Here is a 144179-nt window from a genome sequence, read left to right as displayed (position 1 = left end):
TGTGATGTTAGATCTGGGATGGATGGTTGATACTGATTTTACTCTGTTTCAGTTTTGCCCACATTCATGCATAAATATGTTCCATCTTATGTTTCTCCATCAATCTCATTTTTTTCTTTTACATTTTGAAAAATCTGCATTAAAATTTATACGCAACTAGAATAGGAGTCACTGTGGAGTAGTAGTTTGAGCACTGGGTAGAACTCTGGAGACCAGGGTTCAGATTCCCACTCAGCAATGGAAACCCACTGGGTGACCTTGGGTGAGTCACATTCTTTCGGCCACAGAGGAAGGTTAGAACAAACCCTTCTGACCAAATTCTGCTAAGAAAGCCCCATGATAGTTTGCCTTAGCATTTCCATAAGGTGCAGGAACACAACAGCAACAGAATGTACTTCCTTTTAAATGTATACTCTGCTTATATATGTACACTATTGGTAAACCAGAAAAGGGAAAAGTGGCATCACAAAATTTCAGTTCCAAATGAAGACCACACCAAAGCTGATAACAGAGGTGAGGATCATTCAGCACACTAGATGTTTCAGACTTCAGCAGTCTTAATCCCGTACAATTTGCCATATTAGCTGCGACCACTGAGAAGTGATGTCCAGAACATCTGGATGATCAAAGGTTCTCTACTTCTGTCCTACAATATCCTTAAGTGAGATTCAGATAAGTTCCACTAACTGTTGTAGAGGAGGCAAGGAAGAGGCAGCCATCTCTTTCATGTGATGCATAGTTCCTCTGCAAGCAGGGAATGAAAGGGTCACAGGGAAATGTTAGAAATGAAATATTGTCAAATCCAGGATGTCAAATGCCACTTCCATGCAAATTAGAACCACATTAAATGCAAAACTATGTATTGTTTACTCTCTATTGCTGTATCTACTTCTCATTTTCAATGACTTGTTTGGTACAAGAGGCAAAATCTCAGAGAGTAAGATCTGATCTTTAATTTGCCCAAACAACATTAAACATGCAAGAAGAACATTACCAGTATCTGCTCAAACAGAATTGATGTCATTAATGTAAATGAAGGGACTGTCACGTTGTATTCATTCCTTCTTCTTCTTAGAAAGACATATCCTCATACTTCACTCTTCTCATTTATTTGTCTGCTGACAGATTTCTAGCTACCTGTTTTCAGTAAATGAAGGTCAGTAGCAAACAGCCTAGCATGAACACTTTGAAAAATATTGCACTCCAGTGATTATACAAAATGCTACCTACCACTCCTTTGTCTCCTTTGTCTTTGTATCCAGTCTGATTTTAAAAAGTCTAGACATTAATTAAAAGTGAACAACAAACAGATAACTTACATTTACTATATTATGAATATGAATAGTTACATGCATATCTTTCCTATTCTTCATTGAGCTCACAATGCCACACATAATTCCGATTACAGTTCTATGGTTATGAGCCAGACTAGATGGAATGTTAAATGTATCTTTGCACTTAATTTGAGAAAGTAGGCTTAAGTCTATGAAGGCTCATGCTACCATCATCTTTCTTTCAGTTAATCTCAAAGGTGCTACAATACCCCTTGGCATATACTGTAGTTTAATGTTGTTTCATTCTATCTCTTTATTTTTATTTTTATGCACATTACCCTGATATACCCTTTGGGATGACAGCATATAGCAAAGAAAGAAAGAAGGCCTGTGAAAAAATATGTTTGGATTGCATCTTGTAGCTCTCTGGGGATTCTGGGAGTGGCAGTCCAAAGGTTTTCCCCCAAACACTTTGTAACTAAGGGGTTGTACAGATCGGCATTAATACACCAGCCTCAGGGCAGAATGGGGTATGGCATCCACATGATGCACACCCCAATGCTGACATCGCTGTCACACCATGTGCCTGACCACACGGCGGGCGGCATTACAGCGCTCCTTTGGCACTGTGTCCAGATGACGCAGCACCAAAAAGAGCCGCAGAAGGTGCCAAAGGCACCCTTTCTGCAGTCCAAAAAGGAACTGCTTTTTGTGGCCCCTTTTTATGCTACAGAAATGCCAGATCAGGGCCGTGGCATGTAGTTGCTGCGGCCCCAATCCGGTGTTGGAAAGGGCAGCAGCAGGCTGCTCCAAAGAGGCGGTCTGTTTAGCTCCTAAAACACCAGTGCTATCAATATCCTTCTTGTCACATATGTTGATTTCTGCTCTCCTCCAACCAAGCTAATGAAATGGATTAAGTGCAATGAGTTCTAATCCATTGATGAATCTGATTTTAATTCCACATGTGCTACATCCCACAGCTTCCATTTGATAGCAGTTTTTATAGCAGAAGAAGAATAACAGTGGTTGTGAAGTTAATGCCACATTATTTTTCTCTTATGTCATAAAATAAAAGACGTTTCATGCATCCACTGTACAGCAAACAGAAGTTTCTAATTTCATTTCCTGCCAATACCTTAGAATCGTTGTAAAATATTAGTTGGCAAATTGGCAGGCACAATGTACAGATGCAATATGTGATGGGTGGGGGGAGATAAAAGGAGGACTTTTACAGCAAATGTTCAACAATGCTCATTTCCCCTACAATGAGAGCATCTGCAGTATAGAAATAATGCAGTTTGACACCACTTTAAGTGCTGTTGCTCCATTTTATGGAATTCTAGGATTAGTAGTTTTATAAGGCCTTTTGCTGTCTCTGCCAAAGAGTGCTGGTGCCTCACAAAACTACAAATCCCAGGATTCTGTTGGATAGAGCCATCACAGTTAAAATGGTGTCAAACTGTATTATTTCTACAGTATAGATGGATGCAATATCTCTAGTTGTACACATGTATAATGAAAATACAGAAAATGGTGAATAGAAGCACAGCTTGGACTGGGCTCCTGCATCAGACATGCACCATGATGCCATGGCTACAGCCTGTCTCTTGATCTCATCACCAAAACCCATCTTAAAACCCAGTAGCTGCACCACTAGACAGAGTTCGTGGCACTGGCAAACAGGTGGCCAAAGAATGACATGCCCAGATTCTTTCTGCTCGTAATTGGTAGTGTGCCAACAAGTTGCAAAAGGACCCTGCAAAGGTCCCTGCTTCTTCTTGAGACACTGCAGTCTCCTGGTAGGAGGGGGCAGGACACTTCATCTTTCCATTTATATTATTAATGTCAGTCAATTTATTATTTTGAGAGAGAGAGAGAGAGCAAGGCCCAAAACACGCAGTCCAAAAAAGCCAGCTTCAGGCCAATCCAGGAGCATCGTGTTCAGATAACACACACCCTTGGATTGGGCCGAAGCCATGCTGCGGGTGCCTAAGGTGGCCCAAAGACAGCCACAAAAGGTGCACAAAAAAGCATTCCTTGCCAGCAGCCTATTTTGTGTCACAGCGATGGCTGGCCTTGGGACCATGGTGTTTGGTCACTGCAGTCCCATGCTAATTGGGGGTGACAGGGTCTGGCTGCTCCAAGCAGCTGATCTGCTTGACCCCCAAGTTACTCTGATAACATTGCAAAATACAAGAAAATCTACAAAGGAGCAATACCTTTATTTTGCAGCTCAAATTCACAGAATGAACTACCAGGTTATCAGAAAACATATTTAAGCATAGCCATGTTGGCCATTCAGCAAAATACAACAAAATTAAAAATCTCCAAAAGAGTGATGCCTTTGTTGGGCAACCAAAATGCACGTAATTCATTATGCCAGCTTTCAAAGCTCCACTGGCTTATTCATCAGGTGAAAGATGATAAAAACAAAAACAAACATACAGTATAAGAAAGGTGATGATGGTAGAGTCACAGGCCTACATTTTGTACCAGATGTTAATGCTAAAAAGAGTTGAAATTTTATTGCCTGCCTTTCATTGCCCTTTGTCCCTGATTCCCACATGGCGATGAAAGGGAGTGCCTACACTGAGATCTCTCCTGAACAACTGAGTTACAAGAGAAACAAAATGTAAGTGTGACTTTGCCATCCTCGATAGCCCTGTTCAGTTCTTGCACACTCAAGACCATGACAGATTGATTGAATCTATCCATCTGGAATGTGATCCTCTTCTTCTCCTGCTGCCTTCTACCTTATCTAGCATTAATGTGTTTTCTAGTGAGTCATATCATCTCACTTTTCTAGTGAGTCATGCTCAGAGTACAACAGCCTCAATTTAGCCATTTTGGCTGCTGGAGAGAGTTCAAGCTTGGTTTGCTCTAGAACCCATTTATTGGTCTTTTTAGAAGTCCATGGTATCTGTGGGACTCTTCTCCAGCACCCCATATCAAATGAGTTGATGCTGTCCTTATCAGCTTTCCTCACTCTCCAGCTCTCACATCCATACATAGTGATGGGAAATATAGTGGCATAGACAAGTCTAATTTTAGTAATATCTTTGCACTTTGAGACCATGTCTAATTTCTTCATAGCTGTCCTTCTAAATTCTAGCCTTCTTCTGATCCATTCTGATTAATGACTGATCCAAGGTATGGAAAACAAGGTACTGTTGCACAAACACTGCATAACTCTGAATATAGACAGCCTTCAAAGCTCAAACAGGTACTCACCTACAGGAAGACACATGACACAGTTGTGGATACAAGTACTTAGGCTTGCCACAAACCAAGATGCCAACTCTGCCCACACATTTATCCAGGAAATGTCATCACAAGACCTAATGGCTGAATTGCGGTATATTGAAATCTAAAAAAACATCTAGGGATAGCTGTGTTGGCCATATAGCAAATCCAAAAACACCCAAACAATGATAGTTTTATTGGGCCAACCAAAATGCACAATTACATGTTGCAAGCTTTTGAAGTCACACACTTTCTTTCTTAGGGTGAAAGAGGTGGTAACTCTCTATCTCAGCACTTATATGGGGATGAAAACACCAGTGTTTAAGAATTGGATGGATGCATCTGTAGGTTTTAAAAATCTCATGTTCTTCTATCCTTGAATAGATTCAATTTTTTCTCTTGTATGCCTGATGAAGAAGCCAGTGTGACTTCAACAGCTTGCAACATGTAATTGTGCATTTTGGTTGGCCCAATAACGGTATCATTGTTTGGAATGTTATTGGATTTGCTATTTGGAAAACACAGCAACCCTTAAGAAAGAGTTACTTCCTCACCAAGAGGCTTCCCATGTTTAAGCATGCAACCCAGTGCTTCCCATGCTAGAAACAGATGTGCCTATTGTATTTGGCTGCTGCAAATCGATTATAATTTTGCATCAGTTTGGCTTCATCTTCACGGGAAGACTCATGTATAACACTTTGCAGTAATCTGTCTGGGGGTATTTAGTCAGGGTCTAATTTACTGCTCTTTGTGGATTCCAGGATTTGCCTCTCTATAATATATATCTAGTCTACCCTTTCCAGAAAAATATAAAAACACACAAAAAGAAGATATGACAGCAGTCATAAGAACAGCTTTCCCAGTGACAGCAATGAATTAAGTGTGTGTGTGGGTGCGTGCGTGTGTGAAAGAGAGAGAGACCAGAGAGACTGGCTCAAGAGGAAAATCCAGTAGCAATTCTCCACAGGCAGCAAATAATTTGTTTGAGTGCATAATTAATAGATTTGTCAGAAAGTACTTAGATTGTGAAATATTGCAAGTAGACTTCTTTCCAGATGGATTAAGATGAATGGGTCCTCCAGCAGAGTATGAAACCTCATTGCTCAGTGGCTGGAGAATTTGCTGCATCTCTAGATTTGTCTGAGTCTCTGCCTCTTTGCTCTCCTCTTTCTCTTTCTGCTCTGGCTGCTAGGGAGGAAGATTCCTCCCCCCTCCAAAATAATAAAAAAAAATTGAACAGGACATTTCTAATTCCAATTGTGAACAGTGTCCTTTACCTAAAGGGCATCTGAGCAGACAAAACTAAATCAGATACTCAATAGGAAACTTTCGCTGCAAAAAGAATATAAAAGGGATGGGTGGAGGGAATACATTAGCAGGGCTCAGAACAGTGAAATTAACAACTCATGCAGATCAGGAGTCTGTATTAGGTGATCAAAAAGTCCTGCATTAATCTGTTTGACACAGTTTTTCATTTTTTTTCACCTCTTGATTCCAGGGAAGTGAAGGTTGGCCCATATTTTAAAGTCTAAGAAAGCAGACAAAGGAATTATGGTTTCCAAATACTGGAATAAAAGTAAATCTTAGATGTTGTGGGGCAAATCGTGCCAAGGTGGAACCAGTCCAAGACACCTTCCTGCCTGGGCAGAGCAGATGGCAAGCCATGATGGTCAAGGTGCATACTTTTGCTCATAGAACGATGGGTCCTACATGGTACCAAGGTGTTTTTGGCATCGGAGGTGGTAAATTTCACCTCTTTTTCACCCAAGACATGTATGCCTTGCTCACTATGAACCTGTCTGGTGTAGAAAGCTCCCTTTTAAATACCATCTTTGCTTGTGCGTTGGACAGAGAGAAAAAAGACTTATTTTTTGTTGCTTCTAAACTGTGAAATGTCCTCATTTTAAAGCTGGTGTAGAAAACCTTCTTCAGTCTGGGGTCAACTTCCCACCTGGGAAGGGTCTTGGGGAAATGACATTCCAGCAGTGGGTGGGTCCAGATGTATTTCTTAGGCCCTTTCACACTACACAGTTATTTAAACTACACAATTTTAAATAAAGAAATCATTTTTTTTGCTTCAAAATCGATTTGTCCGCAACCAAATTTCTTCCCTTCTCCTTCATTCTCATTTGGAGTCACTCTGGTCAACTGTCTATTTTGAAAGCTTTAGCCTGCAAAGTTTTGCAGAGAGTTGGTGACTGGAGAAGCTTTCTCCACCAAACCAGTAAACCCAGTGCACTGTTCTTAACATCACATGGAACCTCCAGTTGAGACTCAAAGTACAACTCGATTCCATGCAACAATTTCCCATCCTTTAAATAGCTTCCTATCTCTTATTACTGATGTTTATTACAGTCAGGATTAGGGGACTCCCCCTCTTTCCCCCTTATTTTTTTCTTTTTCTCTTTTTTTATTTTCTGAATGTGTATTCCTTTGATTGTAAATTGGATTGTTTGTGTTACAAATTAATTTTCAAAAGAAAAAGAAGGATTTGTGGCAATTGGATATGTGCCTTTTGGGGAATAAACTAGTTGCATACTCTCCATGTGCCTACGCTGCCAACTGGCCCTGGTTTATTTATTTAAGACATTGTTCAAATTGCCCTTTCTGCTAAAAACTCAAGACAGCTAACAAGAATAAAAATGTAACAATTAATGGCTTAATTTAATCTCCTTAATTTATCAACACATAGCTTGCAGGCCACATGCAGCAATCCCCAGGGTCCCTGCCACCATTTGCTGCCACCAGTGAACTTGTAGTGGTAGGAGAAAGTGCTGTCAGAAAATGAAACCTTTTTTCCCTTTGGACATTAAAGCAAGAGAAAACACATCATGTTTGTGAGCCAGCTCATGCTTCTGGAACTTTCCCGATTAAATCAATAGTGCCTTGTGGAAAGGAAGAATTGGGCCCGTCTTTCTGTTGTCACTTTGTTAGGGAGGTAATCCTTCACTAAGTTTCTTCTTGAAGAGATCAATGAGTATTTGCAGCAAATTTCATCCCATTGTGAGAGAGTCCTCAAAAACATGCACTTTTTGATGGCTAGTTACACTTCAGGATTTATTCTGCAAAAAAACCCAAAATAAAACAACCCAATATTGGCAAGGAGTGAGAGAAAATGTGAACCTTTCCCTCGACCCAATATTTTTGTCATTGTTGGGAGGTAGAGTGGGTACTAGTTAACAAGCCAGGCATTTAATAATTTTGCTGAGGCTTTCACTTCCTTCAATTTATTTGTCTCCTACCCTTCCCCATGCAACATTTTCATACTGACAAAACACTGCAAACAAATAAAGTTGATGTAACAGTACATATAGTGGTATCAAGATCCAATTTTACAGTGTTATACAAATCTACAAAGCAGTTGTCCATGTCAGTAGGAAGCTCCACAAAAAGAATTTTGATCCAATGATACAGTCAATTACCCAATATTGCTTTGTGTTTTTTTGCAATGTTTTATCAGTTCCCATCAGCATCTTGTTCAGAAAAGGCCTGAGGCTCATGGGAGATGTGTGGCAGAAGATTTACTGCAGTAATCACTCATTAGGTAGAGTTCAGCATGCAAGGTCACATCAGGTAAGCAAGAAACACATCAGGTAGACTTGCAGCAAGCAGAATCCTTTTTGGTGGAGTCACGACAAGTCATGACAATAAAATCAGGTTCAAAAAACAGCCACATGGTGCATTCAGATTCAGGTCAACAATATCAGTACCATGGAAAGCTCAAAGTAAGCTGGAGTTCTCCACTTAGTATAAACACTGAAGCAGTGGAAGGATTTTTCCTTAGCAGAGAGTGGAAAGCATACAAAATACGAGTGGGCAACTGTTAGGATTTCATTGGCTGCATTGGTTGCCCAAATGCTCCCAAATACTTTCTCCTCAAATGCCCCCAAATATCCTTTTTGTGGGACACTTGGGGACCTCATGTGGCCCATGGGCAGCACTTTATCCACTCTTGATATAACAGTCTATCCTGCATTAAAACCCACCTCTCTAGAGAAGCTGGCTAACCGAGTGGGTTTCCATGGCTGAGCAAGGATTTAACCCCTAGTCTCCCAATGTCCTAGACTGCATCTACACTGTAGAAATAATGCAGTTTGACATCAACTTAAATGATGTAACTTCATCCTATGGAATCCTGGGATTTGTAATTTTACAAGGTTTTTAGCATTCTATGCCAAAGGGTGCTGGTGCCTCACAAAACCACAAATCCCAAGATTCTGTAGGATGGAGCCACAAACTGCATTAGTTTTAAAGTTTAAAGTGCAGATGCATCCATAGCCCAACACTCAAACCATTACACCACATTGGCTCTTAGTAATATTACTACATTTCATATTTTTGCTGTTTGCACAGTAGTTGCACTATTACTGTCAGGCATTACAATATTCAGCAAAGGGTGTACAAAGCATCCTGGGAGAGATCAGGTTACTGGTTTAATTAATGTGTACTTATGTTCTAATAAAAACTGAACTGAAAGGCAACATGGCTGATGGTTTTAACTTGGCCATTTTCTCAAGGGCCCCTCAGCCTTTTGGTTGCGATCGAACTGACAACTTGCACTCCAGAGACCTAGGAAAACACCTATATTATCAATCAACCTGTGCTTTACAGCTGACGGGATTTTTTCACCAATTGTTGTTGTTGTGTGCCTTCAAGTTGATTCCAACATTAGACCATAGTCTAAAAAGGCATTAACAGGAGACAGGACATTCTCCATGGTAGCATACCCTTCCACATGAAATTTAGGCTTCCCCCACAGTTCATTCATGCAAATAAAAGGCTCTAGGTCTTGATATGTGTTTAGCAGTATTTTGTGTTGGTAGACATCCTGGGTTCTGATATCAGAAGAAGAACTGCGCATAAAAATATTAAATAGATGGATGGACAGACAGATAGCTAGCCTATAATTACAATGACACTGGGATGTGAAAAACTCTGTCTCAGTTTCATTGTGTTTCTCAGAATCCCACTTGCAATCTTGTCTTATCCTTGGGTTCTATCAAGTTGCACTGCATTTCTGTATATATTTTGCACATATTTTAATCTACACATTTTGTACCCCTTGCACATTAACCCTGGCATGTTTGTATGTATAAAATTATATGTACTTAACTATATATATGCATTTTAGACATATATGCACTATTTTTGTGGGTTCTTTCTCTCTGAAACACATTCCAAGCCTTGAAAATGTATGGAGTTTCACAGTGAGGGGTACATTTTCTCTCAAGATATATCAGCAGGTGTGAAATTGATGCTTTCATCAAGAATCTCAATTCCAAAGAAATTATTTTACATCTCTAATTTCTATTTATCATTGAAGTGGATATTTTTTCACATTTTTGTCAAGCATGCATTTGTTTATTTAATTTGGAATTCACCTTTCTCTTAGAACTGGGAATCAAGATGGTTCATAACTTGATTTTTAAAACAACAACAACAACAACAACAACAAATGAAACCCAGATACAACAGAAAGACACAATGGCTGGTGTCCTGTTAGAAATTTCTGCTATTAGGAGGGAGGTTATTGAGGATGGAGTAATTCAATACTTTCCTTGCACAACAAGTGTCTGTAAATTCACAATGCTTCTTGCAACACCCAGTGTGATCAGTTATGTGTGGCTTGTTAGTGGAGAGGAGCCCCAGGCAGGTCCTAAAGGATGATTTTACTATTGAGTGTCTGATAACAGGGACATAGTTGAACAATACTTCATTGTCCACTCGCTATCATGTGTTTGCCCTTGTATTTCTCTTAGGCTGAGAAATTGTGACTTGCCCAAGGCCACCCTATTGGTTTCTATGGCTGAGTGGGAATTTGAACCCCAGTCTCCCAATGTCCTTAGTTCAAAAATCTATTCTTCGATAGTGAAAACTCAGAAAATCTTTATTCAGAAAATTATAGATGTTCACCAGAGACATTTGTTGTCAGAGTTAACGAGCAAGCATTAGCAAAACATAGTTAAAGCATACCCAATTTAAAATCTGTTGGTGGGCTACCTTCTCATTTGTTACAGAAGCAAAACATTACTTTATTTCCCATTTCCCATGGGAGACCCCCACCTTCTCCAACTCCAAATGTTCTCAGGAGACTGAACATGGATTTTCCTGAGACAGCCTCAGCTCCTTTCCATCTGCTTGTTAACCTCAAAGGAATGTGGTCAACATTTCTAACAATTAGTGCACCACTATCTGCCCCATCATTTAACAACAGAACTACATATCATAGTAACCAATAGTCCTGTGGAAGGTTAGAGGGGAGACAGGGCATATCTCCTGGCTTCATCTCTCCATCCAAGACCTGATCCAGTAGGATATTGGAATACAGTTTAAGATATTATAATATTATAACAAATTAAAAACCATGTAGGGAGTTAATTTTAAAATTTCTGTCATTCACTTTCTTCCTTGAACAACATGCATGTATATACATACAAATGTTGCAAGACTTCATCTTCAAGCAGTTACAATTTGGATGTCAAATATCACATCCTGTCCTTCTTCCAAACAGAAATGGTAATGAGGAAATTCATCATTTGTCAATTCATTCAGTATGGGATGAATTCAATTTTATGGGATTCCAAATGCAATTTTACAGAAAGGAAATATACAATTTTTGCACAAATATTCCAACTCTTTTTGCACTGGTGTTGACCACAGATCTCCCAACAGCATGAATTTGCAGGTGACTAATTATTGAACAGGGTTCAGGAAAGAAAGAGGCACTAGGGATCATATTGCAAATATACCATGGTTAATGGAGTGCAGCAGGGAGTTCCAAATGAAAATCAGCATGTGCTTTATAGACTATAGCAAAGCTTTTGACTTCACATGCAGACTAGACAATAAGGAAACAGAAATAGTAAAAGAGTTCTCATATCTGGGATCAAACATTGATCGGAACAGGTACTGCAGCCAGGAAATCAGAACAAGATTAAGAATGGGGAGGGTGGCTATGAAAGAACTAGAAAAGATCCTAAAATGAAAAGACACACAACTCAGCACAAAAGTTGGAATCATACAAGCCATTGTATTCCCTATTACCATGTACAGATGTGAGAGCTGGACAGTTAAGAAAGAAGATAGGAGGAAAATCAACTCATTTGAGATGTGGTGCTGGAGAAGAGTGCTAAGGATTCCATGGATAGCCAAAAAGGCAAATACATGAGTCCTAGAGCAGATCAAGCTAGAAATATCCCTAGAAGCCAAGATGACAAAACTTAGACTGTCCTATTTTGCTGGTCAATGACCGAATAAACTTTTACTACTACTAGACTGTCCTACTTTGGGCACATTATCAGAAGGCATGAATCGTTGGAAAAAACAATAATCTTAGGAAAGGTAGAAGGAAGTAGAAAGAGAGGAAGGCCACATGCTAGATGGATGGACTTTATTAAAGAGACCACGAATATGAGTTTGCAGGATCTGGACAGAGCAGTAGAGGACAGAGGATGTCTCATCAGATGGAGATGTCTCATCAGCAGGGTCATCGTGGGTTGAGATCAATGTGAAGGCAGTTAACAACAACAATTTACCGAACCTTCCCAAATCTCTTTGTTTTAAGCAACCAATGGCAAACAAATATTTTATGTAGCTTCAAGGGTATTCAGCAAATGTGTCTCCATTCTTTTCATTCCTTGTATTAAGTAGGTAAGATCTTGGTTAATTGCTTTTGATAAACCCACATGTTGTATGTCTGTTCAAGGGATGAGCCAATTTTAACATTGCTTTCAAAAGCTTCAAGGATTTGACAAGCCTTCCAGCATGAGGGGAGGAAAATCAATAAATGACCAACAGTATATTAAACTCCTGCTGATAGAATGAGTCACTGTTTGTCTGATAACCACAAAAATTACAGTTATACGGCAAGTAATTTAGATGCAGATGAGTTGCCAGCCATGCCCTTACACAGATTGCAGGAACTATGCATGTGATTTAAAAGGAGTCTTTTAAGGCTATAAAGATGCACTACGGAGGATCTGTGGCTGCCATAAAAAAAGAGACTCATGTTGCCACCATGTTCACTCTTCAGTAAAATTTTCCAAATGAAAGATATGATGCAGTGAAAGACAGAGTGTTCCATGTCAGTGGTGTGATAATTCCACTCAGGGTTTTTATTCCAGATTATACATGGCATTGTCTAAATTGCTGAACCTACACTGATGTGATGTCGTGGTATTTGAGACATCCTCACTTCTACAAAAGTAATTCAAATAAACAGAGGGGCCACAGGTCAGTGGTAGAGCACATGTTTTACATATAGAAGGCCATAGGAACAACTGGCCTCTCCAGACAGGGTCAAAAAGGGCTAAAGGGGTTGGATAGGAGATAGCTGTACAAGTGAATAGGTTCCCAATGCATTCTGAGACACTGTCTTTGTTAGGGATGCAAAACCTCACATGTCTCAACCTCACAGGAATTAATAAATCTGATAACATTCTCCCTGTTCTATGGGAGCACAAATTTTTCTGTGTTGTTCCTGTTTACTGTTTCATTAGATTCAGTAGAAGTGCTTGTGGGTTTTCTTGCAGGGAACTTCTATCCATGTGAAAGACTCTGTTCCCTGAACAAGGAAATACATTTTCTGTGCAAAAGTATGTTTCCTGCACACTAAATCCATGAACATTTCTGTAAAGAGAAATAGTTACCAAAGTATGAAGAATTTCAGGAGCCTTGTGGCTACCTCTGTCCTTCCTCACCATTTTTGCTGAGTATAGGGAAACTCCTTTCTCAGCCAGGAAATGTATAATGATGCACTTTCTTTCTATTTCTATGCTATATCAAAGGAATTTCACTACTTGGGATAAAACTGGCTTTGGGCTACTTCTTTTTCAGTGTTCTTGAGCAGATGGGGGAAAGTACCTGGCTGAAAGCATGGAAAGCCTCTGACCACTGGCATCAACAAGAGTGAGTTAGATGGACCAATGGATCTAACTTGTTATATTATTTTGTTATGGAAGAGTGATGAAAAACTCTGGAGAAGAATCCTCTCCTTAACTTTTGTTGGAACTTGGAGGGCAGACTCTGAGTTGATGTAGCTGGATGAGGAGTTGACAGAGACTGCAGGGATGGGTGGAATGTTGTTCCAAGCAGAGATCAAGGAGGAGTTCGAGATGGAAAGCAGATCACTGCTATATGGCATGACTGTATAATCTGCTAATCTTTCTCCTGCTTCCATACAGTTGCTTATATTACACCCTCATCTTGAAAGACAAATCCTTATTATTCAAAAGATCAGTCGTCTTCTTTGATGATTTTCTCTTTGAGATCTGCATATGCACATATCAAGGCAGAAAACACATTATTTCCTCTATTTCCAGTTCTGTGATGAATAACTCACCAATCAATAACAAAATAATTTTGATGTTATCTTGCACTAATGCAGTGCCTTTCATCATGAAAAGGGTTTCAAGAGAGATGCCCCGATGGAGAGAACGATTCCACTCACTTGTAGGTTCCATCTGAGTTGAAACAAAGCACCATATTTTAGCTCAGCAGTGGAAGGAAAGATTATGACGTATGGATAGTGTTGCTTGAATAACTGGGAAACTTGGTTTACATGTATGTGGGAAACAATGTAAGGCATGGGTTTGGGTGGCTGGGGTTGAAATCCCATTCCAGTTTTAAAGACAATTTATAACCCATATTTGTTATGTACTGCACTGTACTGGTGACTGTCATCACGACAATACCCATACTATAATTACACTCTGAAGGATAGGCAACCATGTTGATCCATATCAATAAATAAGTGTCAAAATGAGTTGATCTATATCAATAATGATCAGTTTCCATCTCCACCAGGAACAAGTCTTTTGTAAAACAAATGGGTCCAAATTGCGTTTTCAAGACCAAGCCACCAGAAAATAATATATAGCTCATGATCACACACTGTTGCTGAAACACTCCAGCCCTGTTACTGTGAGAATTGGAGAGAGATGGATCAGGAATACGGAGTGGCAGGTGACATGGTTATCCTTCCTAATCTAAAAGTGCTGGTACATTGACCTTGCCAGATTTAGGGCACTAAAGTAAAGGTAAAGTTATTCCCAGTTGACAAGGTTGTTAAGTCATATCTGACAATAAGGGGCGGTGCTCATCTCCATTACTAAGTCGAAGAGACAGCATTGTCGAGACCACTCTGTGATCATGTGGCCAGCATGACTGCACAGAACGCTGTTTACCTTCCCACCAAAGTGGTACCTATTTATCTACTTTCACTTTTACATGCTTTCGAACCGCTAGGTTGGCAGAAGCTGGGACTAGTGATGGGACCTCATCCCATCATGCAGCACCTGGGCCACAAACTGCCAACCTGCCGATCTTGCAATCAACAGAGTCAGTGTCTTAACCACTTGAGCCACCGCATCCCTACCAAATCATTGTTTAAACTGGTTGAATTCAAAGATATAGCCATCTTAGTCTGTAGAATCAGTATTTGAGAAAGTAGATTTAAGTCTATGAAAGATCAGGTTGCCAACTTCTTTCTTTCTTTCAGTTAATCTCAAAGGTGCTACAAGATCTCTCTTCCTATTGCTTATACTGTATGTATTTTCAGTACTGATGTAAATCTTCATTTCTTTCATTCTTGCATAGAAAAACAAATAATTTCAAAAATTTTCTCCTGACCAGGCAAGATTTCAGTAGGATTATTATTTTTGTTCTTTCTCTCTTTCTTTCTTTCTGCACTTCAATTTTCTGGGGAAAGTGTTTATGCAAAAGATTTCTTCTTGAAAACATGTGGGGTTTTTTTTGCCGAAAACAAAGATTTTACACAGAAAACAGTGTTTGAAGTAAAATGCAGTTTCATGTGCAAAAATATGGAGTTTTACACAAAACATGTCTTTCTAAACACATACACATACACATCCTCTAAAAAGTCCAGGATATGCAAAACATCTCACAACAGTTGCTCATTTTCTTGATAGTATACATCAAGACACCCATTCTCATTGAGAACAAAAAAAAAAAAATATCAAATATGCTTTACAACACTAATTTTCAGGGCATTAAGTACCACTATGGCTGCATCCACACTGCAGAAACAATCGTTTGACACCACTTTAGCTGCCATGACACACTGCTATTGAATTCTGTGATTTCTAGTTTGTTGTGGCTTAATGACCCCAATGAATTGAAATGTTCCTGTTGCAATCAAAGTTCCAGAAATTTGTGATCTTTTGAGATGGAAAGATAACACACACTTTGCTTAGTGCTTAGTTTGGAGAGATCAGATTCTGGCGTCTAAAAAATTAATGAGCCTTTTTCAAGCAAAAAATAAATATGAAGAAAGGTAAACATTTTTTTAAAAAAAAATGCTGAGCTATTTTGCTTCAGGAAAAAAAAAACCTAGACCAAAAAGAGTTCGACCTTGCTGCATGAAGCCAAATGCAAAACCAAACCACTAAGATATCTTTTGGAGCTCAACAAACCTGGCAGCTATTTTTCACTCTATCCAAACTTGGCTCTTGTCTGTACATTTAAGCAGGTCTGGCAAGAGGCATTAACCACTCAATTCATTTTTGTGCTAACCAGATGGCATTGGGCTTTTCTACCCAAAAACCCCTATGGTTCACTCGTGGCTATCTATTACTTCTCTATTTTAGAGCAGAAAGAATAGCTGTGCATAAGGCCACAGGCAATAACTGTAGCCTGCTTCGCATATGTGTGTACAATGAGGTGGCCAAGTCTATGGATGACACCAAATTATTCACAAAGGCAATGACCAAAAGGGATGGTGAATGAGCCAAAGTGATCTCTCCAGACAAGATATTGGCAACTAGGGTTCAGTGTATGCTATTGTAAAGCGAGGCATATTGGAGCCAACTGCATACATACAGTGATGGGGTCTGAGCTGGCAGGGACAAGACAGGGAAAACTATCTTGCAACCATAGTGGATAGCTCAAGGAAAGCAACCCAATGTGTGGCAGCTGTGAAAAAGGTGCATTGCATGATGGGGAACATTAGGAAAGGGAATGAAAATGAAACGGCTATCATTGTAATGCACTGATAGAAACCCATGGTGCTATTACACTTGGAACGGAATGGACTATTCTGGCTGTTGCATCGAAAAAGACATTGTAGAACTGGATGGCATCCAGAAAAGGTCAACTAAAACAATCAAGGGACTTAAACAATTTCCCTGTGAGGAAAGAGTATGATAGTTGGACCTCTTTTCTTCAGAAAATAGCACAACGATGAGGAGGGGAATTAGGACAAAGTGATATAAAATTATGCACGGAGTGGAGAATGTGGATAGGGAGAAATTCTGAGCCCTCTGCTGAAACTGAATGATGGGAAAGTTAGGACAGACAAAATGGAAGTATTACTTCCTTCCAGCATACAGTTGAATGATAGAATTTGCTTCCACATGCTATTATGAAAACCACCAACATAGGCGTGGTACACACCACCAATAAGTGGCGTACCAGCACTGATGCTAGGGTTAGGGACTGCACAGCAACTTCACGGTCCCTAACCCTAGTACATAGTGGCAGCGTTACAATGGTGGCGCCCTGTGTATACGGGTGCTGCTATTCTGACGTAAGCGCTGCGTGTTGCTTATGTCACAAGTGATGTCATGCGATTCCACACAAAGAACCTGCAAATACTGGCTTCTTTTTGCTTCGCAGTGACAGCATGCTATTTGGGGGCTGCGCCATCCCTGTGGAGAAAAAACTGGTGCCGGCAGGCCGCCGTTTCTCAGCGGTCTGTCCCAGGCCATAGACAGCTTTAAAAGTTGATAGGGAAATTCATGGAGGATAAGACTATTAAGAGCTACTAGTCACAATATCTATATGCTACCTCCAGGATCAGAGCTGACATACCTCTGAATAACAATCTCTGTGGAACTTCAGTGACAGAGGACAGCTCACCTTACACTGTCCTGCTTCTACATTTTGCATAAGCAGCCACCATGGGAAGAAAGATTTATTTCCACAGTCATTGCTTCCCTTGTCCTAATTCAGCAGGGCTTTTTAGACATTTTCATCCTGCTCCATTCTTCTTGCTGTTGCAACCATCCTTCCATTGAAACTATCCATCAACAAGTCACATGATCTTAAAAAGTCAGATTTTAAGGCCTGAACTGAAAGCTAGCATGGGGTATATAGGTATGTATGTATGCATTTTATATGCCACCTTTCTCCCAGAGTGGGGGATGAGGCGGCTCACAGATAAAATTAGTTTAAAACTTACCAATCCAATTTTAAAAACAATTAAAATAATTACATATAAAATTACATTAAACACCCAAAAGTTAAAAAAAAACACCCATGAATAAACACAGAACAGGCCCCAGTAAGAAGCTTCCCTGAGAATGATTACATATTAAAAGTTCTCAGGGTTAGCATATTGTTTTTCTAGGACACTTGAAGACCAGTGTTCAAATCCTCACTTGGCCATCGAAGCCCACTGGATGACCTTGAGTAAGTCACACTGTTTGAGCCTCAGAGGAAGGCAGGGACAAACCCTCTCTGCTAAGAAAAAATCATGATAGGTTCACCTTAGTATCACCTTAAGTCAGAAATGACAACAACAAAGGCCTGGAGTAATTTGGCATTCACAAAGGATCCAGCGTCTCCTATTGTTCTAAGAGGATGGACACCTTGTGACCCTCCAAATGTTACTGAACTACTTCATCCATCAGCTCTTGCAAACTGGCTTTATCATGGGGTTGTCTTGGCCAGATTTGTTCAGAGGTGAATTACTGTTGTCTTTCCCTGAAGCCAAGAGAGTGTGACTTGCCCAAAGGCACCCAATGGGTTTCATGGCTGAGTGGGGAATCAAACCCTGGTCTCCAGAATTTCTAGTTCAGCACTCAAACCACTACACCATACTGGGTCTCACAGAATCCTAAATGCTCCTTCTTAAACTGTAAATCCCAGAATTCCACAGGATGGAACAGTAACACTTAAAGTAGAATCATAGGGCTATAACTGTGTAGTGTGAAAGGGCTCGCCTCTAGGTGTGGTGATTCCCATCTTAAATAGAATGGAGAAATGCAATTGCTTAACCTTCCCCTGCACTGTTAAAACATCTAAGAAAACAAAACAAAAGAAATAACCTATTTTTCTAAACCAGAAATGGTCTTCCAGCTACTTTCTGGCCTAATGGTAGGATTGGTCCTAGATCCTATGGCAAGCCTGGGTCATATTTTGACCTTAGAAAGAATTAATTGCCTTAAATTCCTCACAGAACATTGTTGCTGTTTGAACTGATGGAAACTCAAGCCACATTTGCTTCAAACGTATAGAGAAAAATGGCAAACTCAGGGCAGAATTGGTAGAAAAGTTTTCATCTCTTCAGGTCTAGTGGTTACTCCTACTCACAATTAAATTGCCTGTCAGGAGTAAAACATTACTTTAAAAACAAAGGAGATGGATTACTGATAGCTGCTTGCTGTTTACCCCACTTGCAAGCGCTGACATTTAAGCTGGTTCTATTCCTCCTCTCCTTCTAGCATTTTTCAAAACAGAACAACAGCAAAATGGATGGTCCTTCTGTCGAACTCAGCAGCTGCTGCTTCCCTTGACATTGCAAAGAAAGTGCTAGCAGGACTTAAATTTTAAAGATTCAGGAGAAAGGACCGGATGCATTTATTAGGGTGGGGGGTGTTGTCTGGTGCTTACAACAGAACTATATTTTTCAAGAAACACACATTTTTCTATTGTTTTTCATACTGAAATATTGCTGGATTTCAAAGCACTCAGCATATGCAAATCAGGATTTTGATACTGAAATAAGGGGTGGCAGTTCGTACCACCTGAAGATGGTGACTTGGAAGGCTGGGTCTCCTTCTTAAGAACTTATCTCAGGCCTACTACTATTAAGTCAGTAGTGGGCAACTTTTGTGAGTCCCAGAACCAAATTTCACCAGGGGTCCTTCAGAAGCTCTGCTTTATTGTGAAATTTCTTGCCAAATTTTGGAGGAACAGCAGGAAATAAATATATATATATCATTCCCCTTTAAGAACAAGTTGCATAGTTGAGTGCACACTTTATTTTAAGGGACAGTCATTCTCTGCTTTTCTTCCCCCTGTTTGAATTCACTGAGGGCAAACTACTTCTGCACTTTGAACTCAATTTTCAGCAACTGAACCAAGCTGAAGACAAAAAGGGAAAGTGGTAGGGAGAGAAAGAAACTGGAACATTGTTTAAAACAGCTGAAAAAGTTGGATGATGGAGTCCATGGGACTGTTCCAAGATTGTCTTTGCTAAATTGGGACAGCTGGAGGTTATGCACATGCAGCCTAGCCCATGTGCCAGAGGCACAACACGCCTCTCTTTGAGCTATCCTTCCCAGATAAAATAAAGTTTTAGAAGAAGGGGAAAGTGATTTCTGCAGCCAGGAAGGAAGCGAAAAGGCTTGAGTGCATGGATCAAAGAAAGAAGTAGAGAGGTGAAACAAAATGGCAGGTATGTTCTCTACTAATAATTTTACAAGTATTGATGCCTCTTTGCTTTCAATACTCCTTTTAAAGAGAGACATCCCAACTGCCGGCAAAGAGCTCTGAAGCCAGTATTTCACTGGTGTTGGGATTCTGACAATGGAGTGTATGTAAGGGAGGCACACCATTGGAGTTCCATAGACACAAGCCCCGCAAAGCCCTGACCCACACCTAGGACATGGGAAGAACTCTGTTAACCCTGGAGCTAGAGTCATTTAGGTGGCCTGTCCTGAAAACTATAGAAGGAAGGGTTTTTGGTTGTTGTTTTTTTTAAGGGAAAAAAAATGTCTGGAAACCAAATTAAAAATGGTCCAACCTTCTTTGTTGCTGACGCTATCCAAGAAAGCATGGGTTTTTAGACTATTCTCTCTCCCTTCCCAATAGGGATTTCTCGTGACTGACAGCAGTTCAACGTTTTGCTAGTAAACAGATACCACTAAACCCATTGCACTGGAGAAAACAAACTTAGGATTGTGATGCTGCAGTGTTTCAGAAAGTCATGAGAATGTGGCTGTCCATGATGTGTCTTGAAAACTGATCTTAACTTACCTTTTTCTCTCTCCCTTTTTTAATTAAAACAAATCCCTCTCAAATAACATTAGGTCTAAGCTTACTTTAATTAGCAATCTCTAAAAGCAGGAAGCATAAACTTAAAATAACCACACTTATATTGCTTCCATATTAAATTTAGTATTTCAGGGATGCACGGGGTCAACATCACAGTCCCATTTACTGGTGTGTGTGTGTGTGTGTGTTTTGTCCTTTCATGTCGTTTCCAGCTTATAGTGACCCTAAGGCCAACCTATCCTAGGGTTTTCTTGGCAAGAGTTGTTCAGAGGAGGTTTGACATTGCCTGCCTCCAAGGCTGAGAGAGTGTGACTTGCCCAAAGTCATCCAGTGGGTTTCATGGTTAAGCTGGAAATCAAACCCTGGTCTCCAGAGTTAAGTCAAACACTCAGACCACTACACTACTCTGGATTACCATTTACTGGGGTAGAAAATTATTTTTCTGTTGGAGGCCATATTCCTCAAAACCATGTACTGGTGGCAATCGCAGTGCTATGTGTGAAGCTACTGGTGGCCAACAGAACTGGAGCTCTCCCCACCCCACCTCCATACTCATCAAATTGGTATGGAAGGACCAACTACTTTTGTCAGAGGTATTACTGATTATTGGGGACTAGCAGGGGGCTATTGAAATTGACATTGTGGTCCTAGAGTTGTAGGCTGTCCATCCTTTCTATATACATGTATTTGAAGAGAGGTCCAGTTGTGGCCAGTGGGAGTTACACCTAGACATTTGTGTGAATCATTGCATCCTTAGCTTGTATAATGCGGGTTTTTCTGGTAAATGCACTAAATCAGATTTCCCATTTGTGTTTTAGATTACCAGTTAGAGACTCCAAGAGAAACACTTAAATGATAGATTATGGAAATCTTTACTTCTTTTATTTTTACCTTCACAAATGAATAGTTTTAGAAGTTATTTCTCTGCTGGGTGAGAGTATGGGCTCTTGCACATTTTTTTTTGATGATTTTTCGGCCTTTAGGGCATTTTTGTGAAAAATTACTTTGCACAGAAACCTACCTTTTGTGCAATAAACAACAATTTTTTCACAAAATTGTGCACTTTACAAAAACATACCATTCTCTATACAAAAAAGGGAAAAGTATTCCATGCAATTTTTTCTGCAGAAAACTCCCAAAACACACACACACACACACACACAAAAATTATTTCAACAATTATTTCAACAATTGACACATTTCTCAAAGGAAGATTTGCATAGGCATCTCTATTACAGATAATGATTATGATCTGAATACTATTAGTTAATCCCAACTAGAGTAGACTCATTGAAACATGTAGGCAAATCCTATTCATTCTATGGATCTACCAAATTAGGATTAAGAACAGACTTCAGGGCTATGTTTTCTTGTGGTGTCTCCTTTTAGACATGACTGTCTCCTGAAAAAATCAGGGGTATTACACTGTAAATGAAAGGACCTTCCCAGATCAGGCAATGCATGTAGGAATCAGCCTTATATGTGTGCAAGAGGCTGCTCTAGGACAACAGGAAATGTTACTGAAGGAAATGCTAAGCAACCGCTGAGTATCTTTGTTCCCAATCTGCATTAAAGGTTACATGAATATATAATAGCTAAAAACAAACTCCCTGAATAATAAATATATTAAACACTCCAATGGCTCCTCAGGAGTTGTTTTTCAGTCACTTGGGTAAATAATGCATGCTTTATAAACTGATTTCTCCCCCCTTTCTCCTCCAGCATGGAAATTAAACGTCGATATAATTGAGCACTGAAGACTACCTTTAAAATGACATTCAAGCAACACATTCAGCCCCAAATGCCAAGAAAGTTTTAGATGCAGGCTGATGTTCTTTCTGTGACTTTATGCTTAATGAACATTGTGTGTCTTGTTCACATCTATGTGCCCAATGGCATTTACCTTTCCATGTGTGATTTTTCTTGCTGTGATTGAACATGGATTACTGTTTCCTTCCTAAACGTAGACTATACCTTCCACATGATGGGCATTGTAGTAATCACGTATTATTTTTCATATTTATTTATTTATTTTTCTGTTTTATTTCTCTTCTCTTCTGTTTCATCGATCACAGATTAGCAAAGGCATCTAGTGCATTCGGAAGGCTTCACAAAAGAGTCTGGAGTAACAAACACTTGAAGCGAAGCACAAAAATCAGTGTGTATAGAGCCATTGTACTGTCTATTTTCCTTTATGGGTCTGAAACATGGGTCACCTATCACCAACACCTACGACTCCTCGAACGCTTTCATCAGTGCTGTTTACACACAATTCTAAATATACACTGGACTGACTATGTGACAAATGTGAGTAAACAGGGATCACCAGCATTGAGGCCATGCTATTGAGAATGCAGTTGTGCTGGGCAGGGCATGTTTCTAGGATGAAGTCGCCACGGGTCAGCGTAAGAGGAGCGCCCGAAAGAAGAGATCCAAGGACTCCCTGAAACAACATCTCAGGCTTGGCCAAATTGATCACCAACATTGGTCCACCCTGGCCTCGCATGGGGAGGCATGGAGACGCACTATCTATGATGCTGTAGTCTTTTTCGAAAACTCACGCCGAATGAGTCTCGAAGAGAAATGACAACGCAGAAAGAACCACAACCCGTAAACATCACCCAAGGAGACTCTCTGCTGTGCTTTCTGCAACCAGACTTGTTTATCTCGGATTGGCCTTTTTAGTCATCAGCGTGCTGCAGAAAGCGCGGGATGAGTCCTTCCTGAATCTTTGTTCACAAAGTAAAGCCAGAGAGAAAAGATATATGAAATAAATCTCACAGGTACATTTGGTGGCAACATGGGATAGAATCCAGGTTCTGAAACTCCTTTCTAGGGCTGCATCTGCAGTGCAAAATAATCTAATCTGATGTCATTTTAACTGCCATGGCTCAATGATATGGAATTCTGGTAACAGTAGGTTTGTGAAACATTTAGCCTTTCTCTCAGAAAGCTTTGTGCCACAGCAAACTAGACAAGGCCTGAGGGGAAAGAAAGTGGTGTATGTGTGTGTGTGTGTATGCAATAATTTGTTGTTACATGCCTTCCAATTGACCCCAAATTATGGTGACCCTATCATAGGGTTTTCCTGGCAAGGAATACTCAGAGGGCTTCTTCTGAATAGAGCCTATAGCACCTGGTGTTCCCCAGTAGTCTCCCATCCATGTATTAGCCTAGGTTGACCCTGATTAGCTTCTGGGATCTGGTGCCTTCTGGATATTCAAGTAGTAAAATATTTCAATTGGGTGTTTATTTTCACTCTCTACATCTCTGGAAATTTTCTGCCAGTTAGAAAATGCATATCTGAGAGTGAATCCTTTGCATGTCTAGCTCTTCGGAAAGAATTCTTACTACTAGAAGACCTGATAGAAGTCTGTGTCATGTCAGGGAATGGTCACTTTCCAAAGATGCATCACTTCCAGACTTCATCTGGCATCTTCCCTGCATGCTTCCTAGATATGCTGCAGCAATCAGTAATGGAGGAAGGAATCTGAGAACATTGTGAATGCTCATCTGCCTTCCTGAAAGCATCTCTGGGACTGTTGCCAGCCTCTGATTCACAAAGAACACTGGTACCTATGATAAGTGAACATCAGACAAAATTTCAGCAAAGATGGAAGAAAACCTGCTTGTCAGAAGACCGTCCTGTTCAGAGAAGCGTTCCCAGGCCTTGCATAATTGTTGCTTGCCTCCCTGGATGAAGATTAACCATCCATTATGAAGCCAAGCCCTCCCTCCAGTCCACCTGCCTTGGTCCAGGCCTTGGAGGTAGAGAGGAACTGCTGGACCTCATCCCCTTCCCCACCACTACATCCTTCTCCTTTTGTGTGGTGTCTTTTTAGATTGTAAGCCTGAGGGCAGGGAACCGTCTAATTAAAAAGATTGTATGTACAGCACTCTCCTGGCTGTGCTGCTAACGAAGACACTGATACAGTCTTTTAAAGGCAGGAGTTTAAGATCTGGCACGATGCACATTTTCCCACTTCCATCTCCACGGGTGATGCTCCTTTTGCTGTGTAATATGGGCCTAGAAAGGGATAAAAGTTTGGCTTAGATAAATTTAGATTAGAAAGCGGTAAGAGTGGGCTACTGTTGGGGGTTGCCTAGGATCTTGGAAGTCTGCATCCACCTACTGTTTTGGACTTGGGCAACCTGCATGGTATTGAAAAGCTAGTGGAACTACTTAGGAAGTTTGTTTTTGCCCTTATCACTCTGAGGATCCCAGGTAGATGTGATGTTGGAAGCACTTGGGGAGAGGCAATCTGTGTTGTGTGTGTTTATGAGATGCCAACTGCAGTCATATTGCCTGGGGCCCTTAAAAACCTGAAGTTGTCTCAGCCAGCTTGTATCCAGGTACGTTTCTCCCTGCCAGAAGAACAAAGAGTGAAAACTGGCATGTGTTTGTTTGTGTACACATGCCTCAAGTTGCTTGTTGGTTTATGGTAACACCATGAATTTCAAAGGGTTTTCTTAAGCGAACAGTACACAGTACCTAGCATTCCTTGAGAGTCGTCTGCCACCCCCAACACGAATCAAGCCTAACCTGCTAAGCTACTGCTTAACTACTGGTGACCTGCCACAGCAGCACAATTATGAAAAAATATTTTTTTAAAAAATAAAATACCATGGAACAAATCAAAAGCAATGGAGTAAAAGCAGCATGGTATCCTTTGTCCAGACAATGGAAGTGGAGTGACGCCATCCTGCTTTGGGATAGGGAGGGAGAGAATAGGAAAAAGACTCCCATTCACACTACATGACTGCCAAAATATTGAAGCCACAGCGGGATGAAATGATCACACCAGAAACAATTGCCAAACAGCAACAATATTTGCAGCCATTGATGGCTTTTGTTCATCGATTAAAAGATTTGATCCAACAATGGGGAAATGCAAGGCAACAACGGGAAAGATACGATGTCATGTGTTAAGTCTCAGCAAAAGATACTATTAACCAGCTGTTATTGCAATTTACTGCCTTGTGTGATAAAGTCCGTTGATTTCACAGTGGCATCTTAGGGCATTTTCTGTCTGCATTAATTCTTCTTTGCTGCTATATTTTGCATACATATAAAATATGTACATCCATAGGCTGTTGGTACACTGTACCAGCAGTTGTACATTTTCCCAGTTCTTGCTGTTATACCAGACAATGGCTGGCATCATAATAGAGACATAGGCACAAATAGGTTTCCCTTACACATTTATATATTCTTTTGGTTACACTGAAGGTGTGGTATTCCCTTTCACTTTCTCTAGCAACTCTCAGCACTGTTGTATTCATTTTGCACCCGGCTACGGGATATAGCTAGATCCATTAACAATCCTGTTCACTCCCCATGAAACATAGAATTGCTGTGTGTCTATGTAAGAGGTTCAGTAAGTTAGAGGTGGTATATAGCTCAGCCACATGTGGACGTAGCCAGCCCTCCATATCCATGCTTTTTTTATCCACAGATTTAAGCATCCACAGTTTGAAAATATGTATAATATATATAAATTCCAAAAAGCAAAGCTTGATTTTGCCATTTTATAAGGGACACCATTTTACTATGCCAATATATTAAAGGGGACTTGAGCATCTATGTATTTTGGTTTCCATGGGGGAATCCTGGAATCAAACCCCAGTGGATACCAAGGGCCCACTTTACTACACTCTGGTAAGCCATCCAGAATTGCAGTCCTCAGCTCTTTGCTCTGAGTAGCTCATTCCTCCAATGGCTTACTTCCTTCAGAAAAGGAAATAAAGGGGTATAATTATGGTAGTTTATTGCACTCATAGTAGTAGTAGTAATAATAATAATAATAATATTTATTTGTATTCCGCTTTTTCACAAAAGAATCAAAGCAGATTCCAACAGTATAATTAAAACATCAAACAATTAAAAATTACAATTAAAAAACCCCAAAACCCCAACCCTCCCCTCAATCACAAAAACAGTAATCAACTCATAAAAAAGATTAAACATCCAAATTTAAAACTGTCCAATAGGAATACACTAAAATTTGGGGCAGATTAGTGCAAGAAATGAGGGGGGATGGGGGGATGGTATCAATCAATTCTGATATTGGAACAATAGAGGTATCATTAGATGGGGGAGGCAAGTCTAATGGATCTAACCTAGTCTGGAAAGGCCTGGCAGAAGAGATGCATCTTAATAGTCTTTTAAAAGGCTTCCAAGGTATGGTGGATGTCGTCTGGCAGGTCCAGAGCCTGGGGTGGCTGATGAGAAGGACCTCTGGGTCACAGCAGAGAGTCTGGTCTTAGGTTGTAGCAGATTCTTCCCAGAGGACCAAAGAATGCTGGGTGGATTGTATGGAAGTAGGCGCTCCCGCAAGTAGAAAGGGACCCAAGCCATGTAGGGTTTTAAAGGTTAGAACCAACACCTTGTACCTTGCCTGCAAACTGATAGGCAGCCAGTGGAGAGATTTTAGAACCGGTGTAATATGGGCAGTTCTGGATGTGCCCGTGACCAGCCTGGCTGCCATATTTTGTACCAATTGAAGTTTCCGAACTTGGCACGAGGGTAGCCCCAGGTAGGGGGATGCTAGCTGTTATACAGTATATACAGAAAAGAAAAAGCATAAAAATACATACTTTCACAGGAAAGAACTGGAAAAGCTGTCTCTGGATATTGCTTCCCTAAGAAAATTTTATGAAATTCATGGGTCATCATAAGTCGACGCGGAACTTGAAGGCACATATACACACAAGTAAACCTGGCTCTGACTTACTATTTCCTTGGTATCTCTTAGCTCCAAAAACCAGCCGCTAGAGACTATGAAACTTCATTCTAAAGCCATCTAAACTAGCTATAGACATGTTAAGAATGTAGATTTTATCAGCCTCAGCAAGAGTGTTGGCATATCATGAGAGCCTTACATACCAGGTGCTGAAGGCTATAGTTCAGAGGAAGGAACTGGCAAAACTACTTTTCAGTACTCCTTGCCTAGAAAAAAAACCTATGAAATTCATGGGGTTGCCATAAATCAACAGGCAACTTGAAGGCATGCACACATACCAAATCTAGAGATACAGTATGTATACATTTTATATACAGGTGTTGTAAAGAAATAAAACCCTTAAAGACTTAATATATTGCTGCACCTGCTTTAGTGGATCCAAACCTATTTCATTAAACATAGTCATTCCTGCGCTATGGGGTGTGCACATTTCATATCACTGTAGAGAGGTACAAAGTGGTGCTAGGAACCCAAAGTAGTATCAAGAAGATATCACTCTTTTATTTAAAAAAAACAAAGCCCTTATCATCACAAGGAAATGTTTGGACTTTTCTTTTGCAGCCTCTTCACTTTCCAGTTTTTGGAACTGTGGGAGAAAAGTACAGAGGGGAGGGGGAGATCTGTTATCTGTTCACCCTCACTCAACTCATGCACAACCACTGCAAAGTACAGCTTCTTTGACAGGCAACCACACAGGTGTCTGGGTGTGCTTTTATGTGCTTAAATGATTAAAGTGTGCATTTTGTTATGCTTTGGAAGCAGGGTAGGTTTGATTGTTCTCCTAGAGTTTTAAATGGTACAACAGAGGTAGGTATCCTCAAAAGAAACACTGAGAAATGTTCGCCAACTTCTGAACTTGAAACAATTATCTCAGCTGAAGGGAATTGCTTACGCTTGCTGCTGTGAGAAGATTTCTCTCTCCTTCTCATATTTTTTTAAAGGAGCACACAGGCAAGAAATCACTTCTTTCTGATGAGTAGGAGTACTGTCTCTTTTTCTCAGCTTCCCTTGGAGCATGGCAAGCAGGGGGTTGGGATGGTTAAGCTCCAACTGTCAAAGAATCATAGTGATTTTGCAGAACCCAGCAGGGAAGCAGAAAGACTCCAAGCTGTTCTCAGTCAGGGAGGGAAGTATTCGTCAGTCGCACACGTTCAAATAGTTCCAAGAGGAATGGGAAGAACAGTCCATGTGCTGAGGTGGAATCTTCTTCACACTCACACAAACACACCACATGTTCACAAAAACACACCATTTGAATTCATAGATACGATAATTGAGAAAACTATTCATCTCCCATTGAAAAAAGAAGAAGAGAGGCCATGTTGTGATTCCCATCAAAGGAGGTCAGAATTGGAAACCAGGAACTTATCCTTGGGCTAATTGCCTGGTTATTTTTATCAGCTGAAAAGAGCCTGTATCAGGGTTGAATAGCTATCTTGACCTCTATTATGAGATTTCAGGGTGGCACAGAATTAGAACACTATAAACAATTTTTAAAAAATCAATCTAAAAACAATACAGTATTATTTGAAGGACTGTTATCTTCCCAAATGAGCCTGCCTGAACTCTAATATGTTCAGGACAGGGACTTCTTGTTGTTGTACAGTGCGCCCGCATCATACACTGAAAGCAGCGATGGAAGAAGTGGTGCTGTGCACTGGAAGGACCGATGGTGCATGCTGCTGTGGCACGCGCGTGCCGCCATGAGCATGAGCCCCACTATTTCTAATGGGGCTCAAGCATAGGTGGAATTTCTTTTATGCAGGGGGGTCCAGAATGGATCCCCCACGTAAAAGAAGGGACCACTGTACCATCTTCACAGGCATAGAGGAGGCCTTGCCAATAGACCTCAGTTCCCAAGTAGGCATATACAGTTGTTCCTCCGTATATGTGGACTTGCCATTTGTGGTTTCGATTATTCACAAATGGCAAGCCCACAGCTCCCTTCCCTTATGGTCAAAGCAGCCTTCTCTGGTCAATGCAGCCTTCCTCTGGCTGTCACGACTGTTTTCCCAGCTGTCGCAGCCTTGCTCTGGCTGAGGTGGTCAAGGTAAGCCTGCACCTGCCAATGCAATGCTGTGCTGGCCGGGAGAAGGCCACACTGGTCAAGTTGTGGCCTTCTTCCAGCTGGTGTGGACTTTCCCTGGCTGGTGCAGCCAAGGTAAGCCCATGCCAGTTGAGGCAAGGCCGCACTGGCCAGAAGAAAACCATGTCGGCTGAGGCAAGGCCTTCTTTTTGCTGCTGTGGCCTTGCCCTAGCCAGGGCGTCCATTTTCTCAGCTGATGCAAGCTTGCTCCAGCTGAGGTAAGGCCATTCCGGCTGGAAGATATGAATGAAACCACCATATATATTATGAATGAAACCACCATAACCCAGTGCCTCCTACACTCCTTATGATAGTCCAGTAGGATACAATGATAAATAGTATCAAAAAACCTTTGGCACTCCCACCATAAGGAGATGAAGATAGCTCCTCCTTTGCTTTCTTTTTGATGACAGGTGAAAAGCTTTGTATTCCAGCATGTCTTTGGGAACTGATTGTTAACAAGAAAAGGGATTTTTATTATGGTATACTGTTTTACATTTTTGTTTTAAAGGGATTTTATTTATTTATTTGTTTGATTTATATCCCTCCTTTCTGCCCAAAAGGAATACAGGGAATATTTTGAATGGTTTTAATTATGTTGTTAGCTTAATTCTGTTTTAATCTCAGCCTTTTGTATATTTTTAACAATATATGCATCTATTGTAATATCCTGACTTTTGTAAACCACCTTGAGTGGCTGTCTGGGAAAAGGATGAAACATAAATAAAGTGAAGGGAGAATGGATAAAATATTTTAAATAAGATAAGAACATATGAAACAAACCACCAAATTAAAACAGCAGAAAAGACTAAAGCAGTCAAAACCATATGCAATTAAAAACCATAAGATTGAATGAATAACCCAATACAGATATGCATCCATGCACACTGCACATGCATGTGGATGTGTATCCCTGTGCAATAGCACCACATTTGCAACTCTGCATCCACAACTTTCATCTGAATGTGTACATTTCATACTAGACAAAAATGTCCAACACTTCTGTACGGTATGTTATGCATGTATATGAAACCAACAGGACTCCAGCCATTTATTTAGCTGTCATTGGTCCATAATATTATAAATATATGGGGGAATCTGCAAAACGATTACATTCCAGGTGTAAGCTGAATTGCACAACTGACTTCTTTGTCCAGTCAATGTGTTGTGTGAAGAGTGCATGGAAACAGATTGGCCATTCAACTAAAACTAGTAATTTTGATAGCGCCAGAATGTTTGAATGATTGCTTGAGTCAGCTTTTCTGCCAGAAGGTGGTAAAGTAACAAAAATTGCAGAGAGGTTCTTCTGTTTTGTCTCAGGAGTTTCAACTTACAGCTGAAAGGTGGAGCAAAAAATGTTTTGATACAAAAAGGCATTTAGGAACAAAAAGCAACAACTCTGCTGCTAGTTCTAGATTTTGAATTCTTCTCTCCCCACCCCCCTCTTTGACTTTTATTTTTCTTACAAATATATGGAGTGGGGACTATAATAGTTAGAGGGTTGGACCAGAATTGGAAAGACCCTGTGAAGTTTAAAGTGTGGTTTTGAGCCAGTCCATATATCTAATGTACCTCACAGTAGAGTTGTAAGGAAGAAAATGGAGAAGAGGACCATGTACACCAATCTGAACTCCTCAATGGAAGGGCAAAATATAATTGTAACAAATACATAGGTATACTCCTCCTTTGACACACACACACACACACACGGCTCAAAATTTTCACAGACTTACTTGGCCCTTACATTTTTACTTACTAAACCCACTCTGCCCTTGAGGCTTCCTCTCCACTAGTAGAAAGAAGAGACAAGAGAAGACAGACAGGATGAGACAAGTTGAGATGAGATGAGATGAGAAGCTGTTCTAATATGCCATTCTTTATGGTCTTCTCTCATGTTCTTTAGAGAGAAACTCTAGAGTATAGGAAACTAGAGGGTCTTTTGCCACTCTAGTGCTCCAGACCTTCTCGCAAGATTATTGCAGGGTTAGAGAACTCCTTCTACTGAATACTGCTCTACACATGTAAATCTTCACTTACTTTTTCTAATATGCAGGAAGAAAAAAATGTAAGTTTTCTCCCTGCTGGGTGAGATTACGATTGTTTTTGAACATTGTTCAGCTTTCATTTTCATTTTCATTTTGGGTGAAATTTTCACAAAGTTTTTTTTTTTTTGTCAGATGCAATTTTTGTGCAAAATTATTTGTATTGCTGTCACTGCTGTAAAAAAATATATTCCTTTACTCGTGTAGGAGTGAAAAAATCTCACAGCAGTTGACTTTTAAAAAAAAGAGCTTATTCAGCCTATTAAGAGGCACTCGTCCTTTTCAAAGACAAGGACATTTATGAATTTTCTTTATATTCCTTCTCTAGTGTACTCTCACTTCCTCTCAAGAGTAGAGAACCTTCACTTACTAAGTAGGGAGAGCAGAAGTCTAGCTGAGGGAAAGGAGGAGAAAATGGAGGAGATGGCCCTGAATGCCAGAAAAAGAGCCATGGGAATGTATGAGAAGCCTGCAGATGATATTTTGCCCATTCTTGTCCTAGAAGGTGGCCATAAGGAACTTGGTGGAAAAGGCACCATATGGCTCATCTCCATGGTAAAAATAGTGATTCAAATGTTTTTGAGTTTACAATAAAGGTGAAATATATGTCTATACAAGGACTTCATTTTTTACACAACAGTCACAACAACAACAACAACACTGTATTGCAATACAAACACTTTAGTGTAGCAGTAACAAATAAGTGATGCTGCTGACTTCTGCAGAAATGGATGATGGCTAGTGTGGAGCTTCTATCACTTGGAATTCAATGAGACGTGCTCACTTTTAGTGGGATTGCACAATGGGGGCTACCTGTTTCATCTCTACACAGTCCCAAAACTGACTTTGGCATCCTTCTGATGGTGGTATTACTTTAGTTCTAATCTATATAATTAGTGCTCCTTGCACATAACAAGTAATTGCAAATAGGAATCTACAGAATCTCCTACACAGAGACACACAAGTAATGTCAGTGTTTTAAAGGGGCTTTGTCTTATGTTAAAATAAGTCTGATGTAGCTATACTTTTAACAGTAGAAATGCTTTCCCTATTATTCATCTTTTATTGCTTGAAAGTGATCTGTGGCTAGGTTCTTGTAAAACAGAATCTTAACTTTGGGCCTGAAAAATCTAGATTTACGATGTTTTTGCATGTCCTTTTTGCAATGCAGATTTAAGTGACTTATGTTCTAAACATACACCAAAGCGCTAGAACAGCCATTTGCATTTCCTGCAGGCTTACACAACTCATGAGCCACTGAGGCAAATGGAACCCACCAGCAATCAGTCATGGACTGCCAGGTGCTTGTCAAACTCCTTTGCTTTCACAGCTCCAATAAAGCAATGCTTTGGGGAAAGTACCATGACTTGATACAACATTCTCTCCACTGACCCTTTTGTGGATAGAGATTGCTGTCACTGCTTTAATTTACAGCAAAGGTTGTTTTGTTTTGCAGGAGATTATGGTAGTGGTAGTAACAAAAATTGAGATTATCAGATGGCAGGTGGGGAGTATGACAGGAGAAGAACAGGAGTGACGTGCCATGTTCCCATCTTTATTGCATGATGGGTTGAAGATTAACAGACATATGGCACTTACCCCGTCATTATCTGGTCAGTGAAGTGGCATTGTCCTGTCACTTCAGTATTAATGGGATAATCCATTAATGCAAAATGAATGTAAATGATGGGACAATTCCACTTCATTAGCAGGATTAATGACGGAATCAGTGCGACATTGTCTGATAATCATACCATAAGGACAGGAGGATTGTGTTTTGCTCCCATCCTTGCCCTCCATGTGATAATCTCCTGCATTTCCTCCAACTGTCCCTATTTGGCAGGTACAGTCCCAATTAATCATCCTTTGTCCTCTATTTCAGCTGCTTTTAAAATGTCCCAGTTTTTCTCCTCTTCTCCCACTATTCCTCTTTTTCATCAGTTTGGTTTAGTTGCTGTAAACTGAGTTCAAAGTGCAATCATACTTTGCATTCAGCTAACTCACTGGGAGGAGGGGAGAGGGTTTGCATAATATTGCCCTGCCCAATAGATTTGGGTCAAAGTAAACTGCTACACACTGTCCTGATTTGTATGTTCCCCCTCATTAATAGCTTTTGCCATCTACACCACACTCTGATGTTGCTTGATGCACATGTCCTGGTTTTCATTTATGAGATGTGGGAGGGTATGCAAGAATAATAGTTCTAGGAACCATCTTCTCTCCTTACTCCCAATTTTAATAAAACCCAGAGGAAAATTGCTCCTTACCATTTTTATGAAGCAAAAATAGTCCTTACCATGTATGGGGCTACTTACCATTTATGGGGCAAAAATACGCCTTACCACTTATGGGGCTCCTCAAATGCTCTTTACCATTTTTTACCAACAACCAAAACCAAGAGTCTTTCCATGTGGTAAAAAAAAATCATAGACTTATAGGATCTTAGTGTTGAAAAAGACCATATGGGCTATCTAGTCCAACCCCCTGCCATGGAGCAATACACAATTATAGTATTTCTAAAAGATGCCAATCCAACTTCTATTTAAAGACCTACAAATATGGAGTGTCTACCATGCACTGAGGCAGTCTACTCCACTGTTGAGCATCTCTTACAGTGAAAAAAAAATCTAATATTTGGGTGGACTCTATTGTCTTGTCATTTGAATCCATTGCTCTTGAGCAGCAAAAGAACAAACTTGCTCCATGTTATGTATGATAGCCCTTCACATATTTAAAAATACTGTATATACTCATGTGTAAGTCTAGAAATTTTAGTCAAAAAAATTGACCCAAAAAACTTGAGTTGACTTATCCACGGGTCAATATAAGTACTGCACTTTGACTCTTATAAAACAAAGAACCATCTCCTGGTTAAAGGCAATAGTATAAACTGCCCTGGAACCACTGATCCCCTTCTACTCTCTCATCCATCCAGCCTTTAGTGTGAATACAGTTATGCCTGCTGGAATTTTGTAAGTTCTTTGGCATTGTTTTCCTTTGCTCTGTCCGTTAGATCCTTTGTTATATGCTCCCAAATTTTTCCCTCGACTTATACATGAGGTCGACTTATAATCAAGTATATACAGTTGTTATTGTATCACCTCTCACTCTTCTCTAAACATACCCAGCTCCCTATGTTTTTCCTCCTAAGACTTAATTTCCTTTGATCATCCTATGGACACTTCCATGTTCTACTGCTAACAACTTGTAAGAAAGCCTGAACCCAAACAAATGAAACTATGGCCTGATACAGACAGGCCAAAATAAAGCTGCTTCGAGTCTCTTTGGAGGTATGCTGTTTAAATGATGCCTGGGTCCTAAGAGTCCAGAAGTAATGCCAAAGCCACACTCCAATCCTAAGCACTGGAGTGCAGCTTTAGCACAGCTTCTGGACTCTTAGGACCCATGCATCATTTAAACAGCATACCTCCAAAGAGACTCGAAGCAGCTTTATTTTGGCTTGTCTGAATCAGGCCTATGTCACATTACTTCCCTGTTTGCACTGTCTCCACCCACCCTTTCCTCTCTTGTTTCCCCTGTGATTAATTTTAGATTGTAAGGTCCTCAGGGTAGGAAGCTGCTTAACAAGCCATGTGCGCTGATGAGTGTTGTATAAATTTTTAACAATAATTGTGCTAACAGTGGGGATCAAACATGGCAGCTGGCATCAAAAAAGTGGAAAACAAGTACTGAGCTATGGAGCTAATACTGTGTCATGTCCTCAGATGCACTTACTCATCTTATATGAAATTCAGGCCACTATTCCTATGAAAGATTTCCCAGAACTGCTGCTATTAACCTATGAGGGAAGGAAGAGGACCAAGCGAGGCAGAGAAGTCATTTCAATCCCAATGTTCTGTTACTTAATACCAGCAGGTCTTATGTGGCCTTTTCTACAGATGTCACTTTCCTTCTTAATTGATTCCAAAACTTCTGTAGCTCCACCTCCAGCTTCTATTGTCCTTTCTTCTTCAAGGTTTGGCATTGTGAGGAACAGAAAGCTTGGAATAGTGGTTCCCAAACTTGGATCCTCTGGGTATTTTGGACTTCAAGTCCCAGAAGCCCATGTCAGCTTGGCCAACAGTCTGGGAGATGAAGTCCAAATCATCTGGAGGACCAAAGTTTGAGAAGCACTAGCTTACAACCAGGCAGATCCACAAGCTTTCCTGGAATAGAAGGGAAGACTGCCAGATGACCATCTTTTTGTGCTCTCTGCTGCTGAAGTTCTGACATCTGCCAAGTGCCAACTGCAGATACTTATCTAGCCTCACACAAAAGTCCTGTGAGGGTTGTCACCCTCCTTGAGGGCAGACGCCTCTCTCCATCTTTCAGAGGCATAATTCTGAGGCATCATCAACCCCTAGATGTCTTCTCAAGTATCACAGGACTGCAGCTTCAGAGTCATATGAATCCCACCTGCTTATAAATTCCAAAACATGGAAAGTGGCATGTCTTAACCAGAGCTTGGAATGTTACTTAAAAAAAGGAACTAGTTACTCAAATTGCATGCTTTCCTTTCTTAACATTGTTGTTGCCAGAAGCACGACGCAGTGACCCTTCCTCCTCTCTCTCTCTCTCTCTCTTTGCTGGTATTGATTCAGCCATCTCTCTCTCTCTCTCTCTCTCTCTCTCTTTTTCACACACACACACACACACTAACGAGTATTAGGCAGAAATTTATTCTCATTCCACCAAAAAGTAGTGAATTATAGCCATGGCTGTTGCAGCTAAAAACATTTCACAGATGAAAACCAGGACACACATGGCCAAGCAACATCAGAGTGTGGTCAAGATGGCAAAAATTACTAATGAGGAAGAACACAGAAGCTAGAAAAGGATGAAGCAGTTTTTGCCTGAGCCTACTGAGAAGGGCAAGATGCCACCCCTTCCTCTGCTCTCCTCCATGTTGACTTGATTGAGAACAATCTAGTTTTTCACATTGAACGTAGTTTCAGAATTTGAAGTAAGCTGATGACAAAGGGGGGGAGTGAGATGAGGAGAGAAAGTGAGCCATTTTAAAAGCAGCTGAAAAATTGGGACAATAGAGTATTGGTTAAGATTGTCCCTGCCAAATTGGGACAGTCAGAGGATAGGAAAAAACAAGCCCACCCTCAATTCTGCTTGCTACTGCATAAAGTAATGTGCTGTCAAAGTAACTCATTAGAAAAAATGACTTGCTTCCTAGTGCATTTAACATATCTAAAAAGCGTTCATTTTTTGGACTACAAAACCTACAGTTGTTCAGGTGTATTCTGGCTGTTGTAGCATTCCCATGGTCTGTGAAGTTGAAGGCTTTCGCAGCCGGCATCCATAGTTTTTTGTGGGTTTTTTGGGCTATGTGGCCATGTTCTAGAAGAGTTCATTCCCATGGCCTATTTACTAACTTGGTGAAAACTGTAAATATTCAAGGAGATGGTGTGACAGTAAGGATGTTCTTACATTTGGATTAAACAAGTACCAAGTGTGGCATAGTGTTTTCGGTGTTGTACTACAACTCTGGAGGCTGGGGCTTGAACCCCACAGGGCCATCAAACTCACTGGGTGACCGTGGGCAAATCACACTCTCTCAGCCTCAAGGGAAGGCAATGGCAAGCCTCCTTTGAACAAATTCTGCAAAGAAAACCCCATGATAAGTTCACTTTAGAGTCGCCATTGATTGGAAATGAATTGAAGTCACACCACCACCACCACAACAACAGTGCTAACCTGCCTTTTTTCAATTCATAGTTTCACCAGCAATCCCCAAAATATATCTCCACGCAAGTACAACTATGCCTAGTTGGATTCCTTACTCTTGTATTCTGAAGATATCCTTTGCATTTCCCTGCCCCTGCCATACACACATGCGCGTGCATGCATACACACCCACTATAGCCCCAGGTAGTGTTTCTATCTGCCATAAATTTATATAATTGCATTAAAATGTCTTATCAATAATTCAATTATTCCATTAGTTTTACATTAAGGAATAAATAGAGTTAATGCATGTATAATTTATCTGCCTATAAACTAAATTGTTTAAAATGCATTTTTTCCATGACTTAAAGTGGTAATAGCTTATAAAATGAGAAAACTGTAATAAATCTAATCACCTGGACTCTGATATATCCCATAAGGTAGAGTATACAGAAAATCAACTGTTACGCAGTGCACAAGAATAAGATAATTGAGTTTTGACTCCTTTGTTCACTTGTTAAGTGTGGGGTTCAGCCTAGATAATTAAGAGACATGTAGCATATCAGTGAGAGAGGCTCAGCACAGTTCCTGTCCCTGAAGTATTTGTTTATTACATGCAAGGAGCTTTTTTGAATACATAAATATTCAAAAGTATTAATCCCCCCTCTTGTCTCAGGTGGTACTGTCTAGAATTCTCTTACCACAACCTATTCAATGCATGCCACGCCAAGGCACTGTGTGCCTTCAAGTCATTTCTGAGTTATGGTCACCTTGAGGCAAACCTATTGCAGGGCTTTCATGTCAATATTTGTTCAGAGGGGTTTACCTTTGTCATCCTCTGAGGCTGAGAGAATGTGACTGGTCCAAGATCAACCAGTGAGCTTCCATGATCAAGAAGGGATTCAGGCCTTCGTTCCCAGAGTCATAGTTCAACACTCTAGCTCTCAATTACCTAAGGTGATATTTCACTTTAAATACCTAAGGTGAAAGACAAGGTGGTCCCTGCACAAGACGGTGTAATCTGTAGTGTAGACTCATCACCACCACACCCAGGGTTTTGAGAAGCAAAAGAAAGGACTTCACAAATAGATTAACACATTAAGAAAACTAATCCCTTTTTGTAAACTTTCAAGCTTTTTTTTACTAGTTTGGATATATATATATATATATATAATCACTTATTTGTTGACAAGTTGATTTGATCATTCACACTGAGTGCAAGATAAACACAAATAAAGCACAACTGTTTCAGAGGATGCAAATGTAACAGATGGATGTTTCTTTTAATAATGATGGAAATGATTTACTAAATGAATCCCTTCAAAAAACAAAACAAAAGAAGCTCAAAAACTCCTTTTTCTGGTACTTACAGAACATAGTTACAAAGGAAAAGTTTGTTTCTTTCCTGCCATGGACAATAAATGGAGGATTTATAATCCAGTAGATTATAATCCCAATGTTATGTAAATTAGAAATTGCCACCCTTTAGCCTAAATTCAGTTGCTTGTTTCAGCTAGAGTAGACCCACAGAATCCATAAGAATTTAGTAAACTGCTGGGATTTGGTTCCAGACCTCGTTGGATACCAAAATCCCATTATATACAATGGGGTAGTAAAATGGTGTCCCTTATATAAAATGGCAAAATGAAAGTTTGCTTCTGTTATTATTATTATTAAATATTTTCCATGGATGGTTGAATCTGTGAATCTGTGGCTAACGGAGGGTTAGCTGTATTTACCTAATGAATCTCCTGTGATTGGGACTTGTAACTGAACTTAAACCTTTCTGCTACTCCATGAGCTCACTAGTACTCATGGCAAGGAATCCATATTAACTCGATGGGTAATGATGAGATTCTTCTCCAGACAATGAAGAATGATTACACAGTAAACAGCCAGAAGGGTGACTAGTAGGCAATCTCTCCAAATATACACAGGAAATGGCAAGCATGCATCGGCAAAAGGATTATTTCCAACTGTGGTCTTATTCTGCAAATATGGAGTTGGTTGTGTTGGTTGACCAAACTTGAAAAGTGCAGGTAATTTTCATCCTTGTGGGTCATTATGGTTTGAGGCTGCGAAGCATCATTATTCTAGATCCAGACCCCATGTATGAGGTCCTGGATGGCAGTGAAGTCCAGGCCTGCCCCTGAGACTCAATTGACCTTGGTTAAGCCCCAGTCATTCACCAAATTATTGTAATTCCCCAAAAAGGAAACAATGTGGGTTGCAGCCTACCAATTATTCCTCTGCTTGCTGGCCACATAGAGTTGTTTTCATTCCAATGATTATTACAGGTCAGTAATGGCAGGACCCAGAGGAGCAGTGTTTCTGATAGGAGGACAGCTGTTGATTAAAAAGTTCCAACTGCTTCATTTTTTGCCATGAGTGAAGAGAAATAAGGTGGAAAAAGAGTAATCTTAGGATCAGAGGACCAGTTAAAAAGCCACAGGTTCATGTATAAGGTTTGTGGGCATTGTGCACAAGTTAGTAACATCTTTTTGCATCTGCTCCCCTCCTGCCTGAGAAAATATTTCCATTTTAGACGGTTGTGCCTTGGAATATAGTCTTTGGAAGTGATTAGCCAGCCAAATTTGACAGCTATCACCTGTTAGGAAACCACAAAGGGAAAGAAAAAGCCCTGCTTGTGAGTTTCTACAATGTATTATGCATGCTTGCATTTTTGCCCTCCTGCCCTCTTTGTGCTGGCTAACATAATTTTCTAGGCTTGGTTCATTAGGTATGAGGCTGTGTCGGAAGCAGATCCAGAGAAAGAGAAACTGTGTAGAAGTTGCTTTAAAGGAAATGAAGCTGGAAGCTGGAACATAGCTGAAATGCCTTCTTAAAGCTGATCCTACCATAAGGCAGAGCGAAGACCCCATGAGGCAGATTCTGGATGGCCCAGAGCACTCCTAAGGTTTTGGAGGACATGTGTGCCATGTAGCCAGCCATGTTTCTGATAAACTACCCTGTTGTCCTCATACAGACCTGGTGGCATTGTTGAAGTAAAGGCCAGGTGTTAGTCTGTTGGCTGGTGTGTGTTGTCCTTTGTCTCAAGCACCAATATGTTTTGGGGTGGCTCTAAATTTGCCATTTTTGATTGTGAGCTCTTAGAGGGAAGGCATTTTTAAAAATTGGAGGAGGGATGCAAATATAGGTGGAGTGTTTCCACATACTGCAAACTTGCCACCACTGGCTCCCCCTTCAGTGTGAAGTTCCTCATTTCCACCCCAAATTCTTTCCTGTTCTATCTGGAAGAAACCCGGGGCCTTTTCACACTACACAATTGAACTGCCATGGCAAAATGCCATTAGCGCACTGTCACATGTTGATGACGCAAGCGTGGTGTCGTGGTGTGGGGACACTGCGCCACGTTTGCATCATGATGCCCCCCCCCCGGTGTGGATGGGAGGCCTCCATAATGGCGGTGCCATTACATATTAGGGTTTGGGAGCGTGCGGACACTCCGCAGTACCAAACCCTAAAATCAGCCCCAGGGCACTATAAAGCCCCCATTTGTACCAGGCCTATATCTCCTTGTAAGAGTTTGTCCAGACACTGAGATCCTCAGGAGAGGCCTTTTTGTCAGTCCCACGACCTTCACCGGTATAATTGGTGGGAACATGAAAGAGAGGTGGATGCCCCTAGACATCATAATTCACTCTTTAGAGAGGCTAGAATGGCCCCTTCCTTGCTATCTTTCCATTGGCAGGTGAAGACTTTTGCCTCCCACACAGGTTTTTGGAAGTTAAGTCTTTTAGGGACAGGGCTGTTAGAGGGTTTTGTGTTGTTTTTAAATAGTACTGTGTTTTTTTTAAGTGTATGCTTTAATTCTGTTTTAATATTGCCTTTTTAATTGCAATTATTTTGTATGTTTTTAATTCTAATAATTTTAATTTGTCCCAAACTTGGAACAAGATGGGATAGAAATAAAGATGATGATGATGATGATGATGATGATGATGATGATGATGATGATGTGGACAAGGCAGTTAGTGGAAACATATCTTTGCAACTGTATAATGTGAAAGGGCCCCAAATAATATTGGAAGTGCTACCCCTCTATTTCTGCTTTCACTTCAACAGTGTCATCCTGAAGCCCAATCAGACTAGACACATATTCTGATGTCTTTTGGGTAGAATCAGATTTTTTAAAAGGCATATAGAAGAAGAATGATTATTGTCATTCTCAGAATCATGTGAAATGCAGTGGTGGGTGCATAGAGAAGAATGGTGGCTTGGACAATCTGCTCTTATGAGACTGACCTGATACTGTTCATTTAGGAATTATCATTCAGCATGTGGAAGCAACATTTTAAAAGGACCTGTTACTTGTAACTGTGACATGTTGCTTTTTGGGAAACGGCATTAGAAATGGCATGACATTTTTTTCCAAAAGGGCTGTTATAATAATTGCTCACAGAAATGTGTACATGAGACAGTATTCTACACTTTTCTTGGCTTGGTTCATTACTTGGTGGTGGTGGGGGTATTATAGAGACAGCATGGTGTAGTGGTTTGAGTGTTTGACTAGGACTCCAGGAAATCTCAGTCCAAAGATATAGAGTCTTTTGACACATTTTAATATTTTTTGTAATGCTTAATGTTTTTAACTTCATAAATTGTTTAACTGGTTTTTTTCAAATCCTGTATTTATACTTTTTAATGCATTTGTATTGTTTTTAATTTGTATTGTTTCAAACAGGTTGTTAGCTGCCTTCAGTCCCTATATTGGAATATAAATGAAATGAAATGAAATAAAATAAAATAAATAAATAAATAAATAATACCTTCTCAGTCACAGAAATCCACTTGATGACCTTGGGTAAGTTGTACTCTCTTAGCCTTAGAAAGTAATGGCAAGCCTCTAAAGAAATCTATCCGAAAGAACTAGTATGCGATAGTCTTTCTATGCTGGAATTGAAGGCATGTAACAGTAACAACACATTTTTGTATAAGCTTTTGAAAAACAATTTCTCAGAAGACTTAAGAGGGACTATATTGATCCATCCATCCCTACTTCGGACCCAGTCCTCACATGTAATTAAAAGCACAGATATCAGGAATCTAGAATGTTTGACTCTCTAGATGTCCTCTATCTGTCAACTTGTCAAAAGCTATAACCAGCAAAGCTCAGTCTAGGACTATAGGAATTGGAGTCCAAAAACATTTAGTGTAAAAGATTCAGCACAGCTTTAGACACTTGGAATGGAGAGATCATTTGTAATTTCCTGGTGTAAGAAATTTCAGTTTTTTTAATTAAATGGTTTATTGAGTTTTTACAATAAAACACATAAAGTCTGAACAACATTGACAACAGCAGCAGCATCAACAACAACAAAATAACTACAAGGGCCAAGGGTATGTATCTAATAAATAGTTATTCTGCGGCAGAATTAAAAAAAATTAGTTCTCAGCAAGAGCCAAATTTGAATTTTCTGCAGTTGATAATTGTCAACAGATCAATCCTATTTTAGTCAATTGGCTATGTTGCTTTGAATTCATAAATCAATTAATTTACTGAAAATAACACAGTGTTGCAATACAAGTAATTATCAGAGACTATTAACATAAAACATTTTCTTCCATTAATTAATAGAGAACAAATAATTTATTCTGGGAGAAGTCATCTTAAAAGACATTCATTGCAACATATAAACCCTACCATTTATGACAATAACATCACTACTGAGCAATACTTCATCTGAATCTCAATGACTCCATGCTCCGTTTCTGTTAAAATACCATTTGGCCAAGGTATGGCTTTCCAGCATAAAGCCATTGTCTCAATATTTAAACATTCATGGATTATCCATAGAGTGCTTGTATGCTATATTACAAGTTCTGCAAATATTGAAACATGGAACAGCTTCTCAGATCATAAATGTTGGAATGGTATTTATGAAGCAGTATAGATTGTGAATGAAGCAATTATTCTAACTCAATAATAATGGAAAGGTCAAAGAAAGCAGCTGTGAAGCTGGGTGCTATTTGATACAAGCCCTGTATATTGGGGTTGAACAGCTTGCACAGTCTTTGCTCAGCTTATGTAGCAATGTAAAGCAGAGGTGGGTACTGTGAGGCCTATAGGTCAAACAGGAGTTTTGCATGACCCACTAGAGCTCCAAAGCTCCTGCAACAATGATTTTGTTGTTGTTGTGGCTCTGTGATGAAAAACCACACCTGCAGAAGCCTCCAGGAACACATTTTTTTTACTCCTGCTCCATACAGCATTTGTCTGAAAATCAGATATCATTTGTGATTCCAAACTGAAGGGTCACTGAGACCTTCAGAGGACTTTGAAGAGGGACTTCAAGGAGGTGACACTCCACAGTACCCCACTTTGTTATTATTCGCTGTCAAGTAGGCTTTGACTTAAGAAGACCCTATAAAGGAGTCAGTGTGGTGGAGTGGTTTGAATGTTGCACTATGACTCTGGAGGCCAGGTTTTGGAATCCCCATTCGGCTATGGAAACCCACTGAGTTACCTTAGGCAAGTCACACTCTCTCAGTTCACAGGGAGGCAAAGGGCAAATCCTCTCTGAACAAATCTTGCCAAGAAAACCCCTTGGTAGGCTTGCATTAGGATTGCCATTAGTCAGAAACGACTTGAAGGTACACAACATCAACATTATTTCATTTGTGTGTGCATCTGTATTTTAAGAACATTTTATACACATTTTAACCCAATGTGTTTTTTATTTAAGTGATTGCAATTAGATCTTTATGCACCACCTATGATCTCTGGTGATTGTTTTTCCCTTCCAATTAACCTGTATAGCTTGCCCATACAAGGAAAAGAGTTCTCCATTTTATGTGGAAGAGTGGTCTGAATCTGCCCCTTATGTCAGATGCAATTAGTGCATTCAATATAGTAATAGGAAACACTTGAGATTCATAGCATGCAGGTTTGAAAATTGGAATTTGTGTCTACCCAAATAAGAAATGAAAGTATTGATTTCAGTTAACCTAGTCATGTATTTCTCTGCAAAATTAATACTGTCCGCATTCATGAATTGCATGATATACACGTTTCTGTCTTCATGAAGGGTGCACAATTCAAACTGCAGATATTTTTGGCATCTCATTCAGTTTATATAAAAGGAAAAGCTTTACAGCCCCAAAACATGGGGCATTCCTTACAATAAGAGACATTTGAAAGTCCTACACATTTACCTGGCCTTAAATAATCCTATTTAATCCTAAATGCAATACTAAGAATAATACATGTAGATTAAGAAAACTGAGGGCCCGAACAGACAGGCCAAAATAAAGCTGCTTCAGGTCACTTTAGAGGTATGCTGTTTAAATGACACAGGCATCTTAAGAGGCCAGAAGCTCTGCCAAAGCTGTGCTCCAGTCCTTAGGACTGGAACATGGCTTTGGTGTGGCTTCCAGGCTCTTAGGACGCATGCAGCATTTAAACAGCATACCTCCAAAGTGATCCGAAACAGCTTTATTGTGGCCTATCTGACCATTTTGCCCCTGAATGACCATTTGATGACCATCAGATTGAAGGATCACTTGATGAGAAATGATATGATAAATGTGTGTCAAACTGTGTCCTTGGAATTCCATACCCGTTATTTTCAATACAATTTTACCATTTATGCATAGAGATGGCAAGGAACACCACTCCCAATAAAAGCTAAGATCAGCACAAAACTGCCCACCATTGTTTTTGCTCTTCTCATTTTTTGCAGATCAGTTTCTGCTTTTCAATTTCCATCAGTTTTGCAGATACCTTCATTGCATCTGTACATCACAAATATTCCATGCAACCAAATCTGCATTAGAATAAGTCTGTGTACTCTCTGACTGGCAGAGATTCTAGGCAGTTAGGCATTTGGAGATGATACTAATGCTTATGGAAGTAATCTGGTCTCAGCAGGTGTCCTGAGTAATAGACAACATGATTTGGAGTTTGGCCAAGTTGCATCTTTGTCAGTAGCTGGCTGAGCATGCAGTAGGACAAAAGCAAAAGTTTGTGTGATGTATCACACAAAGAACACAAAGAATGTCTTTTTATTTACTACTCCACCTTCCTGCTGCCACAAAATCCAGTAGTCAAGAATGGTGTGTGTGTGTAACAATGCTTGGGGGGAAATACCCTCCACCTAGAAACTATCCAAGGAATTTGTGAAATCATGTTGTGCTATCTGAAACAAAATATCACTCAATTCTACTCAATTCTACTTGGGAAGAAAGTATTGTGAAAAAATTAATGCATTCAATTACAGTAAGCCAAATTTACTTCTGGACTCATAGCTCTCTTGGAGAACAAGGGACTGACCGTGGAAGATGGGCAAAGTTCTCACAAATGGCTGATTACATGGTTAACCTGTGTGTGGACTCTAGTTAAAGCTGTTTAGATTCTAGCTGAAATTCCCTCCATGCAGCCCTCTTGCATGCAAAAAGCAGATGTCAGAGAGACAGGTTCTAGCACAGCATTTTAATTTACTGTGTGCAGAAACTCCTCCCCCCTGTCATGGTCTGCTCTGGGCCTGACTTAGAGACACAGTCAGAGGACTCAGACTCTGAAGAAATGGAGGAGGCTGAGACAGGGGCAGATCTGGCTCAGCAGTCTCAGAGGAGGCTCAGGAAGCTGCAGAGGGAGAAACAGACTCTATGGCAGGGGTCGGCAACCCGCCGGCCTCATCCTCCTCCTCCCCATGGGGCTTCGGCAGACCTGAGGTGTCCTTCAGAGGACACCTCAGACCTGGCAAAGCCCCGAGGAAAGGAGCAGGGGCCGCACGCCTGTTGCTCCTGCCCCTCACGGGCCCTTACTGGTCCCCAGCTGTCTCTGAGAGGCAACTGGTGGCCAAGGAAGGGCAGGAGGAGCAGGCACACGCCTGTCACCACCTCTCCCAATCCCCCCCACTTCTAGCTGTCTCTCAGACAGCTGGAGGTCGGGAAAGGGAGCAGAGAAAGCCACGCCCCCAGAGGGTGGAAGCTCCGCCCCCAGCATGCGGCCCTGCCCCCGGAGGGTGGAAGCTCCCCCCCGGCTTCGGCCCCCCAGTTGTCTGATGGACAGCAACCCGGCCCCCGGCTCAAAAAGGTTGCCTACCCCTGCTCTATGGACTCTAGGCTGCAAGCGCTAGGACCTGTGGAGAGAAGGCAGGCCAAGCAGTTCTTGAGGAGGTTTTCCAGACTAGAAGCCAAGAGGAGAGCTAATAGGTTTCAGCTAAGAGAAGCAGAGGCCTTTTAAAAGACCTCCAACTGCAGAGATTCTTTGCAGTCAACAATCAGTCTTGTTCCTGTATTCCTTGCTCTTGGATTCAAGTTATTGGACCCCTGGACTTACCTTGTGACTACGCTCTTGCCTTTGCCGTGACTGACTGACTGGTATTGTGTGACCCTTGGACTGGACTCTGGACTACTCCTTTGCATATTCCCCTGCTGGGCTGCCTTCAGGTGAAGTAAGCAGGGAACCCCTTCCCCTTTGTATGAAAAAACATTACAACATGTGGGATCTCATTTGTTGTCTGACCTGAAATAGACTAGGGTAGGTATAAGCAACCTAGTGGCCTCCAGATGTTTTGGGCCACAACAACCTGACTGTGCGTGTATCCACCTGCCTAAATGCTTATCCTACCTTTGGGTAAAAAGAAAGCTACTTTAGAATTGCCCATGTGCAGAATGTTTGCTTGATGTTGGATGTTGCCCACTGAGTCATGCTCTCAAGTACTCACAAACTCGCTCACTCACTTACTGAGGTATTTGACCAGAATCAATGCTAAAAGAGAAGAGAGAAAGAAGCCAGACTGGTAGATCAGATCAAATGTACTTCAGCAAACAAACAAACAAACAAAAACAACCTACAACAAAAAAGTTGCAGTGTGGCATGCACCTATTTATGGTTCTATCCATAATTTCCTCCTTTGTGATCCCTTCATTTGCTTTTTCCTGCTGCCTAGATTTCATTTTCACCACATCTCAACAATTAGTCATCATGCTGTGGCCACCATTTTAGCTAAATAAACAAAGACACATGGGCTTATGGGCATGGTACACCAATTTTACAGGATACAAATTTTCAGCTCAAGGGATTGCTAATGTTCCTTTTAACTCTGAATTTTTGAACTGGATTGTTTTATATTTGTTATTACTCTCAGAGTTTCTGAACAAACATGATCCTATTTTGATACATTTTGCTCAGATCCACTATAAGCATTCAGAAGTTTCCCACTTCTTTAGATTTTTTCTTTATTAGGCTAACATTTCATGTGGTTTCCAATAAAAGAAAATGAAAACAGTGATTTCTTTTTATGGGAAATGCATTTCTGAAAGGAGTTCAATAGAAGCATCATTAAGCTAATCAATAACCCTAAAAAGAATAAAGATCTGAGTTCAGATGTTCCTATTTTCCTGCTGTCTATTGCATTTTCTCAAGTAATCTATTGACAAAACATGCTACTATTCAAGTTTTGAAAAAGCAATTGTGGCTTGTTATAAAATAAACTGTCCATATTTTCCATCATTCTCAGTTTCACTGAGCAGTTGGAGAAAATGCTGGCTTGCAGATTTCTTGCCAATGTTTGCTCTCACATATGGAGATGTAGCATCCGTTAGGTCAGCTGGGACTTGCCACTGTTGGTAAACAGAGCAACTGGAATTGGGTTCATCCCTTATGGCCACACAGAGCCTACAGATGGATGAACCATTCATTGGATTCACATTTTTAGGGTGACATTACCCCCATTCACACCTTCCAGAACCAAATGTGACCTGAATGGAATTTGCCTTTGGAAGTAAATAATATCTTCCAATTTGTTGTGCTGTTTGCAAAAACAGAACAAATGAAGACAATTCAAAAACATGTTCACTTTTCAAAAATCTACACTAGGAAAATAGGCACATTTCATAGACTCATAGAACTGAAAGAAAATCCCAGGATCCATCTAATCCAACCCTCAGGCTTCCACAATTAAAACTGACAACTGTTCAGAAACACAACTCAGCTAGTTGATGTATATGTAGAAATTCTTCATGGTATTGCTTCAGGTGTTTAAATATGTCTATAATGTCACCTTTTAATTTTCTTTTCTCCAAGTTAAACACATTTAGCTCCCTAAATTGTTCTTCATGGGCCTTGGTTTCCAGACCTTTAGTCATCCTCTCCTGGACACATTCCAGTTTGCCCAGAACTTGAATTCTGATGCCAAGTATTGGACACATTATTACAGGTGAGTTCTGACAAAAATTGAATAGATATAAACAGCAGCTGACAATCCAGTATCGAAGTAGAATGCAGCAAACGTAGTGAGGACAAAATGGGAATCTAAACAAGGCTAAGCATTCCAGAACCAGCCATCACAAAGAAATAGTAAGGCTTTCTTTTGGTGTTGCTAAAAAGCAGTTCTTTCACTCTGTCTTATCCTATTTATGTAGCATGTTACTTATCGAAAACATCTTGCGCAGCAGTAGTGATATGTGTCTGTGCATGCACACATGTGTTATTGCTTCTCAGAGGTTGTAGAAGTTACACACAAAATTCCGTATGCACTACTTTGTTTTTGGCATGCTGGTTTTGTCAGTGGCATCAACTGAATTTAAACAATGCCTGGAAATATCAGTGTAACTTATGCATTTGTAATAATAATAATAATAATAATAATAATAATAATAATAATAAGTTTTATTTATAAACCGCTATTCCGTGTTGATCATAGCGGTATACAGGTAAAAATTGCAATATCAAATACAAAATACAGGATAAAAATTGCAATACATAAATAAAACTTCAATAAAAACATTTCAAAATACAGATTAAAATATACATCAAATCCAGGCCAGCTAAATGTGCTCGATAATGCTTTATATCTTCCCACCTCTCCTGGGTGGATCGACGTGGGATTACAGCATATAGTAAATGCCCCTATAGACATAGAGGCTCAACAGACCGCCCCTTTGGAGGAGTGTTCTGCTGCCCCTTTCAGTCCTGGATTGGGACACACACACCATGGCCCCTATCTAGCACTTTGCCAGTGCTAAAAAGAATGGCAAAATGCTGCTCCTTTTAGTGCCGGCAAAAAGGTGCCTGGCTGCTTTTTGGCACTCCTTTGGTGAAGAGTGTCTAAAAACTGTGCCAATGGAGAGCCATGATGCCCATGCCATGCGGTTGGGCGCACGGCATGACACCGGTATGGGGGCAGCCGGCATGTGGACACCACACCCCCATGCTGCCCCATGCCACCATATAAATCTGGTCTGTTTATCTCCATTGTTGGGCATTTTAGTCTAATATGGAATGTCTGCAATAGGTTCAAGACTGCAAAAGCAGAGTTGCACACTTGGTACTACTGTTCATGTGTATGTGAATTTGTGGATGATGCACACCCATATGCCATTAGTGCAATCGGTCATAATACTTTTTTATCATGCATTCAACATAAGGGATACGTTGAACAATCAACACATAACTTTGGATGTGGTGATTCACAGTAGGCAAGCCTGATAGTAGTATCTCAGCCTGTATATATCTTTTCTATATAAGAATTTGCTTGGGGGGTCTAACCCATGAAAACATATAATCATGAGCTGGAGGGGTCTTTTTAGACTTGGTGCAGGAAACGCAGAGCTAAAACACATCCAACAAAAGCCTATCCAGTCTCTATCAAAAGACCTCCACAGAAGGGTGTCACCCTTACCCTCTTAGACAGGAGTGGGAGAGGTATGGCCTTTTAGAAATTGTTAGGCTGCAACTCCGCCATCATGATCAGTGATAAAGAATGATGGGAAATTCAGTGTAATAGCATTTGAAGGAACAGATATTTCCCATCTCTGACCTAGGTAATTGGCTGCATTATCAAACTCTTCATATCTTCTAGACACTTTTCCTAATAGTCTCTTATAATGCATCCTTCTATAATTTAAGTTGGCTTCACAGAACTTTCTGTTGTTTTGCTGCAATACATTTTAATTTTTCACTACAGAAAGCATCAGATTTAGTAACATCAAGTTAAAATTTAACATCAAATTTGTTTTGACTGTAGTAGAAAATCTTCTAGAATTTAGAGATGTTCTGATTCTTCCTTAGAAACAATGGCCTGTTACAGACAGGCCAAAATAAAGCTGCTTCGAGTCACTTTGGAGGTATGGTATTTCAATGATGCATGCGTCCTAAGAGTCCAAAAGCCGCACCAAAGCCACGCTCCAGCCCTAAGGACTGGAGTGCAGCTTTGGTGCAGCTTCCAGACTCTTAGGACTCATGTATCATTGAAATACCATATCTCCAAAGTGACTCGAAGCAGCTTTATTTTGGCCTGTCTGTAACAGGCCAGTATGTCTTTTTCCTCTTTGGGTGATTTGTGTTTATCAAATTGTGTTTTATGAAAGAATAGTCTAGAGCTGAAATGTAAAACTGGGACTCCAGCTACACCAGGTCCCCTGTACTTCCTTTTAATAAATAATCTATATTTAACCTACAGAAACAGTACTAAGTATCCATTAAGCATTTCTAGTTCCATTTATTTCAACAGCAGAGATAATGCACAAAATATGTTAAGGGGATGTAAAAATTGTGTCTGGGTATTTCTGCCCAATATAAATTCAATAAGGACTCCATGCTTATATTTATGTTACTCCCAATTCTTCTCAGGAGGTGAAATGTAGTAGAGATACTTCCTTTTTGCACACTATCACTGGTAGAATCGGTAGAGTTAATGATGCTGCTTGTGTCTTGAAAGATTTCTGTTGCCTTTCTCTTCTGCTCTCTTCTGGAAAGGAATCAATACATGGCAGGATTATGCTTCTATGGTGCAGGATTTAGAAGACTCCAGTTATGTTATGCTTTTATGCTTCACAACATGACCCCCATTGCTCTGTGCTTTCAAAAAAAAACCAAAACTTGATGTATGTTCCAGAACAGCAAGTTCAAGTCACACAGCTTTTGTCAAGATATAAATGGGGCACACAAAGAAAGTAAAGTGAAGGCTGGCATAATCTATTGTCTTTCAATGAAATGCACAGACGTATAAGAGCTACAAATGAAACTCTTCTTCTGGAGCGATGTGGTTTATCTTTTCCTGATGTTGGCAAAAGGAAAAGTGTCACCAGTGCTTGTAATAGCCACCATTCCAAAGAGCTTGAAAATTTCCTTTCAAGAAGAATTAATATAATAGCAGTCATTAGGAAGGGTGACCATAACAACCACTGAATACCATGGATAGGTCCAGCATGAGCTTATATTCATTCTCCTTAAAAGCAATTTTTTAAGTTCTACCACACACCCCATGCTTTGAATTTTCCAATACAATACTCAAGAATAACACATGTCTGGCATGTTGTTGGTAAATAACATGCTGGCTATGGGAAGCAGGTGCCAGAGTCCTTCCTATTGAAGGCAAGTATGCCATCCTGCTCTAAATGGTACGAATGAGAGTTTCTCATTAGTGTCCAATATGCTCCTCTCATCCTCATCAGCTAGACAAGGGTAATTCCATATTTTACCTCATTTGCCAGATTTCTATTCTCATGCAGGCGGCATCTACGCTGCAAAATTAATGCAGTTTGACACTGCTTTAATTGCCATGGCACAATGCTATAGAATTTGGGGATTTGGGAGCTCTGGTGCCACAACAAATTACAAATTCCAAGATTCCAAAGGATGCAGCCTTGACTGGTGTAGTGATGTCAAACAACATTCATTCTGCCATGTGCCAACTGGCACAGCAGCAGCTCATGGCTTCCATGCCATGGGGTGGTCAATATGATCTCTAGATTTTAGTTTAAATTTCAGATGGGCTGAACTTGTTTTGGTGCTAAGGATCAGTTGTATCTTAGATAGTTCCTTCTATTGTTTAGACCAAAATCTAGAGTGAAATGAGTCACCTGTCACCATATGAGTTAGTATGGACACAGCCACCCCTTTAGCAATGTGATAGTGGATGAGGGGAAGTTATGAGGTAGGGCTGGCAAGGCTGTTGATGTAATGGACAAGATTTTGGCATTAGGCTAGCTTTGTAATAGACAATAGCAGCATTTTCTCTGCTTTGGTTTCTTTTTGTTGGGATTTTTACCTGTTTTTATGTCTGATTGCACTCTGTGTGTGTATGTGTGTGTATTCATGTTGAGTGCCATTTTTCACCAAAATAAGTGAAGGGAGACATGTGAAGATAACATTTGTGTCCCCTGTGATGAGGGAAAGAAAGGTGAAGATTGCACATTTCCCTATTTTTTAACTCTTGTTGAGGTGATTTTTATTTACAGATGCATCAGATTTCAGGCTCCTCGCCAGTGCAGTCCCCAGGCTCGGTGTCACCTGGTTCAGAGTGGGATGCTGGGCAAATGAGGGACATGGGGGAAGAAGGCTCACCCCTTCTTCTTCATGTGGCTCCCTCCTCACAAGGAAGCTGGGCAGAGCTGAAGCCAGGAGGGCCAGGGTCACCCATCCTCATCTTTTGCTGTCTTGGCTTCCTCCGCAGGGAACAAGCCACCATGGTGAAGAAGAAGAGGTGCATGCCGGCAGCAGCATTGCACCTTCCACAGTTGGGAGGATGGTCCCATTGGGTGTCACCCCTCTTCTGGGCTATTGCCTGGTGTGGTTCATACCCACTTCAGCCCATAGTGATGCCACTGCCCCTGCCTTACCAAGAATCCTAAATCCCATATCCCTAAGAATATATGGTGGGGGAGGCGCCTGCTGGATGAGCCCAACTGTTTGTCTAATCCAGTATCCTTTCTTCTGCAGTGGTCAAACAACATTAATTGTGAAGCTATTTAAGCAGTACACAAGTGCAGTGATGCGTATACTTGTATGTCCCAGTGTCCATGGCAGCTGTTGGCATCCATGTGACAGGGCTGATAAATCCATTCTGGGTCCAGACTTAAAAGGAGCTAACCAAGGAATAGAGCCATATGCCCAAAATAAATTCACCACCTTAAATATACTCTTTAAAGTTCAGTCTAAAACCAGAGCAAATTCACCACCACACCAACATGGGAAATACAGCCCAAACTGTGAGAATCTGATCTTTAGAGGCATGCTGCCTTTGTTCCTGCCAGTTAGACAATGGATGAGTCCCAATTCTCTTCATTTATATTGTTTTTCAATCAGTTATTAAAACCTAATTGCACCAGTTGCCATTTTATGTTCATACCATCTACTGTTCAGATAAAAGTACTTTAATCAGTGTCAACATTTCATGGATTTTGCATCTCTTACAAATGAAAACATTCATTTAGTTTATGAACCTTGGAGATTCAGTGGCAGGAACTGGACAAGGAGCAATGCACTAGCCAGCTTGGCTTCATTATAACCCCTGCACCACACACACACACACACACACACACACACACACACACACACACACACACAAATCTCTTCTCAGAAATGTCAAAACAGCTCAGACAATAAGAATTCTATTTTTGATAAGAGATCCAAAGTGATGTAGTAGTGTGAATTTAATAACAGGATACAATTAGATAGTAGAATAAAGATGGATCGGCTCTGCAAATGATTATGGCGATGGTGGTGGTGGTGCATTGTGGAATGCACTAGTTTGTGGTTTGATTTGGTGGTGTTGTGTGCAAATCATTTCTGACTTATGGAGACTCTAACATGAACCTATCACAGGGTTTTCTGAGGGCTGAGAGTATGTGACTGACCCAGAGTCACCCAGTGGGTTGCCATGGCTGAGATGAAATTCAGTCCTTGGTGTCCAGAGTTATAGTTCAACACTCACACCACTGTGCCATGCTGGATCCTATGTTCTATGACCTCTTCCATTTCCCTCCTTCTCCCAGTTTTCTGTTTTCTCCTACATTTGTCAGCATTATTTGCTCCCTACTGCCAGACATATTCAGTCCTCATTGAACAGCAGATGGCATTCAACCCTTTCCTATTTAAAGGCATGCTATGATTTGCCACCTTCTGCAGAATGGCTGTCTCTTGTAACCTATTTGGGATCTAGGTATGTCCCTGAAGCACTGAGTTCCTCACAGATTCCACTGTTAGTAAATAGGATGCCATCAAAAAGTCCATATCAAGTAGGAAGCTACTAGCAGTTTTTCACAATCTAACTGCGTGTAGATGAGCTGCACTGAAAACGAGAAAGATTGAGAACTGAATAAGTTTGCTCCTGAAAGGGCATCGGATTCCATCTCCAAAAATAACCATGAACATAAACCATACATTTCTTTTTGCTTGCCTGCCCTCAGCTGAATTTCATAGATAGGTTGCACAGTAGAAGATAACTTGCACAAGCATAATAATAATTACTTGTGCAGTCCATTAATCACGAATGGCTTGATTTATAAATTAGAATTGTAGCAATGTACTTCTTCTATGCAATGCCTCCTGAGATGTATTTTTGGGGGAAGGTGGGGGAGAAAGTGTGTCTTTCTATGCTCATGGTCAGGAGAGAAGCCCATCTTCTTCAGTGATATATTATATCCTACCTTTTTCTCAGTCTTGAAACCAAGGCAGTTTACAATATACACAAAAAGAAAATACAGCTAATTGTAATTTTAAAAAAGGTTTAAAATTAAATAAGCCATCTTGCTGGAAATGGTACTAATTTAAAACAGTTTAAAAACATTTAAAACAAAACAATGAGAATAAAAGTACTATGAGGCACTACATTAAAAAAAATCTATAACAAGTAAATAGCCAAATAACAAGATCTTGGCCTGTAAGCAAAAGGAAAACACAGCGAGGACCAGCATAGCCTCTCACGGGACGGAATTCCATGACCTGGGGGCAGCCACTGAGATTAGAAAACCAATTAGAAAATATATTCAGGAAATGGTCAAGAAATACTTTTACAATGGACCCTTACCTTATGTGGGAGATCAGTTCCGGACCCCCCCCCCCCCCCCCCGCGCAAAAGGCAAAAAACGCATATGCTTGAGCTCCATTCAATATAATGGGGCTCACCCTCGTGGCGCATGCGCCATTCATTCTTTTGCACATGGCTTCAGCGTAAGTTGAAATCCGCATATAGTGCACCCTCGTATGGTGTGAGCACACTGTATTATAATCAATCAAATATGCACAAAATGTTGGACAAACACCTGAGATCTCCTGATCTTTTCACCAGACTAACAGTTACAGTAGGGGTAGGGGTCATGTGCAGATAGCCTAGTGTGCTTTCCAATTGGCAGGTATTTTAAAGAGACATCCTAGTAGATTTGGAATATGCACATGCACATACACAGAGTGGTGCCATAGTGACTAGCTTGGCATTAAATTTATACCATTATCCAACTTGTTAGGAAAAGTCTATGAGATGGATTGATTCAGTAATGGTTCTTCAAATGACTTGTTATTTGACTGCTTCACCAGACCATTCAAAATGAAAGTTACAAAACTATCACAAAAGCATGCTTTGTTGATTTTATGTTGCCTTACAACTGTTGGTTTAAAACGTTTTTTCTTCATATAGTTAATATCCTTGGAAAGGTTTCTGTAGTAATGTGTTGTTTACTTAACATAAATTATCCTTCTGTTTGTGCCTCAGCTATAAAGTGCATCTCTGGATTGGCTGTGTGTGCTAGTTCCAATTGAAAAATGACTCCTGTAGTCCTAGGATTGTGCGAAAATGAGCTAAACTGACATTCATCCCCACATGCACTATAACTATTCCTAGCATGGAGATGACCATATAGTACCTGGCTGTCACATAGGTGGCAAAAATGAAGTCTCTCAGAAAATAAATAAGTGCAACACTAATATAGCACTAAGATGTTGCAAATTCAGATTTTTAAGAATTAATTTAGTCAGAGGGTTTTTTGTTTGTTTGTTTTGGCATGGACTGATGAATATGTCAGATTTGACTCCTGCCATTTTTTCTTAAAAATCACATTTATGCCTAAAATGCAAAGCAAATCTCCACTTTTCTCACACGCTATTTACACTCCAAGCAGGAAGCGCTATTCCTCAATATTTGTCAGTGTTCATGTAGAACAAGGGTGGGGAACAATGGTAGGCTGCTAATTTTCATCCTGGCTCCCATGATGGGCCATACCACACAATTTGCAGCAGAACAACTGAAAGTCACAACCGACAGTCACTTTTAGTTGTGACTGCCAGGTTCTGTGACAATTTAAGGGGTTTTCTTTCTTTTTTTAAAGTAAATCTGGCATTCCTGAACTCCTGCCATATGGTTATGTGGCTACTTTGGAGTGAAACACACACACACACACACACACACACACATATATATAATCTTTGGAGAAAACCATACATTTTATGGGGCTGGGGAAAGTGTTGGGAGCACAAAATATCCCTGGGGGACATCTGCTACTCATAGGCTGCAAAACTTCCACAGCTGATACAGAAGAACTATCTCTGCTATGTCTAGTTTGGTTTGCATGGATCTCATGCAGCAATAGAAGGAAATGCCATGGTGAGAGGGCATGGCGTATCAGAACTTGGGATGGAAAGAATTTTAAATATATATATCCCTAACCAGAACAGACACAGTATTGGAGCTTTTGGGTCTCATGTGCTATAATGCACTATTGGTTGTGCACCAACATCTATTGTTTAGAACGTTTACAGCACAGTACTATCAATATTTACTGTCTACATATCCAATTGTTTTCCATTGGGCTTTTACCCAGGTGAGTATGTATAGGATAGCGACTTTCCATCATGTAAGTTTATTTTACCTGTTACACTTCTTAACTATGTGTTTGCAAATAGTGTTAAACACACAAATATCCCTTGCATCCTTGGCAACACAGAACAAACAGGAACAGTAAGAGAAATAAATTAAGTAGAGCTGATGCTTAAAATCAGCAGGAAACAAAACTACAAAGGAGACAATAAAATTAATGCTGTAGAAGGAAATCATGCTAGTTATATACATTAGCTGGCTTCTTACATTGCAGTTATGAATTTGGAACCTGAAGTTGTAGATCCATAATTACTCTGTATTCATGCTAGTGGTACTATTGCTATGACAACAAATGCATTCCCAACCTAACCTAACAATCAGTAGCTGAATCGAGTGACAGAGGTCTGTTCTGCAGATGATTGGGGTGCAGCAGCATGAGGTTTCCAACTCTCAGCAGAGACCAATCTCCAGTGCAATAATCATAAGCAAGACTCCCGTTGCAGTTCCTCATCACATCCAAGATAACTGGCAGGAGGCTAGAACTGTCATCCTCCAGTACACCGATCACCAGAGAAACAGACCTTCGTCACTCAATGTGGCTGCTGGCTGTCAAGGTAGGTTTAGGGAGCTAGGCCAGGAGATGAGCTGTAGTTATGCATTTGTAACTATGTTCTACACTGCCCTGCAGAAATAATGTAGTTTAACACCACTTTAATTGCCATGGCTCCATGCTATAGAATTTGAAGTTTGTTGTGGCACCAGAGGTCTCTGACAGAGAAGGCTAAATATCTCAGAAAACTTCAGCTCCCAGAATTCCATAACATTGAGCCATAACAGTTAAAGCACTGTCAAACTGCATTATTTCTGCAGTGCAGATGCAACCTATGTCTCTGATGTAGGATCTCAGTGACCATTGATAAATAAGGCATGGCTTGATTAATATTTTTCATATTGGAAAGAAAATACAAGGTTAAGTAAGGGCTGGAATTACAAGTTTTTGGAATATATATTGTAATCTATCTACAGCGATATACTTGGCCCTCCATATCCATGGATTTTTTTATTCACGGATTCAATCATCCATGGCTTGAAATATTTTTAAAATATACAAGTTCCAAAAAGCAAACCTTGATTTTGCCATTTTATAAGGGACACCATTTTACTATGCCATTGTATTTAATGGGACTTGACCATGCACAGATCCTGGTATCCACAGGAGTTCCTGGAACCAAACCCCAGCGGGTACCAAGGGCCTACTGTACCTATATCTCTATCAGTATCTAGATCTGTCTGTCTTGTCTATAGTCTAGTTTTCAAGCTGGAATCTGTACTTCCTCTTTCTTGCTCCCCTCCCTTTGTGCTTTCAAATAGTTATAAAATTGTTTTAATTCAGTGGTTGTTTCAATATGATATGTTTAATACAATTATTTGATGACTGCAGTTCTGCAGGTGCATTACCTAGTTGCTGTATGTTTCTAGGATCTCTTAGCCATGGTGAGAAAAGACCAAAGCTGTAGTCACATTAATCTCTTAACCATGTATGAATTTTCCTATGGAAGCAGTATGGCATTTTTGTCCACTGCAACATTCAATTCAAGGTTGTGGAAGCAGAATTGTGCGTGCAGTGCTATTGCTCCTGAAGATACACAGGAGTGTGTATTGTACAGGGACAAGTATTACAAATTAAACATGGATATACATTGGATGTACATGCACATAACACATAGAAGTGAATGCATCTTTGACTGTGTTATACATTTGGTATGTTGGTTCAGTTGAGCAACTTTACCATTCAGTGCATGGCATACATAGCACAGTTGTTGCATAACTCCACATGTAGATATTTATGTCACACAACTCCAGTGTAGGATTTTGGTCTAAATCTTTCGACTCTGAGTTGTCATTTCCCCTACCATCTTAGCTCTCTCATGGTGACTGTGCCTGCAGGCTTTTTTCTCTCTGTGGCATTGCCTATGCCAGGTTCCTCTGTGGCATTGCCTATGCCAGAGCACCAACCATTTTAATTTGTATTTATACTTGTGTTTCTAATCCTGTTGTGAGCTAATTAGGATCCCAGAATTAGGAGAAAAGCAAGACATTAAACAAATAAACAAACAAGCAAGTAAACAAATGGCTCTGTTGTGGATCTACCTGGAACCCAATGAATAGGACAAAAGTATGCAGAAATTTTTCATTTTCTAGAACTGAATGTGTATCTGGATATAGTTTGCTAGAGGAAACAGGATGTTTCTAAGTTTATCATGTGTTTTATAAAGCAAATATAGTAGTGTGCATGGAACTAAACTTGGATGCATTTCAAAAAATGCAAACAAATACATGTTAGCCAATGGGAAGATGTGGTTAATGTACACAAAATGTGTGAATAAAAATACATGTGGATTTGCATGTCATTAAAAAATCTTGCCATCTGTTGCAGAACCATGAAAGTTTGAGACTTGTAATTGAAAGAATCTGAATGAGATCAATCCTGAGAAAATTGCACATGTTTAAATTAAGAGGTGTGACCCTGGAAATCATGGGTTTCAGATCAAATTCAAACAGCATATTGAAAACAGTTTGGATGAAACCCAGTGTTGCCCTTACCTACAATAGGCCCATTGACATAAATGGGTCTCAAAATTACTTGTATTAAATCCCACTCATTTTGATGGGCTTAATTTAAGTAGGATGAAAATTGGCTTGAATTCATTCTTATGCATTTGCTAGGACCAAATTCAAATAAACAATTATCAGAAATGTTAGAAGGAAGTGATTTTATATTAGCTGGGCTTTCAAAACTTGATAATAGGCTTAGTAGATTCTCAGCAGTGGTTTGTACTTGCTTCAGTTCCATGAAACTAGTAGACTGGTATTCTGTTCTGAAGCATCCCCTTTCTTAGAATTTTTAAAATCATGTGCCAATGCAATATATTAAGAACAGCAATTTAAATATCTTTCAACACTAGTGCAACCAGCAGAAAATAGATACAACATCATTTCTAGAAGTGCAACATGTTGTTTAAAAATGTTATCCTTCATTTCTGAGATTCTGTTTAACACAGGCTGGTGATGTTATGACTTTCTGTAAGAAGTACTTTCATTTATCTTCTACAGTATAATATAGGAACAAATATAACAGTGCCACATCAAAATGGACTTTCTTTGTTATTTAAATATTTAATTTTTCTTGGTCTGAAGTTTCTACAAACTTCTGTTCTGAATTCTTAAATTTTTGGTTGGGATGCAATCATTCCTAGGAAAACTTTGGTTTTTAAATTTAAGCTACATACAATCCTTCCCTTTTACCTATTCTTTTCTCTCTCCTCCTCTCCCTATCTCTGCATTTTCTGTGCAGGAAATAGTTTTGTAGTATTTATTTTTGTGCAACATTTTTAGGTACAGAAAATAATATTTCTGTGCAGAAATGTGACAAAAAAGTACTGTTTTTATGCAAAACAATCATGTGCAGATTTTGTGCAGAGTAAATCCTAAATTTTAAAATAGTTTCAAAAATTGTGTGGCTTTTGAAGATTTACCCACAGTGAGAAGACAATTTCAAAAATTACTCATTACTTCCTTTGAGAATTGGTGAAAAAATACATTCCTAGAGGAAGACAAAAATATATTCCTAGAGGAATACTAAGGGCCTAAATAGACCAGCAACAAACACCAGCATCAGGGCAGAGTGGGGGCATGCAACCACATGCTGTGCACCCCGACTCTGCCCCACCACGGTGTGATGCCACATGCCCCACCACATGGCGGGAGGTATCATGCCACATCTTTGGTGGAGCGTTTACATGTGCTGCACCAAAGAACCATGGAAGCGCCATGGTGGTGACGGCTAGTGTGCTCTTTCTGCAGCAAAAAAAGGAGCCAAAAAAAGGCGGTGCAGAATCGCTTCTTAGGGGTGGTCTGTTCAGACGCTAAATCTTGCCAAGAAAATCCTATGATAGAATTGCCCAGGTTGGAGTCACCCTGTAATAACAATACTGCTAAGACTTATATCCAATTTAACAGTAATAAACACCACCACCACCACCACCACACTCACACACAAGCATAGTTGTGCTGGATAGCACCTTCAAGAGGTTGTGGAATCAGTGTGTAGAACTGGTTGCACAACAGGTTGTGCAAGAGGTTGTGCCCCTTGCACAACAGTTTGGGCAAGGAACTACACAAATGGTTGGATCCTATTCTTGAGCTTGCTCTGAAAATAGACAATCATTAGTGCAACAGGCCTTGTGCTTGCACAATAATATAATTGGATACAGATCTATGTGTGATTAAGTCCAGATCCAACCCTCTTCTCTGATCGATCTATCGATCTGTCTGTCTATCATTACAAGAACATTAAGCTGAATACGCTGTCTGAATTTAAAAGTGTATTAAAGACCAGTCTCTTCTGGCAGGCTTATCCAGATGATTTTTAAATAGTGAGTTCCAAATTATGAATTTTAAAAGTGGATTGTTTTAATATGTATACATCTTATTTGTCCTTTTAAATGATGTCTGTTTTAATTGATGTGTTTTTAACTGTTGTTATTGTCTGTTAATTGTTGTTATTCCTCGGGTAAGAGAGGAGAGTAAGAAATTAATAATAATAATAATAATAATAATAATAATAATAATAATACAGATTCACTTGTCAGAAAGCAGTGACTGGCTGCACATCCTTGTTGAGGAAATGGAGCTTCAAAATGCTGTTGTGAGTAGGGATGTAAAGAATATTCTCCAAAATTTGAAAATTAGTAGAAATATGTCTAATTCGAAAATTTCGAAAGCATTTTATAGAGAAGAAATTCTGATCACTTCTCGATCATGAGTAAGAATTTTGATTTTTAATCATTTCCAAATGAAGTGAAGAGAAGAAACTTTCAGCTGACAATTGGATGGCCAGGATTTGGGTATTTTGCGTAAGAAAAGCTACCATTCATCCTGGGTTTCACCAGAGGCTATTTCCTTTGTTAGGGTGATTCTCCCCCCTAACTTTGCTCACTCACAGCTTTGCTTTGAAAAACAAAAGAGAACAAAAGGTGAGGCCTTCTGCTCTTTATGCCATGCTCTGCCATTCAAATTCTTACAGAAGAGAAGAAGGGTGAAATCTTAGCATTGGATCATCTCATCCAACCCCATTTTTGGATACATCACATTCTCTTATTCATGGATATTTTGAACTCTCCTTGCCATATATATATATATATATATATAGCAAAATAAAAGTAGGTTTGCCTTAGCATCACTTTGAGAGAGCTGGAGAGAGAGGTTTGTCATGCCCTGCCTCTGAGGCTGAGAGAATGTGCACTCTCCTTGCCAATTATTATTATTATTATTATTGCATGACCTTAGCATCACCATGGGAGAGGTGCAGAGAGAGAGGGCAGGGAAATGTCTAACAATTTGTAAGCTGCTCTGATAGCCTTTTGGCTGAAGAGCTGGGCATTAATAATAATAATAATAATAATAATAATAATAATTAGGTTGCTAATCCCAGCTCAGTCACGTAAATCCCTGGGTAAGTCATATTGTCTCAGCCTCAGGGTTTGGGCAAGGATTCTTAACCATCCTTGCCCAAAAGCAAAACAATCATAGAATAAATAAATAAATAAATAAATAAATTGTAACTTTATTATTTAAAGAGGCTTTCTTGAAATGAAACAAAACTAAAGGGCAGAACCATAAGCATTTACATGGCTGAGCTGAGATCAGGACTCTAGCCTCCCAGTTCACCATAGAAATTCACTGGCTGACCTTCGACAAGTCACATGCTCTCAGCTTCAACTCCAACTCCTAGGTATTCCTTCATGGTAGAAGAGGGGTGGTGGTTGGATGACCTCTTGGAATCCTTTCGAATGCTAGGTTTTATCCATTATGGCAGAATTCCTGCCATTGCACCCCACCCTGCCCCTTCTTCTCTCTTGTGAGGGTCACACTCTCTCAGCCTCAGAGGCAGGGCATGACCAACTCTCTCTCTCTGCACCTCTCCCATGGTGATGCTAAGGTCATGCAATAATAATAATAATAATAATAATAATTGGCAAGGAAAGTGCAGAATATCCATGACTTACCCAGTGTGACTTACCCAATGTCATCCTGTGGAGTTAGATGGCTGAGCTGGGATTACACTCTAGCCTCTCAGTTCACCATAGAAATTCACTGGCTGACCTTGGTCAAGTCACAGGCTCTCAGCTTCAACTCCAACTCCTAGGTATTCCTTCATGGTAGAAGGGGGGTTGGATGACCCCTGGCAATCCCTTTGAATGCTAGGTTTTATCCATGGCAGAATTCCTGCCATTGCACCCCACTCCGCTCCTTTTTGAGGATTCCTGCTTGGCAGAAGAGCATTGCCATTTGACACACCACCCTCCCCTTCTCATCTGTGAGGGTCACACTGTCTCAGCGTCAGGGGCAGCCCATGGCAAAACTCCTCTTTATGCCAAGAAAACCCTTGGTTTGTCCCATCTTCCAGTGCCATCCTGATGTTGAACAGGGGTCAGGCTACATGTCCTCTGGGATCCCATGTATTCCTATGTATTACTTCATAGCAGAAGGGGGTTGGACTGGATGGTCCTTGAGGGTCCCCTCAACTCTAGCATTTCTTGTTGGGGCTTCAATCACAGTTTATTTGTTGAGGCTGGGCTCCCTTTTGTGTGTGTGCCTTCAGGTTTTTTTAAGCATAGGAATGTTCTTTAAACATCTACCAAACTTCCTTTTGACATGGTAATTGAGTTTGAAATGCAAAGTAATTAGCGTAATTATTCGACTTGTTTTTTATTGTCATTCGAGAAATCTGTGAAAAATATTTCGTTTGCTGCTGAAAGGGAGAGAAGAAATCACCTTTTGAAAGGGGGATTTGTGGAACGAATATTTTTTAAAGAAATTCTCATCAAGTTCTCAATGAACGAGAAGAAAAACATGGGTTTCTCAAATCACTAGTTGAAGGTGGAGGGCAAAGCACCGCTTTGAACTCCTTGGTGAAAAGATGGCATTAAAAGGTGAAAAACAAATAAAATTCTGTGGCTAGCAGACTGTTTTTAAAATGTCACAGTGTCCTATAGTCGTTGGCAGGAAGGATTAACCAATTGCCCATCAAGAAGGATGTTGATCATTTTGGTGAACACTTATTTCCAGTCATGGATTCCTGAGACTGAAAGTATAAAAGGGCAAACACAAAACTGGCTTCCTGTGCATCCAAAAGAGAGAAGGGAATTAGATGGCAAGACAGAAGGCAGCGGAAAAAGAGGAAAACCACATTCCAGATGGATAGGCGAAGCCATGACAGCAACACTAGAGCAGGGCAGTAGATGATCATGGGATTTGGCAGTCTCTCGTTCATAGGGTTGTCATAAAACAAAGTTGACTTGATGGCCTGTAAGAACAAACAATATGCTGGGGTTTGGTTCCAGGATCCCCCATGGATAGCAAAATCCATGGATGCTCAAGTCCAATTAAATACAATGGGGTTGGTATTTGTTGTTGTTGTTATTATTACTGTGGGTCCTTGTTATCTGCTGGGGTTTGGTTCCAGGATCCCCTATGGATAGCAAAATCTGTGGATCCTCAAGTCCCATTAAATACAATGGCATACTGAAATGGTGTCCCTTATATAAAATGGCAAAATGAACATTTGCTATTTGGAATTTATATTTTTGGACTATTTTCAATCCATGGATACTTGAATCCATGGATAAAAAAATCCGTGGATATTGAGGGCTGACCGTATTAGTGTTTTTAGCTTGCATTTTGCATTTTGAAGGCCCTACATTTCACGGTGCCTGTCCTCCTTTCTGTTTAGACTATCTGGTCACTTGGGTACCATGGCCTTCCTAACAGATTTCTTCTCATATATTAAGCACTGGTGATCAGATGTTAGGATTTTGATCTCATAAAACATCCAATGCCACTGTGATCCTCAGGGGAGGAACTACTCTGGATCCCACCACATTCACACTTAATCAGAATGAGGGACAGGGCCTTCTCTATGGATGCTCCCAGTTTCTAAGAATATGGCTGCAATCTGGCATGGGACTTGGGTCTTTGTAATGGTACTTACATGTGGGGAGAACATAATTAAGTACTTTTGCAATATCCGTCCTCACCTCAGGGGCTACTGTGACATTACAACGTCGAGACAACCGCTGTGCAACAGTTGACGGTGGAGTGACTCATGCACCATGTACCCAATGTGCAACAGGCACTGATGGGCACTGAGGCAATCCTGATGGTCATCCAGACGCCGGCTAGGAGGTGCCAGAATGCAAAATGTGGATTCTCAGTCTTGCTGCTATTTAATTATTGCCTTTTTGTAATCCTAAAATCATAGAGTTGGGGGAAACCGCAAGGACCATCCAATCTAACCCCATTCTGCCATGCAGGAAACCACTATCCAAGCCCTACCTGAGACAGATGGCCATCCAGCCTCTGTCTCAAGACCTCCAAAGAAGGAGACTACACCACTCTCCAAGGCAGCAGCATATTCCACTGTCAAACAGCTCTTACTGTCAGGAACTGCCTCCTAATGTTGAGCTAGAACCTCTTTTCCTGTAACTTGCATCCATTGTTCTGTATCCTGTTCTCTAGAGCAGCAGAAAACAAGCTTGCTCCTTCCTCAATATGACATCCCTTCAAATATTTAAACAGGTCTATCATATCACCTCTTAATCGTCTCTTCTCCAGGCTAAACATCCCCAGCTCCCTAAGTCTTTCCTCATAGGGCTTCATGGTTTCAAGACCCTTCACCATTTTAGTCGCTGCCCTTTGGACACCGTTCCAGCTTCTCAACATGCTTTTTGAATTGTGGGGCCCAGACCTGGACACAGGATTATTCCAGATGAAGCCTGAGGAAAGAAGAATACTGTCGGCCCTCCTTATCCATGGATTTTTATCCACAGATTTAAACAGCAAACCTTGATTTTCCATTTTATATAAGAGACACAATTTTGCTATGCCATTTTATTCAGTGGGGCTTGAGCACCCATGGACTTTGTTATCCGCAGGGGATCCTGAAACCAAACCCCAGCGGATAATAAGGGCCCACTGTACTATCATTTGCCTCAATCTAGATACCACACTTCTGTTGATGCAAACAAGAATTGCTTTGGCTTTCTTAGCTGAGGCATCACACTGACGGTCTTCTAAGACTCCTAGATCCCTTTCACATGAAATTCCTAAGCAACCAGTCAGCTGCCAAGAATAAAACGTTGAGATTTTACTATTGAAATCAAAGGTGTTTTCACGTTTCTGAACTTTGACTGCCAGTAAGTCTTTGGGGGTGAGGGTTTGACTCAACCACACGATTGGACCTGAAGGACCGCCAACTACCTCTTGGCAATGCTGCTTTGCAAAGTTTATGACAAATGGTCAAGAATTCTGGAAGTCCAAACCATCTGTCGCAAGTGGGGAAATCTCTCCCAAAATAAAGGAGATATCTGCGCAAAGCAGAAGGAGAAAGAGGATTCAGGCTGCCAATGTGGTGTTGCACTAGGAAGTTGGGAGGCAAGGGTTCAAATCTTGCCTCGGCCATGAAAACCCAGTGGGTGACCCTGGGCAAGGCACACTCTCTCAGTCTCAGAGAATAGCCATGGCAAAGACCCCCCGCCCCCCGAAGAAAGATGCCAAGGAAGCCCCCTGATAAGTTGGAAACGACTTCAAAGCACTTGGTCTAAAATTGGATGGAACCACAATAGAGGTGCAAAGAGGCCCCTGGCCATGTGCTGAATCCGAGGGAGGGGTGAACAACCTCTGCCTGACATCTGAAGTGCCTTCATCCATTTCAGCTTCCAGATCAGACCAGCCGTTTAAGAGCCCCAGCGGCTCTGGCCGGCCGGAATCCCTCTTTGGGAACTGAGCTGACAATGGGAAATGCCCTCACAGCAGCAATTCCATTTCAAGCCCACGCTGCTGCCACACTGCAGAATCAGTGTAGCCTGACACCGCTTTAACTGCCACGGCTCCATCCTATGGAAATCCTGGGATGCCCAGTTTGCTGTGGCACCAAAGCCATCTCACAAAAACTACACATCTCAGGCTTTCTGTAGCGCTGAGCCACGGTGCTTGAAGCAGCGTCAAACTGCATTCATTTCCACAGTGTAGCTACAGCCCACGTTTCCAGTGTAGGTTTAACTTTGGGTGCGTCTGCACTGTAGAAATAATGCAGCTTGACAGTGCCGTGGCTCCATCTGATAGAAATCTTGGGATGTGCAGTAGTTTGCTGTGGCACCAGAACTCTCTGAGAGAGAAGGCTAAAATATCATAGAAAACTGAAACTCCCAGGATTCCATAGGATGGAGGCTCAGCTGCTACGAAACTGATCTAATAATGGGATGTCGTGTGATGTAGACACAGCGTTAAGGAGTGCTCTGCTTTAAAGTCTGGAGGAAGGATGTTTTGCTAATTCCGCAAATCCTGATAAATGGCAAGGGATTCGCATCTTGTGCCCCTGATGGACACAGAGAAAGAGAGTTTCCCATGTTCTCTGCCTCAGATCAGCCCATCCTAGCCAATAGCCTGATCCAGGAGAAAAGCAGGCTAGAAATAACATAAACACATAAAAATAAAAATCAGGTGGTTTGTTTTGGAGAATCCATGGAGAAGGAGGCGGAACTGATTTTATCAATACAATAAAATAAATGTTACGGTCTTATCCTATAAGACCAGATATCCACATCGTGGTCATAGTGGCCTCATGAAATTAGACTTTAGGAAAGCTCCTCCTGCCTAATTATCTCTTTCAGTCTCAAAGGTGCTGTGAGACACTGACTTTACAGAGTAACAAAGGCATATATCTTTGAGTCAACCATGACAGCACAGCAGAACCCTGAGGTCATTTGAACTCACAATGGGAGTTCAGCTACATGGCTCAAAAGGTTCCAGAATGCATCCAGTTGGGCACTAGGGCTTTGAGAACCAAACATGGCTGGATATAGTCTACTTCTCCTGCTGTTTCTGCCGTTGTTGGTCTTCAGCCTGAGAGGTCAAGAAGCCCCCACTGTAGAAGAAGAATCATTCTGTCTACAGATCTGCCATGGGGCCCTCGAGTCTTTTTGTGGATGTGGATTTTGGTGTTCGTGAATGTGGGTGGCTAAGCAATGGGGGAGCAGAAGACAGCAGAGGCCAGCCAGCAGCAGGAGGTTGTGGAAGGAGTGGGAAGCTTCAAAAGCCATTCCTCCAGACCTCAGGAAGACCAGCAGCCAAGCCAGAAGCAAGCCTTCCCTCTTCCCCAAACTTCAGCAGGGGCACAGAATGCAGCAGAAGCCAGGCAGGAGCAGGAGAGAGTGGCAAGAATGGTAAGCTTTAAAAAGCCACTCCTCCAGCCCTCAGGAAGACCAGCAGCCAAGCCAGAAGCAAGCCTTCCCTCTTCCCCCAACTTCACCAGGGGCACAGAAGGCAGCAGAGGCCAGACAACAGCAGGAGGGCATGGCAGGAGTGGTAAGCTTCAAAAACCACTCCTCCAGCCGTCAGGAAGCCAAGCATCCAAGCCAGAAGCAAGCCTTCCCTCTTCCCCCAACACCACCAGGGGCAAAGAAGGCAGCAAAGGGCAGGCAGCAGCAGGAGGTTGTGGCAGCAGTGGTAAGCTTCAAAAGCGACTCCTCCAGTCCTCAGGAAAACCAGCAGCCAAGCCAGAAGCAAGCCTTCCGTCTTCCCCCAACTCCACCAGGGGCACAGAAGGCAGCAGAGGCCAGGCAACAGCAGGAGGGCATGGCAGGAGTGGTAAGCTTTAAAAGCCACGCCTCCAGCCCTCAAAAAGACCAGCAGCCAAGGAAGATGCTAGCCTTCCGTCTTCCCACAACTCCACCAGGGGCACAGAAGGCAGCAGAGGCCAGGCAACAGCAGGAGGGCATGGCAGGAGTGGTAAGCTTTAAAAGCCACTCCTCCAGCCCTTGGGAAGCCAAGCAGCCAAGCCAGAAGCAAGCCTTCCCTCTTCTCCAAACTCCACCAGGGGCAAAGAAGGCAGCATTGGCCAGGCAGCAGAAGGAGGGCATGGCAGCAGTGGTAAGCTTCAAAAGCCACTCCTCCAGTCCTCAGGAAGACCAGCAGCCAAGCCAGAAGCAAGCCTTCCGTCTTCCCCCAACTCCACCAGGGGCACAGAAGGCAGCAGAGGCCAGGCAGAAGCAGGAGGGCATGGCAGGAGTGGTAAGCTTTAAAAGCCACGCCTCCAGCCCTCAAAAAGACCAGCAGCCAAGGAAGATGCTAGCCTTCCGTCTTCCCACAACTCCACCAGGAGCACAGAAGGCAGCAGAGGCCAGGCAACAGCAGGAGGGCATGGCAGGAGTGGTAAGCTTCAAAAACCACTCCTCCAGCCGTCAGGAAGCCAAGCATCCAAGCCAGAAGCAAGCCTTCCCTCTTCCCCCAACACCACCAGGGGCAAAGAAGGCAGCAAAGGGCAGGCAGCAGCAGGAGGTTGTGGCAGCAGTGTTAAGCTTCAAAAGCGACTCCTCCAGACCTCAGGAAGACCAGCAGCCAAGCCAGAAGCAAGCCTTCCCTCTTCCACCAACTCCACAAGGGACAAAGAAGGCAGCAGAAGCCAGGCAGAAGCAGGAGGGGGTGGGAGGAGTTGTAAGCATCAAAGTCCAGTCCTCGAGCACTAAGAAAGACCAGCAGCCAAGCCAGAAGCAAGCCTTCCCTCTTCCACCAACTCCACAAGGGACAAAGAAGGCAGCAGAGGCCAGGCAGGAGCAGGAGGGCATGGCAGCAGTGGTAAGCTTCAAATGCCATTCTCCAGCCCTCAGGAAGCCAAGCAGCCAAGCCAGAAGCAAGCCTTCCCTCTTTGCCCAACTCCACCAGGGGCACAGAAGGCAGCAGAGGCCAGGCAGCAGCAGGAGGGCACGGCAGTAGTGGTAAGCTTCCAAAGTCATTCCTCCAGTCCTCTGGAAGCCAAGCAGCCAAACCAGAAGCAAGCCTTCCCTCTTTGCCCAACTCCACCAGGGGCACAGAAGGCAGCAGAGGCCAGGCAGCAGCAGGAGGGCACGGCAGCAGTGGTAAGCTTCAAAAGCCATTCCTCCAGCCCTCAGGAAGACCAGCAGCCAAGTCAGAAGCAAGCCTTCCCTCTTCCCCCAACTCCACCAGGGGCACAGAAGGCAGCAGAGGCCAGACAGAAGAAGGAGGTTGTGGGAGGAGTGTGAAGCTTCAAAAGCCATTCCTCCAGACTTCATGAAGACGAGCAGCCAAGCCAGAAGCAAGCCTTCCCTCTTCCCCCAACACCACCAGGGGCAAAGAAGGCAACAGAGGACAGGCAGAAGCAGGAGGGCACGGCAGGAGTGGGAAACTTCAAAAGCCATTCCTCCAGCCCTCAGGCAACAGAGGCCAGGCAGAAGCAGGAGGGCACGGCAGCAGTGGTAAGCTTCAAAAGCCATTCCTCCGGCCCTCAGGAAGCCAAGCAGCAAAGCCAGAAGCAAGCCTTCCGTCTTCCCCCATCTCCACCAGGGACACATAAGGCAGAAGAGGTCAGGCAGCAGCCGGAGGGCGAGGCAGGAGTGGCAAACTTCAAAAGCCATTCCTCCAGGCCTCAGGAAGACCAGCAGCCAAGCCAGAAGCAAGCCTTCCCTCTTCCCTCAACTCCACCAGGGGTACAGAAGGCAGCAGAGGCCAGGCAGCAGCAGGAGGGCATGGCAGGAGTGGCAAGGTTCAAAAGCCATTCCTCCAGCCCTCAGGAAGCCAAGCAGCCAAGCCAGAAGCAAGCCTTACCTCTTTGACCAACTCCACCAGGGGCACAGACGGCAGCAGAGGCCAGGCAGCAGCAGGAGGGCATGGCAGCAGTGGTAAGCTTCAAAAGCCACTCCTCCAACACTCAGGGAGACCAGCAACCAAGCCAGAAGCAAGCCTTCCGTCTTCCCCCAATTCCTTCAGGAGCTCAGAAGGCAGCAGAGGCCAGGCAGCAGCAGGAGAGCATGGCAGAAGTGGTAAGCTTCAAAAGCCACTCCTCCAGCCCTCAGGAAGACCAGCCGCCAAGCCAGAAGCAAGCCTTCCTTCTTTGACCAACTCCACCAGGGGCACAGAAGGCAGCAGAGGCCAGGCAGAAGAAGGAGGTTGTGGCAGGAGTGGGAAGCTTCAAAAGCCATTCCTCCAGACCTCATGAAGACCAGCATCCAAACCGGAAGCAAGCCTTCCCTCTTCCACCAACTCCACCAGGGACAAAGAAGGCAACAGAGGCCAGGCAGAAGCAGAAGGGGTGGGAGGAGTTGTAAGCTTCAAAAGTCACTGCTCCAGCCTTCAGGAAGACCAGCAGCCAAGCCAGAATCAAGCTTTCCCTCTTCTCCAACCTCCACCAGGGGCAAAGAAGGTAGCAGAGGCCAGGCAGCAGCCGGAGGGCATGGCAGCAGTGGTAAGCTTCAAAAGCCATTCCTTCAGCCCTCAGGAAGACCAGCAGCCGAGCCAGAATCAAGCCTTCCCTCTTTCCCCAACTCCACCAGGGGTCCAGAAGGCAGCAGAGGCCAGGCAGCAGCAGGAGAGCGTGGCAAGAGTGGCAAGCTTTACAAGCCACTCCTCTAGCCCTCAGGGAGACCAGCAGCCAAGCCAGAAGCAAGCCTTCCCTCTTCCCCCAACTCCACCAGGGGCACAGAAGGCAGCAGAGGCCAGGCAGCAGCAGGAGGCAGGAGTGGCAAGCTTCAAAAGCCACTCCTCCAGCCCTTAGGAAGACCAGCAGCCAAGCCAGAATAAAGCCTTCCTTCTTTCGCCGACTCCACCAGGGGCACAGAAGGCAGCAGAGGCCAGGCAGCAGCAGGAGGGTGTGGCAGGAAAAGGTTGCCATTATGTCTTTCCAAGCTGTGCCACTCGGACGTTGGGTGTGGACATTTCTCCATTTGGGGCTGTACAACCCCACCGGTTCCACCCAAGCTTAAAATGTGCCATCCAGGTTGAGCTGCCTTTGCCGGGTTCAAGTGACGGGACACAGATCTGCACCAATGGGGAAGACTAGGGGAACACTAGCACCCAAAACCGGGTCTGGGGCTTCAACTCTCAGAGGCCAGCCGGGTGCTTTGAGCTCTGGCTGGATTCAAACCTCGGCTTAACCAAAGAAGGAAGTAGTGAAGAGGAGGAAGAGGTGGAAGGAAGGAAGGAAGAGAGAACTATATTTCCCAGCAGCCGCTGCCCACTATGCCCTTCCATCCTGCCACTGCTGGTCTGTTGGCTGGGCTCCCCTAAGCGACAACCAACTGACCAGCAGTGGCAGGATTGAAGGGCATGGTGGGCAGGGGCTGCTGGGAAATATAGTTCTCTCTTCTTTCCTTCCTTCCTTCCTTCCACCCCTTCCTCCTCTTTCCTCTCCCACTTTCCTCTCCCTCCTTCCTCTACCTCTTTCCTCTCCCTCCTTCCTCTACCTCTTTCCTGTCCCTCTTTCCTTCCCTTCCTCTCCTTCCTCCTCTTTCCTCTTTTTTTACTCCCTCCCTCTCTCTTTTCTATGCTCCTTCTTTACTCCCTTCCTTCCTTCCTTCCCTCCCTCTCTTCTTTCTTTCTTTCTTTCTTTCTGTCTTTGCTTCCTCCCTCCCTTTCCTCCTCTCTTCTTTCTTCCCTCCTTTCCCTTCTGTTTCTACCTCCTTCCCTCCTTCCCTCTTTTCTTTTTTCTACTTCCTCCCTTTCTGCTCCCTCTCTCTTTCCCTCCCTCCCTTCCTTTTGTCCTTTTTTCCTTCCCTCCCTCCCTCCCTCGCTCTTTCTTTCTTTCTTTCCTCCTTCCTTCCTTTCTACCTCTTTTCTTCTTCCTCCCTCCCTTCCTCCCACTCCTTACCTTCCCTCCTCTTACTTCACTCCCTCTTTCCCTTATTCCTCCCCCCTTCCCTCTTTCCTTTCTTTCTTTTGTTCCTTCCTTTCTTTTCCCCTTCCTTCCTTCTATCACTTCCTCCCTCCCTTCTCCGTTTCCTTTCTTTCTTTCATGTCTTCCTTCCTTCTTTCTTTATTTCCTTCTTCATTCCTTCCTTTTCTTTCCCTCCTTCCATTTTTCTTTATTTCTTTCATTGTCCTTCCTTCCTTCCTTCCTTCTTTTTTTCCCCTCCTTTCCTACATCCCTTTCCTTCCCTCCTTCCCAATTCCCCTCCTTCCTTCCCTCCTTCCCCCTTCCCCTCTTTCCTTCCTTTCTTCCCCTTCCCCTCCTTCCTTCCCTTCTTCCCCTTCCCCTCTCGATCCCTCCCTTCCCATGAGAGAGGAGGGCTCCCAATAATCCAGAAGGCAGCAGAGGCCAGGTAGCAGCAGGAGGGCATGGCAGGAGTGGTAAGCTTTAAAAGCCACTCCTGCAGCCCTCTGGATGACCAGCAGCCAAGCCAAAAACAAGGTTTCCATCTTCACCAGGGACACAGAAGGGAGCAGAGGCCAGGTAGCAGCAGGAGGGTGTGGCAGCAGTGGTAAGCTTCAAAAGGCACTCCTCCAGCCCTCAGGAAGACCAGCAGGCAAGCCAGGAGCAAGCCTTCCCTCTTCACCCAACTCCACCAGGGGCACAGAAGGCAGCAGAGGCAAGACAGCATTAGGAGGGCATGGCAGGAGTGGGAAGCTTCAAAAGCTATTCCTCCAGCCCTCAGGAAGACCAGCAGCCAAGCCAGAAGCAAGCCTTTCCTCTTTCCCCAACTCCACCAGGGGCACAGAAGGCAGCAGAGGCCAGGCAGCGGCAGGAGGGCGTGGCAGGAGAAGGATGCCATCATACCTTTCCAAGCTGTGCCACTCAGACGTTGGGTGTGGACATTTCCCCATTTGGGGCAGGACAATCCCACCGGTTCCACCCAGGCTTAAAATGTGCCATCCAGGTCGAGCTGCCTTTGCCAGGCTCAAGTGACGGTACGCAGCTCTGCACCAATGGGGAAGACGAGGGGAGCACTAACACCCCAACCCCGGTCTGGATTGAACTCTGGGGCTTCAACTCTCAGAGTCCAGCCAGGTGCTTTGAGCTCTGGCTGGATTCAAACCTCGGCTTAACCAAAGTAGGAAGTAACCAAGAGGAGGAAGGGGTGGAAGGAAGGAAGGAAGGAAGAGAGAACTATATCTCCCAGCAGCCCCTGCCCACTATGCCCTTCCATCCTGCCACTGCTGGTCAGTTGGCTGGCGCTTAGGGGAGCCCAGCCAACTGACCAGCAGTGGCAGGTTGGAAGGGCATGGTGGGCAGGGGCTGCCGAGGGATATAGTTCTCTCTTCTTTCCTTCTTTCCTTCCTTCCACCCCTTCCTCCTCTTTCCTCTCCCTCTTTCCTCTCCCTCCTTCCTTTTCCTCTTTCCTCTCCCTCTTTCCTCTCCCTCTTTCCTTTTCCTCTTTCCTCTCCCTCTTTCCTCTCCCTCTTTCCTTCCCTTCATCTCCTTCCTCCTCTTTCCTCTTCTTTCTTCTCTTTTCTCTCCTTCCTCTTCCTTCCTCTTCTTCCTCCTCTTGCTTTCCTTCCTCCTCTTTCCTCTTCTCCTTCATCATCTTCTTCCTTTCTTTCTTTTTTAAAAATATATTCATTATTAAATTTTTAAATAGATATAATATATAAAATTTAAACACACACATACAATTCATTTTCTTTCATAACAAACCACAGAGAAATCTAATTATATGTCTAAACCATATCAACTCTTCCTTCTTTTTACTTGAGATCTCCTGCCTTCTAGTATTAAATGAGGTCTCCAGACATTATTAACGGTGAAATATATTACTTACTATCTAAAAGTAAACATACTCCATTTTCAAGAAGTATCTACAATCGCATAAATGATTGTAAAGTCCATCTATCTGTGGTTGCTTTAAAGTATACTAACTATTTTACAAATATTTTTATCACTCCAGTCCAAAAGTAAAGTCTTTTCCTCATTCTGTTTTTAAAATTTTTATCAAAGGCTCCCATTGCTTTTCAGACGTATTCATTGAATTCTTCTTTAATAAATGTCTTAATTCATCAGTTTCTATAACATCATACAATTTTATCAACCAGTCCTTTACATTAGGTATTGTCTTCATTTTCCATTTCTGAGTATAAACCATTCTGCCAGCTGAAATCATATAAAATATATTTTTTTTCTAATTTATCATCTGAGATAATATTAAATAAATATATTTTGGGGTCTTTTCTATCTTCTAATATAATTTGTATTGACTTATGTATTTCATTCCAGTATTTTTTTTTGTTTCAACACATTCCCAGCACATACCGTGTTTTTTTCTCACATTTCCAACAAATTTTCGTTGTGTTTTTCAACATTTTTGCCTTTTAAAGGGGCTATACCAACGTTAATGTATCTTAACAATATTTGTTTTTGTAATTAACACTTAAAGTATACTTTAATCTCTTCGCTCCTATTTTCTCCCACTGATCAAAATCTATATTTTGTCCCAAATTTTGCACCCATTTCACCATCTGGGTTTTGACTTGTTCATTCTCTAATTCAATTTTTAATAACATTTTATAAAAAATGTTGATTCTATGATTATCTTCTTAATGAACAATTTTTTTTCTTATTCCATATCCGCTTTGCCAATTGCTAAAGTCTTAACATCCATTATAAACCTTTCCCTAATCTGTCTATAAGTAAACCAGGTACAGCTAAGACCTTATAATATCAATTGCTTTGTGACTTTATTTGTATGTCTTTTGCCTTTTTGATCAATCAGATCTTCATACCTTACCCATTTTTCTTGGCTTAGCTGGACACAGTTACAAAACACTTCCTTTATGGATGCCCATTTCGGAAGGACTGAACAACATTTAGGTTTAATATTCAACCAATACTCTTAATCCCTTCTTAGAATTTAATTTAGTATAAAATAGATATCCATACCATCCAAAACGAAGTTCTAGTCCCTTCCTTCCTTCCTACCTCCCTCCCTCCTTCGTTTCCTCCTTTTTTACTCCCTCCCTCTCTCCTTTCTTTTCTCCTTCTTTCCTTCCTTCCTTCTTCCTTCCATGCTTTCCTTCCTTCTTTCTTTATTTCCTTCTTCCTTCCTTCCTTCTTTCCTTTTCATTCCCTCCTTCCGTTTTTCTGTCTTTCTTTCATTCCCTCTGTCCTTCCCTCCTTCTCCCTTCCCCTCCTTCCTTCACTCCTTCCCCCATACCTCCTTCCTTCCCTTCTTCCCTTTCCCCTCCTTCCTTCCCTTCTTCCCCTTTTCCCCCTTTCCCCTTCCCCTCTCCCTCCCTCTCTTCCCATGAAAGAGGAGGGCTCCCAATAATACAGAACTAGACTCTGGGAGCCAGAGCCAGAGGATGATGATGGGTCTCTGCTGGAGCATGAGACTGGCATGGCCCTTCTGCTGCTCCCATCCTCTTCTCTATCCAGGAGGCAGCTCCAGTCTCAGGGGGAAATCTCCTTTTTCCCTTCCTTCCTTCCTTCCTTCCTTCCTTCCTTCCGTCCGCCCGCCTGCCTGCCTGTCTGCCATCTGCAGCAGAGAATGGGAGGATGATGATGAATCAGCTCCCTGTTGATGAGCCCAGCAGCAGGCCAAAGAGGCAAAACCAGCAGCAGAGAGTCCAAAAAGGCTGGCGAAAGACAGTTCTAGTATGGTTATTTTATAATAAAAAATGGTTATGTTAAATAGTAATTTGTGTGTTCATGCACTTTGCTTTGTTTTTTCTTCAGACCTTCTGACCTCCCAATTTCTCAGCTGCTTTTAATAATGTACCAGTTTCTCTTTCCCTTTTCCCCTTCATCCTCAGCTTCCTTCCATTGCAAACTCTCCAATTATCCCAGTTAATCCTTTCCCTTCCCACTATCTTGAATTATCTGTATTCCTGCATGGCCGAAGAGGGTTGGCTTATAATACCCTTAGTAGTAACTTTCAGCTCTAGGATCCTATGTATTCCTGCACGGCCAAAGAGGGTTGGCCTATATGACCCATAGTAGTAACTTTCAGCTCTAGGATCCTATGTATTCCTGCACGGCCTAAGAGGTTCAGCCTATATGCCCCTTAGTAGTAACTTCCAGGTCTAGGATCCTATGTATTCCTGCATGGCCGAAGTGGGTTGGCCTATATGGCCCTTAGTAGTAACTTCCAGCTCTCAGATCCTATGTATTCCTGCACGGCCGAAAAGGGCCGGCCTATAGGACCCTTAGGGGCCGTATGTTGTGCAGGCCTGATATAGACATCCGATTTGCCACAACTGCACTGATGGGTCTAATTAACTACTACTGCTGATGTGCCAAATTTTTAATTTTTATAAGCACAGTCATTCATCGCCAAAAACACAAATGGATGGATATTAACATCAGTGAAGACTTTTAAAGGACATTTTTATTTACTCGTTTTCATCTTTGTTTACCACCCTTTCTGTTACAGAAACAGACTGGTCTGTTAAAATGGAGTTCCAGTTGTTGTTGTTGTTGTTGTTGTTGTTGTTAGGGGTCCTTCCCCTACATGGGGGATCTCTTCCGGACCCCTGAGTAAGAGAAAAAAGTGTGTGTGCTGAAGCCCCATTGAAAATAATGGGGCGTGAGCTCACGGTGTGGTGCGGTGCACGTGCCATGAGCACAAACGCCATCGCTTTCCCCCATGCGGCGCTGTATAGGCCTATCTCTGGTTTTCCACTCCACCAAATACATCCAAAGGAAAGCCTGGGAAAGCTCATGCTGCCAACTGCTTTCTTTCAGTCAGTCTTAAACGGTGCCACAAGATCTCCATCCATATGACTCACAGGGGTACTAAATTCAAACAAAAAATCCACCAAACAGTCATGCAGAGTTTCATCCCAGGTCTGTTCAGGTCCGTTTGGATCAATTATTCACACTAATTGTGATGTGGAGCTTTAGAAAAAAACTCAAGAGGGAAAGCCAATATTGATTATCTGGATAAAGAGGGGGTTTTGGTAGCCCCAGCCCAACTTAATCTAGTGTGTTCAGGATGCGAGTGAACAATGGAGATTTAACTCAGATTCCTCCTGGATTATTTTCACAGTGTGAATAGCTCCCGAGTTTTTTTTTTAAAAGATCTGCATCATCGGTAGTGTGAATAATCTTTTTTTCTAACAGCCTTGTTAACCAGAGGTTGGATGGCCATCAGTCGGGAGTGCTTTGTTCATGTCTTCCTGCATGGCAGGGGGTTGGACTAGATGTAATAATGGCCCTTGAGGTCTCTTCCAGCTCTATGCTTCTATGAGATTTGTTCAGAATAGGTTTGCCATGGCCCTGCCCCGAGGCTGAGAGAGTGTGACTTGTCTAAGGTCACCCATTGAATCCAAGGCCAAGCGGGGAACTGAACCCTGGTCTCCAGAGTCATAGGCCAACACTCAAACCACTATGGCACTCAAAAAGCATGTAGAGAAAGCAGGGCTGACTTCCCACTCTGCAGGCGTGCTTACCTTCAACTGACTGGGACTGGCATCGAAGTATTAGGATGGTGCGGCTCAGCTGCAAGCTTTGTTTTACTTCTCCTGGGAACAGGCACCTGGAGAGTTCAGAAATAGTGGTTTCTACACACCTGCCTACCAAAATAATTACTTTATTTATGTGTCACCTTGCATTATGTGTATGTATGTATTATTATTATTATTATTATTATTATTACTGTGGGTCCTTGTTACCTGCTGGGGTTTGGTTCCAGGATCCCCTATGGATAGCAAAATCTGTGGATCCTCAAGTCCCATTAAATACAATGGCATACTGAAATGGTGTCCCTTATATAAAATGGCAAAATGGACATTTGCTATTTGGAATTTATATTTTTTGGACTATTTTCAATCCATGGATACTTGAATCTGTGGATTAAAAAAATCTGTGGATATCGAGGGCTGACCGTATTAGTGTTTTTAGCTTGCATTTTGCATTTTGAAGGCCCTACATTTCACGGTGCCTGTCCTCCTTTCTGTTTAGAATATCTGGTCACTTGGGTACCATGGCCTTCCTAACAGATTTCTTCTCATGTATTAAGTACTTGTGATCAGATGTTAGGATTTTGATCTCATAAAACATCCAAGGCCGCTGTGATCCTCAGGGGAGGAACTACTCTGGATCCCACCACCTTCACACTTAATCAGAATGAGGGGCAGGGCCTTCTCTATGGCTGCTCCCAGTTTCTAAGAATATGGCTGCAATCTGGCATGGGACTTGGGTCTTTGTAATGGTACTTACATGTGTGGAGAACATAATTAAGTACTTTTGCAATATCCGTCTTCACCTCAGGGGCTACTGTGACATTACAACATCGAGACAACCGCTGTGAAATAGTTGACGGTGGAGTGACTCATGCACCATGGACCCAATGTGCAACAGGCACTGATGGGCATTGAGGTAATCCTGATGGTCTTCCAGACGCCGGCTAGGAGGTGCCAGAATGTAAAAGGAATGCCTAATGTGGATTCTCAGTCTTGCTGCTATTTAATTATTGTCTTTTTGTAATCCTAAAATCATAGAGTTGGGGGAAACCGCAAGGACCATCCAATCTAACCCCATTCTGCCATGCAGGAAACCACTATCCAAGCCCTACCTGAGACAGATGGCCATCCAGCCTCTGTCTCAAGACCTCCAAAGAAGGAGACTACACCACTCTCCAAGGCAGCAGCATATTCCACTGTCAAACAGCTCTTACTGTCAGGAACTGCCTCCTAATGTTGAGCTAGAACCTCTTTTCCTGTAACTTGCATCCATTGTTCTGTATCCTGTTATCTGGAGCAGCAGAAAACAAGCTTGCTCCTTCCTCAATATGACATCCCTTCAAATATTTAAACAGGTCTATCATATCACCTCTTAATCGTCTCTTCTCCAGGCTAAACATCCCCAGCTCCCTAAGTCTTTCCTCATAGGGCTTCATGGTTTCAAGACCCTTCACCATTTTAGTCGCTGCCCTTTGGACACCGTTCCAGCTTCTCAACATGCTTTTTGAATTGTGGGGCCCAGACCTGGACACAGGATTATTCCAGATGAAGCCTGAGGAAAGAAGAATACTGTCGGCCCTCCTTATCCATGGATTTTTATCCACAGATTTAAACAGCAAACCTTGATTTTCCATTTTATATAAGAGACACAATTTTGCTATGCCATTTTATTCAGTGGGGCTTGAGCACCCATGGACTTTGTTATCCGCAGGGGATCCTGAAACCAAACCCCAGCGGATAATAAGGGCCCACTGTACTATCATTTGCCTCAATCTAGATACCACACTTCTGTTGATGCAAACAAGAATTGCTTTGGCTTTCTTAGCTGAGGCATCACACTGACGGTCTTCTAAGACTCCTAGATCCCTTTCACATGAAATTCCTAAGCAACCAGTCAGCTGCCAAGAATAAAACGTTGAGATTTTACTATTGAAATCAAAGGTGTTTTCACGTTTCTGAACTTTGACTGCCAGTAAGTCTTTGGGGGTGAGGGTTTGACTCAACCACACGATTGGACCTGAAGGACCGCCAACTACCTCTTGGCAATGCTGCTTTGCAAAGTTTATGACAAATGGTCAAGAATTCTGGAAGTCCAAACCATCTGTCGCAAGTGGGGAAATCTCTCCCAAAATAAAGGAGATATCTGCGCAAAGCAGAAGGAGAAAGAGGATTCAGGCTGCCAATGTGGTGTTGCACTAGGAAGTTGGGAGGCAAGGGTTCAAATCTTGCCTCGGCCATGAAAACCCAGTGGGTGACCCTGGGCAAGGCACACTCTCTCAGTCTCAGAGAATAGCCATGGCAAAGACCCCCCGCCCCCCGAAGAAAGATGCCAAGGAAGCCCCCTGATAAGTTGGAAACGACTTCAAAGCACTTGGTCTAAAATTGGATGGAACCACAATAGAGGTGCAAAGAGGCCCCTGGCCATGTGCTGAATCCGAGGGAGGGGTGAACAACCTCTGCCTGACATCTGAAGTGCCTTCATCCATTTCAGCTTCCAGATCAGACCAGCCGTTTAAGAGCCCCAGCGGCTCTGGCCGGCCGGAATCCCTCTTTGGGAACTGAGCTGACAATGGGAAATGCCCTCACAGCAGCAATTCCATTTCAAGCCCACGCTGCTGCCACACTGCAGAATCAGTGTAGCCTGACACCGCTTTAACTGCCACGGCTCCATCCTATGGAAATCCTGGGATGCCCAGTTTGCTGTGGCACCAAAGCCATCTCACAAAAACTACACATCTCAGGCTTTCTGTAGCGCTGAGCCACGGTGCTTGAAGCAGCGTCAAACTGCATTCATTTCCACAGTGTAGCTACAGCCCACGTTTCCAGTGTAGGTTTAACTTTGGGTGCGTCTGCACTGTAGAAATAATGCAGCTTGACAGTGCCGTGGCTCCATCTGATAGAAATCTTGGGATGTGCAGTAGTTTGCTGTGGCACCAGAACTCTCTGAGAGAGAAGGCTAAAATATCATAGAAAACTGAAACTCCCAGGATTCCATAGGATGGAGGCTCAGCTGCTACGAAACTGATCTAATAATGGGATGTCGTGTGATGTAGACACAGCGTTAAGGAGTGCTCTGCTTTAAAGTCTGGAGGAAGGATGTTTTGCTAATTCCGCAAATCCTGATAAATGGCAAGGGATTCGCATCTTGTGCCCCTGATGGACACAGAGAAAGAGAGTTTCCCATGTTCTCTGCCTCAGATCAGCCCATCCTAGCCAATAGCCTGATCCAGGAGAAAAGCAGGCTAGAAATAACATAAACACATAAAAATAAAAATCAGGTGGTTTGTTTTGGAGAATCCATGGAGAAGGAGGCGGAACTGATTTTATCAATACAATAAAATAAATGTTACGGTCTTATCCTATAAGACCAGATATCCACATCGTGGTCATAGTGGCCTCATGAAATTAGACTTTAGGAAAGCTCCTCCTGCCTAATTATCTCTTTCAGTCTCAAAGGTGCTGTGAGACACTGACTTTACAGAGTAACAAGGGCATATATCTTTGAGTCAACCATGACAGCACAGCAGAACCCTGAGGTCATTTGAACTCACAATGGGAGTTCAGCTACATGGCTCAAAAGGTTCCAGAATGCATCCAGTTGGGCACTAGGGCTTTGAGAACCAAACATGGCTGGATATAGTCTACTTCTCCTGCTGTTTCTGCCGTTGTTGGTCTTCAGCCTGAGAGGTCAAGAAGCCCCCACTGTAGAAGAAGAATCATTCTGTCTACAGATCTGCCATGGGGCCCTCGAGTCTTTTTGTGGATGTGGATTTTGGTGTTCGTGAATGTGGGTGGCTAAGCAATGGGGGAGCAGAAGACAGCAGAGGCCAGCCAGCAGCAGGAGGTTGTGGAAGGAGTGGGAAGCTTCAAAAGCCATTCCTCCAGACCTCAGGAAGACCAGCAGCCAAGCCAGAAGCAAGCCTTCCCTCTTCCCCAAACTTCAGCAGGGGCACAGAATGCAGCAGAAGCCAGGCAGGAGCAGGAGAGAGTGGCAAGAATGGTAAGCTTTAAAAAGCCACTCCTCCAGCCCTCAGGAAGACCAGCAGCCAAGCCAGAAGCAAGCCTTCCCTCTTCCCCCAACTTCACCAGGGGCACAGAAGGCAGCAGAGGCCAGACAACAGCAGGAGGGCATGGCAGGAGTGGTAAGCTTCAAAAACCACTCCTCCAGCCGTCAGGAAGCCAAGCATCCAAGCCAGAAGCAAGCCTTCCCTCTTCCCCCAACACCACCAGGGGCAAAGAAGGCAGCAAAGGGCAGGCAGCAGCAGGAGGTTGTGGCAGCAGTGGTAAGCTTCAAAAGCGACTCCACCAGTCCTCAGGAAGACCAGCAGCCAAGCCAGAAGCAAGCCTTCCGTCTTCCTCCAACTCCACCAGGGGCACAGAAGGCAGCAGAGGCAAGGCAGAAGCAGGAGGGCATGGCAGGAGTGGTAAGCTTTAAAAGCCACTCCTCCAGCCCTCAATAACACAAGCAGCCAAGCGAGAAGCAAGCCTTCCCTCTTCTCCAAACTCCACCAGGGGCACAAAAGGCAGCATTGGCCAGGCAGCAGAAGGAGGGCATGGCAGCAGTGGTAAGCTTCAAAAGCCACTCCTCCAGTCCTCAGGAAAACCAGCAGCCAAGCCAGAAGCAAGCCTTCCGTCTTCCCCCAACTCCACCAGGGGCACAGAAGGCAGCAGAGGCCAGGCAACAGCAGGAGGGCATGGCAGGAGTGGTAAGCTTTAAAAGCCACTCCTCCAGCCCTTGGGAAGCCAAGCAGCCAAGCCAGAAGCAAGCCTTCCCTCTTCTCCAAACTCCACCAGGGGCAAAGAAGGCAGCATTGGCCAGGCAGCAGAAGGAGGGCATGGCAGCAGTGGTAAGCTTCAAAAGCCACTCCTCCAGTCCTCAGGAAGACCAGCAGCCAAGCCAGAAGCAAGCCTTCCGTCTTCCCCCAACTCCACCAGGGGCACAGAAGGCAGCAGAGGCCAGGCAGAAGCAGGAGGGCATGGCAGGAGTGGTAAGCTTTAAAAGCCACGCCTCCAGCCCTCAAAAAGACCAGCAGCCAAGGAAGATGCTAGCCTTCCGTCTTCCCACAACTCCACCAGGAGCACAGAAGGCAGCAGAGGCCAGGCAACAGCAGGAGGGCATGGCAGGAGTGGTAAGCTTCAAAAACCACTCCTCCAGCCGTCAGGAAGCCAAGCATCCAAGCCAGAAGCAAGCCTTCCCTCTTCCCCCAACACCACCAGGGGCAAAGAAGGCAGCAAAGGGCAGGCAGCAGCAGGAGGTTGTGGCAGCAGTGTTAAGCTTCAAAAGCGACTCCTCCAGACCTCAGGAAGACCAGCAGCCAAGCCAGAAGCAAGCCTTCCCTCTTCCACCAACTCCACAAGGGACAAAGAAGGCAGCAGAAGCCAGGCAGAAGCAGGAGGGGGTGGGAGGAGTTGTAAGCATCAAAGTCCAGTCCTCCAGCACTAAGAAAGACCAGCAGCCAAGCCAGAAGCAAGCCTTCCCTCTTCCACCAACTCCACAAGGGACAAAGAAGGCAGCAGAGGCCAGGCAGGAGCAGGAGGGCATGGCAGCAGTGGTAAGCTTCAAATGCCATTCCTCCAGCTCTCAGGAAGCCAAGCAGCCAAGCCAGAAGCAAGCCTTCCCTCTTTGCCCAACTCCACCAGGGGCACAGAAGGCAGCAGAGGCCAGGCAGCAGCAGGAGGGCACGGCAGCAGTGGTAAGCTTCAAAAGCCATTCCTCCAGCCCTCAGGAAGACCAGCAGCCAAGTCAGAAGCAAGCCTTCCCTCTTCCCCCAACTCCACCAGGGGCACAGAAGGCAGCAGAGGCCAGGCAGAAGAAGGAGGTGGTGGGAGGAGTGTGAAGCTTCAAAAGCCATTCCTCCAGACCTCATGAAGACGAGCAGCCAAGCCACAAGCAAGCCTTCCCTCTTCCCCCAACGCCACCAGGGGCAAAGAAGGCAACAGAGGACAGGCAGAAGCAGGAGGGCACGGCAGGAGTGGGAAACTTCAAAAGCCGTTCCTCCAGCCCTCAGGAAGACCAGCAGCCAAGCCAGAATCAAGCCTTCCCTCTTCCCCCAATTCCACCAGGGGAAAAGAAGGCAACAGAGGCCAGGCAGAAGCAGGAGGGCACGGCAGCAGTGGTAAGCTTCAAAAGCCATTCCTCCGGCCCTCAGGAAGCCAAGCAGCAAAGCCAGAAGCAAGCCTTCCGTCTTCCCCCATCTCCACCAGGGACACATAAGGCAGAAGAAGTCAGGCAGCAGCCGGAGGGCGAGGCAGGAGTGGCAAACTTCAAAAGCCATTCCTCCAGGCCTCAGGAAGACCAGCAGCCAAGCCAGAAGCAAGCCTTCCCTCTTCCCTCAACTCCACCAGGGGTACAGAAGGCAGCAGAGGCCAGGCAGCAGCAGGAGGGCATGGCAGGAGTGGCAAGGTTCAAAAGCCATTCCTCCAGCCCTCAGGAAGCCAAGCAGCCAAGCCAGAAGCAAGCCTTCCCTCTTTGCCCAACTCCACCAGGGGCACATAAGGCAGAAGAGGTCAGGCAGCAGCCGGAGGGCACGGCAGTAGTGGTAAGCTTCAAAAGTCATTCCTCCAGGCCTCAGGAAGACCAGCAGCCAAACCAGAAGCAAGCCTTCCCTCTTTGCCCAACTCCACCAGGGGTACAGAAGGCAGCAGAGGCCAGGCAGCAGCAGGAGGGCATGGCAGGAGTGGCAAGGTTCAAAAGCCATTCCTCCAGCCCTCAGGAAGCCAAGCAGCCAAGCCAGAAGCAAGCCTTACCTCTTTGACCAACTCCACCAGGGGCACAGACGGCAGCAGAGGCCAGGCAGCAGCAGGAGGGCATGGCAGCAGTGGTAAGCTTCAAAAGCCACTCCTCCAACACTCAGGGAGACCAGCAACCAAGCCAGAAGCAAGCCTTCCTTCTTCCCCCAATTCCTTCAGGAGCACAGAAGGCAGCAGAGGCCAGGCAGCAGCAGGAGAGCATGGCAGGAGTGGTAAGCTTCGAAAGCCACTCCTCCAGCCCTCAGGAAGACCAGCCGCCAAGCCAGAAGCAAGCCTTCCTTCTTTGACCAACTCCACCAGGGGCACAGAAGGCAGCAGAGGCCAGGCAGAAGAAGGAGGTTGTGGCAGGAGTGGGAAGCTTCAAAAGCCATTCCTCCAGCCCTCAGGAAGCCAAGCAGCCAAGCCAGAAGCAAGCCTTACCTCTTTGACCAACTCCACCAGGGGCACAGACGGCAGCAGAGGCCAGGCAGCAGCAGGAGGGCATGGCAGCAGTGGTAAGCTTCAAAAGCCACTCCTCCAACACTCAGTGAGACCAGCAACCAAGCCAGAAGCAAGCCTTCCGTCTTCCCCCAATTCCTTCAGGAGCTCAGAAGGCAGCAGAGGCCAGGCAGCAGCAGGAGAGCATGGCAGGAGTGGTAAGCTTCAAAAGCCACTCCTCCAGCCCTCAGGAAGACCAGCCGCCAAGCCAGAAGTAAGCCTTCCTTCTTTGACCAACTCCACCAGGGGCACAGAAGGCAGCAGAGGCCAGGCAGAAGAAGGAGGTTGTGGCAGGAGTGGGAAGCTTCAAAAGCCATTCCTCCAGACCTCATGAAGACCAGCATCCAAACCGGAAGCAAGCCTTCCCTCTTCCACCAACTCCACCAGGGACAAAGAAGGCAACAGAGGCCAGGCAGAAGCAGAAGGGGTGGGAGGAGTTGTAAGTTTCAAAAGTCACTGCTCTAGCCTTCAGGAAGACCAGCAGCCAAGCCAGAATCAAGCCTTCCCTCTTCTCCAACCTCCACCAGGGGCAAAGAAGGTAGCAGAGGCCAGGCAGCAGCCGGAGGGCATGGCAGCAGTGGTAAGCTTCAAAAGCCATTCCTTCAGCCCTCAGGAAGACCAGCAGCCGAGCCAGAATCAAGCCTTCCCTCTTTCCCCAACTCCACCAGGGGTCCAGAAGGCAGCAGAGGCCAGGCAGCAGCAGGAGAGCGTGGCAAGAGTGGCAAGCTTTACAAGCCACTCCTCTAGCCCTCAGGGAGACCAGCAGCCAAGCCAGAAGCAAGCCTTCCCTCTTCCCCCAACTCCACCAGGGGCACAGAAGGCAGCAGAGGCCAGGCAGCAGCAGGAGGCAGGAGTGGCAAGCTTCAAAAGCCACTCCTCCAGCCCTTAGGAAGACCAGCAGCCAAGCCAGAATAAAGCCTTCCTTCTTTCACCGACTCCACCAGGGGCACAGAAGGCAGCAGAGGCCAGGCAGCAGCAGGAGGGTGTGGCAGGAAAAGGTTGCCATTATGTCTTTCCAAGCTGTGCCACTCGGACGTTGGGTGTGGACATTTCTCCATTTGGGGCTGTACAACCCCACCGGTTCCACCCAAGCTTAAAATGTGCCATCCAGGTTGAGCTGCCTTTGCCGGGTTCAAGTGACGGGACACAGATCTGCACCAATGGGGAAGACTAGGGGAACACTAGCACCCAAAACCGGGTCTGGATTGAACTCTGGGGCTTCAACTCTCAGAGGCCAGCCGGGTGCTTTGAGCTCTGGCTGGATTCAAACCTCGGCTTAACCAAAGAAGGAAGTAGTGAAGAGGAGGAAGAGGTGGAAGGAAGGAAGGAAGAGAGAACTATATTTCCCAGCAGCCGCTGCCCACTATGCCCTTCCATCCTGCCACTGCTGGTCTGTTGGCTGGGCTCCCCTAAGCGACAACCAACTGACCAGCAGTGGCAGGATTGAAGGGCATGGTGGGCAGGGGCTGCTGGGAAATATAGTTCTCTCTTCTTTCCTTCCTTCCTTCCTTCCACCCCTTCCTCCTCTTTCCTCTCCCTCTTTCCTCTCCCTCCTTCCTTTTCCTCTTTCTTCTCCCTCTTTCCTCTCCCTCTTTCCTTTTCCTCTTTCCTCTCCCTCTTTCCTTCCCTTCATCTCCTTCCTCCTCTTTCCTCTTCTTTCTTCTCTTTTCTCTCCTTCCTCTTCCTTCCTCTTCTTCCTCCTCTTGCTTTCCTTCCTCCTCTTTCCTCTTCTCCTTCATCATCTTCTTCCTTTCTTTCTTTTTTAAAAATATATTCATTATTAAATTTTTAAATAGATATAATATATAAAATTTAAACACACACATACAATTCATTTTCTTTCATAACAAACCACAGAGAAATCTAATTATATGTCTAAACCATATCAACTCTTCCTTCTTTTTACTTGAGATCTCCTGCCTTCTAGTATTAAATGAGGTCTCCAGACATTATTAACGGTGAAATATATTACTTACTATCTAAAAGTAAACATACTCCATTTTCAAGAAGTATCTACAATCGCATAAATGATTGTAAAGTCCATCTATCTGTGGTTGCTTTAAAGTATACTAACTATTTTACAAATATTTTTATCACTCCAGTCCAAAAGTAAAGTCTTTTCCTCATTCTGTTTTTAAAATTTTTATCAAAGGCTCCCATTGCTTTTCAGACGTATTCATTGAATTCTTCTTTAATAAATGTCTTAATTCATCAGTTTCTATAACATCATACAATTTTATCAACCAGTCCTTTACATTAGGTATTGTCTTCATTTTCCATTTCTGAGTATAAACCATTCTGCCAGCTGAAATCATATAAAATATATTTTTTTTCTAATTTATCATCTGAGATAATATTAAATAAATATATTTTGGGGTCTTTTCTATCTTCTAATATAATTTGTATTGACTTATGTATTTCATTCCAGTATTTTTTTTTGTTTCAACACATTCCCAGCACATACCGTGTTTTTTTCTCACATTTCCAACAAATTTTCGTTGTGTTTTTCAACATTTTTGCCTTTTAAAGGGGCTATACCAACGTTAATGTATCTTAACAATATTTGTTTTTGTAATTAACACTTAAAGTATACTTTAATCTCTTCGCTCCTATTTTCTCCCACTGATCAAAATCTATATTTTGTCCCAAATTTTGCACCCATTTCACCATCTGGGTTTTGACTTGTTCATTCTCTAATTCAATTTTTAATAACATTTTATAAAAAATGTTGATTCTATGATTATCTTCTTAATGAACAATTTTTTTCTTATTCCATATCCGCTTCGCCAATTGCTAAAGTCTTAATATCCATTATAAACCTTTCCCTAACCTGTCTATAAGTAAACCAGGTACAGCTAAGACCTTATAATATCAATTGCTTTGTGACTTTATTTGTATGTCTTTTGCCTTTTTGATCAATCAGATCTTCATACCTTACCCATTTTTCTTGGCTTAGCTGGACCCAGTTACAAAACGCTTCCTTTATGGATGCCCATTTCAGAAGGACTGAACGACATTTAGGTTTAATATTCAAGCAATACTCTTAATTGCTTCTTAGAATTTAATTTAGTATAAAATAGATATCTATACCATCCAAAAAGAAGTTCTAGTCCCTTCCTTCCTTCCTTCCTTCCTTCTTCCCTCCCTGCCTCTTTCCTTCTTTTTTACTCCCTCCCTCTCTCCTTTCTTTTCTCCTTCTTTACTCCCTTTCTTCCTTCCTTTCTCCTCCCTCCCTCCCCTTCTTCTTTCTTTCCATCACTTCCTCCCTCCCTTCTCTGTTTCCTTTCTTTCTTTCTTTCTTTCTTTCTTTCTTTCTTTCTTTCTTTCTTTCATCCCTTCCTTCCTTCTTTCTTTAGTTCCTTCTTCCTTCCTTCCTTCCTTCCTTCCTTCACATTCCCTCCTGTTTTTCTTTCTTTCTTTCATTTCCTGTGTCCTTCCTTCCTTCCTTCCTTCCTTCCATCCTTCCTTCTTTCCCTCTTTTTTCTTTCCTTCCTTTCCTACATCCCTTTTCCTTCCATCCTTCCCTCCTTCCCACTTCCCCTCCTTCCTTCACTCCTTCCCCCTTCCCCTCTATCCTTCCTTCCTTTCCCTTCCCCTCCTTCCTTCCCTTTTCCCCCTTCCCCTCTACCTCCCTCCCTTCCTTCCAAGGGGAGGGCTCCCAATAATCCAGAAGGCAGCAGAGGCCAGGCAGCAGCAGGAGAGCATTGAAGGAGTGGGAAACTTGAAAAGCCATTCCTCCAGCCCTCAGGAAGACCAGCAGCCAATCCAGAGGCAAGCCTTCCCTCTTCCCCCAAGTCCACCAGGGGCACAGAAGGGAGCAGATGCCAGGGAGCAGCAGGAGGGCATGGCAGGAGTGGTAAGCTTTAAAAGCCACTCCTCCAGCCCTCAGGAAGACCAGCATCCAAGCCAGAAGCAAGCCTTCCCTCTTCCCCCAACTCCACCCGGGGCACAGAAGGCAGCAGAGGCCAGGCAGCAGCAGGAGGGCATGGCAGCAATGGTTAGCTTCAAAAGCCAATCTTCCAGCCCTCAGGAAGACCAGCAGCCAAGCCAGAAGCAAGCCTTCCCTCTTCTGCCAACTCCACCAGGGGCACAGAAGGCAGTAGAGGCCAGCCAGCAGCAGGAGGGCGTGGCAGGAGTGGTAAGCTTTAAAAGCCACTCCTCCAGCCCTAAGGAAGACCAGCAGCCAAGCCAGAAGCAAGTCTTCCCTCTTCCCCCAACTCCACCAGGGGCACAGAATTGAGCAGAGGCCAGACAAAATCAGGACAGCATTGCAGGAGTGGGAAGCTTCAAAAGCTACTCCTCCATCCCTCAGGAAGACCAGCAGCCAAGCCAGAAGCAAGCCTTCCCTCTTCCTCCAAGTCCACCAGGGGCACAGAAGGCAGCAGAGGACAGGCAGCAGCAGGAGGGCGTGGCAGGAGAAGGATGCCATCATGCCTTTCCAAGCTGTGGCACTCGGACGTTGGGTGTGGACATTTCCCCATTTGGGGCAGCACAATCCCACCGGTTCCACCCAGGCTTAAATTGTCCCATCCAGGTCGAGCTCCTTTGCCGGGTTCAAGAGACGGGACGCAGCTCTGCACCAATGGGGAAGACGAGGGGAGCACTAGCACCCAAACCCGGGTCTGGATTGAACTCTGGGGCTTTAACTCTCAGAGTCCAGCCGGGTGCTTTGAGCTCTGGCTGGATTCAAACCTTGGCTTAACCAAAGAAGGAAGTAACGAAGAGGAGGAAGGGGTGGAAGGAAGGAAGGATGAGAGAGCTATATCTCCCAGCAGCCCCTGCCCACTATACCCTTCCATCCTGCCACTGCTAGTCAGTTGGCTGGCGCTTAGGGGAGCCCAGTCAACTGACCAGCAATGGCAGGATGGAAGGGCATGGTGGGCAGGGGCTGCTGGGGGATATAGTTCTCTCTTCTTTCCTTCCTTCCTTCCACCCCTTCCTCCTCTTTCCTCTCCCTCTTTCCTCTCCCTCTTTCCTTTTCCTCTTCCCTCTCCCTCTTCCCTCTCCCTCTTTCCTTTTCCTCTTCCCTCTCCCTCTTCCCTCTCCCTCTTTCCTCTCCCTCTTTCCTTCCCTTCATCTCCTTCCTCCTCTTTCCTCTTCTTTCTCCTCTTTTCTCTCCTTCCTCTTCCTTCCTCTTCTTCCTCCTCTTGCTTTCCTTCCTCCTCTTTCCTCTTCTCCTTCATCATCTTCTTCCTTCCTTTCTTTTTAAAAAATATATTTGTTATGCTCCCTCCTTCTTTCCCTCCGTCACTTCCTTTTGTCCTTCCTTCCTTCCTATCTCTTTTTTCTCCCTCCCTCCCTCCTTCCCTTTCCCTTCCCTTCCCTTCCTTCTTTGCTTCCTTCACTCCCTGTTTCCCTTATTCCTCCCTTCCCTCTTTCCTTTCTTTCTTTTGTTCAGTCCTTCCCTCTTTCTTTTTTCCTCCCTCCCTCCCTCCCTCCCTCCCTCCCTCCCTCCCTCCCCTTCTTCTTTCCTTCCATCACTACCTCCCTCCCTTCTGTTTCCTTTCTCTCATGCCTTCCTTCCTTCTTTCTTTATTTCCTTCTTCCTTCCTTCCTTCCTTTTCATACCCTCCTTCCATTTTCTTTCTTTCATTCCCTCTGTCCTTCCTTCCTTCCTTCCTTCCTTCCTTCCTTCCTTCCTTCCCTCTTTTTTCTTTCCTTCTTGCCCTACAACTTTTCCTTCCTTCCTTCCTTCCTTCCTTCCTTCCTTCCTTCCTTCCTTTCTCTCCTTCCTTCATTCCCATCCCCCTCCTTCCTTCACACCTTCCCCCATACCTCCTTCCTTCCCTTTTTCCCCTTCTCCTCCTTCCTTCCCTTCTTCCCCTTTTCCCCTTCCCCTCTCCCTCCCTCTCTTCCCATGAAAGAGGAGGGCTCCCAATAATCCAGAACTAGACTCTGGGAGCCAGAGGCAGAGGATGATGATGGGTCTCTGCTGGTGCCTGAGACTGGCATGGCCCTTCTGCTTCTTCCATCCTCCTCTCTGTCCAGGAGGCAGCTCCAGTCTCAGGGGGAAATCTCCTTTTCCCCTTCCTTCCTTCCTTCCTTCCTTCCTTCCTTCCTTCCTTCAGGGACGTAGCCAGGATTTTAGGAAGGGGGGGGGTCCAGACTAAGTGCCACCATTATAATGGGGCTTGGGTGCGGCGGTGGAGCAGCACACGCCATTCATTTTTCTAATGGAAGGGGGGGGGGTCCGGACCCCAAGATCCCCCCCCCCCTTGGCTACATCCCTGCTTCCTTCATTCCTTCCTTCCGTCTGCCTGCCTGCCTGCCTGCCTGCCTGCCATCTGCAGCAGAGAATGGGAGGATGATGATGAACCAACTCACTGTTGATGAGCCCATCAATCAGGCCAAAGATTCTGACTGGTGTGATAGAAAAGCTCCCAGGGGAATCAGAGAGGCAATTCAGTGTATGGCTTTTCCCCATCCTGCTTTACTCTCACATGATTCTTGTGTGGAAGGTCAAGATGATAGTTAGGTACTGGTCTAGGGTCACAGAATGAGTTTCAGGGTTCATTGAAGACTTGAATGTAGACTCCTCAAGACCACAATTGACACTTAAATCATAAAGACCTAGTGGTTCACATTGCCTTTTTTCTGAAGAATTGTAGGTTCTGTATATTTACCAACAGCATCCAGATCCATTTTGAGCCTAGGCAGTCTGTGAAAAAGCCAAGGTTGCCTTTGCATAATGTATAACATGGCCCATGGCCTCACTGATGTCAATAAAACTAAACACGTTGAAATCCAGCTAATTCTGTTGACCCATTCTGTGGGATGAAGACTGTAAATCAGCCTCCGTATTCAAACGTCTTATGATGAAATATTCTCATGACAATTCACCAAATTGCAAGGTTGGATGTAAGAGAGATCAAGTTGTACCTTTCACAGGACAATAACACATTTGATTTTTGAAGAAGGCAGTATACCTATCCTGGAGTTAAAGGAAAGGCAATCAAAATGCAGATCAACATACATTTAAGTCTGCATTAGCACAGTGGTGTTATTAGCACCTGAGTACCTAGAGACCATTGAACATCACTACACAATTGCTTTTTTATGATTATTACAATGAAGATTTATTTTCTTTTAACTCTAACTATTCTCTTCAGAGGGCACTCTCTTTTAATGGGTATCTGTAGAAGCCTCCGGCTTTACACAAGCATATTTATTATTCTCAATATTAGGGTATTTCTTCATTCTGTGCCCATTTATAGCTTTCATAAAATATATGCCAGAATGCTGAAATCAGCTCAGGAAATAAACAAACTATTAGTCATCTCCCAAGATGGAAAGATCTTAGATACCAAGATCTGGAAATTTAACATTATTGTTTTTCATGCTAGATAATACTAGGGCACAAACCACTCCATATTGCTCTTTTTTCCAAATTCACAACATGTGAAGCCGAGCTTGGGAAAGTTAATTTTTTTGGATGACAGCTTCCAGAATCTTCCAGCCAACATGGCCCATGACCATGACTGTGCTGGGGGATTCTGGGAGCTATAATCCAAAAATTAGCCTTCCCAAACTCTAGTCTGAGGTGCCTAATGACTTCCATCCTGTGTTTGTTTAATGCTGATAGGCCCAATGAGCAATGTAGTTTTATGCAATAACTGATGATGAAGGGCAGAGGATAAAACTGGACTTCAGGCTGGGCATTGTGTTCCATTCATGGGGCTCACTCAGTGAAATGACAAATTCAGGAAGTACTTGATTCCTTTAAAAAAAACAGTTTCTGCATTGGTCATGAATGTCTTCCAAAACAAAACTGCTGGATGGGTGAAAGAGATGAAGACAATAAGTGTTCAGTGACGGAAGTATGGGTTATCATTTGAAAGCTGTAGCAGTCGAACAGTCTTCCTCACTCTGGATAAATTTTCTCTGTTGTAACAGAAACAATAGCATATGTTGCAGCAACCTAAAACATAGATGAGTGGAAGCCAGTGGCTTTCATAAGTGTGCTGGGGTAAAGGGTGAATCCACTCCAAGTCTGAGTCCAAACTTTAAAGATACTACTTGGAGATGTCCTTTAAAGTTCAGGCTTAAGACTAGAACAGATTTACAACTGCATTGGCATGGGGGTCACTGGCCATCATAGCAACAAAGCCACTGCATGGGAAGGTGGTCTCTCCTTTCCTGCCCTCTTTCTCTAGTATATTTTTCTCTTAAAATATGCATTTCTAAAAGCATTTTGATACATTTTTAAAGCCAAGAGCTGCACTGAAATATATGAGAAATGTGAAAAGGCATTTGAGTATCTAGAGGTGGGTCTAAATATTCTGGGCTGCTCCCAGAGTATTCTGGACCCAAAGCTGTTCCAAATTCTCTGTTACCTGATCACTGTAAAGTGATGCTGGTTGGCTATTTCCATATGTATCCGGCTGTACCTCTAGTATGAATTGCTTCCTTTTAAGTTGAAAACTAGACATCGCTTGGCTGGGCACCTTATTGTGACTTCAGAGGGACGCACACCAGTGGTGGTGGCCCCAGGTGGAATAGTTTATAGACAGCTGTCCAGAGTGCTTGAAAAATCTGGAGCAAGAGGTGAGTTATTTGAAATCGGTTTAGGGAAGGATGGCCCAGATTTGGTGCAAAACTATCTTCACATTGTGAAGACCATCCACACTCAAATCAGGTCTTGGCCCTGTGTTGTGTGGACAGGGTGTTGTGAGGGTGGGGAGCACGGACTGGATTAAATGGCCCCATGCAGACACATCTTTGGTTCTGTTGGTCTACCATTCTCCACCTTCTGCTCAGTGGTGCTTCCTTTAAACATATTGATCACTAGATTACAGCACTTTATAAATAAAGGTTAAATAATAATAATAATAATAATAATAATATAGGGAGGGATGTACAAAGCGCAAAGTGGTTTTTGAATGGACCATTTTCAGACCTCTGAGGTGAACTTCCACTAGCAGCAGAATTCTTTCTTGGAAGTCTGAATCAATCCCTTTTATAGGTGCGGTACAGACTGCCCCAAAGGGGTGGGTCTGTGATGCCCCTTTTCACTCTGGGTTGGGGTCAGGACAGCTTCAATGGCAGTCCTGCAGCCCTAATCCGGAGTTTTTCTAGACCACAGAGAAGCGGCAAAATGCCACTTCTCAGTGGTGCGAAAAAGGGGTGTCCTTTGGGCTTCATACCCCTGGACACCCTGGGAGCCAGTCATGGGAGAAAGGGGCTGCCTGGCCCCTTTCTCCCCGGCATCGTTCCTGCAGCCATTTGGTTGCTGCAGGAATGATGCACATGCCCCAAAGGAGCTCCATTTTGGAGCTCCTTCCCATGCCACAGTCAGGCCACCATAAGTGGCCTGGGGTGGCATGGAGATGTCACTCAAGCACCGTGTCATTTGGAAGCGGCATGTGCGTGATGTCAACATGGCGGCCCCCATGTGGAAAGGAAGTTGCCATGATTATGCCACCACCACGTATTAGGGTTGTGGGGCATGCGGTCGCTCTGCCCCCATACAACCCTAGTATGTGACCAGGCCGGCGACGGCACCATACTTTGTGTTCCTCAGTGACACTAGTCTAATGCTCCATATGAGGAGTTTGGTTTTGCAAATGTGACATAACACCTGTGATGAGTAGAGAATGTGAAGAATGCTTTAAAAAGGTCCTGAATGATCATCTATCATTTTCCAAAGAAAACACATCTGAAGAAAGACCAGTAACTAAGCTTTGGGGGGATGAAAATAATTAAATTTCCATATCTCTCCAAGTTTTAATCTCTCTAAGTTTGCAGTGCTGACCTTTATTTATTCCATTTAGGTAGCTTTTCATCTCACCATGTCTTACCCTAAACAGCTCTCGGTGACAAATTGAAAACATTTCCTAAGCATCACTTGGTGGGACATGTGATCTCAAATATTTCACATGCAGCTAACCAGCAAAAATTGCTTCATGGTGTAGTGTGTTTTCTACTTAGTTGACATTTATGCATGGGAAAGTCCACGTAAATATTCACCACATGAAATATTATTTCTAGCTTTAAACTAGACAGGTTGAAGAACATGACAAAAGATGACAGTTTAAATATTACATTCTTTTATGTGCCCAAGTCTACCTGAAATCTATGGAATGAAACTCTGTCTTCACGCTTTTGATGATAACTAAGAACCAATCTAAACATGCACCAAGAGCACATTTCCCCTCTGCTCTAAACCACATAGGATTGCTTACACAGGACTGAACATTTTAAAGATCTTCCATGGAGGGGGGGGGGGGACTCCAACTCTCTTTGCTCATATTATACTAATATATTGTACACAAGGGACATTTAAAATTTTCCTCTCTGACATAGCAGCCTTTTTTTGTTTGCTTTTTGGCTTTCCAACAAAGAACAAACAATTCCAACTAAGGGCAATGTGGTCTGTACTTCACAGTAGCTTATACCATATTTAAGAATGCTGTTGTTTTTGTTATTTACCATTGGATTCCTCTGAAGCCAAGAGTGAGCGACTCGCCCAAAGTAACTCAGTATGTTTTGTTGGCCAAGTGGGCATTCCTAGTATCTTAGTGAAAAATTCAAACTGCTACACCTTAGTAGCTCACTAATATACATATGCTTACCAACAAATTTTCCATCCACAGACTTCCTCCCTTTCCAATTTTTACATCTGAGTTGTTCGGGTTGTGCTAGGTATTTTCTACCAGGGACAGAATCTGTTTTCTTGGTATGTTGTCTTCTTCAGATCTATAGGTTTGTGCACATTGTTTAATTGTTTGAATGCATTTCTACATAGACTCACACATATTTTAAGCACATCTGAAATGCACATATTTTGGCTGGAGGTACCCACAGCATCTTCAACATGAATATTCAGAGTAGTAGAATGTAGTAGAGTGTTAGTCTGTAGAATCAGTATTTAGAGAGATTTTGTAGCATGTTTAAGACTACAGTAACTGAAAGAAAGAAGCTGGCAGCATAAGCTTTTGTAAATTAAGGGCCTCTACAGGCCAGCAAGAAATGCTGTCATCGGGGTGGAGTAGGGAGCATGGCAACCACATGCCCCAACTCTGCCCCGATACCAGCGCATGCTGCCTGCCCACCCGCCCCGCGGGCATCATCACACCATTTTTTGGTGCAGCATTTAAATCCTTGCAGCCCTTTTCCAGTACATGTTTTTGTTTATAGAACAACATTGAGGTCATACCCAGAGATGTTCCCTTCACTTTTAGAAGACAAATCCCAAGTTAGGAAGAGGTTAAATACAGAGACATGGAAAGTATCTCTTTCACGTGCTCACTCTGAGGCTTGCATCCTCTTTTCTGGGATTTCCTTCCTTGCTCCAGTCTCCAATGATGTTTTTCACATTGGAGGGTGAGAAAATCCGTGTGTGTGTGTTAGTCTGTAGTCCCTTAAACTTAGCTACACCTCTCTACCCTCCCTGCCCCCTGACTGTTCAGAAGAAGAGTTTTAACTCCCATGCCATTTCCTCCCTCTTTTACTTTGAGAATCAGCTTGCTTTGTCTGTATACTGTTCCGTTGGTTTTTACTGCTGTCTTTTTCTGTCTATATATATTTGGCTGAAAAATCAGTTTGTCCTTCTACCTCATTTTCACTTGGAGTCACTCTGGCCAATTGTTTTTAAAGTCTTCAGTCAGTAAGGTCCTGCAGAGAGTTAGTGTCTGGAAGAGCTTTTCTTCCCTAAACCAGTAAAACCCATGTACTGCTCTTAACAAACAGTGATATAGCAGAAAAGGGTAGTGCAGTTTCCATGTCATATATGGAATATGTGCATTTATTGAACACCTGAAAAGGCCTCAAGGGTCTGTCTAGTTTAGGATTCTATCTTTTTGTCTGGTTAACTATAATGTTAAAGGAAACTCACAGCCTCTGCATAATTTGATTTACAATTATATGGAGAAACCTAGGAACACATGTACTAGCTTTGCTGTCTCAAGTCTCACTCTTCCAATATTGCTAGAGAAACTCTGCAAAGGAGTTGTAATCATGTGTTAGGGGACATGATTACAAACCATGATCAGCACTCCTTTCAGACTACATGGTCAGATCACCACAATCTCACTTTAACAGCCATGGCTACATTATATGGGATCCAAGGTATTTGTAGTTTGAGAAGGCACTAGCATTCTTTGGCAGAGAATTCTAAGTACTCTTCTATTAACTACAAATTTCCATTGGCTGTTGCCACAGTATTTGGAAGTGGAGTCATAGTGGTATTATAGGATGGTGTGAAAGGGCCCCAGGACTCCTGCCCTGTCAGAGTTTCTGGTCATCTCATGGTTTGTAAATCCATTCAGCTGAACATGGTTTCAACAATTTTGCAGGTCTTCTACATCAAAATGAGGAGATGAGAAGCAGAAAGGCTAAGGTTAGAGTACGTATCCCTCACTTATATTTGATTTGAAGCCAGAATGCTTGGATTGAGTTTGTGATTTCCACACATTTGCTACTAAAAGCACGTAAGTGGTAAACTGCTGAATATTCTTCTATTTTGATTTTTGAGAAGAAATTATCTACCTTCTTGCTGGGAAATTGATGTTTCCCTGAAACTGTCTTTTTTATTACATTCCTGTTCTGTGCCGTATTTTCTTTTAGCTTTTGCAGCCTTGGAAACATCCCACTCCACCCATGATGAAAACTTTTTTCTTCTGTTCTGCAGTCTTATAGGGGACATAACTAATCAGGAATCCCATAATGGTGTCATCTTTCTATTTTCCCAATCATATCAGGCTCTGAACTCACAATATAATGGCCAAACAATCATTAAGCAATATGGACTATTCTTCTAGGATCATCAAACTCCTTTTAAGCAATTGCTGAGACATTGTTGAAAGTAAGGGGTTCTGTTTGCATCTCCTTGCATTTTCATCTCAATCTCAGTAAATTACGTTTTAAAATAAGAAAAAAAAATTGCCCTATTCACTGATAAATTGCTTTATACCAATGTAGTAGAAAAATTGTAAATGGAGCAACAACAGTAGATATTTTAAAATGAGAAAGAGCAAGAACAATGATTAAGCCATTTTTAAAGGGTTGACGATTGTGCAGTTAAGGCACTTAAAAGTACTTCTAATCTTTCAATCTATAGTTAGGGAAAATGTAAAGTAAAAGGTTTTTACAATGCAGGCTTTCTGTTTTCCCCACTGCCAAGCCTTTATGTAAAAACATTTGTCATTCCTGTTAATTTTCTACATGATGACATTTATATTGTGAGGCAGGAAGTTGACTGACATTTGTGATGAGTTGAAAGTCTTTTAGCTTCAACTCCCTGTCAAAAAGTAACTCTGCCTTTTTTTCCAAATTCAGATTGCAACTGCTTCATCAGTTCATAATTAATTTCCTGTCACAATAACATTTGTAGCTAATTCCAGGCTTCTTGCTGTGAGTTCTCTTGATTTGGGATGGAACCCATGCAGACATGTTCCAGTATGATGACAATATCTATCACAGAGCCATATGTGGCATGACACAAGCCCAGTAGGAGGTTGATGCTCCTTAGACCATAAAATACTCAACTTGCTTGTATACCACCAGAACTTTGCTTGAGAAATCAATACAGACCTCTTCTAATTGTCAGCAGTGACTATCTTTCCTTCACAAAGAAGGGGAAAACTTTCTGTTGGCTTTCTGAAACAAAGTACTTGCATCATTTATTCATAAATCTTTCACCCAAGTTTTATGACAAAGACATTGGAGGTAACAATCCCAAGCTTTCTTATTCTTCTTCTTATTATTTTTTTAAAAAATACAAACACTCAAAAAGGAAAAGCAAGAAATGATGCAGATGAGACAGGAGGTGATCCGCATTCAATAAAATGTCAGTAGTCTATTGCAGGGCTTGTTGTTGTATGCCTTCACGTCATTTCCAACTTATGGTGACGGTATGGCAAACCTCTCATGGGGTTTTCTTGGCAGGTTTTTTCAGAGAGGGCTTGCCATTGCCATTTTCTGAGGGTGAGAGAGTGTGACTTACCCAAGGTCACCCAGTGGGTGTACATGGCCAAGCTGGGTCTCCAGAGTCATAGTCCAATGCTGAAACTACTACAGTACACTGGTCTGCAGGGCTATAGCAATATATAAGTAGAACCTACTTATAATGAATAAGGGCCAAAACAAATGGCCTGGTAAATCAGGCTTCTGGGCAGCTTGGGGGTGTGGTGTTTACATGCTGCGTGTCCCACAAGCCACCTGGAAGCCACCCTCATTGACCAGATGTGGCCAGCTTCATGACGCTCCAGGGGTGTAGCTCCTATTTAGGCTTGATCTGCAGTTGATTGGGGCTGCAGTGTGCAGTTGTTGCAGTGCATGGCTCTGCGGTGACCCAATCTGCCATTTTGGGGTGATCTGTTTCATCCCTAAGTTCACTACTTACAGAAGTCAACAGTTCTGTGTATTTAGTTAGTGCATCTGATCATACATATAGTCCAAAACATCTAGCAGACACCATGTTGGAGAAGGCTGGTCTTGAACAACTGGCCAAAGGCCACCCAATCAATACCACGGTCCAAACTTAGATAGCCCGTCTAAGCTCAGCACTTCCTCAACTGCACCTTCAATTGACACTGCATAAAGGTTGGAGAAAGGGTGCTTTTTTCCTTCCACTTTTGTGCCATTCTCACTACTTTGGGTTTCTTAACAATGGGGATTCTCCCTCCACACACACACACACACACACACACTGCACAACTGACAGTCATTTTATTATTATTATTATTACTATTGTTTTATGAAAAGATATATGATCTTTCCTTCATATTTTGAAGCTCCATATCTGTCAACCAGAGGTTGCCATAGATTGATTCAATCAGGAAACACTTTAGTTAATTGCAAGGCAATATCATTTTAGATATGATGTTACCCACCCAGGCAATTTCAGCAATTAGTTAAAGGGGAATTTGTGCTCAGGCAAGATTTGTGCTTTACTCCTGAAACACAAAAAATTCTACAGCATCAAACAGCTCAGTTCTGGGGCCCATCTTTTTCTGTATAAACAGAAAGAACAGTGTGATGATGCAGTGAAAAATAGATGAGGCAGAGGTGTCTCCATCTACTTCTACGTGGCTGGTGGCTTCTATGGCAGTGGAGTGGTGAAACCAATCTTTATAAAGGAAATATTCAAGATGCCAAACTCTCTTCCCCAAATAGGTTCAGCCCCTTAAATATATCAGTTAAAGTCTGACCTAAAACCAAGTATGAACTCACCACCTCTACCACTCCCACTGCATTCCAAGATGTTACACAATTGCAAATGAATAGAGAAACTGTGGCCGAGCTGCTGCCTCAGAATAGTTACCAATGAGTAACTAGATATTGTTTCTTCAGTCTCTGCTCCCTGGCAGGATGGGGCTAGAAACACCATCTTGCAGTGCCCCAGTGGCCAGCAGAACAGACCTTGGTGGTCACTTGATGAAGTTGCTTGCTGTTAAGGTAGATGGGTGGGGTGAGCATTTACCATCATAGTAATACTGCCATGATCGTAAGAATGAATACTTAGCAGTTATGAATAACTTCTCAATGGGATTCATGTGTGTGTGTGTGTGTGTGTGTGTGTGTGTGTGAGAGAGAGAGAGAGAGAGAGAGAGAGAGAGAGAACCTAGCCAAGGGTTAGTGCAAGGCTGGTCCAACACTGAGAGTGAGTAGCAAATGTCATCCTCCTTCTAATACACACAAAAAAGGTACACAGCACTTGATTGCAGCCATGTTTTGACACATGGGGGAGATAATCCCACAGGCATTTCTCTCCATCTTTAGCTGTAATAAATAAAGAAATCCCAATGATAATAATTTAAATAACTAAGGCCCGGTACAGGCCGCCACTTTGCAGTGCAATGGGGTTGATTTTAGGGCTTGGGAATACGGAGCATCCGCACGCTTCCGAGCCCTACCTTGCACCTCTGGCACCATTATGGCTTGCTCCTGTCCATACGGGGGCTGCCATGATGATATATGCACGGCGAAGTCTCCAAATGGCACTGCGCCACACTGTGTGTACATCATCGATGTGTGCGAGGGCAGCAATGGCGCCCTTGGCACATCCCAAAAAGAACCCACCATTTGGTTGGTGCGGCCTCCATGTGGGGCAAAAACGGGTGGCTGCAGCCCCTAACTCTACTGCTCTTTTACACGACTGTCGTTGGATGTGACTACCTCAGTCTGAATAATGGTAGGACCTGTTTGTTGTTAGGGTAAAGGCAAGAGAGAAGTTTAAGGTGAAGGTTAGGGAGACCAGATCCTTTTTCATCAGAGTGTTCTAGTAGGCACTCCCAGCCCTGATAATGTCCCCTATGTGGCATCATGACTGTTGTAAACACTCCATTGGCACCAATTGGAAAGCCTTATTGCAGCACCCAGCTGTGTGGCTAATATCAGAGAGAAGGCCAACAGACTGAGTATAGGTTGTGTGTTCACTTCCATTATATATTAGACACCAGGTTCAGGAACCAATGTTTTTGCCTGTGCCCTCCCATTGAGTTCCACTGCTACGTTCTAGGTGACCTGGGCATAACTTCATCTCACTTCTGGTTTCAGGTTGCCGCTGGAAATTTGCTATTTTTGCCAAGGTTTTTTTTTTTGGGGGGGGGGGGGAGTGAGGAGGGACAAACTGTCCCAAGCTATCATGTTTTTCAGATGTCTCATGGTGGTGTGGGCAATTTTGGGGACAGTTTTTCACCTGAAAAAAATGAAATTGTTGTCCTCTGGGAGCCTTGGAGCCACAGAAAGTGGGCTGGAGGCTTTGTGCAAGTCACAATTTCTCCATCCTTGACATTAAAAAACAGAATTTTTTTAGCAAGATTAGCAGCAATGATTTACATTCTGGCTTGTTGTGTCAACAAAGACACACTGCCCTTCTGTCATTTACCCTCTCAGGCAACCTGAACAAAAATGCTAACTGCCGTAGAAAAAACTTTCCAGTCAGAAACCTTTCAGAATAACAAACAATGTTAGTTCCGGAATTGTTCATCATAGCGATTCATTCTAATGAACTGTTGGCATGCCTACTAACTAATTACTCATGAAGCTAACCCATCAATCTGTAGGGAAATACATCTCATCTTTAAGCCAACAACCCAGACAAGCAGGAGGTGATTTTCCATTTCTGTATGAAAGACTTTCCTGGAAAGCAGTGAACCAATTTTCTAATAGCTAATGTGTTGATATACAGGTTTTTTTAACTGCCAAAATGAACCATGCTGGATCATATCCATGCTGGATCAATCCCTCTGATTCAGCATCCTTATTATCCAGCCAAATGCCTACTGCTTATTTAGCATCATTCATTGAAAAATCAGAAAGTGTATTTTATATATTTGTTATTTTCCACAAAGTATAGGAGTGATACCACTGATTTTACCCCAAAGGGGTTCATATTTGCAACTATGGGATAAAACAAAAAAATCTCAAGTCTCATTTATTTTCCATTGTCTTCTCCTCTGTTTTCTTGATTATGGGGCCAGTGATGAGTTTGACAGTAACATGCACACAGGACGTAAACCTATATGGTCCAGTGTAGTATAGTAGTTCTGAATGTGGAACTACTCAAGAGCCCCAAACCTCCTACTGAGTCACTGTAGTCTCCCACAGCCATTCAGTGCCTGATAAACATGTGTGGGATTTGAGAAGTGTCTGGCTATGATTACATCCTACTCTGGGGTCTGCTATGTCCTCCAGAGGTCTCAGTGGATGATGTTATCATTTTGTATCTGGCTGCAGAAACATAGTCAGATGCTTGTTTGTTTCCCTGCTTTCACTAGGCATGGAGTGGTTGTGGTAGGCCTGCAGCAGCTCTATAGTAAAATGGATGAGGACTTTGGTTGGTGTGGAGCAGTCATTCCCATTTGGTCCTTCGGGTATTTTGGACTTCAACTCTCAGAAGCCCTAGCTGGCTGGGCCAATAGTCAGGAATTCTGGGAATTGAAGTCCAAACATCTGAAGGACCAAAGTTTGAGAACCACTGGTGCAGAAGGAAGAAACACCAACCTCTGCACTGAACAACAAAAAAAGACATATGCGAGTGTAAGGCTGATTCATGCCTGCCAGCCATGCATAGACATATAATTTTGGAAACAGTTGTCTAGTCTTTTAGTGTCAGTGGTTGAGACTTTTTGTTCTCCCTGTACATACAGTACATATAAAATAAATGAGAAGTTACATCCTCAAGACAGGTCAGCTAACCAGTTCCAGAGGGTCTGTCATTTCATCACTGTAAAATTAAGAGTACACATTAAGTACTCCAGTATGAGAAGATATAAATATATTCCGATAGTTATAGTCTACACTTCTTTTTTTAATCAGGAGAAGCCATTTCCAGCATCAAAGGATGGAATCATTTTATGTTTGTTGCTACCCGTTCCTCAGCTGGTATAACTCTTTTAATATTATTATTTTTAACAGCCTATGTGTGATAGAAAACAAGCAGACATCTTTTTTTATTCTAGCATATTTGCACTTGGTTTCTCCTTTTTTGGGGGGGGGGGTATTCTGCATTTGTGAATGTGTGTACATCTCACTTATCAGTCCATTGCCTTCTATTTAGTCACCGTTTAGACTAGAAATGTCATTTACACTGTGTGTGCTTCCTTCCTGATTTTTTTCATTGGTGGGATTTGAATGCTGTCCATTACCTGCCTGTTCCAGAGTGCAATGTCCTTACATTAACTATCTTTTTTGGCACAGTAATGATTAGATAAAGTTATAGGATGGGGCCCAGTTTGACTCCCTTCCCTTGCTCACTTGGCTACCATGTCAGATAAGAAAAAACAACACCTTTCAACAATTGTGAACAGAGCCACACTGGAGAGCTCTGTTGAGATGGTAGTGTGTTCCTATAAAGAGTTGTCTGTCGGGGAACATAATCCAGGAATCCAGCTTCCTCTCTTGGATGTAGGTGTCTCGTGCAATAAACCTCATGATGTATATATTGGGGCTATTTGAGGAATATGATTTCAGGCTGAGGTTTGACTGATTTGTCTCAGTCTGAACTTTCCAGACCGTCTGTGGGCTAGACACAATTCTAAATCCCCACACTGAGAGAAAGTATTGGAGATGTCCAAAACACCACTACCCCCAAAACATTTGAGAGGTGCACAGGTTCTAATTGTGTGCAAAACACTGCTAAAACATGCTTTAGTCAATAGGGAAATGGGATCAAGTAGTCTGTGCAGTTTTTCAAATATGGACTATATTTGCAGATATATCATTTCCAATTTACGGCAACCCTAAGGTGAACCAATAATAATAATAATAATAATAATAATAATAATAATAATAATTTATTTCTATACCGCCCTTCTAAAAATCAGGGCGGTGTACAACAAACAGTCCATACAGTAAACATGTTAAAATACATTACAAACATTACAATAAAAACAAGCAAACTCATGCCAGCTCAACCAGCTGACGAAGGAGGGGAGAGAGAGTATACTGGGGGGTAGAGTCAGGGGTAGGCCCACTCGAAAAGATATGTCTTCAACCCCTTCTTAAATTGGGCCAGGGAGGTGGCTGAGCGGAGCTCGGTGGGCAGCGAGTTCCAGAGGTTGGGGGCTGAGGTGGTAAAGGCCCTCCTGGTGGTAGTAACTAATCTGACCTCTGGAACTCTTAATAATTGCTGCCCAGTTGATCTGAGTGTGTGGGGCGGATTGTACGGAGAGAGGCGGTCCTCCAAGTACCCTGGGCCCAAGCCATTTAGGGCTTTATAGGTAATAACCAACACCTTATATTGCGCCCGGAAGCGAATAGGCAGCCAATGAAGGTCTTTAAGCACAGGTGTTATGTGACTGACCCTGGAAGTACCGGTGACCAGTCGTGCTGCCATATTCTGCACTAATTGCAGCTTCTGGGTATGGTACAAGGGTTGCCCCATGTAGAGCGCGTTGCAGAAGTCCAATCGAGAGGTTACCAGAGCGTGTACTACAGTTTCAAGGTCCCTCCGGTCCAGGTAGGGACGCAGCTGGCATATCAGCCGAAGCTGATAACAGGTGCTCCTGACCGTCGCATACACCTGAGAAGTAAGATGGAGCGACGAGTCAAGGAGCACCCCCAGACTGTGTACTGAGTCCTTCACAGGAAGCGTGATCCTGTTCAGGACAGGTGGAACCACCGCCATCCCCGGGCCAGGAGAACCTATCACGAGCACTTCCGTTTTCTCTGGATTCAGGCTGAGTCTGTTTTCCCTCATCCAGCCCATTACCAATTCCAGACAGGTCACGAGAGGAGAGATGCCATCCCTGGTCACTGCATCAGGGATGGCTATTCATGGGCTATTCTTGGCAAGATTTGTTCAGAAGAGGTTTTCTATTGCCTTCCCCTGAGGTTGAGAGCATGTGACTTGCCCAAGGTCATCCAGTAGGTTTCATGGCCAAGCGGGGAATTGAACCTTGGTCTCTCGAGTCATAGTCCTGCACTCAAAGCACTACATCACACTGTACTGGATGTCAACATGGGAAAGGGAAGAAGTCTGTGGATGCAGAGATGTACATTCCATGAGGTAGTGGTTTGACTACTGGACTACAACTTTGGAGACCAGTGTTCGATTCTCTGCTCGGCTATGAAGAGCTACTAGGTGACATTGGGTGAGTCATCTTGTGCTAGCTGCTCAGAGAAAAAGAGAAGAAGAAAGAGAGGATGGGGCAGAGGAGCAAATGATTATGTGTGGATGCGTGTGTGAGAGAGAGAGAGAGTGAAAGAGAGAAACCATTGGAGATGACAATACCTCACACTTTCTCTTTCATGGTCATCACTCCTTCACACACTTTGGGTTCCTGAGAATAATATGAAGTGGTGGTGATTTTGCAAGAGGAAGAGATTGGGAGCATTGTAGCCTTGCTCAGTCCTTAGATGTGGCCCTCACAAGGCTGCCTAACAAGGAATGTGGTTTCAATTAGTAAGGGGGGGGGGAGTTCCCCATTCCTCTTTTATATACTTAGTATTGACTGAGGGTGATTTGTGATTTGTGAAACTCAAACAGTAGTATGTTTTGTCAGTATAGTGATCTGCTTAAACATGGACACCTTAGTGTCGTGATGGCTTTACTGAGCCTGTGAAGGCTAATCTTTGTGACTGTGGAGCCGTGGCGTTGAGTGAATGGATGGCAAATGAAGTTAATGTGGAAAAGAAGTCTGACCTGGGGTTTACCTAAATTATTAAAACAATTCGTTCAGATAGTGTTCTCTGTTTTGGACTTAAGCTGGCCTGGCAGGAGGTAAAGTAAAAAGGGGTTCACTATAATTGCAATGGGCTTTTGTAATGGCAGAGTACTAATTGGTGTTGATCAAATGGCCTCCTTTTTCACCATGACTAATTAGTATGGTAATCAACATTAATGCTGACTTTATCCTTTAAAATAACTTGGGCTTCTCTTTGTTGTTGTTTGTTCGTTTTAAGAGCCAATTAGTGTTACTGTTTTAGAATAGCTACTAATGAGTGATTGCCTGTTAATATTTCAGTATTAACAAGTGCACCATCATATTTACTATCCAAAATAACTTTATTAGGTAAGAGTTAGGATGATGAAAAAGAGCATTATATTAAACTAGGGGCCCTTTTACACCACACAGTTCTACAATTCTACTATGATTCTACTTTTAACATCCCTGGTTCCAGTCTGTGGAATCCTGAGATTTGCAATTTAGGCTGCATCTGCATTGCAGAATTAATCCAATTTGACACCACTTTAACTGCCATGGCATGCTATAGAATTCTGGGAATTGTAGTTTGTTGTGACACCAGAACTCTCTTATAAAACTGGCTAATTGTCTCACAAAACTACAATTCCCAGAATTCTATTCCATCCAGCCATGGCAGTTAAAGTGGTGTCAAACTGGATTATTTCTGTAGTGTGGGTGCAGCTGGGGGTGGGGGTGAGGATATGATTCTCAGTCAGAGAGTTCTTGTGCCTCCTCAAATTAGGAGAATTCTCCCCTAGGATTCCATCAGATCCAGACATAATAAATAAAATAATAAAACTTTTATTTATATACCGCCCTTCCATTGATCAGGGCGGTGAACAACATGATAAAAATAATACATACATTGTACAAATTAAAAACAACTTAAAAACCCCGGTCAGCCATCCATCTTGCCGTCAACATAGAGAGGGAGGCCATCTAGGACTTCACTCGGGGAATGCAGTTCGAAATAGAAGGGTTTTTAAGTCCCTTCTAAACTGAGCCAGGGAGGTGGCCGAGCGGAGCTCTGTGGGCAGCGTGTTCCAAAGGGTCGGGGCAACGATGGAATACGTCCTCCTCAATGTAGAGGAGAGTTTGGCCCCTGGAACCCTAAGTAATTGCTGCCCAGAAGTTCTGAGGGAGCGGGGCGGAATGTATGGGGACATGGCAACTATAGTGGAACCATGGCACTATAATTGTGAGTTGTGAAAATGTTCAAGGTTAACTTTTATATTCCAGTGTATATCTGCTTTGGAAACCATACTGGGATCACAGTGGATAGACAGGTAGACAAATTAGACAGACAGACAGACAGATAGAAGATTCAGATGTTAGTGTAGAACAGATGAGTGCTTCTGTTTGCTTTTGATTCAGGCTGCTGCCCTGTTGTAGAATGAATGCAGTTTGACATCACTTTAATGAACATGTCTCCATCCTTTGGAATCCTGGAATTTGTAGTTTGTTGTGACACCAGAACTGTCTGTCAGAGAAGGATGAATACCTCACAAAACTACAACTCCCAGAATTCCATAGCATTGAGACATAACAACGTCAAACTGCATTCCATCTGTGATGTAGATGCAGCCTCAGGGTGAGGAAAGCCCTTCCAACCACATTTGTTCTTTAAACAATTCATGTAAATCAAATACAATTTTTTCCTTTCCCCTTTTTTCTAGTGCTCCAAGGAGGCTGTTCAATCCCTATAATCTCCCAAATTTCAAGCAGTTTATAAATATTGTCACTTACTCTCCTTATTAGTCCTCAGCTTTTAAAAAAAAATTGACAAGGAAAGAAGTGAGACGATTATTTCCTTACAACCACATTTTGTCTCTTCCCTGTGAACCTCAGATGAGAGTATTCCTCTTTGGCAATACCAAGAAATGTAGGCATTGACAGAAAAAATGTTGTTAGTAATCAACTAACCATGTTACGATCTGATGAAAAATACTCCTGAGTAGTAGCTGCAAAGGAATAAGGGTTCCAGATTAATTTGCTGATAAATGCAGGACTTTTCACAGAACCCTCCACACAAAACTGGATAATTCCGCCAGAATATCTCTATGGAATCTGTTGTGCCACTACCCTCTGCACTTTGTGTGCTGATTCAAGAGCTGCCATTTCCTTCTTAAAGATAGAACAAACACACTAAGGTTTTCCAGCCGTAAAAAGTCGCCTCCCTTCAATGAACACATTTCGTTGAAGTCATCCATGGTATGCCATATTGTATCATATTCTCTGCATGATGGAAGAATGGCTCAACAATTTTCTCTGGTGCTCCAAGAGCTTGATATTGATTTACGTCTCAGGCCTTTGTTATGATCTATGTCTGTGGACTCTGGGTATCATCTTGTTCCTTACTGCTTTTCAGAAATACAGGAATGCTCACGGTGGGATTCCAAATAGCCATATCTTTCTGAGTAGCCACCTTTTTGAATGATCACATCCCAAGGCAAATTCATTTGCATGATACAAAGATCCACACATTTATCTTGTTTCCAAGCGTAGCCATTTCACACCAGCTTTCCACAGGAGGCATTGTATTAGAGGTGGGAACCTTGACATCAACTAAAATTTGTTTCCCTCTTTTAACAATGCCCAGTCTTACTGAGGAAGCCATCTACAACTGGGATAAATTTATCAGCAACATGGTGCCAACAAGATTTGAAAAGCTTCCTCAAGTTTCATGCTGGCCTCAGCTTTGCAAGGAAAAGGCTTTCTTATAGTTCTTTTTAAAAGGATCAGTAAAAGCTCTGTTGATTTATATGGGTCACAACTTGGAGTGTTTCCTTCAGACTTTGCTCTTACAAGACTCAAGACTGAGTCATACACAGCATTATTTTTGGAAGCCCTTTGGGTGGCACTGTCAAATATAAATTCACAGCTGATTTACACCTTGAGCAGCAAGACAGAGCTGAGAACTGCAAACACAGTTGAAGGGGAATAACTTCAGGGCAGAAATGAATTGTGTGCTTGTATACAGGTACTTGGTCATCATTTGCACAAAGATTTCTTCCTTCATTCCCTCCCCCAGTTAGGATTCCCTGATGTTTGCTTCATCAGCAGGGCTGTTCCAAAATATATTGCTGCCTTAGTCAAAGGACAAGATGGTGATCCATCCCCATTCCATGTACAAAACTCTGAGAGATTAGTACTTGAATTAGCATTTCAACACTTGCAATGGAATAGTGTTTGCCACACTTGAGGCAGCAGCCTTGTTTGGGATGAGGCATGGACAGCTTATCCTCCAACAAACAGGACCAGACAGTGAGTCCAGGAGGAATAACTCCTACTGTCACCATGTTCTTCTGGGTTCTTTTTGCGGCTCCTGGGTTACATTGCAACTGTGCCAGTGGTGCACTCATGATGTAAGTGATGTGCAGATGCTGCATGTTGCTTATGTAAAGATGGCGGCTCCTGTGTGGATGGGAGGCCGCCATTAGACCGCCGCCCACATGTACTAGGGTTCTGGAGCATGCAGTTGCCGCGTGCTCCGGAACGCTAGATTCGGCAGCAAGACGGCGCTTTTGGCCCGTCTGTCTCAGGCCTCAGTTTCATAAAAACAGACAGCAATGCGTAGATGGATATGGGTCCTGATGCATTTCAGTGGAATTCATTATCTGGAAAGATTTTCCCCTAAAACACATACAAAATAACAACCAATACTCATTGTAATAAACTTAATGAATTACTACAGGGTCTAGTAAAGAAATGGATGGATCTGACACTTTCACAGTTACTCACTCATGAGTCCATTTCATTTCATTTCTATATTAACCTACTCAAAAAAAATACATATGCAAAAAAGCCTCTTCATTTAAATACATAATAAATTGATGTTTTGAATATGTTTTCACTAAAATCTGAATGCATTTTCTCTAGAAATACACCATTTGAATGCATTTGCTATATTTTCTTAGCCAAGAACTGCATCACATTAATAGAGGAAAGGCAAATTGAACAGATACCTGTATTCTGATCACACTTTAGTTTGGGAGGTGCAAATGAGGATATCACCAATTCATTCTATTTATGGACAGAGAAATTATATGGTAGGACTGGCATTTCAGCAAAGGAAGAGAAGAAATTCTGTAATTTTTCATCAGAGTTGCTGCTTGCCATTAGCAACAGCAATAGCACAGCTTCAATCTTGCTCTCCAAGGGATAATTCCACCCCCACCCACCCCATCCCTGTCACTGTATGTGTCTTGCAACAGTGTTGGCATCTTGACCTTTTTGCTATCATTGGATGTGTCTGCAATAGTGTTGGCATTTTGCATCCTGCACAATGTCTTCACTTTGCATTGCTTTGGAACATTAGGTGGAAAGCATGGAAAAATGATGGCTATCACAAAGAAATGAAGCCAATAATTTGAAAAACATTTAGCAAAGTCGCCACCTTTTCCTAGGGGCTGTGAGGGGGAAAGCGCCACCACCATAAATGGTACAATTTCTGGTCAGAACAATTCAAATCCTATTGGAATTCCTAAAGATGGAATTTTTGAAGTGTCTATGAAACATTTGTCATGTTTCTTGATGAAGATGCAGCTGGCCACCTGAGTGAAAAATTGGGACCTATGTGAATTCCCTCTGTGCACTTGCTTCCTTATTCACATATCCAAGTCTGAATATATATATATATATATTCTCATTCTGAGCTAGGAGGCAATTAAGGCACCGTGTGTGTGTGTGTGTGTGTGTGTGTGTGTGTGTGTGTAACCTGTACTAGTAAGCAGGTGTGGAAAATAATTTTATTTTGTTTTTGATGTAGATTTACTAAAATTTCTAGGTTTCCCCCCATATTTGCCATGGAGAAAACTTTCAACACCCCCCCCCCCCTTTAATCAACTTTGGGAAGTTTATAGGTTTCATCGGGCCCAAGGCTTTGAATGGTTAACTCTTTAAAGTCTGAGATTGAACCTTAGTGCATTCAGTCATGATAGATTTCAAATAGCATGGTCACCTCATTTGTGTGTGAGGCTCTTCATCTGTAATCACTATGTGGGAGGTTCTTTCCATACTGCCAATAACTATACATCTTACATTAGGCTGGTACAACTGTGGAATAAACTGTTTGGTATCATGTTTGTTTTACAGTTCTACTAAATTCTTCAATCTTCATGTGTGATGAATGGAAAGAACCTGACACTGAATAAATTCAAAGATACACACATCTTAAGAGGTCAGAAGCTGTGCCAAAGCTGCACTCCAGTCTTTAGGACTGGAGCATGGCTTTGGCATGGCTTTTGGCCTCTTAGTATGCATGTATCATTTAAACAGCATGCCTCTTAGTATGCATGTATCATTTAAACAGCCATATATGGAGGGCTACTAGTACCATCTTTCCAGTAAAAGAATTGTGTATGAATTTTGTGTCAGTGCATTGCAGATTGTATATCCCTTCTGTATCTCTGATAATGTCAAACAAAGGAGGGTTTTCCCAACAGGAAGGGCATTTCTATTTGTAGAAAGAGAAGCTGATTGAGCTTAACTCCTTACATCTGCTACATTTTGGAGTTAAGATTGAACTGTGGTGCTCCTGTCTTGTTCCTCTTACTACCTCAGTGCTACATAAAGAACCTTTTTTCTAGCATCTGAAAAAAGAGGCATGTACGGGCATAAATTAAGCCAATCATGGTAAAGAGGCATATTGGTACACTGACTTCCCATCACTGATATGGTCTGATAATCTGTAGAAACCTGGAGACCTAAGTGATGCTCTTAAACTCATGCACTGAAGAAAAATCCCTATTCTGAGATCTGAACATTTCTGCCAGGATTGCCACACCAATTAACCCCTTAAAATAGGAACTTGACGGGATTTAAATGGTATGTTAGCCTTTAGCTGCCCTCTTGACCATTTGAACTCTTACTCTTGGCAAGAGGAAATCAGCCCCATCCTGCATTTTCAGACTGATTCTCGTCTTTACCCAAATACAGCTATATCCCATTTTAAATGGATTGTGACAGGGGTCACCTCTTGGCACTGTTAACAGGTAGATCTCCAATCTCTCCTTCCCATTAAAATTAGAACAGCTTCTTTCTGCTGTATGGGCTTTCAGTTTGATGTGTGCAATGTGATGGCAAGTTCAGCTATGTGAAAGAGACTGTTATGTCTTGAATTTGAGGCAGATCCTGCAGTTGCAGGATATTTCTGTGCCCAGGGCGTGCTTCTAATTTCCATGTTTCCTCCTTCTCCCCCTTTTGCCAGGAACATAGTACTGAGATAAGATCAAAGAAATGCCTATTTATTTGTTTGGCACAAACTCAGAATGAGGTGATAAATGGTCACTTAAACCCCAAACTCGAAGGAAAAGCAAAACAACAATCCAAATCTAAAATCCAGTATTCCGCACTACACTTGATCCTAGCCAAAAGGCCGAGAAATTCTACAACATGATAACAGATGTTCCTATGTGATGTTCAGTGCAATTTTCAGGGCCAGGGGTCATCTCCTAGTTTAAGTACTTCTACATTGCCTGATAACAGGATTCAGGAATTATACTAATCATTTGAGTTGGAAATTCAAGCCAGAACATCTGAAGCAAATTTGGCTCTGAGTGATAAATCGAATAGACCACACAGTAAGTCGCTCTCAGGACTAACTCTTAACTAGCTCTCAGAGCAAACCAGGACATCCAGAGGTAGGGTTCAAATCCAGAAGCAGCAAAACTTAGGCTTGTTATTGCTGTTTTTGTTGTCGTCATCATTTTATTTGTTTGCTTGTTTGTTTAGAGCCTTTATACCCTGCTCTTCAGTCAGAAAGGCTGCCAGGGTGCCTTATAAATAATTAATTTGACAGTCCCCTCTCCTCAAGCATATAAGACATGACAAATAAGAGACAGGGTGCTCACCAACAACTACCCAAGGATACCTTTTTCTGCACTAGCTTGCCAAAAAAAAAAAGACCTGTAAATGCCAGTAATTGTCAATTGAATGCCAGTTGAGCCAATCAGATCAACAAGTAACTCAACCATTCTCTAATGAGACTGATAAAATTAATTAAAGAAATACAGTTGTCTCATGGTTAGTACTGGGTAGGAAAACATCCTCTCCTTTGTGAAGACTGAACGGGAAGCAAATTTCTTGCCTGCCCTGCATAGGAAACCAGACAAAGTCTGTACAGTAAAAATGTCCTGGGAAGATTAGTGGACCAAAAGCAAATCTTGATTTTGCTATTTTATGTAAAGATCACCATTTTACTGTCCATTGTATCCATTGTATTCAATGGGATTTGAGCATCCATGGATTTTGGTATCCACGGCGGGACTTGGAAGCAAACCCCAGAGGATAATAAGGACCCACTATATTTATCGAAAAATGTATCTTCCTCTAACCAGAGCAAAATATCTTAGTGATCTTTCCTCTGTAATGTAATATTTTGAGATCTGTGGTTCTTGGCTGCCTTCCATCAGATTGCATCAGCCGTCTGATACATCCTTTTACATCTGGGTTTGTTATAAGCCAGCCATTTGTTTATGTTCTCTTGCTAGCTTATCTCTGTTTATAGTTAGGTTGGTTTCATGACTGGAACTAGCAAATGACTACAGTGGTACCCCGGGATACGAATGCGCCGCCTTACGAAATTTCCGGGTTACGAAAAAAATCCATTCAATTAAATAGTTCCGGGTTACGAAGGTTATTCCGGGTTACGAAGAAAATTTTTGGTGCTTTTCGGCGCGATTTCGCACGAAATCGCGGCTTTCGCTATTAGCGCCTATGGGCTTTTCGGCTAGCGAAAGTTTCCGGGTTACGAAAGCGGCGGCGGAACGAATTAATTTCGTAACCCGGGGTACCACTGTATGCTCTTGGCATTACACCATCCTTTCACAATACACAAAGCTTTGTACTTTAACAGACACATTCATTTCATTATTTTGGTGACTTAAATTTTGCAAAACAGAAACTCCATACCAGTGCTCCACCTATAACACCAATTAGTGTCATGATGCTTCATGCCTTTCTCTTCCTTTTTGTGGGAGGCAAATGGTGCTGACCCCTCTGCAGCCACTGCTCTTGGTGACACTAAAGTCAGTATATAGCAATACTATTAAAGCATTAGAGAGGATTCTTAAAAATAAAAAGTTTATACCAATAGTACTACCGTTAGAGACACTTAAAATAATTGTAAGGAGATTTAGAGGAGAAAGTAGGCCATGTGAGAATTGTAACATGTCTATCAATACATCTGGAGACAAAATGAAGATGGATGTGAAGAGGCTGGATAGAGCCATGCCTAACATTACAAGCAAGATGCCCACAAATGAACCAAAATGTGCGGCCTTTTTTAAAAAATGAGATGTAAAACAAACAAGACTTGAGAGCATCTGGACAGTGTAGAATGAAGCAGTGACTTTAAATGATGTGTCACCATGTGGCACAAATCACCAGTTGCAATTCAGCATTCTGTTCACACACAGCCTATGGGAAACCTATATTTGTTTATCCCATATCTATGCCTGTCTGTGGCATATCCCTGAGATGTTCTGTTCCCTGAATGCTGGCAGATCCTTTGGCTGGAATGTTATGGATTTATAACACTGGGATTGTTCTGCTGGCATCCCCTTGTCTCTGCAAATGGAGAGGCACTTAGGAAATAGCATAAGTCCTTCCACCTAGTTTTATTGTAAAGTTAGATTTGTTTCCATAGTCCCTACTATTATTAAGGGCATGCTTGAAGCAGATGGATTCCTATCTTGGAACCTAAACAAGTGCATTGTCTGCACTTGCTGATATTCTTCTCTCCTACCTGTTCTCAGGGTTTAGAAAACATACTTTGTGAACTACTACTTTACTGGAAATGCTTGCTAAGGGATTCTAGGGAATTCTAGCCTCAAAAGTAACTTTTCCAAGCTCCATTTCACCTTCCTCATTTCCTTTTGTTTCATCTGTTCCTGTTTCTTCGCTTGTCATACAGCATTGTGAACAGGCTGAAAAAATATTAGTAGCCCACACAATTTTATCCATCTGCTTGCTGTCCTTCTTACCAGTAGCACATTAATAACCTAAAGGGCAGCAGTGTGTGTGTGTTGGGGGGAGTAACAATTATTTCTCTATATTTACACAAGCTTCACTGCATTGGTGACTGGAGGCAATTCCCACAGTCAACCAGGTCAGAAGTCAATGGTCAGCCCTTTAAGACCTACAATGATGAGTTCTAAAAAGCCATTTAAAGGCAGAAATGGACAAATCAGTAACAAGAAAATTTGTGTTTCAGTAAATATTTTAAAATATCTGTTTAAAGCTACTTCCTTCAAAATACACATTTGTAAATATGGTATATTTTGATATGATTGTTGAGCTGAGAATTGTGCTGGGATATTCAAAAGGAGATGACATTAGTTCAGATCAATTTGTATTAGAATTCACAAAGAAAAAATTCCTAACTACTCCAAGTTATATGTGCCTATTTCTATAAGTAGTGATATTAATAGTAGTAGTGGTAGTAGTAGTAGCAGCAATCATTCTAGTTTTATTATTGAAGATTAGGAAACCAAATGCTGATGGCTAAGCCTAATATATTTGCTGAGAAAGAGACTCCAAAACCCAAATTGTCATTTCAGTTACATTCAGCATGTTGCTCCTGGTGGATCTTACTAAGCAGTTCTGAATAGCACACAATTTATCGGTTGCTTAAAAGCTCTTGGGGACAAGGCAGCCTATTTAGGAAAGCATTCAAAGCAACAGCTTCCTCATAATAGTATTGCGATAATACAACAGAGTGCTGTTGCTATAATGATGTATTACCAAAAACATAATGCCAGACAGAGAGCCACCTAGGGAACTCGTAAAATGTTATTTAACCTTTTGTTAATTTAAAGGCTCTTCAGTATAATCTAACTTATTTATTATGTGAGGGAAGGGGACAGAGTCAATTACCCAGTGGACTGTGAGATCTGCACACAAGTCTTCAGCTGCGTACAATAAATTCCAAAGAGAAGGTTGCTGAGATTAAAAATGAAAGCTCCACCTGAACAATGACAATGGGCTGCTATATAATTTGAAGTGGCAACAGGTAATGGACTTCAAATGAGAGCAAAAGAGAATGAACACTGCCTGCCTGGGACTCAGAGCTGGAGAGAGAGTTGCACATTTGATTCAAACATCTGGACATGTTGAGGGGTTTGCAGCTGCCCTCAACCCTCAACAAAAACAACAAAGTAATATCAACTGGAAAATTGGTAGAGAGTTGCAAATGCATAACCTAGAATTATGCATTTGTACCTTTTTGGTATTGAAATCTCTACTTTAGGGAACCTGTAGGGACTGTGAAAGCCCCCCAGTCTCCACTGACCAAACGACAGCCATTGTGATCTATGGAGGGTCCACTATTGCTTGGGAAGCAGCTGACTGATATTCACACACACACACACAACTTTTGTACAAACAATCTCCAGTGTACAGGGGCATTGCAAAAGGGACCCCACTTATGCCTGTTACCATGGCGATTGCTCATGGGAACATCAGTCCATGCCTTCCCAAGCAACAGGAGAACAGACCTCCTTGATTGCACTGGCTACCTAGTAAGAGAGGATTGGGGGAGCAGGGCCAGAATTTACAGTGTAGCTGCACATCTCTGGTGGGTATGCATTTACAGTGGGCCCTTGGTATCCACTGGGGCTTGATTCCAGGATCCCCCATGGGTACCAAAATTTGTGGATACTCAAGCTCATTAAATACCATGGCATCATAAAATTGTATCCTTTATATAAAGTGACATCATTTTTTACTTTAATATACAGTCTGCCTTTCTTATACATGGATTTTTTTATACATGAATTCAAGCATGCACGGTTTGAAAATGTTCGAAAAAAGTATAAATTTCAAAGATCAAACCTTGATTTTCCATTTTTTATAAGAGACACCATTTTGCTATGTCATTATATTTAATGAGACTTGAGCATTCACGGATTTTGTTATACACAGGAGATCTTGGAACCAAACCCCAGCGTATAACAAGGGTCCACTGTAATTACTCTTTGGGAGTGGCACCATTAAGGAAGTTGTTGCTCAAAAAGTTGCACTGGAGAACTTAGGGGCTCAACAGACTGCCCCTTTTCTAACCAGATCGAGGCCATGGCAACTACATGCCATGGCCCTGATCTGGTCTTTCTGTGGCTCCAAAAGGAGCCACAAAAAGTGGGCACTTTCTGGCACTCCTTTTGGTGTGCGTCATCTGGATGCAGCAGCAAAGGAGTGCAGTGATGCTGCCTGCCTTGTGGTCAGGAACATGGCATGACATTAGTGACAGGGCAGCATCAGGGCATGCGTCCCACACTCTTCCCCGAGGCTGGTGTTTAGTGCCAGTCTGTTGAGGCCCTTTGAGATTCCGAGAGAGAACATATTAATCAAAACCTCAAATAAATCTGCAAAAGTCACAGCCAAAAATGTGGAGGGGCAACTGTATTTGGTGAAAGGTTGGTAAAGTCTTGTTGATAGGTGAAAGGGATATTTTACAGTAGAGACTTGTCTGTAGCTCTTATCAGTAAATTTCTCACTGTTTGGTGGAAAGTGCCTTTCATGCGATATTTCTACATTCTGCAGCTGCAGTAATGACTAGTTTGGGGGGGAAATTCCAGCATAGAAAATATATTCATTGATACCTATATTATTCTCAGCAGTTGCACAGATGCAGCCCTATCACTTCCTTTCCCTTCAAGTAAGAGCTCTCCTGGAAACAGACTCAGATGTTTCATCCTTCAAGAGGAAAAGCAACCACCCAATTATCAGCACCCATAAATTACCTTGACATGCTTTAACTGTCACACTTCCCTGGTCCCCCTCCCTCCCATAAGATTCTTCAGGAGCTTCTAATCCCTGGGAAAGGAGCACAAAGGAAAAAAGAAAACATTATGAGCCCTAGTGGAAGCTTTGTTTTGTCTTTTATTTTGAGACAGATCTGCTGATCATGATGCTGGAAGACTAGTTATGAGTGTCTTGCTTCTCCGTGGAATCATTATGTAAAGAAGCCTCCCGCACTTGCTCATATAAACATATCCTTAGCTAGAAGGCTAGGCTCACTGGAGGCTCCTTTGTCATATTCTTTCAGAAATGCTGGCTGAGCAGCTTTGGAAAAGTAGTAAACCACTGGGCTTAAAACATGAAGGACTTTCGGCTTGCCTTTGTTTCTCTTCCTCTCTTTTGCTCTCTCTTTAAGAAAAACAACAACAGCAACAACAAAATCCAGTTGCCTTTAAAATGAATGTTTTCTATTAAATCCACAAACATTTTTCTCCATATTTGTTCTTCTTCAAAGAATGTACACTCCAACTTCAAGGGCATTAATATCTCCTACAGCTACAAAGTTTGTCGGTTTTGTTTTGTTCCTTGTTTCAAGCTGCTCTAAACTATTGTACCTTCAGCTTGTGTTAAGAGAGAGAGAAATAGGATGTAAGTTGAAGGAACAAAAAGACCATAAAATCAGCAAATGTGTGTTTTCATTACCCAGGAGCATACAAATATATGCATGCATGTGGATGAATGAGAAGGATATACAGGGAGGAATCAACAGGCAAGGCTAGGGCTTCAACCACACTGCAGAAATAATCCAATTTGACACTGCTTTAACTGCCATGTCTCAATGCTATGAAATTCTGAGAGTCGTAGTTTGTTGTAGCACCAGAGTGCTCTCACAGAAAAAGCTAAATGTGTCCAAAAACTACATTTCCCAGAATTCCATAGCATTTAGCCATGGTAGTTAAAGTGGTATCAGACTGGATTATTTTTGCAGAGCAGATGCACCCTTGGTCAAGGAGAGATTTAATAGCATGCCACACTCAGTGCTTCAAATATCTGAGGGACAATCACATAGATGGTGGAGAAGATTTGCATGTCCATGAGTGAGTCTGCTCCATAAGAAAACACACCAAAATGATTTGAAGGGGAAACACCACAATTATTTATTGTTTAGAGTTTTGAATGGGTTGGCAAATGTGTAGGGACCAGATCTGAGCATCAACCAATAATAATAATAATAATAATAATAATAATAATCCGCTTTTCCCTCGAAGGAATCAAAGCGGATTTCAACAGTATAAATAAAACATCAAACAATTACAAATTACAATTTAAAAACCCCAAGACCCCAACCCTCCTCCCAATCATAAAAACAGTGATTGACTCATAAAAAGAGATTAAACATCAGAAAATTTAAAACTATCCAATAGGAATACATTAAAATTTGGGGCAGATTAGCAGAAGAAACGAATCTTCCTCTAGAGGAGGGGAGGGGGTGATAGTGTAAAACAATTTTGGCAAAAGTAGCAATAGAGGTGTCAATAGATATGTTGATCGATGAGCTGAACTCCCCAATCAGAAACTGGAAATGGAAGTGAGGCAGAAGGGTTCACCCCTGAAGGTATGTACTTTTGCATGATCTCCCCCCCATGAGGGTGTGTGTGTGTGCCAGAGCTCTGCTGTCCACACCTGGGTATCCCTTTTCTGCCAACATCCACCCCCCCCCCCCCAGTCTCATTTCCCCTGTACAAGCATCTAACTCCTCTCCCAGTGCCTTGAACAGCCAGGAAGTGGTCACACTCTTCTGTGCTACTCCTTTCAATCATGAGAAAATCATCCAAGTAATGGGTGATGGGGGTGATGAAGGGATCTGGCCTGAGACTTAGTGACCCATTCAAGAAATGTGTTGAAAATTTCAAATGCAGCACAGCTAACTGAGCAACCCATTGATGTAGCCTTGTCATATTACCAATGGCCTGTGAACTTGAACCTTAACTAGCAGAAATCATCAGGGTTAACAGACAGGAGGAGGAATGTTGACTGGTAAATGTCACATTTCACTATAAGAGCCCTGGAACCACACATCCAGACCATATGCACAGCCTGGTTGAAGGATCATTACTGTATGGAACAGAACTCTGGGGAAATGGCATTGTTGACTGATGCCCCTTGGGGTAGGAGAGGTGATGTATGTGCTTAAACTCCCCCGGGACCTTCTTAGGGATCATTGCCAATGGTGGCACTCTCAAGTTGTTGAAAGGTAGAGCAGAAAAAGGGCCAGCCATTCTCCTAGCTATTTTTTAGGCAACCACCTCTGCAGATCCTTAGCCAATTTAGGGTTGCCTGACTCAAACAAAAACTGGGGTCCTGTTGTTGGGATCCTAAACCCATTACAACTCCCTTCCCCAACAAAACTAAGCTTTCAGCTGAGGTAAAGCTCAAGCAATGGCAGTAAAGCCTCTGTGCATGACAACAACACCTTCTTGTTCACAGACTTTGTCTCATGGCTGGTGCTCCATGTTCCAGTGACAATGTCTATGTTGCCCCTTCCCCTTTTTCCCATTGGCTGTTGGGTGTGTGTCTCCCTGACTAAAGGGCTGCTGTCCTCTGAGGTGCAGGTGCATGTTGACTTAGGAAGAACCTAGAGCTGCCCCTAAGAGGGCACCCAAAACAAAGTTGCAGATCCTGGCCCCATGCTTCCAAGCTGTGACAGGGATGAGGAAAATAACATCTTCAGGAGAGTACAGACACAGTACAGAAGCCAAACACAGACAGAAATCCAAGGGTGGGGGGGGTGGGATGGCACTTCACCATGACTATCAAGGAGTGAGGAAGTGGCCCACAAATAAACCCCTTTGTCTGACCAGAGTGAAAACTTCCTTTCACTCCAACGAGGCCCTACAGCCAATGGGATTGAAGCACCAGCTTGAATCTTATTGGCTGAAATTCCTATCTCTCTCTCAGCAAAGACTTGTCGCACTGCCTCCTCGGAGAGAGAAAACCTTTGGGTGGCCATGGATGTGGCTGCCACAGCTCCACTCCACCATGTACTGCAAAAGAGCCATGTGGTAAGGCATGCAGACTAATTGTATGTCCAAGGGCAGGTCTATAATGAAGATGCAGCCTTGGTCAAGGGGAGATATAATAGCATGTAAGATTCAGGTACATCTGAAGGACCACCATGTCGAAGATGAAAAAGATTTTCATGTCCAAAGGTGAGTTTGCTCCACAAGGAAAAAAACACCAAATCAAATGACTGGAAAGAAAAAGGCCACAACTATTTATTTATTACAGCCAACCAATCCACCTGCTGATTGATGAGCCAAACCCACTTCCACTGGGTGGTCACACCAAAATCATACCTTTTTTTCGCTAAAATTGTCCACTCAGATAGAAACTGCCACCAGGATAGCGGGAAAAATCCAGGAAAGTGAGATTGTGGGGTGATGTCATGTTCCAGCCAGCCACCTCTGTGTGCACCAATGCACCTGGAAATAAACTCTACACTCCTGGCCAAGTCTGACTGGGCAGAGCCTGCCAATGTGACATCCCACTGAATTTGTCCAAAAACCTTGGCCTTTCCCTACCCCTTCAATGTGAGGACCCACCAGAACCAGCCAGAGCTTGTCCTTAATTAATTCTCATCTGGCTCTGTCACTCTGAGATGGTTGCTTTTTTGTCCCCCAGTGGCTGTGGAATCACCTGCCAAGGCCCTGGTGTGGAGAATGTTGCTTAAGTGGTTGGTGAGGTGCCATCCTCTTCCTATGAAAGCTGCTTGCACCACCCCCATGAATGTTTTAAACGAGGGAGGGAGAAACAGGTGTAAATTCCATGAAAACAGATTTTCGTGAAACTTTAGCAGACATTTCGTAGTAGTATGAACAATTGTTAGTACTTTTCGACTCTTTTTAGAGTATCTGATTTGGAAGTCAAATCACAATGTAGATAATACTTGGATTTTGACAGGTGGTAACCATTCAAGGGGACTTCCTATTGGTTTTGCTTATTCTTTCATCCCTTACATAATGCTTCCAGATTCCCTTAGGAAATGGTGATACTGCTGTTGGAAATGGAAAATGTTTATGATGGTCATGGTCATGGTGAAATTGTTTTCAGGACCGTTCAATCCATCTTCTTGGTGAAAGGGAATTTTATATTCAACTTCATTATTTCCTTTTTATTGTTTAACTGTTGTAACAGTTGAAGTAACAGTGCTACAACTGTAGTATGAAATTTTTAATTTGGTGATTCTCAGGTTATCTGATATGAAAGACTGTCATTTTTTTTTCATCCTGTGTTGTACCAGGAACTAGTACTGCATTTATGCCTGCTGTTTCTTGGAGAGCCTCCATGGATTGGCAGCTGACCTCTTTCAGTCCACCACCGGTGCAAGGACCATCATTTTGAGTAGCACTGCTTTAATGGCTGTAAAGCAAGTGTTGGAGCACTGCTTTCTTTCTAACTCCCAGTTATTTATCCGGGAAATGACACTACTTGTGTAGAGTCCAAGTTGATATACTGGGTCATTAACTATAACAAGGAAACTCTGAATCTAATCTCCTGGGCTGTTCCAGAGAGGCTGCTTGATATATATATATATATATATATATATATATATATATATATATATATCTGATGTGTGGAAGCAGCAGTGCCTCTGCATCTCCCAGGCTGACTCCAGTCCTCTGTATCACTCCCAGCTCTACCCCAATGACAGTGGGTACATTCCTACTGGTAATGGGAGAGGTTAAAGAAACCACAAACTTCAGCATGAAGCAATAATCACTATTTTAGCTTGTTTCCCTCTCAACAAGCTTGTGAATCAAAGCAAGACCAAATCATGGGTACTGGACTCTTTTTCAGGCTTGTTTGGAGAGAAACAAGCTAGAGCATCATTTGCTGAGAACAAAGCAGGAATGATTGGGAAGTATGGGCAAGCATGCTATTTCATCACTGATAAACTGGAATGTACTGCCTTCTAACTTGTGAATCAAGATCCTGTATCAGGCAACATAGCTACATCCCTGCATCTACCTTCCTGTAGCTATGTCTCCTGAAGCTATACCATGTTACACAAGACTGAGGGGAAGAGTGGAGATGCCTCCAGCTCTCTTTCCCTGGTTGGATGTGCTGTAATAGGTGTCCTTCATGCGCTTGGAAATAATGGTGTTGAGTGGGACTGCACTGCTTAAAAGATAAGCATTGGTTGTTGGTCATTGCATGCTTTGGACAGAATTCCAAACTGCCCAATGACTCTAGAAGTAAATTGTGATAGTGTGAGTCAGATTTACAACATGGTAATTCATGATCAGGATTCCAGCCAGCATGTGCAACGTTGGCCACAGTGTTTGATGGGACATCAACAAGAAAAGAACAAAAGAACAGTGGTATTTCAGAACAAACTCCTATCTCATCCAACATTCTGTTCACAGAGATGTCAAGCAGATGCCTCTTGGAAATTCACAAGTATGAGACACAACAACATCATCCAATTCATATCCCCCACCCCCACCCAAAGCTTTTTCCTTACTTCTCTTTTTCCTTTGTGAATTAACTCTGGTCTTTTTGTATCTACATGGGGTGGCATGTATACATTACATACACTTACCATATTTGCACTAAGCAGGTTACTGGATCTCAGTTGTGCATTTACCATCTAGGGATGAAAAGGATATTAATCAATATTTTTTTAAAAAAATGGTTGAAAAACTGGCTTCTTGAGTGCCGGGAAACTGACACTACTTTGATTTCTCCTGATGGGGAGAATTGTAGATGTACAAGAATCACTACAGTTTGGGAGTTATTCTGCATGAAAAAATGTACCAGGGGGAGGGGGTTACACAGAAAAAAAGAGCATTTTCTGCAGAGGAAACATTTCTGCTCAGAAAACAATCTTCCCACACAGAAAAGACCAACTGTAAATAGTCTTTAAAAATTTCAGGTTTGGATTAGTTTCTTGCATTGAAGAGACAAATGGTAAAATTATTCATCCTTGCCTGTGAGAATGAAATTTAGAAAGCTTTACATCTCTAGCATTTATATTTATAGTTTGCAATGTAAGTCATACACCCCAAAATGATTCTACAATAACATTCCATTGAATTTGACCATCTCATTGAAAGTACAGTTTTAAATTTTACTATAAGAATGCACTTCTGGTTGTTGTTGTTGATATCACAAATAAAGCAAACAGAAAATATTCAACACACCATTGAAACACTGCATGCCAATATGCTTTAAACAGAGAAGAAAAATATGTGAATAAATGCATATAATAGACAGTCTGCCTAAATAAATGTATGCATTGAAAAATTGACAGAAACTTATAAAAATATAAAAGCAAAAAATAAAATAAAAATAAAAACAAAGCTGGGAAGAAAGTGCAGATGATGTTTATAGAAACAGAAAAAAACTGAAAGATTTTTATATGCTGAGCAAAATATAGTATAGTGTAGGAAGAGAGAGAGACCACATTCCAGATGGTTCAAGTCAATCACAGAGGCCATGGGCCTGAGCCTGCAGGACCTAAGCAGAGAAGAAGTGGATGGGGGGTTGGAGATGTCTCATTCACAGGACTACCATGGATCAAGGTCAACTCAAGGGCAGTTAACAAGATCAGCTAGAATGCTGAACTGGGAAAGTGGACTTTCTAGGTTCAGACCCCTGGTTAGCTCAGACACAAGGCTCACTGAGTAATCTTAGGCCAAGCATTAACTCTCAGCTCAACCTACATTGATGTCAGAGGGTTACAGTCTGCCCAATAATTCTGGAAAGGGAAGGGTTGAGATCCAGGGTTCCCCATTCACTTGCCGTATTAGAACTGCGCTTCATGTTGGTAGTTATCAGGCCTCTCTTGTCTAGTTGTGGTTTTCCTTCTTTTGCAGGTGTACACAAATCTATAATAAGTTGATCAGCTGCCGTTTTTAATATGGACATCAGTACCCATTGTCTTGTTGATTTTTAAGTTGAAATTCTTGCTTTATTTATAATTAATCATCAGGATTGAGGTGAGCTCTTCAACTATGTGTCTGCCATGTTTAATGGCTGGCCACACACCCCAGCATACCTTGAAACATTTCACAGAGCAAAACTGAGACACATCAGGGCATGCAACATCACAGTGTGGTCAAGATGGCAGACGTTTGTCTAAAGGTCCTCCAATTTGAAATGAGATCCTTTCTTGGATTAATTAAATGATAAGACAAGATGTAAGACAAGCTATGTAACTATTTATCTTTATAATGTTAGGCGCTGCACAAGCTGAAATAATGAGAGCATTGAAATCCATGGATAGTCTATCAGTTACAAGGTGGTTAGATGGATTCTGGGTAGACTGCTTTAGGAGAAAAAATAACCTCTCATGCTTGGCTAAATAGAGTGCCAATTAAAAAGGAGAGCTTTATTGAAACTCAGGTGTGGTACAGACCACCCAAAAAGGGTTGCCTACTGGAGGGAAGCCACAGCCACCAAACTGCGCGGCTTCCTGCTGGCAGAAAAAGAACCCACAAAAAGCGGGTTCTTCTCAAGCTGTGGCGGCGGCAGAACAAGTGCGCCACTGCCGCACTCATTACGTAAGTGCTGTGTGGCACCGTGTGGACACCGCACAGCGCTTACGTAACAATGGTGGCACCCATGTATACAGGGCGCCACCATTGTTATGCCCTCATCAGGCGTGAGGGTTGTGGGGCATATGGGCACTCTGCCCCTCAGGCAACCCTCGCACATGACGAGGACGTTGGAAAGGCCCGCTTGTACCAGGCCTCAGTTCCCATTCATCGACTACACTGCAGATCATCTTTCTGCACAATGTCCACCATTATCTAATCTAAAGATGTTGAATAACTGATTATGAACTCTGATTTCACTATGTACATGATGAGTGCTCACTGAAATGTTGTAAATGGGGACATGGTGGTTGGATGGGTAGGGGTGGAAGACAGCTATAATCACTGCATAACTACAATTAAAAAATAAAATAGCATAAAGTTTTTAATGATGAAGCATGTGCAAGGCTTTTGCCTAATAATGGAAAGGGCAAGATTCTGCTGTCTCCTGTCCTGCTCCTCCCAATGAGTTGACTGAATGCAAACTACTGAAATCAGTTTGTAGCAACTGAAGTAAGCTGAGGAGAAAGGGGGAAAGTGTTGAGAAACTAGAACATTTTAAAAGCAGCTCCAAACATGGGATGACAGAGGATTAATTGAAATTTTCTCTGCCAAATCAGGACATTCAGAAAGTATACTATAGTAAGATCTGCTCTTGACATCGGCACATTTTGATCAGTCTAGAAAAAGCTCCTGTAATTACAAATTGTTGTCTTATAGGATTTCTAAAAAATTTTTCCAGAATTTCTGAACACACTAATAGCTTTCCTCTATGTTTCTATGTGTGTAGGGGGATTCCCCCCCCCCAGGGGGGTTTGTATAATAAAAATAACCCTGTGCTGTCATTTACATGAGTAATGCTAAAGCACATGTAGCAGACACAGTGACTGAATTACAAAATAGTGAAATGGTGTATAGGTAAGTGTCATTGATTTATAAGATCTATTCCACCAGTAAGATTTAGGCCCAGGTTTCCCATTTGCATTAATGAGAATAAAGAAACAACTTTTGTAACATGCTGATATTTTTTTTTGGGGGGGGGGTGTTACATAAAAAGCATTGCATTCCATTCTCTCCCATCTTTTAGCTTACATGACATAATATGGCTTTATTGTTATTAAGAGTTTATTAAGAGTCAGAAACGGAAAGCAAAACTGGGTTCTTGTGTGAATAAAAGATTGAATTCAGAATCTGAAACATTTTGCTTTTGGCTCCTAAGTGATGCCTGAGGTAAAAGTGCACACTATAAAAGTGACAATAATTGGGTTCTTTCTTCTGCCCCAGTGAAAGAAATTGAAATTCATTCGACTTTCCAGAGTGTTTGTGAGCGTGTGTGCAAGAGCAATTGTCATTGCTGTGACATTGTGTATTTTTGCCAGTAGGCAGCATTCAGAAGAGAAATGAAAAAACAGAGATATTGCAAATTAGAATATGTTCTAAGCAAGAACATTTAATGGAGGAGAATCAGCAGAGGAGATGGATACAATGTGCCATATTGGATGACGGTGCAAAATACTTGTTCAATATAATGAATATAGAAACGCAATGCAGAATTACACCGTGGAAAGAATAGCTTCTTGGTTACCTGGTTATATTAGTGTCTTGATTTCAATGCCAAGAAATCAACTAGGCTGCCCTTTTTCCCATGGCTTCCTGATAAAATTCCCTTTTGGGGGAAATTCACAAAAGTGGGCTCTAAAGGGTCATTAATAAAGATTATAAATGCAGAGACTGAGATGTTGTTGTTTTTCTCTACAAGTTTATATCTTCTGAATGTAAGTGCTGTTGATATTTATCTCAAAGCTTCTAAACATGATGAATAAACTATTCATATTTTAAAAAAGGCTACTCATATACATGCATTTTGCTGGGATATCAGTGATGGGGAGTCAAGGATACAAGTTCAGAAAATCAGCTTCAGTAGTTAAAACTCAGAAGGCCTTTATTTAAACAACTATATATCCAGTCCAGTGATGTTCATGGTCAGAACTGACCAGAAAATGTTAAAATTGCCTAATTAAACTACAGTACACACAATTTCAAGGCTCAGGTAGACTTAATTCTCATTTGTTATAATTAATTGACGCACTTCACTCTTTCTCATATTGCCCCCCTTTCTTTGTTGTTAAAACCAGATTCTTTCACAGGGACAGCCTTGAACAGGCTTGGCTCATGTTTGCCTCCCTTCCAGCATGATCTCAGCACCTGTGCCGGAGGTCCAAAACACACTGCAGACTGCTTTAACCCTAGCTCAGTACTAGGAAATTCTAGGAAGTGTAGTCTATTGTGGCAGAGAAGGCTAAATGTCTCACAAAACTACAGTTCCCAGAATTCCCTAGCATTGAGCCAGCACAATTAAAGTGGTCTCAAACTGGATTATTTCTTTGTGTGTTTTGGACCTGAGATCACCACGACTTAATAACACAATTTCTACTGTATAAGGAATCACACCTAATTCCTATCATTTTATGACAGGCATGTTGCTTACGCAACTCCTAACATGGTGTGGGGAGGGACAGTTTGGCATGCTTGTTGTGTGCCTTCAACCTGTTTCTGACTTATGGTGACCCTAAGGGGAACCTATCGTTGGGTTCTCTGGTCCTGAGAGTGTGTGACTCACCCAAAGTCACCCAGTGGAACTGACCCATGGTCTCCAGAGTCATGGTTCAATTATCAAACTACTACGTCGCAATGGCTGCTAGCTGCAAAACAATCTTCCACAAAATCATACTGATGGGCTGCCATTCCAATGGAATCCTGAGATTTGAGTTCAGAAATGGGTATTTAGAATTCTTAGCCATTGACCTCTAGTGCCTCATGAAACAACAAATCATTCATACAGTTGCCTTAAGATGAAGTCAACTTGGTGCCAGTTAACAATAAATATGGGAAGTTCATTGTCCTAGTGTGCATACCATTACATTCTAATATACCAAATTGCAACTACAGTTTTACAAGCCCATTTCTAAACTTGAAGAGATCCTTGTGGTAGTGTTCTTTATTTCTTTTGTTTTCACCACCCTTCTTTTTCAGCAAATCTGGCCATCTCACTGCTCATTCCAAACTCCAGTTCATTTAGGGATTCATTCAAAAACACTAAATAGAGTTCTTTTGAGATCTCATTGTTCACATCCCTCTAAGATGAAGATTCTTTGCTTATTCATTCTTATTATGTTTCCTGTTCCTCAACAACTTTTCTATAATAAGGTGATGTCTTTTGGCCCCCATCTCTTCCTTTTGGAGGCTCTTCTGAAGGACTTTGACAGATGCCCAAGTATTTAACAGTCAGGTAAACAATATCTTCTGGTTATGCCTACTGCAATCCAATCCTTCAAGTTGCCTGCCTAGAAGATAATGTTTGCCTCAAACTGATCATAATCTAGAATGCGGGAATGAATACTGAAGATGGGGGCTGGGATGGAGGAAGGATGGAAAGAAGGTGAAATACCATTTGTCAAGCAATCAATGAATAATGTGGTTATTCCTCAAATACATTATTTAAAGAGTAATCTTTTGGGTTATTCAACAAGCTCTCTAGCGGGTCAAATAAAAAGCACTAAATAATTTATCATTTCAGTGGTACATTATTCATAGAATATTGCTCAGTGAATTATTATATCCAATATTTGGCCATGACAGAGGAAGAGTAAGTTGCTACAACAGATGACCACAAAAAATGGTAGCAGTGTGTGGCACTGCAAGTTTTTGCCACCTTTGTTGGCAAAATCTGAAAGCCTGGCAGCCATTTTGCTTCCTTCAAAACATCCTGGACCTAGATCATTGTGTTAGTGAGAGCAGGGCAGAATGAGAGCTGAGGCATACAGACAGGTGGAACATATTCAGAGATAACGCTGCAGAGTGGCTTTCTTTTGTAGGTTTCAGAGAAAAGGGGCGGCGGGTTTTTTTTGAAAGACTTCTAAAAAATCTTTCTGTTCAGAGATTTCCTGCTTCATATTAATTGTGCCTATTATTCAAAGGATGATGTCTCCAACATATTTTCCTACTTAACTGAGCTTGGAAAAGTGACATTTTTGGTACAGAATCCCCTATGCTCAATCGGCATGAGAGTCATCATTCAGAATAAAGTTTTGAAATTCTGTCATGTCACCAGATTACACTGGCACATCAACTTTACATTTTAAGATAACAGAAATCGTTTGTTTGTATGTATATATGTTATACCCCACCTTTCTTCCAGCACTGTGGACCCATCCAGCACAGGACCCAAGGCAAAAATATGTCTTACTGGGTCATGTTAATTGCTTGTTTGAGTTGCTGAATTTCACTGTTTCCACTTCAATCTTTTTTTTTCTCCATACAGTGATCCAATGCGCAGACAACCTTGCTAAGTTTTTCAGTATAACCTGGTTAACTGGTAAGGGTGTGTAAGTGGTAAGTGATAAGGGCATGTGTGAAAAGATTTTCCTCTTATTTCTACCAAAGTGCTTTCAAAGATGTGAATCTCATATATACAGTTATATTTAGGTTTACTTTGTTTGCATTTTCTCACCCCTTTTAATGTATGAAGGATGCAACTGGAAGGAAAGTTACTAGTAGTGATGTAAAAATATGACATTTCATTCTCACATGTGAATGTGAAGAATTTCAAAAGTCCTCCCACCTTCTGTGGATAAAGAGTTCTATTAGTATTATTTTGGAACTTTTTGTGAAATTTTTCTTTGGATGAGACCTTAGGTATGGTATTTCCACAAAAATTCTAGGGTTGGAGTTCGTAATTTTCATATTTCCACAAAAATCACTTTTTTATACAAAAATATTTGATTCTGATTTTTTTTTAAAAGCAAGCCTTTGGTGCAAAATTAATTGTTTTTGCACAGTATACACCATTTTCTGCTTTAATAAGCACCAGTGTTAGAGAAATTGACAATCAAACTTTGCCGTGCCAGAATGAAAGAGCTGGAGATACTTTTAAACTACATGGCATCTGTTTATAACATGTTACATGCAAAAGACCTCAAGGGCCATCCAGTCCAATCCCTTGCCATGCAGGAACTCACAATCAAAGCACCCCTGACAGATGGCCATCCAGCCTCTGTTTAAAAACCTCCAAAGAAAGAGACTCCGCCACTCTCCGAGGGAGTGAGACTCCGAGTGGAAGATAATCATAGATGGTGGTAGATGATCTCTGAGGCAGATTCCAGATGGAAAAGAAATATGTTCCTCGGTATATTGGAAGGGAAAAGTGAAACATAAAGAAATGATCAACACTGAAGTGGGGGAATAGAATTGAAGTAATTGTGTTGATTTATCTGACTTAGTAGTAGTAAACAGAAAATAGAGTGTTTTAGAAGAAAGTTAAAAGCACAGTAGTATACATGTTATAATGTACATGGGGGGGGGAAAGGAATCGTAAATGAATTAGTAGAAATAATCTTATGCATAAGATAGGAAGGACACTATTGTTAGTTGTAAAGTTGTATGAATGCTGAAGAAGACAGATTTTACGTTTGATGTTTTAAATTGATGTCTGTGTTTAAGTTTATGGATTATACTTAGCAAATGTAGACAATAGTGCAGATTTTGGATCAGGTTTAGGAATAGAAGAAAGAAGGATTTAGAAAGTAGAAGGAGGTAAGAGTAAGTAGTAAAGATAAGGAAAATGGACTGAATAAGAAGGGAGTGGAGAGTGAAAGGAAGAGGAAGATTAACGTAGGTGGAGAAATATGTAATAGCAGGACCAGAGATGGAAAGAAGGGGAAGTTATAAAACGGGGGAAACTTGATCCAAAAACTGCTTTGATCAAAGATAATACAAGTGGGGTGGGCTATAGGAGGGTTGGGGGCAGGAAAGGATATCAGATGGGAGGGAAATTTCAAATGCGACAATGTTAGTATGTTTGTTGATATCGAGTAATGGGTTGTAACTGGTATTGTGTATTGTGGTATAGTGGGTTAAACTGTGTTATCATTTGTATTTTGTTCTACTTGTATAAATTTGTTGTTTTGTTTGTTTTGTCAATGTTGAATGTTAATAAAAATTATTTTAAAAAATACTGAAATGGGGGAAGTCAAAAGTGTTTTAGTGATTTGTAGAAGATTACAACAATGGAATTAGAAGATGTATGATATAAATATGTAATACTAGCCTAGGCTGTGTACTATTAATATATACATATTTTATGTATTTTGAGAAAATATTATATAATATAGATACATATGTCATCTTTGTTTCTTTTTTAAAAATAAAAAGATAATGGGGGGGACAAAGAGCATCCATCCCCTTCCCTGTCCTGCTCAGCATAGCGTAGGGGGAATGGTGCATCTCTTCGCATGTGGTGTGGACAACTGGATTGGCTGAATCAGACACAATTCAGATGTCCACATATGTTCTCAGATGTCAGGCACTCTGGGGTTTTCTGGAAACCCAGGGTTTCCTCCCAGTTTTGCTTGCTTCAGAGCAAAGCCAGGTTAAGGGCCAAAAACCACAGATCCTCTCCAGAGGTAGCCATTTGTTGTGGAGACTGTTAGCACTGGCTTCAAGATCAGTGGCATTGTTTGAGCCCCCTGATGTATAATTTACCTGTTCAGCTTCCTTTCTCTCTTGAAAAACATTGCAGACAGTTGATGCCATATTTAGTGATAGACAAGTCCTGAGGCTTTCTCCACCTACTTCTGCCTCTTGGATTCGATCCCAAACCCGCGATAGATAGCGTTCTGGGAAAGTGGAGGGCTAGATCCAGACTGAGGCTCCAGGGCCTTATTTATTAATTAGTTGAGCCCCCTGAAGATGGGATTCAAGGTAGTTTACAGATAAAGAAAGAATACAATTAAAACCCAAATAAGATCAGCTATGGAAACAGAATTAAATTAAAGGCTTAATTTGAGGCAAATTGTTGTTAAAAAGCCTAATTTGAAATAATTAAGAACACAAGTTAAAATACCTCCCTAAGGAAAGTACAGCAGCCAGCTGGTAACAAGCTCTTTATTTGACAGCCAGTCAATTGTCAAAAACTGTTTGAATAATTTTTAAAAAGTCTTTACTTGCTGGCAGTTGAACAGTAGAAAGCATGGAGCTTGTCTACCTTCTTTATTAAAAATATTTTTATTAACATCAAAACGTATAAACATTTTCATGTAAATTTCTCATGTCTAAAAAACATGTTAAAAGATGCAGACAAGAATCTATTGTATATACCCATGTATACGTCTAGAATTTTAGGTCAAACAATTGACCCCAAAAAACTGAGTTGACTTATCCATGGGTCAATGTAGGTACTGTACTTTAACTCTCACTAAAATACGGAACCATCCCCTGGTAAAGGCGAGAGTGCCATTTGCCTTGGAAGCATTAAACCCCCCTCTATTTTCTCATCCATCCAGCCTTTAGTATGAGCACAAACAGTTAGGCCTGCTGGAATTATGTAAATTCTTTGGCAATGATTTCCTTTGCTTCATCCTTTACATCCTTTGTTTGATATCCCTACATTTTACCCTCGATTTATCCATGGGTCATATAAAAATCCATAATTTTGGTCCCAAAACCTGCCCTCGACTTATACATGAGGTCGACATATAGTCGAATATATACGGTATTCTAACATCAGTCCAATAGTTCCACAGCCTGAGAATGACCATTCAAAGTGTATTTACAGTGTAGTAATGATGCACATTGTCACCACTTTAACTGCCATGGCCCCATCTTATAGATTCCTGAGATTTGAAATTTTGTGAGGTACCAGCACTCTTTGACATAGAAGGCTAAAGACCTTGTAAAACTACAAATGCCAAGAGCGCCAGCACTTAAAGTGGTATCAAATTACATTATTTGTACAGTGCAGATGCACTGGAAGAAAGTCTTCTTTGTGTTTCTATAAATGTATCTCTGGAAGAGAGGAGAGTGATAAGAGGCCCTCCCCTGAATATTTCAAATAGGCCACTTCATATAGGAGAATATGGTCTTTCAGATAAGACAAGACCAACATTCTCTAGGATTCCATAGGATATAATTAGTCCTTTAGACTGAGCTGGTAATCAGACTGTGAAGCTGCTGTAAGAAGATAGTTGCCAGATGAACCCATTAGAGCTACAATGAAGTCATAGCCAGTGAGGCTATTTTAAGAAGGTTGTTATGTGCTCCATATATTTGTTATTTAATTTGTTATTGGCTGATTGATTTTCTTTATATGCCACCTTTCTCCCAGCATGAGATACAAGGTGGCTTACAATATCTGGAAATTATTTATACTTCCACTCTAGTTTCTTTAGACACTTCCAGTTTTTCTTCCTTATTAGAATTGTTTGCCATGGTGTCTTTGAGACTTTACCTCTAAGAGACTTCAATGCAACATGAACTCCCTTCCCTTTGAGCATGTCTGAACATGGTATCTCACTCAGCATTTCCATAAGCTTCCAGAAATCAGCTTTCCTAAAATCCAGAGTGTGTGTCTGACTATGGGCCAGAACAGACAACTTGAAGCTGCCCCCATCGAAGATAGACGGAAGCTGCAGCAAACACATGTTGCAAATCCAATCTGCCTTGAACCCAGCCCAAATAGGAGTGGAAAAGATCTGCTTCTACTTGGACCTAGAAAGAGCCAACTGCCACAGCCCCAGGGTGGCTTCAAGATGCTGTGGCAGCATGTGGCATGTAAACGCTGTGCCACCAGAGAGTCTTGAAGCTGCCCGTGCCTGGGCAGCCAGTCAATTTCCAGGTGGCTTGGGAGTGTGTGGCCTATAAATGTTGCACTCCCAAAATATCCGAAAGGTGTCTTTAACAGGCCATCTGTTTCGGCCCTATGTTTGGCTTCCAGAAGAATGTGTTCATTCTTATCCAAGGATACTATTACTTTCACCTCATTGACCAGTTCATCCTTGTTGGTTAAGACCAAATAAAAAACAGTCACTCCTCTTGTTGCCTTCTCTACCTTCTGGACAATGAAATTGTTTGCAAGGCAAGTGAGGAATTTGTTGGACTCTCCATTCTTGGCAGAGTTTGACTTGCAACAAATATCACTCTCTAATTACCATTATATTTCTTCTTTTCAAATGGGTGCTGTATTTTTGATAAACTGAAATTTCAGATTACTTTTCTAAGGAAGCTCCATGTAGATAGCCATACTACTGTTTCAGTATTACTGTCCATACTGTGGTGATACGTTTATTAGGTCAACCAAAAAGGAACAAAAAATCATATTTTGGTTGGCCTAATTAAAATATTGCCACAATATAAGCTTTGAAATTTCTTTTATGGTCAATGCAGCTAGCCAAGTATGAATAAAGTCTACTCATTTGGTGGCAGTTACACTCACTAGTCACAGCCCCAGGAGTAACATGAAAAAAAGCAAAGTAAAGTAAAGAGGTACTATTATTTAGTTATGTGTTCAGAACCTAGCAACCATGATGAATGGGATATTCTGGAAGATTTAGTGCACAAAAAAAGGTAACTCTTCCAGGGGACAGTATATATTCTAAGGACCTTGAGAAAATGGTTTCAGAGGAGAATAAACATAAAGTTCATTTTATATCATTTGTCTCCATTCTCCTTTCCCATAATCCATACCACAACACAATGAAAAACAGTTATCACTGAAGGCCTATTGTCTGAATATTTCCATATTAAAGTCAACCTCCTTTTTTGACTGTGAAATATCTTGTTCCTGCTGTCTTCCATCTTGGATTTATTTGCTATTCAGGGTAACCTTCAATCAGTGTATTCTTTAGAATAAGCCTGAAGTGTTTGTTCTATATTTTATACTGGTCTTGGGATCCTGTCTCTTTCTGACAAATGACTTGTTAACATATTGTTTCTGAAGTGCAATTTGCATTTCTGTGAACCAGGGATTAGGCATTGTGTGTAGATTAGGAATAATTTATATCTAATTAATAATGGACAGCCTTTTCCCTCTCTCCTGACAGAGATTTTCTTTTGCATAATATGAGAAGAGCCAGCTATTCCCGGATGGTGACAAGAGAGAGCCAATAACAGGGAAACATTTAAATTGCTGGCAATTGGTAATTTAACTCGTTGAGTGATGAACATGCTCCCAGCTTCAGCTGACCAAGGCTGTTTGATATTTAGGAAGACACTTGATGAGCATGCAGCTGTTTAATGATTCAATAATGCTTAGTTGACTAGTATGTTTCTGTTGCTGTGTACCTTCAAGTAGTTTCCAATTTATGGCAACCCTAAGGGAACCTATGATGGGGTTTTCTTGGCAAGATTTGTTCAGAGAAGGGTTGCCATTGCCTTCCTCTGAGGCTGAGAGAGTATGATTTGCCCAAGGTCACCCCATGGATTTCATGGCCAAGTGGGGAATCAAACCTTGGTCTCCAGAGTTGTGGTCCAGCACTGAAATCACTATGCCATGATGTCTTTTAACCATGGTTATATTGCAAGTTGTTGTTTTTGTTGTTATTTTTATGTGCATTCAAGTCTTCTCCAGTTTATGGCAACCTGAGCCTAAGGTTTTCTTGGCAATCGTTATTCAGAAGAGAATTCCCACTGCCTTTCTTAGAAGCTGAGAAAGTGTGGCTTGCCCATGGTTACTTAGGAGGCTTCCATGGTTAGTAGGGATTGAGTCCCTGTTCTCCCGGAATCGTAGCCCAATCCTCAAACCATTGCTGGTTTGAAACCTTTACTCCAGTTTAAAAAGTGCCCATGACTGCTTGAAGATTCTGGCTACTGTCATCTAAAAAAGGATTTTTTCCAAGTTCTGTCCAAACCTTAAGAAAGATGCAGCTTTGAAGTAGTAAAGGAAGTGTTCAGTAGTAAAGAAAGCCACTGCTAACATGGTTTCAGACCGACTGGGATTATACTGCTGGCTATTATAGGACATTTTAAAAAAAAACTGTAAAAAGTAAATTAATGCTCAAAAATAATGCATTTATAGCTTGAAATTAGTTAAAATGGGAATTTGTGTCACATACTCTGTGAAGTCTAAAGCAGGCACCATTTTCCAAACCATGTATGACAGAGAAACTCAGCCATTTTTGTATATATTACTGACTACTTTATAGCCTCAGATAAAATGGCTGTTTTTTACCCTGGTGCTTGTAAAAAATCTCTATTTTTCCACACTGGGGAATGATTTTGTCACTGTACAAATTACATGTGATTGTTTCTCAAATCTCCTGACACACAGTGTCTATATCCACAAGACTGAAATTATGTAATGATGAGAAAAAAATAATTTCCTCCGTGACAACTGTTGAACATGGTTCCATCCACCACCCACACATCTTATAAAATGGGTAATAAATACAACCCTCTAAAGATGAGATGATATTTCTAATAAATGAAGAAGAGAAGCTAAGATAAGATGTTAGACCTGCACCACTTTTGCTTATTATTGCCATTGGCGTAGGTGTAAATTAGAGTCAAAGCTAATCCCTCTGGGCTTATAAAGAACCCAGCTTTCATTAAGGTCTAGTCTCATATCCAAGGCTGAGTGGTTTTGTTAGCACCATGAGTGTGATTCAATGTCCGGAGAAGCCAATGAGTCCTACTTAATGGCCATTGCACTGGGCCCTGTATCAGTCAGTCCTCTCCACAGCTCCACAGTTCCAAAGGCTCCTTTTTTAGTTAAATCAAAATGAAATATGCATCTTAGGTTGCAGTCTGTGTGTCCACTTGTCATAGGATTTAATCTCAGAAAGTCAGTGGGGTGTACTTCTGAGTAAATATGCCTAAAATCATATTGAAAAAATCATGCTGGATTTTGAAAGCTTAACACCCTCTTGTCTCTTTGTGACTTCTCTCAAAGCACCAGGAGGTGAAAATCTGAACACTGAGGACTTTATCGCACAGCGTTATGATAACGTTCTGGGAACTGAATGAGAACAGAATGTGGTGAAGTTTACTGCACAGTAAGAATCCCATCGAGTTTCCATTCTGAGCTCAAAGTGTTCTCACAGCGTTCACCAGGGTGAGAACAATGAAAAACAGTTCTCAGAAAGATGCCATTACATGAAAAGTTAGTGCAGTAATCTTATCTGTTCTTATATCCATTCTGTCAGTCCTCATGTCCTGATTGGCTGAGACAATTTCCTCCTCTGCAGTCCTAGAGCATCCAAAAAGCCTAATTCTTTTCCAGGTATGATGCAGCACCATGTTAACATGTAGGAATGATTTTATTCAAAGCAGAAATGGTTCCCCCACACATCATATTTTAAAAAATGTTTACATGTGAATAGTTTTTATTTTTTAATGGATACACACACACACATACATATGTGTGTTTGTTTATGTACATCTATCTTTCTATCTGTATGTGTGTGTGTGTGTGTATAATTGGTATTGATACATATATATTAATAAAAAAGATATAATCACAGATGTATATGTGTGTGTATGTGTGTGTGTGTATATATATATATGTATGTATTATGGATATATATATATATATATATATATATATAATCACATATACACAGAGGCCTATGATACAATATGAGAACGTACTCAGCAAAAGCACCCATTCAAAGGGGGTGCTGTGTGATATAATGTGCTCCCATTACATTATCATCCCGTTACTACTTCTCGAATGCGATGAGTCCTGTTCCCAGATCGTTCTGCCATGGAACGTTTTCGGAACTCTATGGGAATGTTACAGGTTCTGATGAGATAAGGTTCCGAATGTAGAAGAGGATTTAAAAAGCAAATAAGAGGAGAATCACACTTTAAGGAAGCTTGCCTTTGTTATGCCATTATTGTGAGCTGCTTTGGTAGGCCCTTTAAGGGACAAAAATGGGACACAAATTGACTTGAATGAATCACTCAATTTCTGGTTTATGACAGTTTCCCACACATTTTTAGTAAGTTTTTTTTCTGGCCCAAGTTTTTTCCTGCATTAATCTATAAATGTTTTTCATTTTTGAATTTGTTAATTTTTTATTTTTTTAAATGCTTTTGTGAAATCATATTTAAATGTACATTTTTATACTTTAATCCTTTACTTTTATCCACTGGGTAGTCCAACTTTGCAGCCTGAGGCAATGGACCATATTTCCTCAGCATGCATTTGCTGTGCTGAAACGATGGTATATTTTTCTTTAGTTCTGCTAACGGGACAGTAACTTCTTCTGATGCTGCTATCCATTCCTTCTATATCATACCTTTATTTATTTGTTCTGTATCTAGCATTTTTCTTAATATGAAGATGTAAGGTTGGTCACACCATGATTAAAAACAAATAAAAACGTGGCACCCTGTTGGTAAATTACAATTGTGAAAGTTGGATTTGCACCACTGCAACCCACTGTTTTTGTTTTTGGTAAAGAATTCATTTGAGTACTTAACAACCAATCCCTCTGCCTGTCTTTTTTTTTTAGATGGAGAGCAGCAAACAAGAATTCAGCTATAGCTGGATAAAAAGCAATAACATCATCTGCAAGGATCTCTGGAGGACCCCCAGAGGTCCTTGTGAATGCCTGTTACTGTGCCTGCAGCTACAGGAAAATGTCTGAATATTTGTCCACTGATCCCCCTGCTGTCTGCAGACCAGGAGAGGGCCAGCCTTCTACAGCTGAAGAAAGGTGGCTGGCGGTGGGTGAGGTGAACAGAAGACTATCACAGCTTAGTCTCATAACTGCACTTCCTAGTGCAGGGTTTGAGTAATAAATTAAAATATTAAAACACAATGAAATCTGTTATCACTTTAAAGCAAAAAGGAAATTAGGAAAACTATTTATTCATTTATTTGCAAATGCACATCAAAGTAAATACAGCAGCCTACCACACTGTATTCAGTTCATTTAGTAGGTGCAATCATATAACACCCAGAGCTCTGATTTCCAATATGAGAATGAACAGAGATCTGAAAAGGAATGTCCAGGGGCTGCTTTCAACTCCCAGCATCCCCTAGCTAAGGCAATCCATTCACTGCCTGCTAGTAGGGTGAGCCTTCAGAAATACCAGCAAGGGCAATGTTGCACCTTTTGCCATGCCTTCCATATTGTTGTTATGTAGTTTCAAGTTGACTTCAGCTAATAATGATACTACCATATGGGGTTTTTTTAAGCAATATTTATTCAGAGGAGGCTTGGCATTGTCTTCCTCTGAGGCTGAGAGAGTATGACTTGCTCAAGATCCCACAGTGAGTTTCCATAGCTGAGTGAGGATTCCAGCCCTGGTTTTCAGGAGTCCTAGTCCAACACTGAAACCACTACACCACACAGGGTCATGTTCAGTATACAAGGGAACAAATTAACAGGGCTCTGATCACGTTCTACTCCTTTCACAGTTTTTGACTTTTGAATTGACATGCTGTCTGGGATGGAAAACTGCCCGGAGCTTAGTCAGACTTTCTCTTAAGGTTGTGAACAGCTCAACATGTAAGTGCAGGCCAGATTTTCAATGCATGCAACATTTCATTTTAACTGTCAAAAAGATTTTCATGAAAGACGCTGTACTACTTGGCAGAGTTGATGTCAATTCTGGTCTACGTGTGTGTTTCAGAATATGGCAGCTTCACAGTTTCTTTAGATCACCAGGGTTCAGTTGCTCCTTTTTAAGGGAATGGAAGAAGAAGGAGAAAAAGACCCTGTTTAGCCTACAGCTAGCAATTGATTGGTTCTTATTAGTCTGACATATCATTTTGTTCAGCCACCTGATCCTACAGACAATTGGTAGACATTTTGTAAATCATTTATCTCCTGTTGGGAGTATGAATCTTGACTATGCTGGATGTGATTTTAAAGCTGTTGGCACAAATTATGAATAGCACGAGGGTATTGTTGCATGCAGAAATGCAAACACATACTGTAATGCAAACGTGCGTACAAAGATCCAGTTCTGTTCTTTTGGACTGTATTGTGTTAGAAGTAGTCAGTAGTGGCTAGTGGCTTTGATGTTATTGGGGATCTAACTTTCAGACTGAATATTATTCTGAACTCTGCATGGCTCCTTAAAGTTTGAATTAATAACCAGAGAGGATTCATCATTCCATTTACATCAGCATCACCCCCAGCTATTTGTAGCCCCATGCTTCTCTTAACTAGAGATTCATAGTTGCATCTCATCAAAGCTAACAAGAACATCTAGATTAACATAATTTTTAAACATTTAGTGGCTGACCAGTTAATGAATGTGTAAAAATAATCCCTGAAGAATTTCACTCTTAGGAAAACTTCTTACCCTTAGAAGTCCTCTGTTTTCTCCAAACAGAAATCTCCAAACCTCTGTATTTGTCCTGATGTTTCATTTCAGGCTTCTACACATATGTACTGTATATAGGTTAACACATACACCAAGCTCAAAGACTGGAAGAGCTATGTTGGACTCCTGTGGATATTACATCCAGCAAAGAAACCCTGACCTTCTCTGGATGTAGTAAACTGGATTCTTCCAAATTTAAACCTTTGTTGGTTTTCTGCTACTACCATTTCTGTTCCTTATCAGAAAGAGAGTGTGGTGTAGATCAAATGGTTGTGCCTTCTCTCTCTTTTTCACTCATTCACTTGTCACTCCAGGATTTTCTAGGCTTTTAAAGACTAAACAAAGAGAGGGCAAGTGCATATGCACTGTACTATTGTGTTCTTTCTCTTTGGAGATTTTTTTTAAAAAAAGGAATAGCAGCCAGCTATAAAAGTTAAGGAGATTCCCCCAAGAATTTCTTCGGGGTGAACTTGCAGAGTTTTGGGGGAAAGTCTTTGGACTTCAACTCTAGTTCCTGAGAATTGGTTATGCTGGCTAGGGTTTCTGGAAGCTGAGGTCCAAAGGAAGCAGAGAGCCAAAGGCTGAGAACCATTGGACCTTTTGACCTTGGCTTGTTATATGGTTAATAATCTTGGTGTTTGTGTAGGAATGCAGAATATAATTCTTCTTCACATGTCCCCACCCACAGCTTAGTACCACTGAGCAGATGTTGTCCCCATTACCACTGAGCATATGTTGATGTACATGTTTTGTTCTCTGGAAACTTCGGGTGAGATAAAAAAAAACCTGTGCTAGTGAAAACAACAACCAAATGTGTGTGCTGCAATTTAGAGCACAGACAAGAATAATTAACCACATAACTGGTCTTCGGCAAGCTGCATTTCATTCAGCTTGTAAACCATTTTGAACTCATTGGATGAAAAGATTCTGTGCAGCAAGTGCCAAATCTGATTATTATCAGCAATATCCTTCAAACTGCAATTAGATGATTGAAGGACAAGCAGAGGTAATGCCATTTACAGGAAACTATTCTTAGCTGACTCTCGTTAATGCTTCCTCTTTTAAAATATGTTAACAGAATTAAATGAACCATTTATGGGAACAATCAAGCTATTTTGATTATTATTTTTTAAACAAACTGTATTCTTCAAAGATAAATGTTTGTGCTCTATTTTCAGGGAAGCTGTTAGCCATAGCGGATCTAGAATTATGATCTTCATGAAGGTTAATTTCATGCTGTGCACAGAGAAGTGGTGTTACATTTTTAGCAATCTGCCTGCAGATTGAATGGGGTGGAGTGAGGTGGATCAGGGCCTGTTCATTTCTTAGATAGTGAGCCAACTATCTCAGATCCAGATTTGGAATTCCATCAAAGGGCAGAAAATCATTGGTTATTTAATTTATTTTTCACTATGCCTTTATGCCAGAGATGAGAAAGAGGAGCTTGTGGGATTTTTTTTTAATCTTTAGCCATTTTGCAAAAGTAACCTGCCTGGAGGACATCATTTGTTGCTCTGCCTCATACAACAGAATGACCTATGCTCAACCTGAAGACAATAATGACAGAAGCACAAACATCTTAGGAGAACAGAAACCTTTATTCCACACCTAGGAAGGGCTACTCTTTTTAGACAATTCCCAGGACCCTCCAAGCCAGCATGATTTGTTTCCTTTCCCACCGGCCCCCAAGCCCTAGGGTTAAGTCATGGAAGCATCCTCTGCACCAATAGCACCCAAGGTTTCTGTTGTTGATGTGTCCCTTGAACTATTTTCAGCTTATGTTGACTCTAAGACAAACCTATTACAGGGTTTTCTTGGCTTAGGCCCTCTCCCTACACAATCCGCACTGCACTCTCAAAACCTCTGGGACAAATCTATTACAATCACAAAACACCAGATTGGTAACAACTTCCCAGAGGTCTTTCTTTGCTGCCGCCCCAAAACTGTGGAACGGCCTTCCAGAAGAGATCCATCTTATTACTACCTTAGATGCTTTTAAGAAAGCAGTCAAGATGGATCTTTTCCAGTGGGCCTTTCCACTTTGATCTCTACGATGGATTTCCCATCCGCTTTAGATGATCCACTCCACTTGATTGTATTTGATCAGAATTTTAACTGTGAATTTTATTAATTAAAGATGGGGAGGCTTAGGGGATTTAATTTAGTTATTATTGTTTTATTGCATTTTATCTCTATTTTAATCCCACCTTGATACTCAGGGAGAAGTGGGAAATAATAATAATAATAATAATAATAATAATAATAATGATTTGTTCAGATTTGCCTTCCTCTCAGGCTCAGTTACTTGTCCAAAGTAATCCATTGGATGGGTGGGGATTTGAACCTGGTCTCCATAGTCCTAGTCCACTATACCATGCTGCTCTTGCTTTTAATTCAATAAGCAAGTCTACCTCCGCCACTACTTGCTTAAGGCAAGGGGCAAGTCTCTGCCTAGCCCTTCCTCTTCAGACCTGCAAATTGTCCTACAGTCATTGCTTTGTCTTTGTCTTTGACTAAGATTCTAAATCTTGTAGGCTAAGATTGTAGATTGAGTAAGAAGTTGGCAAGTCTCTGGAGTTTATCACACTAGCGAGATCCCAAAGGAAAATGGAATGTAAATGAGAGTTAAATTAGGGAAAACCTGGAAATGCCTGAAGTTTATCACACGATGTCGCTGTTAATGTGAAATAATGCAAGGTTAAACTGAAGTTAAACCAGAGGAAAATGGCAGCTTTTTGCTTTTGGGAAATTCCAAAAGTAAAAAAGTGTTTTTTTTCCCCCTCTGGTTTAACTTCAGTTTAATTTAGCATCATTTCACTTTAGCAGCAGTTCAGTGTGATAAGCTTCCCGAATTTGCGGGTTCTGTTTACATTTGAATTTAACTCTTGTTTAAATCCCGTTTTCCCATGGGATCTTGCTAGTGTGATAAAGCTCTCTGCCTAGCCCTTCCTCCTCCTGCAAATTGCCCTACACTCACTGCTGTAGATTGACTAAGAAGTTGGCTTTGCTTTGGTTAAAAGGGGTATTTCATCTGGTTGATATAATTAAATTCAGTGCCAGGAAGTGACAAGATGTCTATGATAATTCTTCTAGGTGTGGCGCAGCCATTATCTGTGCCATTATCTGAAGGTTTTCTATTGCCATCATCACCACCACCCACACTGCCTCTCATAATTCAATGCTTTTATCTACATTTAAGAAAGAAAAAATGTATGGCCACCAATATAATACAGGAGGGCCCTCCTGTCTTAGCAGGCAGCTGTTTAACACTTAGCTGTTATAATTAAATACTTAGCTATGAAGGGACACAGAACACATTCTTGAATACTCAGTTCCTCTACTCTCCAGGTTGTTTCTGCATATCTATCAGTCCCCAAACTCCATTTTGCAACATGTACCACAGACTAGTTTCCATGGTTTTTCCCTGCTATTAGCACACATCTCCACTGCCGGTGTGTTCTGTACCTTCCTGCTTAAACCT

Source organism: Sceloporus occidentalis, unplaced genomic scaffold (assembly GCF_023333645.1).
Source record: "Sceloporus occidentalis isolate IW3139 unplaced genomic scaffold, rSceOcc1.0.p SCAF_1, whole genome shotgun sequence".
NCBI classification, from domain to species: domain Eukaryota; kingdom Metazoa; phylum Chordata; class Lepidosauria; order Squamata; family Phrynosomatidae; genus Sceloporus; species Sceloporus occidentalis.
Note: the sequence above shows the minus strand (reverse complement) of the source record.